This window comes from Rhinolophus ferrumequinum, chromosome 7 (genome assembly GCF_004115265.2).
Source record: "Rhinolophus ferrumequinum isolate MPI-CBG mRhiFer1 chromosome 7, mRhiFer1_v1.p, whole genome shotgun sequence".
NCBI classification, from domain to species: Eukaryota; Metazoa; Chordata; class Mammalia; order Chiroptera; family Rhinolophidae; genus Rhinolophus; species Rhinolophus ferrumequinum.
The window spans coordinates 28870877-29015055 of NC_046290.1; the positions used below are offsets into that span (position 1 = coordinate 28870877).

Below are 144179 nucleotides of genomic sequence, written 5' to 3' on the forward strand. Positions count from 1 at the left end.
CATAAATTTGTAGTTTAAGCCACCTAGTCTTATGGTATTTTTGTTACAGCATCCAAAACTAAGATTTATCCAGAGGATAAATCTTTTATGTTCACACAAAAACCTGTACTTACATTTGTATAGCAGCTTCATTCATCATAGCCCCAAACTAGAAACAACCCAGATGTTCTTTAATAAATGAATAGTTTAACTGTGGTACATTCATACCATAGAATACTACTTAGCAAGAAAAAGGAGTAACTACTGATAGACACAACAACTTTGATGGCTTTCAAAGCCATCAAAAAAAAAAAAAAAAGCCCATCTCAAAAGGTAATTGTGGGGAAGGCCGGTTATCTCAGATGGTTAGAGCAGCTCAGTTGGTTAGAGTGTGGTGCTCTTAACAACAAGGTTGCCGGTTCGATCCCCACATGGGCCACTGTGAGCTGCGCCCTCCACGACTAGATTGAAACAATTGCTTGACTTGGAGCTGATGGGTCCTGGAAAAACACATGTAAATAAATAAATGGTTTTTTTTTTTTTTTTAGATTTATTTTTATTTTTATTTTTATGGGGGAAGGGGAACAGGACTTTATTGGGGAACAGTGTGTACTTCCAGGCCTGTTTTCCAAGTCAAGTTGTTGCCCTTTCAGTCTTAGTTGTGGAGGCTGCGGCTCAGTTCCAGGTCCAGTTTCCGTTGCTAGTTGCAGGGGGCACAGCCCACCATCCCTTGCGGGAATCGAACCCGCAACCTTGTGGTTGAGAGCCCACTGGCCCATGTGGGAATCGAACCTGCAGCCTTCGGAGTTAGGAGCATGGAGCTCTAACTGCCTGAGCCACCAGGCCGGCCCTAAATGGGTTTTTTTTTTGAAAGGTAATTGTGATTCCACTTATACGACCTTGAAATGACAAATTTATAAAGATGGAGAACAGATTAGTGGTTGCCAGAGATTAAGAAGGGGGTGGAGTTTGGAGGGAAGTAGGTGTGGTAGGGTAGGTACCAGGAGGAGTCTTTGTGATGGAAGTACCTATTCTGACTATGGTCGTGGTCACAGGAATATATAAAATTGTGTAGAACTAAACACATGTGCGCACACACCTGAATGCATGTTAAACTAAGGTAGGTGAATTATATATTGTCAATATTCTGGATATGATGTTGTACTTTAGTTATGCAAGATGTTACCATTGTGGAAAACTGAGTGAAGGGTAAAGATCTCTTTGTGTTATTTCTTATAACTGCATGTGAATCTATAATTATCTGTAAATAAAAAGTTTCAAAGACCAAACATATAAATAAACCTTGTTCCATCTTATTCCATCACTCCCAACTCTTTCCTAGATCTTTCAGTTCTCTCCTCTCTGTCCAAATCATCATGTCAATTTACATATCAATATAAATTAGTGGGGCATCATTAAAAGAGAGAATTAGCAGATGTGTTTGTTCTCTTGGGTCTCTTTTGTGTAAATTATCTTCCTCTTGTGTAGTCTCTTGGGTTTGCTGTGAAATGCAGCCCCAGCCAGTCAACACCCATCTGGATTAGGGCTCCAGTACATCTTTGAGTCTGAGATAGCCAGGAATGCTGCTTGGGATCACCCCAATATTTAGTACACTTACTTGTTTAATGTTGATCTCTTAGCTGGACTGTAAAGTCCATGAGAGTAGGAATTCACTTCTTCATTTATTCAGTAAATATTTATTGCATGCCTACTCTGTGCCAGACACTGTTCTGAGTGCTGAGGATACACAGGGGTGTGAGATTAGTAGCTGTGAACTGTATGAGACTAGAAGCTGGAAGACCTGTTTGGTGGCTGTAGCGGAAATTCTGGAGAGAAATGATGATGGCTGCTAAAGTAGTGGTAGTGGGGTTGGAGAGATGGGCCAAGTTAGAGATGGTTAGGAAAAAGTTGACAGATGTGTGTGAGGCTTAATGAGAGGCCAGAGATAAGGATTCTCAGGATTCTAGCTTTGGTACCTAAATTCCTAAGATTTGGGAATACCAGAGGGGAGCAGACTCTTACTAAAGAGGGGACTCTTACTAATTCCATTTTGGATGTTTCACTTGGCACCTAGGACATCCAAGTGGAATTGTTAGTGGACAGCTAAGTTGTGGAGCTGGAGTTCAGAGGAATGTTGCCTAAGATTAGAGATTTGATAGTTGAAGCCATGGGAAGAAATGAGATTACATAGGAAAAGGGTACAAAGGCAGAAGAGGAAAGCGAAGCACCAAATTTAATGGCTGGGTTGAAAAGGAGGAATCTGTTTACGAACTAAAACTGAGAGAAACTGGTGGGGAATAGAAGGTCAAAAAGGGAGAACCCAAGAGTGTCAAATGTTGCAGAGATATCAAATAAAAATAGGATTCTAATGAATCCATAAAAGTGTACCATTTCCACGAGTTTACACATTCTAGTCACCTCGGCAGGTGTGTCCTTCCTGATTGAACAACTGCCTCTGGGAACCAAGTCCCCTTCACCAAGAAGTCTTCTGATTATAATTTGACATCTGTCTAAATTTGCATTTTAAGAGGAACAATAATAATAGCTAATATTTAGCACTTATTGTTTCAAGTAAACACTTTACATGGGTTATCTTGTTTAATTATCTCATCTAATCTTCAAAACAATCCTGTGAAGTAGGTACTATTACTGAAACCACTTTATAAATAAAAACACTGAGATTTAGAGAGGCTAATTAACTTGCCTAAAATTACATAAATAGTGAGCAGTTCTGTTAAGTCCAGAGTCCACGAGCTAAAACTACACTTTGGCTCCAGAATAAGTGGATCACACTGATGCAAACATTCTATTCTGTTTGAGTTATATTTCTCATTATAAATTAATAAATAGGCATTCCAATAATATTATTGGAATAATATAGATTTGTGAGTAACTTGGGTGCAAGCAACTATCAGTATTAGAAATTGTAGACAGCTCTGAGCTTGACTCTGAAATAAGTGGGAGAGATACCAGAAGTTTGCAAGGAAAATAAAGATGTTTTAATGCTATTACAGTTTTTTTTTTTTTTTAAAGAAGAGAGAACGGTGTGTTTGTTAGCTAAAGACAACAAGGCAAAGGAACACATCAGGGAAAAGGGGGAAATTGAGGGAATAAAGGAACAAAGCAGGTGGCAGCTTCCAAATTCAGAGTACAGGTGGCAGCAATAACTTGGGATGGGTGAAAATCTATTTCACTAAGAAATGGAAACAGATGCAGATACATTGTAGGAGAAGGGAAGGTACTGGAACCTTAAGAAGGTCTCTATGTCCTCAGTATAAAAGGAGGAAATGTCTTTGCTGTGAGGGTGGGAAACAAAATGAGGGAGCTTGTGGAAAGTGGTGCGGCTGCAAAAGCTGCTCTGGGAGAGGAAGCTAAGAAAGAGGGAGCTGTTCAGAAAAGAGCTGCTGGGTGGTACGAAGGTCTGGCTGAGGTTGGAGACAAGAATTTGCAGAGGCAACACTGAACAATTTTGTGATTTTTCTCTAGTAACTCTTGACAACCTGATGTAGGAACTGAGAAGCTTGTTAGGGGGAGTGAATTTCATTACACAGTTAAGGCAGAAGAATAACAACAGAAGAGGCTGAGAGGCTGTTCATGGTTTAAGCTTGGTAGACAAAGGGTTGAAGATGAAAAATAAGTTGTAGATTGGAAGAAAAAAGGGAGCAAGAGACAGAAATAAGGGAGTTGGAAAGAAAGAAAGTGGTCAGAGCAGAAGATATAAGAGTTAAACATTTCAGAAGTTCTGGATGAATAATTACAACAGGCAATATTCTACTAATTGCACAATTCAACTAATTGAACTGAAGTACTTGCTGGCCAGCAGCAAGGTAATGTAATACGGTAGTTGGAAATGCTATTTTCATAGTCCAAATTTGGCATTCAAAAGACATCAATATTTAATGGATAAATGTCAAGTAAGAAGTCTTTTGCTACTGGCACTTTCTGTTTCCCTGTCTCTCTGGCACAGTCTATTATTCATTGCCATTTCTGTTGGCATGGGGTCAAAAGCCAGTATCTTCTTTCTGTTTCAACTCCTACAGTGTACTTACCATGTTTTTCTTCCTTTTAACAAATATTTGTTGACTGCCTAATAAAACCAGTCTGTTAGGTGTTGATGGCTCATCAATGGATAAGACAAAATATCTATCCTTAGAAAGCTTAAGTGCAGCAATCAGATAGGCAATAATAATAATACAGAATGATAAACACTATAATTATGTTAAAACTTGGGTCTTCATATGAGGGTACCTTAGTCAATCTTGGGTAGTCAGAAGAGGCTTCCGTGAGAGGATCTCATCTCAAATGAAATACGGTAGTAGGTATAATCCAGGCAAATGAATGGGGAGGGGAAAATAAAAGGGACTCTTGACAGTCTCAGAGGCATCTTTCTCTCTGAAGGGGCCTCTGTTTTCCTTGCTTCTCTTGGAACCTTCATTTCCACAGGCCAGTCATGCCCTATGTAGAAGACACTTTTCCCACCAGGAATCACAGAACCAGAAGATCTACATTTAAGTCTCAGCAACATCTCTTATTGATGTGACTAAGTGTGTTAGTTAACCTCAAGCCAGTTTTTATCTTAAAACAGGAATAACAATACCTACTTCAGTTACTGAAATGGTCAAATGAGGTAACACATGTGAAATGCTGTATAAACTGTAAAATATTACATAGCTTTTACTATTCTCAGTGTCCTTAGGTAGCATGCATACTGTTTGCTTTTGTACTCTTGAGCTCATTAAGGAGATTAAGAAACTAAGAACCCTTAATCATTACTCCAGATTTACAGGTACTTTTCAGGTCTGTCCAGTTTAAGATCTGAAGTGAATTATTCCCTGAAGTTTTTAAAAATGTTTGAGTTAATGCCATAAATTATTGGAATTGATCCTCTACTCAAAAGCCACCACAAAGAAGATGTGGCAGCTAAAGCATCACCTAGCAGTACAGTGAGCAATGCAATCCTTAGAGTACCTTAGCCATTCTATGGATAAAAAAATCAGTAGAGAGGGGAATTTGATAACAGGCCTAATAAACACTGGAAATGTTGAATAAAGGTGAGGGGCAGGATAAAAAACATCTTTCACTGCAAATTTAGGATGACCTCTAGAACCGTTAATATTTGCTTCCTCTACTTCAGAAAAGCCCCACTAATGAAAAACCATTTCATGGAATTGGTTTCTTGTTCAGTGGGCAAACTCATTTGACAAACTTATGCTACAGGGTAAGAGGCATGTAGGAATACCTCTAATGAATTGAATCTATGTTACCTTTATCCTTTAGATTATGGGAGTGGGCAGATTTTGTCTCAATATAATTACAATAGTTAACATTAAAATTTTTTTCCTAATTTTACTAAGAAAAATTTAAAAACTACAGCTAATTCAAAAGAATTTTATACACTCACCTGTATACCTACCACCTAGATTATATACCATCATTATTTTATGACACCTGCCAGGTGTATTTTTTAAATTTACTATTTTATTTTGAGATAATTGTTGATTCACATGCAGTTTGTAAGAAATAATAGAGAACATCTGTACTTTTTACCTCATTTCCTCCAATGGCATCATCTTGCAAAACCATAGTATAGTGTCACAACCAGGGTACTGACATTGATAAAGTCAAGATATAAAATATTTCCATCATTACAAGGATCCCTCATGTTGCCCTTTTATAGTAACATCCACCCTCACCTTAACCTCTAGAAACTACTAATCTGTTTTCTATTTCCATAATTTTGTTGCTTCAGGAATGTTATATAAATCGAATCATATAGTATGTAATCTTTTGAGATTAGCTTTTTTTCTGTCAACATAATTCTCTGGAGAGTTATCCAAGTAGTTGGTGTATCAGCGATTCATTTCTTTTCATTGCTGAGTATTCCATGGTAAGGATGTAACCTTGGATTCAACCATTCAGCTGTTGAAGGACATCTAGCTTGCTTCCAGTTTTTGGCTATTATGAAAATTCAGGTACAGGCATACAGGTTTTTGAATGAACATACATTTTCATTTCTTAAGGATAAATGCCCAGTACAATAATTACTGGGTCACATGGTCAACATGTTTAGTGTTTTAAGAAATCACCAAACTGTTTTCTAGAGTGACTCGTGCCATTTTACATTCCCATCAGCAATGTGTGAGCAGTCCAGCTTCTCCCCATCATTGCCAGCATTTGGTATTGTCACTATTTCTTAGACATTCTTATAGATATGTAGTAATGTCTCATTGTGGTTTTAATTTTCATTTCTTTAATAGCTAATGATATTGAACATTTTTTCATATGCTAATATCCCTCTTTGGTAAAATATACTTTTTGTCCATTTTCTATTTGGATTTTTTTTTAGCTTCTCATTTTGAGAGTTCTTACATATTCTAAACCCATGTCCTTTGTAGTAATATGGTTTGCAAATATTTTCTCCCAATTTGTAGCTTATCTTTTTATCCTCTTAACCAAGTCTTTTGCAGAGCCAAAGGTTTTTATTTTGATGACGTTCAATTTATCAATTTTTTTCTTTTATAAACCATACTATTGGTGTCAAGCTTAGCCTTATTTCCTGAAGATTTTTCTCTTATTTTTTTTTCCTGAAAATTTCATGGTTTTGCCCTAAAGTCTGTATTTCATTCTGATTTAATTATTGTATGAACTGTTAAACTTAGATTGAGATTCATTCTTTCTTTTTCTATGGCTGTCCAATTACTTCAGCACCATTTGTTTAAACGTCTATCTTTCCTCCATTGAATTCCTTTTGCATGTTTGACAAAATTGAACTGGGCACACTTTTGAAAATCTATTATGTGCCAGACTCTTCTTTATACAAGTTTTGTTCTCTTCTTTACAACAACCTGAGAAATAGTTATTTAGCATCTGTTCTGTTATCGGTAACCTCTAGTTTAAAAAAAGATCTATGAAGAGATGATGTTTCACAAAACTGTTTAAAAAGTGTTTATGCTAAGCTCAGGGAAATAAGAGGCAAATAAGGCTTCGTGGAATGCTTCACAGAGGAAGACAAACGCCTGACCTTGAGGATGAGCATAAACCAGAGAAGAATAGGAAAGGCCGGGAGAGCATTCCAGATTGAAGGAAAAGCACGTAAACAGGGTAGGGGGATAGAACAGCTTCATACATTTAGGAAACAGTAAATATTTTGTTATGGTTAAAAGCAGGAGAGCAGATGTGAATTTTCTCATGTTGAGTTTGTGGGGGTCAGGAACAAATCTCCCCAGAAAGTGGCAACCTGGCATGCAGATTATTTTGAGCTGAAAACAAATCCCAACAAACTCAAGAAGAGATTTTGTTTGTTTGTTTGTTTGTTTTTCTTTCTTTCTTTTATTTTTCCTCCCCCTTACCTGCAGATAGAAAAACCTCCTCAGGCCGACTGGAGGATCTAAGTAAAAATCTGTCTGCTAGATTTTCCTTTGTGTCCTTTTGTTTCTGGGTGGTCCTGCGAGAATTTGTTTACCAACTGTTTGCTCTTTCTCATCTGCCTGTGAATTGCCTACCTCCCCCTCCTTAGTCCAAAATGACATATGTACCTCATTTTGACATACTATCTTTGGAGTTTTCATGCTTATGTGAATTCCCTGTGCACATGTATTAAAATTTGATTTTCTCCTGGTAATCTGCATTTGAATTATTTGATCACACAGAAGAACTAGAGGTAAGAAGAAAGTTTCTCTTGCCCCCAGACAAGAAGATATTGTGGTTATCTCAGTGGAAATGACCAGCAGGCAGTTGGCTGCTTGAGTCTAGAGCTCAGGAGAAAGATTTAGACTGGACCTTAAGCTTTGGGAGTTGTCATAGCACAGTTGACATTGGACTGCCAGGAAGAAATATTAGAGTTAAAAGGAAAGAGGGCCAAGGGAACATTTGAATCATTTGCATATTTAGGTGGTGAAAGAACTGAGAATGAATGGTTAAACAAGGAGGAGATAGGAGAGTGGAATGACAAAAACCAGTGGAGGTGAGAAATTCTGAATTTTGCTTTTCTGTTATGGGTAACCTATAGTTTAAAAAATATCTATGAAGAGATGATGTTTCACAAAACTATTTAAAAAGTATTTGAAGTAAAGTTTTCATCACATGCAATATTTAAAAATTAAATATAGACATGGTAACTGCTTTTATGGAATTTTATAATAAGTAGTTTGATAATTATGATAACTATATATCTAATTACATATGTTTAAAAAATTGAAGGAAGAATTCAGTTAGAATTGAGTATTAAGAAAGCAAAACAAGTATATAGGGAAATTCTTCTAATTATTAATACAAAAGGACTTTTCACCTGAATTTTTCCCCAAATAATTTGGATTTTCATGTTAAATGCAAGAACTGGTAAATCTACTCATGTTTTATAAAAAACAACCCTCTTTACTTGTAGTACCCTTAAAAACAGAATGCCCGGGTGGCCGGATGCTCAGTTACTTAGAATGTGAGCTCTTAACAAGGTTGCCAGTTCGATTCCTCGACTCCCGCGTGGGATGGTGGGCTACACCCCCAGCAACTGAAGATTGAAAACAGCAACTGGACTTGGAGCTGAGCTGCACCCTCCACAACTAGATTGAAGGACAAGGACTTGAGCTGATGGGCCCTGGAGAAATGCACTGTTCCCCAATAATTTAAAAAAAAAATCAGAAAATACTAAAAAAAAAAAAAAAAAATAGAAAAAACAAAACAAAACAAACAATACAGAATTCTCTTGTAGTGGGTTGAATAGTATTCCCACACAATTCATGACCACCCTTATTTGGAAATTCAGTCTTTGCAGATATAATTAGTTAAGGATCTCAGGATGAAATAATCTTGGATTTAGAGAGAAACTTAAATCCACTGACTGGTGTCTTTAAAAGAGAAAGAAGAGGGAGATTTGGGCATAGAGAGTCGCACAGAGCAGGTGGTAATGTGAAGAGGCAGAGATTGGAGGGATGTGTCTACAAACCAAGGCACACCAAGGATTGCTGACAACCAGAAGCTTTCTCCAGAAGCTAGTAGAGGCATGGGGCAGTTTCTCCTTCAGGGTCTCCGGAGGAATCAACCCTGCTGACACCTTGATTTTAGACTTCTGGCCTCCAGAACTATGAGAATATATTTCTGTTGTTTTAAGCCACCCAGTTTGTGGTAATTTATTACAGCATCACTAAGAAACGAATACAGCCCCTATTCCTCACCATCTTCTCAGGCCCCCCCAAAGTATAATTAAATAAATAATTTTTATATTTATAAAAACAGATTTTTATCATTGGCACTTACTATATGGAGAGAAAAAAATCCACAAATGTATACAAAAGAGCTAGTTTAAGAGCTAGTTTTTTAGATGGTCATAACAATTCTAAATACAAACTGATTTTATTTAAATAACTTAAATTGCCAATTATTTAACTTTGTATTGACTGTTTTGTTTTTTTTTTAAGGTTTTATTGAGGAAGGGGAACAGGACTTTATTGGGGAACAGTGTGTACTTCCAGGACTTTTTTCCAAGTCAACTTGTTGTCCTTTCAGTCTTAGTTGTGGAGGGCGCAACTCAGCTCCAGGTCCAGTTGCCATTGCTAGTTGCAGGGGGTGCAGCCCACCATCCCTTGTGGGAGTTGAACTGGCAACCCTGTGGTTGAGAGCCCACGCTTCAACCAACTGAGCCATCTGGGAGCTCAGTGGTGCTCAAGGTGCTGTGTTCAATCTTAGTTGCAGGGTGTGGAGCCCACAATCCCTTATGGGACTCGAGGAGTTGAACTGGCAACCTTGTGGTTGAGAGCCCACTGGCCCATGTGGGAATCGAACTGGCAGTCTTCGGAGTTAGGAGCATGGAGCTCCAACCGCCTGAGCCACCAGGCCGGCCCTCCTGTATTGACTGTTTAATGTCAGTTGTCTTTGAATCTCTAACTAATTAATCAACTAATTAATGTTGATTCATGTAAGTTTATTTAGTTGGTTAATATTTGTTTCCTAAGATCAAACACACAGTTGATTGGTCTGCCTAGGAGAAGACTGAGGTTAGTGATGGTTGCCTTAAAACCTGTCAAGTGTCTGTATTATTAAAAATCCCTGGTGTCTAAGAATACTATCTCATTGGAATTGTTCACTTAGTTAATAATTATAAAAGGGAAACTTGAAACAATAAACTGCTAATGACTATTTAACATAATAAACACAATTAGTTCAGTTTTTGATCACATATCTTTTGTGATCTACATTTTGATTTTTGGGTATTGGGCACCTTTCTGGTTTGAGGCGTCAACGCAGATCGTAATAGTGTGTTACACTTTTCTGAAGATTTCATCTTTTTTGCTTTTGATAGATTAAGACTCTAAATATTAAATATAGATTATACTATATTTGTACATTTGTGGGTACAAAGTCTGCTAAATTTCAGAGGGTTTAAATTTTGCTGTGTATTCTAATGTTAAACTATATTTAAAATTTAAGTATCCAATCACAGAACAATCTGTAATTAAAACTTGCACACGTGAGAGTTACTGTTGGAAATGGGGTTTGGAGGTGGAGGAAGCCATGGATGGACGAAGGAGCAGATATCAAAATGGACAAAGCCCTCACAACCTAGGAGGGGATGTAACAAAAATTTCAAAAATTTCAGTGTCTAAGATTCAGAAGCAACTAACTTACAAACTTTTGGAACTTAATCCAATTTTCTTTGGGACTCCTATGAATACATTGTAATTACTATGAAGTTTAAGGCCTAAAACAGAACCTCCCAAATGATAAATGCTCTCATCTGGTACAATAGTACCCAAATTATGTTAGACAAATAAGCAGAATAAATTTAAAAAATTACCATATGCTTACTATTTAACAGAAAACGTGAAAAGTTGTGTGTTCTCTTTGAATTTGTTCTCATGTGTTATAGTCATAAGCAAGTCAAATTAGATAACTCATTGAGTATTTATTTAAGCCAGTGTTTCTGGATCTTACAACTATTGAAGTTTGGGGCTGGATAAATCTTTGTTGTAAAGGATGGTCCTGTGTAATGCAGTGTATTTAGCAGCATCCCTGGCCTCTGTTAACACCTCTCTTTTTCAGTTGTGACTGATGAAAGAATATTTTCCTGTGAGTCCCCAAATGATGTAGATGATGTTGGATCTGCCGGCAGTTTCTGGGTGTAGGACGGGTTAGTGTCTCGTGAGACCGAAGAATGGAAACACGGACTGAGGAGAGGCAAAGAGTTTTAAAAAGAGGATAGTTTATTGAAAGCAAAGAGTCAGAGCTCCCGAGCGGGAGGGGGTCCCGAATGGGGGTGGCCCGTGACTGAAGCAAAAGCTCTTACTTTTATACCTTCCCTTGCCTGTTTGGGGAAGGGGAGCTGTTTGAAGAAGGGAACAGTTTGAAGAAGGGAACTGGCGCCTTCTAATGAAATTCATCTAGGAGGTTTGTTCTGCTTGCCCATCCTAAAGGAATTAACAAAGTAACACACTCTTAAAGGAATTTTATGATTAATCGCAAGGCCTTGTTACATAATGTCCTGGAGCGGAAGGAGTGATTTCAAAACCTAGAGTTTTAGGATCTGGCTGTCTTTTGTTTATTCCACCAGGGACCTCCCTGTCTACCTAGGGACATGCTAACTATCTTGTCTCATGACCACCAAAATGTCTCTAGACACCTTGGGACAAAATTGTCCTCAGCTGGGAACCACTGATTTTTAAGCCTTGAAAGAGAAAAAAAGCAAACACACCTACACACCCTGCCCCTTACAACCTACAGTTGTTTTAAAACTAGGGCTTAGTTCCCCCCCCCCCCGTTTTATTGAGATATAATTGACATAAAGCACTGTATATGTTTACGTTATATAGCATGACTAGACTTACATACAGAGGGTGCCAAAAAATGTATACACATTTTAAGGAAGGAAAAAATACTATTAAAATTATAATAATATATACAAATAACAAAAGATGAATACAAGTCACATTTGACTTCTGCAATTACAAGAGGTGCTCAAAGGGTTACCATCAGCGTCCAGACACTTCTGATTACTGCGAAGTACTGCTTGAGCCATGTTGACCATGTTTTTAGGCACCCCCGGTATATTGTGAAAACAGCTTAGTTTTAATCCGTATCAATTACTCCTGACTCATTGTATCTGCAGTATCTTGAACCTGTCCCTACCGTCGCAATTAATCATGGTTCATTATCATTTTAAAAGGTGGCTGCGTCCTTTCTGTCCTTTCCCGTTTGGGAACTCTTCCAGGACAGGAATAGTGTTTTACCTTTTTGGGTGTCAGTCTGAGTCCATTAGTTGGATGACCTTTTGTGCTGGTTAAACACAAGAAATGTTCTCAAAGTAAGGGTTTCTCTGCAACTTATTTCTTTTTAAGAATATGGAATACCTGTTTTGCCATATGTCTTTTAGATTCATAATTCTTTTATTCTTTTTAAAGTAAAAAGCAGTGACTATACTGACACTTCACGATGATTCAGCTTTGGGTAAAGGAGCCATTTTATACTCTATATTTTATTCCTCCCACTTTTTATCAGACGACACCTGCATACTAATTAATGGAACTATGTGCAAAGAACAACTAGGTCATTATGTTTTGGAGTCCTTTAATAGTTTTGCTGAAATCAGCCTAGGCCTGGTCAGGACACTTAACATCCACCAAGGACGCTCTCCAGCCACTGGGTATAAATACTAACATTAGCACACGGCCATGGGCCAGCCATTGGAAGACGAGTACGCAGATGTGTGTTAATTTTCGGGTCTAGATAACGTTTCCTGAGGAACTTAACTCCACCTCTCCCACAAGAATGGAAAAACAACGCCCCCATTCCCGCCCTTCACCACCCCCTGCCTTCCTTCCCACTTTCTTTTTGGTCCTCTCCTGTTACAGAAATTCTGATTTTTCCTAGAGAGCTAGAGGAAAGTCAGGTACAAAGAGTGGAGCTATATTAGTCTCTTACTTGATCAGGTGGGATACAGGAGAAGAAATCACACTTTCTAACTGCCTCTCCAGGGGAAGAGATCAAATGTAGCCCTGAAAAAACTTCAGGGCCCGGGTTTGGCTCCCCGTTTGATTGACAGGGACGGGCCCAGAGAGAGCGCGGAGGCGGGGCGGGGGGCCGCGGGTCCAGCCCGAGACAAAGAGGTTCTGGCTGCCACCGCGGAGAGTGAAGGACCCTTTAGGGTAACTGGCCTTTGCGCTCTAAGGGGGCATTTCGTGAGGTCGCGTTGCCGTACCGTGAGAGGGCAGGCGGCACAGCGGAGGGGGCCGGGCGGGAAGAAGGGCCTGGCAGGGAGGGGGCTCGGGGCCGAGGTGGGGGCTGCGTCGCCGTCACGTGGCCGCTGCTGCCGCTTTGGGGCTGTTCTTCCGGGTTGGAGGCGCTGTGCCGCGGGGCCCCAACCCGGGTCTGCCAGCGCGGCGTCCCCTCGTTGCCCCTTGCGCACAGCCCAGTACAGCCCGGCCTCCCCGCCCAGGTGAGCGTGGCGGCGCCGGCGGCAAGGGCAGCCTGGGGCGCAGCAGGGAAGGGGCGCAGGGCTTGCGGCGACATTCCAGGCCCCCGCGGGGAAGAGACCTGTCAAGGAGAAGGGGGCGGGGTCGGTGGGGACCTGGCGCGGGGTCCTTTCTTGTCTCTTGCTGGGGCGACGTGGAAAGGAGTGGGCGCGTGGATTCAGGAACTGGGTCTCCGCAGAGAGCGGGAACGAGGCGGCAGCTGTGCAGGTACAGGTCTTGGAGCTTTGAGGGGTACGGCGGGAGTGGTACGGGGGGAAGAAGGGAGGTCAGAGAAGAGTCTCCATAGGGGGTGCATCCAGAGAGGTGGCGGCGGGACGCCCCGAAGTTATGCTTCAACCATGAGGGGATTCGGGGTGGGGAACTGGCTGGACTCATAGGACGTGGCGAACCAAAGTTGTGAGTGCATGTCGGGGCAGGCTTGTGGTGGTGGTCCCGGTAAGCTTCTAGCGGGCCGGGGCTGGCGGGGGGAGGAGACAGCGGAGGGGCAAGAGGGGGATTCGAACTTTGGATGCGGAATGAGTATTATGCAGCCTCCTCCAATCGGCTTTCGGGGAAGGTTATAAATAGCGGTCCCTGGCAGATGCCAGCTGATGGCAGTTTAGTGGCAGAGGTAGGGGTGGTGCCGGTGGGTTTGGGCAAGGTCACGCTGCCTGCCAGCCTAAGCTTCTGTAGGTTGTTGCGTCCTTGGTTGGTATGTCTCTCTTTAAACGCATGACTTGTTTACGGTTGCGGTCTGTCCTTTATTTACCCTGTGATGCAGGGCAGTCCTTAAGTGACCCGTTTTTAAGGAGCCTTGTAGGACAGGCTTTATTGGAAAGGTGAGGCTTGCTTGCCTACATTTATTTAAAATGCTTCTCTCTTCTCCGTTGCGCCCCTTTTATTTGCAAACTTTGGCTGTTTTTTTTTAATTGAATGAACAGTTTAGGATTACTTTCTTATCAGCAAGTGTGCCCAGGCTGCTTACCTTTGCTGATGGAATTAGTTTTCCACAAGGCTACACCGCATTTCATTTTCAGAGGAAATTTCCTGAAACTCCTTGGAATATGTGTACCACAGATACCCAGGCTTCAGGTTATCTAACTCTAGTTATTCATTCTTTCAGTCAAAAAATACTTGTAGATTTCCAGTATTTTGTGCAAAGCACTGGGCCAGAGGTAATACCAAAGTGAATAATAATAGGAGTAAAGATATTGTATCCTTTTAATCCTCACAACAACTCTATAAGGTAGGTGCTATTATTTCCATTTTAAAGATGAGGAAATTAGGTACAGAGAAGTTAAGTGACTGACTTGCCAAGGTCACACAACTAATGCATTGCAGAGTAGGGGCTTCCAACTCACAGTTCACCCTATTAGCCGCTATGTTATCCTCTCAAGTGCTTGCCCTCAAGGATTTTAATATCTTTTAGGGGAGAAAGTTACCCAAATAACTTACATTAAATGGCTGTATGAATGCCATACTAAAAAACATGTGTTTTTTTCCCCCAATTTTGAGTTGTCAAGTTTTCCCCTGTTGTTTCTTTTTTTTTTTTAAACTTTTATTTATTTTTTCCTTTTTTTAAAAAATTTATTAGGGTGACAATTGTTAGTAAAATTACATAGATTTCAGGTGTATCCCCTGTTGTTTCAAAGCCATAGAAGCACATGGATAGTAAAACAGCAGAAAGCTTTAAAGTGCAGATAGGGGAGAATGTAACAATTAAGATGGAATACTATCTTTGGTAACAATTGCTGGCTTGTGATAGGTTCAAATATTCTCTGAATATCTTTCAGGATGTTTTGTATTTGATTGAGGCTTGGTGATAGGTACCGCTCTTGTCAATAAACTACTTCCTGATAACTGTCCTGTACGTTCACAGCTTGAATCAAGTGGAACTTTTGGGAGAAACTCACCTCTGAAGGCCTTGGCCATGTTGATATCTGATGCCAGGGATCTGCTCAACATCAAATTACCATTTTCCAAGTAGGCAGAGCAAATTTTCCAGACTCCTGGCTAAGACACAGGACTTCAGCTTTGCAAAGCATTGCAAAATCTCACCTAATCATAACATTTCTAGCGCCTACCAAATGAGCTTTCCTATGCTTCTTTTATAGAGGATCAGACGGAGGCACGGGGTCAGGTCAAACAGTGAGTGAGTGGCAGACTTAGGCAATACATAGATGCTATGGTAGCTAGCTTTATTTTATTTACTTACTTATTTATTTTTGCTGATAAGAGCTGGGTAACCCTCATCAGCGCCAAGACAATGGTGGTGGTTGGGGAGCTGGGATGACCCAAGAAGAGAAACTAGGGTAAGTGGGGAGGTTAGGAGAGGACTAGGTCATCGGTAATGGTAGCACAGAATCTCCCTCAAGACAAGAATTGTCTTTATCTTTGTATCTCCCTTGGTTCTTAGCATAGATTCAGTGAATGTTTTGAATGAGTGGCTGAAATTGAACTCATTTGCTTTCTATTCTCAGCCATGAATAACCCTAGAAGTGACCCATGAATGAATGAGAGTATTTTTGGGACCCAGGCATGCTTTAGGACTGAAATGAAATGACATGTGGAAATACTTTGAAAACATCAAATCTTCTATTTAAATGCAAAGAATTATTTATACTCATTTTTGGTTGCATGGCTGAACACATCTTGCATGCTCCCTCTTCCTTAGCTTTTGTTCATATTACTCTCTCCATCTCAAATGCCTTTCCCTTCTGTTTTGAGCCCTGTAGGAGGATATGATCTCCTTTGATCCCTCCAAGAACTTTGGACTTTCCTTACTCTGCTTTGTAGTGTTACTGTTGATTTTTCTTATGTCTAAGCGTGTGACCTATTCCAATTTGATTCTACAGATGCTCCTAACGGCTGTGCCTCTGAGGCAGCCCTCCGTATAGGGTTGTTGAATTAAAGGACATCTTAAAAATCAGCACCACCTGGATCAAGGATTTCCATTCCCAGTGTTGTATTCTGCTGTTTGCAAGAAGTAGCTTCAGGGAGTTGTGGCGGCAGTTCTGAAATTAAAAATGAGCTAGACCCTTCTTCCTCTGGAGGCTGGAAGACTGTTTATGGAGTCTGCTGGGATTAGGTGCTGGGCCCGTGGGGGCACACATGATGGGGCAGAGTATAAAGGCATAGGTGGCGGAATTAGCCATATCTGACGGATAGAATTCCAGGTCCTCTGCCTCTTCCCAATTTAGAAGGACAGGAAAGAAGGATGGAAGAACATTAGGAATCCTGGGGATGGTGGGGTACCTTCCATGAGTCCCTAGGATCTGGTACGGAGAGCAGTGGAGGTCTCAGTTCGGGGGCGGGGGGGGGTCTCACAGGGTGCCGCGCTGAATAGGATGCCAGTGTTTTCTGCACAACATGGCATCTAAACAAGTTACTGTACTGTATAGTATTTTAGACAGTGTAAGGGAAATCCAAGGGTAACTTTGATTATGTGAAATTTTTGCTGGACATGCAGACTTAACTTTCATGTAAGATGTGACAGGACTCTATAGCAATTTTTTTTTTTTTTTTTTAACTTTCCAGCTGCATTAAGGCTCAATTGGGCTTATGTGATCTAGGCTTGGAGTTGAATAGTGAGTTTATAACTACAATTTAAGTGGGAACATGGATTCCAAGTTTTAAATACCTGAATTGGAAACAAACTTTTGAAGCATCTTCTGTAGGTAAAAGACTTTGCAAATGAATGTATTGTAGATGCCCACATATAACCGTTATATTCCAAGCCCTTTGGATTAGTATGTTTTTATGTTTTTGATGTTCGAAAGACAAAGTATGTTTTTCTCAGCACATAACTATTTTATTCTCTTTCTTCTTAGTGATTTACCTTCGAGAAAATTGGGGATTCAGAAAGTTGAGAACTCCTAGGAACATGGCGAACCTACTGAAAACAGTGGTGACTGGCTGTTCGTGTCCTTTACTTAGCAGTTTGGGGCCCTGTAAGGTTCTACCTGGGAAGAAGGATTTTTTACGAACATTTCATACTCATCAGGCACTGCGGTGTAAATCCTCTGTAAAACCAGGTAAAGTCTCACTTCAATGTATGTAAAGCAAACCTTCAAGTCATAGGAACTAATAGATCTCCTGATGATTGATAAAAGGAAAAGCCACACAGTTTTACAGCCTGGTGCTTGTGAGTGATCATTTTGAATAAAAAAAACTAATGAGTACTTTTTTTTTACATTTTCCATGTATAGAAGTTCTTGTTTATCACAGCTAATAGAGAATAAAAGATAATAGAAAAAGACAAGTGGTACACCAGTTAAGTTGTCCCCTGAAAACTACTGCTCAGAATAACTATTTCCTCTTTCCTAGTCGGTACTGGGGAATTGTACCATATATGGATCATCCATGCTCAAGAATTAGGAACTAAGTGTATTAAGTAATCTGCAGAAATGCTTCTCAATTTAGTAAATGGCAGCTTCTTAGTTGCTCAGGTCAGAAACCTTGGAGGCATCTTAGATCCTCATAGTAGGTGGAGGTCAGTTCTACCTTATATCTGGAATCTGTCCTCCTCATCACCACTGTTATCCTGGCCAAACACCATCATCTGTCACCTGGACTACTGTATTAGTCTTATAAATGATCTCTATGCTTTCTACCTCTGTCCCTCTACAGTCTGTTCTGTATACAGTAGTGAGAATCATCTTTTTAAAATGAAAGATCATGTCACTTATCTACTCAAAATTTGCCACTGGTTTCCTAGCTCATATAGAATAAGAACTGAAATCTTTCAGTGGCTTGTAACATCTTCCCTGCTAGTAACACCACTACCCCACCCCCGTCCCTTCTTCTCTGTTCTAAGGTGCATGCCAGAAGGAGGAGAGGCTAAAAGGGGCCCTTCTAAGCTGAGTCAGATCCCTTTAAGCATCTTGCCCATAGACCCCCTCGAACTCTGTCTATACCTCATTGGTCAGAACGCACATAGGTGGTCATATGTAGCTATAAGGGAGACTTAGCCATTTAGTCATTTATTCCAGGTGACAATATATTCAACTAAAAATGGCATTCTGTTACTAAGGGGGAGGAACAAGATGCACATTTGAGGGGCAGTCAGAAGTGTTTGCCACATGGTATAATGCCCTTTAAAATGTAAGTTTGTAGGACTGTTCGTTGTGTATTAAGGACCCCTAACCTGCTAGGCTTTTTGAGTTCTTATGTCTGCCTTTAGTAGATTTCACAGCCCCTTTTCTTCTTCTCACGTGACAAGTCAGTATTGGCAGGGTACCTGCCCCTGAGAGCCCTCAACTTTTTCTCCAGATTAAAAAAAAAGTTTTCTAGAAAGCCAGATTACCCAGTGTGATAAAATTGTGTAATACAAGTAACTACATTGAGGACACGATTGTCGTCTTTGTGAGTAAATGCATGGGCACCAGGCTCTCTATATCGACTATGTTTAAGACTTTTTGTTTAATTTCTGATTCTGGACTATTTCGTAGGTAATTGTTTTTTATCTTCAAAAGATAAGGATTCAGAGAAGATAGTCAATAATGTTGTGAAAACTATGTGTGGTGTCAGATGGCTTCTAGACTTAATGGGGGATCACTTCATAAATAAATGCGTAACCACTGTGCTGTATACCTGAAACTGATATAATATTGAATGTCAACTATAATTAATAAAGCCGTATATAGCCATAGGATGTAAAGTACAGCATAGGGAATATAGTCAGTGGTATTGGAATAGCTATGTAAAGTGTCAGATGGGTGGTAGGCTTGTTGGGGTTCACTGTGAAGAGTATAAATGTCTAATCAACAGAAACTAATTTAAAAAAGGTAAGGATTCTATTTTTTCCTTAATTAAACCACAATTTCATCATCACACTGAACAGCATGAAAAGTAATTCCAGTCAGTATTCGTATTTTCTCAAATTTTTCCACTTTTTTTCTTTTTTACAGTTGCTTTGTTCAAATAATGATCCACACAAGGTCCACGTGTTGTATTTCCTTGCTGTGTCTTGAGGTCTCTTTTGAGCTTTATGTTCCCCTCCTCTTTTTTCTGTTTAATTTATTTGTTGAAGAATTTAGTTGTTGCCTTGTAGAATTTCTCACATTCTGGGTTTGCCTGGCTGAATTCCCTTGGTATTTTTAAACCAGCTTCTCTGTCTCTTGTATTTTCTGTAACATTTAGCTAGATCTAGAGGCTTCATCAGAGTCAGTTTTAATTTTTTTTTGACAAGAATACTTCCTAGGTGATGGTATGTATTATCTATTGCATTATATCAAGAAGATTGATTGGTGAGTTTAGATGTTGTCCATGTGATCCATCTATTATAAAGCTCCCATCAGTTTTTCACTCAAAGGCTATAGCAGCAATTTGATTATATTAACTAATTCCATGATTATCAGGGGTTTTAAATTGGTGATATCTATCATTCTATCTTAATTTATTAGCTACAATTTTTCTATAAAGAAAAACTTTCCCTCTATTCACTTACTCTCAGAGTGTACTGGAAATGTGGGAAAAATGTTTCATTCTTTCCTGTTATTTACTAGTTTTGGTAATAATCAATTGGTTCCCTTATATATTTATTCTAGCTGTAACAAATGACTACAGTCTTAGCTTCCTATGACACAAATTTATTGTCTTACCCTTCTGGAAGTCAGAGTGTGAAATGGCTCTTACTAGGCTTAAATCAAGGTGTTGGCAGAGCCGTATTCCTTCCAGAGGCTCTAGGGGAAAATCTGTTTCCTTGCCTTTTCCAATTTCTGGAGACCATCTGTTTTCTTGGCTTATGGCTGGCCCCTTCTTCCATCTTCAAAGTCAACAGCATAGCATCTTTAAATTACTCTGACTCTGACTCTTCTGCCCCCTTCTTTCACACTTAAGGACAATTTGTGGTTACATTGGGCCCATCCGGATAATCCAGGATAATCTCCCTATTTCAAGGTCATCTGATTAGCAACCTTAATTCTATCTGTAATCTTAATTCGTCTTCGCCATGTATTGTAACATATTCACAAGTTCTGAGGATTAGGACATGGATATCTTTGAGAGACCATTATTCTGCCTACCACACATTACTTCCGCCAAAGTTGACTAATGAAGCTATTAAAAAATATTTATTTATTTTTTGAGTGACATCATGAACTCATGAATTTTAACATCCTTGGATGTATTTTACTACATTGCAATTAATTTTTATTCTTTTCTTTTTTTTTTTTAAACATTTTATGTATTTAAGTATGTTTTTCCAGAACCCATCATCTTCAAGTCAAGTAGTTGTTTCAGTCTAGTTGTGGAGGGCACAGCTCACAGTGGCCCATGTGGGGATCGAGATGGCAGCCTTGTTGTTAAGAGCACCGCTCTAACCAACTGAGCTAACCGGCCGACTCCAATTATTATTTTTTTTGATGCTCAAATTGTCTCAGAGTTGTCTAGTGGAAGCCCTTTCAGGTGGCCTTCTAAGTCCTTTTGATGTGACTTCATTTGTCTTTGGAACTTTCCTTGGCATATGGTATGTAGGCCCAGATAATCTGAGGTTGTTAGGTAAGTGAACTCCAGTTAAGTGTATGTGATTTAACTTTGTACATCAGTCCGAAACATTTGCTAACTTTCTATCATTTTCCTCCCTCTCCTTCAAGTATAGAGTAAGATTCAGTATATATTTGCTTTTGGCTTACTGTCAACTTTTACTGCTTAAGTAGTGTGGGATCTAAGACTTTCAAAGGCAATATTTTTAGGTTGATGCACGCTCTCTAAGGTCTCAGTAAGTTTACTCTAGAGATAATCTTATTTCTTTTTTTTATTATGTACATCCAGGGTTTATGTTGCTAGAGTAGATTTCCTAAACGTTAGTAAAACTTATATAGAAGCAGATCCTTTTTATTAAAAAAACCTGTTTATGCCCACTTTTTGAGTAAAACCACAGAAGAAAGTAAGGTACTTTGGCTAAAGCTGGTCTGTACCATGTGTAAATACTTGAACTCTATTGAACAGGCTTTTTTAGGTGGCTAGGAACAGAATCACATCGGGTTATATTTTGTGATGAGGGCGTATTGTATGGGCTTATTTTGGGAAGTATGAGAGCCCAAGAAACCCTTCACCTACTTCTTGGAGGAGTGGAATGCTGTCTGGATTTCATAGCTATGACTCATCTTTTCTCCTTGCATGTCCGTTACCGTGGCTGCTCATCTCTCTTTGACTACCTTATGGCTCTGCTTACAAACAGCTGCTGCTCCATGCTCCTTTCTCTGTCCTGTTCTTTCTGTGGGTCTCCCATTCACACTTCCTGAGAGAGAACCTGACTGGGTTGGGTAGTCACTGGCCAACATATAGTGTCCTTGGACAGAATTCCTGCGTCACTCATCTCATAGGCTGCTGGTTTTCCTCATGGCTGGCCTGTAGATTTGTATTTTTGACCTTGCTGCTAATCCCTGGTTTAATTAGCTGTGGCCAAGAATGTAAGGTCTCAAGATTTAATACTTGGGAATCTATGAGGCCAAATTGCCAGGAAGGGGACTTTGGGTGTGGCAGGCTATTAGAGTATGTAATGTAGGGGTATTCTTCAAAACAGCTAATTACTCCTGTCTTCCTTAAAAGTAAGGACCAGGAGAACATAAACCCAAGAGGGTTAGTTTGAAGAATGGGGTTAGCAAGTTGAGTGATCTCTCAACGCATTTTTTTTTCCTAAGAGTGAACTAAGCTAGTCATGTGCTTTGAAGAGAGCCATTTGATTAATTAAAATATTTAGACTTTTCAGGACAGTGGGCATAAAAACTTATCTATCAAAAAATAGTCAAGAATTATGATTATGAATCAGAATCATCATATTGACCAGTAACTTGTATGTGCAGTATAGTTTGAACAGATGGCCCATTTCCATTATCTGAACTTTGTTATTGAAGCTTTTTTTTTTACCAAATGTTCTTTTTTTTTTTTTTTTTTTTTTTTTTGCCTTTGTTGTAGGAATTCCATATAAGCAACTGACTGTTGGAGTCCCCAAGGAGATTTTCCAAAATGAGAAGCGAGTGGCATTGTCTCCTGCTGGCGTTCAGGCCTTGGTCAAGCAGGGTTTTAATGTTGTTGTGGAATCAGGTGCTGGCGAAGCTTCCAAGTTCTCAGATGATCACTACAGAGCAGCAGGTGCCCAAATCCAAGGGACGAAGGAAGTGCTGGCTTCTGATTTGGTGGTCAAAGTAATTATTCCTTTCTCCCTCTTGTTTATGACTTTTCAAAATGTTTTCATAGAATAGTTAAATGTCATTGTTATAGCTTTTTATATTTTCAAACGATGCTTTTTTCCTCAAAGAAATGATTGCTTTTTGTGAATATTCTTCACATTCCAATAGAACCTTTTCAGGCCATGTGATCTTTGTGTAACCAAGAGAAGAGAAAAAGAGATCTTACTTTTCACATGTGGAAATTTGTTTTAATTGGTTAGGGAAAATTTAAACTGCATGGTTCATATGTATCCAAAATACCCACAGGTTGAGTATTTAATTGCTACTAAAATAGAAAGAAAGCGTGCAACTCCTCCTGGGACTGAATGTACAATGATCTTTTGATACCTACAAAGAAGAGTGATTTAACTGACGTAAGTGCTATTTTTAGAGAGGGCAGGACTATTCTGGAGAAAGCAGCATTGGGCTGAGTGGCAAGTAGCCTTACCTACTTTAATGAAATGTCTTAATATATAATAGAAATCTGTATGCTGAAGAACTTTAGAAATAAATCTCCAGTAAAAAATTATGTAGGGAAAGGAAGAGAGACTATCATAAGTCTAGCATAGATAATTACTGGAGTTGAACATTAACTTAAATCCTAAGCCTTCTGCAACCAAGGCAAGGGAAGTATGGGTTATATAAGCATGATTATCAGGTTAAAATAAGCTCACTTTTTTTGGGAGACATCATCTTTTTCTTGTGTTAATTTCTCGGGAATCAGTTACATAGGTTTTTTTTTTTTAAGTCCACTGAGTATCTTGATAGGGTCTTAAATAGTGGTTTTTGGCGAAGACGTAAAACCGTTTTTTTTTTGCTATAGAAAATTAATAGTAAAATTTATGATATGGAGATAAATTATAATTTAGCTAGAACTTTTAAAGTGTTTGGGTGTACAGATACTTGGTGATGTAACTTGGTAGAGTAAAAGAGTTAGTGAAAATAGAAAAATAAGTATAACCTATTCCAATGTATGTTTTAGGGATCAAAACCTTTTGAGATGTCACATAAAAAAGGGTTAGTAGGGTGCTCAAAAGTTTTCAAAATGTTCTGTGTTCCTTTTAGAGATTTATAATGTGTGTGAGCATGTTAAAGGCACTGGGAAATTCTGTAATATAGAAGCTTATGTACTTGCATTAATAAATTACTTGACCTTGGGGCCTCTTTTGAGTCAAACTTATTAATATACTGAGGAACTACCGTGTTTCCCTGAAAATAAGACCTAGCTGGACCATCAGCTCTAATGCGTCTTTTAGAGCAAAAATTAATATAAGACCCGGTATTATATTATATAAGACCAAGTTTTATGTTATATTAAAATAAGACCGGGTCTTATATTAATTTTTGCTCCAAAAGACGCATTAGAGCTGATGGTCCAGCTAGGTCTTATTTTCAGGGAAACACGGTAATGATCTAAAAAGTACATTCAGGGAAATATTCTATTGGCTTAACTCACTCAGACGATGACAGTCTTAGCTGAGCATTCGATAGGGGCCAGTAGAATCAAGTCAAAATGGTCCTCTAATTTTTATTAACTCTGTATTAGAGATTCTGACTGAGTAAAGGTAGACCTTATCAGAGAGTCTTAAATAAAATCCAGAATCTAAAATCACATACATCATCAGATCAACCGAAATGGGAATAACAGATAAAGGTGTCTCATTGGTAAATTGAGATGAAATGCTGTGAAATGAAAGTATTGACCAAGTGTTTGTATTTCCTTTTAAAACTTAAGTCCCAGAGCTGTTTTTTTTCTGTGCTTACTTGCCTAAAAGCACTACTGTGAACTGGGAGCTAATGAAATGATACACTTTCATTGAAGACTACTTTAAACTTTGATATATGTTAAAACACTTTTAGAATGGAGTTTTTAAAATATGGCTTTAAAACATGGACATTTGAAACTTTAAAGCATGTGAAATGTGTATTCATTGACTGACTTGGTACTTAACAGTGTATTGTAGCTTTTTGCTTAAAAGCAATTCAGCAAGGCTACTGCTATGATTGTGTTCATCTATGAATATTCATCTGGAATTTTAAGGTGACGTAAATCTATACATACAACCATGGAAATTTTAGTTTATAATATTCTTCTCAGCACTCCAAATGTTCGTGCTTATTAAAATTAGCAAGTGGAATCTTTGAATACACAACAAAAACTTCCCTTCTGTTTATTCTAATGTTTCTTAATTGTACCAGAGTAATAGGCTTTGGGAGGACAGATTTGTTATAGAACCTACGTGTTTTTTCCAGTGCTCTACAGTTCATTGTCAAACCCGTCCCGACGTTATTTTCAGTTGTGTGTGTACTTCACTCAGACCAGTCAGTCCATAGCTCATCAGAGGACAGATGGCATAGATCTTTGTGTGCCTTACCCTATTTAGGACTTTAGTCAGAAATTTATTGCTGAAAGATTACTTCTGGAGTATTATTTAAACAATGGCATATTATTTAAATTGTCTTGTTTATGTGAAAATAATGGTAAAGGAATTTACATTTTTAATCGGTGACCTGACTTTTCTCTTAGGTGCGAGCCCCCATGCTTAATCCAACGTTAGATAGTCATGAAGCTGACCTTTTAAAGACATCTGGAACACTGATTAGTTTTATTTATCCAGCTCAAAATCCAGACTTGCTAAATAAACTTTCCAAAAGAAAAACTACAGTTTTGGCGATGGACCAGGTTCCAAGAGTCACCATTGCTCAGGGATATGACGCGCTAAGCTCTATGGCCAACATTGCTGGGTAGGTTCTTTTCTATTTCAGTTCAACAAAAGAACAATGAATGGTACGGCAGAAACATGCTCACTGTAGCTCTTCTCTCTTACAATGATTTTGTGATAACTGTTGGAGGTTGCAGCCTTTTGAGAGTGCACTTAAATTATTTTTAAGACTCATTATTTCACAGTCATCAGATAGGAAATGGTTCTTCTTCATATTGCACTCTGTTGTATGCTCTTTTTTAATCTTTATGGGTAGAAGGAGTAGGAAATGACTGCCAGATTATTTGTATGAGGAATATGCTGTATTTCATATATATATGTATGTGTATATGTACATATTAGGTTGACATTGCTGTTTTTCCCCCCACTTTTTATTTAGATGTAATTGACATAACATTGTATAAATATAAAGATTTGATATTTGTGTATATTTTGAAATGATTAACTAAACAGTAAGTTTAGTTAACATTAATTGCTGTTTTTATAGATCAAAAATGGTTGGATAGTGGCAGTTCCATATGGTTCAGTCTAATATACACATATTAGCAGATTTACCATTTTAATTAGGTTTTGCTTAGGTAAATTCGTAAAATATTTAATGAATAGGGAAAATGTCTGCATTTGAAGAAGTTTTATCTGGTGTCAAAACCTATATTGATAACTGAGGACTGACTGCGTCCTCTTACCTTTAAGGCCAAGTTGGCAATAAACTTCATTTACTCGCTAGCAGTAATGCATTCCCTCTTTATTGCCTGGGTTGCTACGCTGGGAACAATTCTAAGGCCCATTTCGCTCTGGGGAATGTGGCTGTGATTGAGTAATCATGCCTGCCTCGGGGGAGGGATAGAAATAGTGATATGATTGCAGTGTGTTGCTGACTGTGCCTAGAGAGTGCGAAAAATCTGGAAATCAGATAGTGCTTGTGAAATCAGCTCATTTAAAAAGCTGGTTGAATTCGATTTTTTAAAATGAAAATTTATTGGGGTTGAATTAGATTTTTAGCACAAAAAAACAATTAGTAGTGACATTTGCTAATATGAATGAGGCACCAACAAATGAAAACATTTAAAAACATAAAATAGTGCATGAAAAAAGACTAACTTAAATAAAGCCTTTTATGGCCTGACACATGAGCTGAAAGTTTTGTTAGGTTTTGTATCTTAGGTACAGCATATTAAATAGGCCAAAGATTGTACTTTGGGTTTCAGCTGTTCACTTTGGATATAAATGAGATGAGCAATAAACAAAAATGACAAGGTAAAAACACATTTTGTTGTCCTTAATGTAATATGGCAAATGGTTGGTTTGAAGATTTTGTTTTTGTGTGACATAAATTACATACAAGGGACAGAATAAATTTTTGGTGTATTTAGTTTGTAGAAGAATTATATTATGCAGTGTGGGACTTAAAATTTTATACAGAAAGTGTACAGTGTTAACTTTTGAGAGTGCTGTTGGTTTTGTCTTGTGAAATGCACATATGTGAAAGGTTATCAAAACCAGTAGCTGTAGACCAGTGGTTTTTAGCTGCAGAATCTTTTTGAGCAAATGAAATAATACCAGGAAATACAAACAAACTGACTAAGAGCAGAGTGGCCTTAGTAAAACTGAGGCATGGAGGGGTGTGCAGAAACATGTCTATTTTCTACCCTGCCTACTGTGGCCCCAGAGGTGGCTGAAATTTGAATTCATACACACAGATTACAGTGAAGATGTGCTCCTTCTAGTTCGTTTATGTTCATTCTTAGCTTTTTTGCTGTCATAAAAAAAGGCCCACTTTTTTCCCACCATAAGTGTTTTCTTGTACATTTCCTGTATAACCAGTTCTAGTTTGTTATTTTTTTCAGTATAACAACCGAATATTTTAAAATGTTAATTCCCAAATTAATTTCTTACACTGGCCTTTGAATCTTTGTCCTGTTTGTTCTTTGAACATTTTTATCCCTCGGATTCAGAAATAAGACTAACAAATCATGTAACCTCTAAAATTTTGTTTTCCTGCTCCGGTATTTTTTAACTTAAAGTAATAGTAGTAACTGTTTAATGCTGTTGTACCAAATATTATATCAAGTATTGTTTTATTAAAAAATGATCAGGGAAGGGTGTTAATGTCAGCAAGCAGGTAGATCTTATCATTAAGAAGTTGTATTATAATATTAAGATAGAGTATATATTACCGAGTGAGACTGTGCAAAAGTTTTTTAAGTATAAAATGATAAGAAATGAAATTAGCTAATATGCTAAAAATATTCTATTAAAGATGGTATATTTCACTAGTTTTTGCTGCATAGAATGTTTCTTTAGCCCAAAACACTAAGATTTACCAAGCACTTATGACAGGCTTTAGGTAAGCCCTTTACCTGTATTATCTCATTTGGTTCTGACAACAACACTTAGAGATGCTCTTTTTGTCCCCATTTTATACATGAGGGAACTACAGATTAGAGAATTAAGGAATTAACATATCTAGTTATTGGTAAAACTAGGACTTGAACTGAGTTCAATCTGTCTTAAAATCCCATGCTTTCAGCCAGTAAAGATCAAGGGAAATTTTTTTTTCTGAGGTTGGAATTTTATCGTGTACAAGCGTATATAGCTAATCTATTTTTTAAATTTTAAAGTTTTCCCCCTATTATACAAATGCTGTATTGTCATAAAGGAAAATTTGGACAATATAGTAAAATAGAAAGTTTGAAGTATATGTAGTTCCAGTGCCCAAAGAAAACCATTCTTCGCATTTTCTTGTATTTCCTTCATTTCTTTTTAAATCACAACTGATTTTCTGCAGTATTTGTTATAAAGAGTCCAGGAAACATGGATAAGAGTGTGTCTCTGTAGGCAGGATACCGGGGTTAGACTTCTGGTTCTGCCATTTACTAGCTGAGAGACCTTGGGAAAATCTCTTCATCTCTCTGTCTCAGTTTCCTCACTTATAAAAATGAAGGTAATAATTGCATCTATGCATAGGATTGTTGTGAAGATGTTGTGAAGAAGTACATAAGTGTCTTATGTACTTAACGGCATCAGTACATATATAGCACTTAGAACTGTTTTTGACACATAGTACTATATAAATGTTAGTTATTCTTTGACAATTAAAGTGTAGTTGATGACTTACGATCTATGAGCCTAAGCTTTCATTTTATGGAATTATTTATTTATATGTTTGTTTGTTTATTTATTTATTTATTTATTCATTTATTTTTTTAAGTTATAAGGCTGTTGTACTTGCAGCAAATCATTTTGGACGGTTTTTCACTGGTCAGATCACAGCTGCTGGAAAAGTTCCTCCAGCTAAGGTAGGTAAAAGTTCTATTTGTAATATGAATTAATTAAAGGCAAGGATATATATGGTCTTAAAATACAGCATTTAAAAATGTTTGTTATGTGTTAGCTTCACACTGACGACGTATGTGGCATGTACAAAGATGTGGTGGAACCTCAAAGATACTTAAGATTGCTTGAAGAAAAAAAATTGACATTTCTGTACATTCTAGTCTTTTTTGAATTTTTAAAGGGATTTTGGATAACTTGTTCCGTGTAGTCTGTTTATTACTAATTTTTAAAAAAAGCTTCAAGATCCCATTGAGCAAATTTTAAGTTTCCTAATGATTGCAACATATTGGTTCATAGAAAAGATTGTTTTGGTTTTCTCACTTTTTGTGAAATGTTGGGTCAAGAGGACAGAAAATGGGAGATGGCGTAATCAGGATATTTGTCAGGGGGAAAGGATGCAGTTTCTTTAATCTATATGGAGAGCAGAGAGGAGCATTTGAAAAAGTAGACTATGTCGTCACCCCTTCAAACTACCTACACGAAATGACAATGTAAGCACATCAGCAAAGTATTATAGGAAACAGGACTTGTAACTGTTGTCATCTACCTGCAGAGTGTACTCTGTCTGTAGGAGACAGGTTTACTTGGTGCTTCCTGCTTTTAAGTCATTATAAACCCAGAGTTCTCACACAAAATAAATCACCTAGAAAAATAAAAAAATGCTAATAGCAGCTTTGAGAAATCTGGTTAATTGCTTTAAAAACAGGTCAGGTGAAGAAAATGACAGGTGGTTCAAGTGAAAACCAGAGTACTGGTATGTAACAAAAGTATGAGCCAGCAACATGGAGCTGTGGTATGTGAAGTGGGTACGTTTTGACTTCTTGCTCGGGGTCGTAGGAAAAGGTCGGGCACTCGTGGTGGCCAGACGTTGGAAGCTGTTCTTAAACTGGCTGTACAAATCCACTGCTCACTTTTGGTTAGAATTTTTCTTGAAATATGTACAAGTTGAGTGGAAAGCTGTGAATATAAGAGATTAAAAAGTGAAACAAAAGGCAAGAGGCTTAAAGGAAGGAGAAGTGACTATCTTTACTGAGAATTTAAATTGCAGCTTAAGGAATTGGGTTATATGTCAGAAATGTTTTTTCTGATACTGAAGAATTAGATGCCGGTTGGGTTCATCAAGGCAGATTGCATAATATTTTATTTTGGTTTCCTTTAAACATGGAATGTTCTTACTTGTCTAGAATGATCTAAAATCAATCAGTTGCAGGCTTATGATATGCCAGGCACTGTTCCAGGAGCTGGGGATATGGCATGAGTAAGGCAAATAAGGGGTCTGCCACATGAAATGTACATTCTAGTAGGGGACACAGTGCGGAGGTAAACAATCAAAGAAATACATGAGATAATTTTGGATATAAAAGACGTGACCATAATGCATGATAACGAGTATTGGCAACAAGTTTCTTCAATGGGAAAGGCTCCTCTGACTTTAGAGCTGAGACCTAACGTATGGGAAGAAGGAAACCAGAAGTTTAGGATTCAAGGCAAAGGGAACAGCACATATAAAAGCTCTGACATGGGAAAGAGTTCAGTGTGTTCTAGAAGAAGAAAGAATGCCATTGGTCTTGGAGTGTGGAGAGCAAGGCGGAGAGTGATCTGAGATGACGTGGGAAAGGTAGGTGGGGCTGGATGTGTGGGGCCTCTCTTATGGGTCATGGTATAGAGTTCATCTTTTCTTGCAAATGAGGAAAATATCTGATTTAGGGTTGTTTTGGAAAAACCCCACTCTTGCTCCCATGTCCCTCCTTTACTTTCATCCAAAACACTTCTAATACCAAATGTGTGGGTTTTTTCTCCATACCAAGCAATTCTGTGATACCATCTGGGTGTTCAACAGTTTAACCCGATTTTAACACTATTTATATGGAGATAGTGTCAGATCCCGTACATTAAGGGTCCAATCCCACAAGACTGCCCTTCCTGCTACTTCAGATGCCAGTTGCAAGTCCAGGTTTTCACCTGTGCTTCTGACAGATTGGCTGTAAATTGGAGGTTCCCACGATTCCCTCCTTGTGTTCGATTAATTTGCTAGAGCAACTCACAGAACTCAGGAAACAATTTGCTTACTGTTTACCAGTTTATTATAAGAGTATATGATAAAGGATGCAGATGAACACCCATATGGAAGAGATGTGTAAGGCAGGGTATGTGGGTACCATGCTCCCCATACTGGCATGTAATCACCAACCTGGAAGTTCCCCGAACCCTAGACTGTTGAAATTTTTATGGTGGCTTCATCATTAACTGATTTCCAGCCCTTCTCCCCTATCTGGAGAATGGGAGGTGGGGCTGAAAATTCCAAGCTTCTAATCATGGTATAGTCTTTCTGATGACCAGCTCCCATCCAAGAGACCACCAACAGTTGCCTCATTAGAATTAAAGACACTGCTGTCACCCAGGAAATTCCAAGGGATTTAGGAACTGTGTGTCAGGGAACGGGGGTCAAAGACCAAACATTAGAACAGAAAGATGCTCCTAGTGCTTTTATCACTTTGGAAATTACAAGGGTTTGGGGAGTTCTGTGTCAGGGAACTGAGGGCAGAGACCAATATATACATATATTTCTGTTATCTCACAAAAGTTTAAAAGAATCATCTGGCTGTTTTGTGGGAGATGGATAGTAGGGGGAAGAGTGAATCGAGAATTGGTTGCAAAAATAGTGCCCTGGGTAGGTGGTGGCAGTAGAGATGTAGAGAAGGGGCTGGACTGGGAGATCTTTGGGGCTTAACACCAATAGTACTTGCTGATGGGTTGGAGGAAGGAATATGTGTAAAGGGACGACTCAGGATGACCTCCCTGCTTTAGCCTGAACGATTGTGTGCCCAGTTAGTGCCCTTTACTGAGCTAGGGAAGCCAAGAGGAGGACCAGGTTACCTGACTGGAAATCGAGAACGTTCTAGTGGTAGTTTCTTTCCCTTGACCTTTTCCCTACTCATTTTTGAGTACATGTCTCCAGTGTGACAGATAGCAGCCACTCTCTTTGATTCCATCATTTAATGTAACAACCTTCTGAGCAGGTGTTTTGACTGCTTTTTTGCAGTTGCTATGTGGCTTGCTGAAGGTCTCTCTTAGAACTAGCCGGTAGCAGAGTCTGGATTTGAACCTAAGCTCTCTGACTCTTAATCTCTGTATCTTTTTCTTCACACTATGTTGCAGAGAAAGAGTAAATTCCTTTTGTAAAATGACACTGCTTTATTTTTGTGCTATTCCATCTGTCGTGTGGGGCGGCCTGCGGGGTCTCAGCTCCGGCTCCCCACAGAGGAACGCAGGACATGGTGAGGCCAAAAAGGAACACCCACGGAGCCATAGGTAGGGGAGTCATACCACTACAGTCTCACTGGAGGCTGGGTTCACACGACGTGCGACCTGCTGTCCGCTTTGCTGCCAACCGACCGACTCCCACTCCCCAGTACAGCCGTGGCAGTTACATCAGTGGCCAATTGGCTAACCAGCCACAGCCGACGGCCATTTACTACCTGAGCCAGCACCCCTCCACGTGAGGCCAAGAGCCTGGAAACTGCTCTTCGGGGCTTTGTCCCCACACTATCGTTTAAATTCTGGGGTCTTCTGTTATTTCTTCATTCCTAGTCCTGTGCTTTTACTTATTTCATTGTTTTAGCACTGGTCTGGCTCAGTGTGCGAGGGTGTCAGTGCCTTGGAGCCCAGAGCCTGCTCTGATCCCTTTGGCCCCTCTTTGTCCCCTTTCCCTTACCCCCAAACACACCATCACCATCAAGAGCATTTAATAGGATTTCTGAGACACTGCCTGGGAGGGGGTCACTGGGGCACAGTTAGACTACTCTAGACTTAAAGAGGCAGAAGGAGGTGTGAGTATTAGGGGTGGGTAGGAATTTATAAACTTTACTGTTGCTGTGGGTGGCTTTTTTATTTATTTTTTTTTAAACAGCAACAACGAGTTGCCTTCAATTGACTGGGAAGTACAATAGGACTTTGATGGTCTCCCATTCCAGACTGGAGACAACATTGTTCTTATTCTGTTTCTTAGAAGGCGGGTTGGACTCTTGTTTCTGAGGAATTCTTTGGTTTTCTTGGCTCTGATCCTTCCATGGTTAGGGAGATTAAATACATTACTTTGGATTTTAGGTACAGTTCATTCAAAATGATTCAAAATTATGTGGTTGGCCACCTGCTGTTCCTTTCAGAAGTGAGTGAGCTCAAAATAGAGGTTGGAGTACATGTTTCACCAAAGTTATACCCATCTTTGAAACTTATTTTGATATTTTGTGAACACAGTAAAACCTTAAAATTTAAGAGGGGAAGAGTAGTTACAAGGCTACACTGGGAATGTTAGTAGAAGCAGCTTTTATATACTGAAAAAACCTGTTAATCTTTAACATAACATAAACACTGATTATGTGGTAGGTAGCTTTTACACTGAGAAGCTGATTGTCAGGCTATTTTTAGTGATGGTTGTTGGCCTTTGCCAGCAGTTGTAACTTTGATAAGTTTTAAAAAACAGTGGCAGCTCAGTTAAAGAATAGTCTATCCATTCAGTACATTCAGTGAGGGCTGATCATCACCCACCAGTACCACCTGGTGTATTATTGAGTGCTAATTGTGTACGAGGCACAGATAGTTGTTAGTTGATGATTTTTCATAATCAGTTGATAATGAACTTTATTGAAAACATACTGGTTCTGTCTTTTTTCCTAGATTCTAATTGTTGGTGGTGGCGTTGCTGGGCTGGCCTCTGCAGGTGCAGCCAAGTCGATGGGTGCAATTGTTCGAGGATTTGACACGAGGTGAGTGCCTTACTAGTGATTACTGTTAAGATAAAAACACGTTGTTTCAGGTGGATGTTATGCTTTGCGTAGAATTTATAAATTGAGGTAGCACATTGAAAACTGCTCTATAAGCTCTTTCCATTTAAAAATGTCTCCACTTTTTCAAAGTCAACTCAAAGTGAAAAGGTATTACTTAGTGAAAAAATTTAAGGACCTAGACTCAATACAATAGAAATAATTATAACCAACAACACAAAAGTTGGAAACTAACAACTCATAGTCAGTTTTGTTTCTGCATGTGGATTAGCATTGCTTGGGAGGTATATGACTTTTCAGAGTAAAGGATGTTGCATAGAATAGTGTTAATAGTTCTTACCTAGAGTTTAGGGATGTGATGTACTGATAAAAGCTATTTTGCTAAAATGAGAAAAGGTATTTCTGAAGTAACCAGGACACAAGCCAAGGAAAGCCAGAGTTAAGAATGCCATTAGTCCTATCTTTTAATTTTTAAGGTTGCTGATGTAAAGTTTTTGAAGACTTCCAAGCCTAGAGAAAGCAGGTTGTTCAAATTTTCATTGTAGTGGACAATAGTCTTGAAGTGGAAACATATACTATATTTGAGTTAGAGACGATTTGGAACTCGGTGTTGGGATAACTACTGAGAATTTATTAAGTTAATATCATTGGTTTAGATTTTGTATAAACAGGTACAATATAGCTGTTGCTTAAATCCATTTTGACTTACCTTTATTAAGATAACAAGTTTACAGTGAAGAAAGATGTAGCTGAACTGATATAATTTCTAAGAAGTATAGAGCTCATTAATAACTATTTTGAGACTGGGGGTTGGTATCATATAAATATGTAATCCAAATGTGTTAGAAAACACACTTCATTATAAATTCTTTTCGGAAGCCTGAGTGGTGTATATTTTTTAGTTAAACATCCAAAAACCTAAGGACAACTCATTGCCCAGTAATATTAATAGAGTGTGATATTTTTGAATTCTTTCAAATAACTAGGAGATGCCCCTTATGACAATAGTGAGTATCTTGCCTAATGCCTGTATTACAAAGTTTAGAAATATAAAAGCTTTACTTACTTTTTATTTGTGTGTGTGTGTGTGTGTGTGTGCGCGCGCGCATGTGTGTGTGTTCCAATAAAGCTTTATTTACAAAAATAATTGGCAGGTTAAGAGCTGTTGCTTTCAGACTCCTGCATTACTCTCTTCCAGACATGTTTACTCTCTTCCAGACATTGCGCTATATGCTTTGTTCTTTCTGATCATAAAAAAATACATGCTTATTCCTCCAATTCAGAAAAATATAAAAAAATACAAAAAAATGAAAATACAATCCTGCAACCTAGAGATAACTGTTAACCTTCTAGTATATATTCTCTTTTCTACACTTTAATTAAAAATGTAATTTTACTAATAGTACTATATAACTTTTTTAACTTAACAGTAGATCATGAAGGTCTTTACCTATAAATATTTTTAATGGCTGCAGAAGATTCCATTGTCTACAAGTAGTGATTTAATTAGTCCTCTATAAATGAACATTTTTACTATGTTTAAATAACTTTATGTATATATATGTAACATTGATAACCTGTATTTGGATTATCTCATTTCTTTAGGATAAATGCCTAGAAATGGAATTTTTGGGTCCAAAGATACTCACATCTCAAATTTTGATGTAATATTTTTAAATGATAAGATTATTTTGAGGGCAAAGATTCCAAAATAGCATTGTGTTTCTAATTATACATGTTCATTATTGGAAATACAGAGCAACATAAGGAAGAAAATAAAAATACCTTTTATTTTTATTTTAAGTACCAGCTAGATATAATAGCTAATGGTTTTTTGGTGTAATTTCTGATAGGGTTTTTTTTATGTAGATACCTTTTGAACAAAATTGGCATCATTTTATATATATTTAAACGCACACGCACACACACATCATTTTGAATTCATCTTATTTCATTAAAAATAGTAGAGATTTCTAAAGCTTTTTAGAGAGCTGTGTCCTGTTGGCTATAAAGGAGTAGAAAATACCAAATCAAAATGGATTAAACTATGAGAAAATGCATTATTTCTCCTACGTGAGATTTAATGGGAAGGACTCCCTTTTCACACTAGAGTCTGCAGCTCATTGGTGCCAGCCTGGACCAGGGTCTTTCTGCTGTCCTCAGCCTTGGCTGATCCCCCTTGTGGTCACAAGTTGAGCACAAGCTTCCTTGTTCAAGCCAGCAGAAGGGGAGAGAACGTGTTGCTCAACCATGCCTTACCCTTTCTGTCCTGCCTTTTACGTCCTACCCTTTGGGTCCCCTCCCTGACCATGACAGTTGCCAGGGACTGATGCGCTCAGACCACAGTTGCCCAAACTTCCCTGATGGCAAGAATTACCTGTAGCTCTTGCTGAAAATATAGCTTCTGGCCTCTCTGCCGGAGATTATAACTCAGTGGGTCTGGGAAGGGGCCTGGGAATTTGAATTTTTAACAGGTACCTGGAGTGATTGGTGTCAGGAGGGAAGGTTGGGATTCACTCTAGTGGGATGGGTGTTGGTGAACTAAACACACTGTCCACCACAGAGCTGAGATCTTCGTTGGCTCTGGTTTTCTAACCAGTACACAATGTTTGGCCAGCATTTATTTTCTTTAAAGTGAGTGTATTTTTACATAATCGGAAAGTGTTGGATCTTCACAGTTACCGTTTATACCATTTACAAGTTGCTTTTTTCAAACGTAGTTTAATGGGTACTAGGAGCAAAAATTACTCATTAAGATATTTGTAAGTAAGAGTCAGTTATGTGAGTAAAGTCCCCATAAGTCAGAACATTTACAAATGAAAACCTCGACTTGAGTGATTTGAATGAAGTCAAATCTTAACGTAGGTCAGAGCTCTCACATCATCATTGACAGTGGGGCCACAAGAACCATAATGGGTCACTGGAGCTGGCAACAGTGAAATTCCTTTTGTGACTTTACTAAGTAGAAGATGGAATTCTCTATAGTTATTTTTCTTTTTTAGGGGAAAAAAAAATTATTGTTACCTCCCTTCAGAAAAAAATTGAAACAGTCCAGTCAGACATCAAAAGAAAGTCTCTGTTTTTGAGTGTATACATTTTTTCTTTTTACAAATGTATACATAAATAATGATCTTGATTTCTATATTAAGGGTCTGAAATAACTGCTGTTTTCCCTTTAATAATTACCAGAGCTGCAGCTTTGGAGCAATTCAAGTCTCTTGGTGCCGAGCCCTTAGAGGTAGACTTGAAGGAATCCGGCGAGGGGCAAGGTGGATATGCGAAAGAGATGTCCAAAGAGTTCATTGAAGCTGAAATGAAGCTCTTTGCTCAGCAGTGCAAGGAGGTGGATATCCTTATCAGCACAGCACTTATTCCAGGTATGTCATTAGGTTACCGGCACAGCACCTCTACTAATGATATTTTAAAATGAAGGTGAATCATTGCTTCACATTTGAGTTTCTTCAAGTAAAGATTGATGTACTTTCCAGAAAATGAGAAAGCACGTGAAAAGCAGAAAAGACAAAAATCACTGCAGCCCCTCGAGAAAAACGGTCATTAATATTTTCGTATATCTTGGTACATTTTCTTCCAGTTTGTTTTTGTGTGTGTTTTTCTGTGTTCCTAGGTCATCTCTTATGTGCAAGATTATATTTGTAAGCAGTCTCCTCTGTATACACCCTTGATAAGTTGGTTTGTAATTTATTTCTGTTCTCTTTGTTAAGATGCTACATTCTTATTGTAGGACATTTAAACAATACTGAAAAATATGGAGAAAAAAGGACAGATCGGCAGTTCCACCAGACATGACCATTATTAATATTCTGATGACCATTTTTTCATACATGAGATAGAAACAGGGGAGATGTGTGTGTGTTTATGGAATTTCTAGTACATATTTTTTTACTAAAGGATATGACATTTTGTCATTTCCTAATTTCCTTTGACATGTTTGCTCTTTGCAACCAAATTGTGAGCTCTTTTGATGGCAGGAATTACTTTCCATTCCGTTACAACATCCTCTTCTAAAGAATATTTTTTACTCAATAGATGATTGATGTCAAACCAAGAAGTACTTATTGTTCAGTAGACACTAGCCTGATCTAGAGATTTGGGAGTGAAGAAACTCGCTACCTTTTATATTCTTACCTCTTTTCTTCTCCTGTCCTTTCCTTCTGTTATTGCATAATGAATAGTATGCTGACTCTGATTTTTTTCCTTTTTGAAAGAAATTAGACCAGATAATGGGAGCTTACAGGGCTCATGGTTGCTTGTGTTAGATCCTACTAAAGGAGCCTTGCTTTCTCTAGGGGACTGTGGAAAATTAGGAGTTGCTTTGTCATGAGATCGTGGGAGAAGCGAAATTCTCTTCTGTCACTTCTCCTCCCCCAAATATGACTATTATATACCCAAGGATATGAAGTTGATTGGCATCATAACTATGAGCGTGTAGGTTAAAACGTGCCTCCTAAACTTTTTTCTGTCCTGTTTACCCAGGTGATACCTGATAGGTGAGCTGGTTTCCAGATAACCCGTCCCACCAGAGCTGACTAGGTGAAGCAGACAGGCAGGGGGACAATATGGGCTCAGGCCATAGAAGAGTCTGTGAGTGTAGAAATGAAGCCAGGGTTGGTTACTGGAGGTGGATGCATATCGGGCAAGCCAGGAGCCCAGGGTGGTGTTTGTGAAATCTGCCGGTGAGGATAGGACTCAAGAAAATCAGTGGTAAGAGAGCACTTGAGGATTCGTCCTTTCCTTTTGCAGCAGTGGCTCCTGGCGCAGCTGTTTGCACAGGTGGCTTTTGAGGAGGGGCAGGGTGGCCTTTGCTATGTATGCCACCATCTGACCTGTGAAAGAGATGCATGCTGGGGAGAGGAGTTATGAACTGACTAGATATAACAAGAGGCCAGTAGAGGGTGCTAAAACATTTACTCATGGAGTAAATGATGAGAACATGAAGCTAGTTTTAGTCAAGTCAGACTCTTACTAAAGGACTGAGGATAATTTGCACATAGTATATAGAATTATTGATCATAAAGCTTGAAATGAGTGATAGGATTCAAGATTTCTTCAATAAAATACTGACTTTTAGGTGTCCCCCCAATAATACCTATTTTCTTTTATAAATAGCTTATAGTAAGTAGTTTAGTAAAAAGTCAAAATGTGTAATAGTCTCAAAGAAGACTTGTTGAAGAGGTTTTATTAATCTGTTCCACTGAGACTTTCCTGCTTTCAGCCTTTTCTAAAGCTATGAGCACATTAAACTTACACAGAGACCAGTGGATTGGTCCAGAGCGTGCACTCAGAAGACTGGTCTGAAAAAGACCTTTCCAGTACTTTTTTTGAAAACCAAAGAAAGAAAAGTTAATTAGAACATTATAAGGAAGAAGATGATCTTTCTAAAGAACTTTCCTATCTCTGGGGGACTGAAACCTGAAAGCATCAGCATTTAAAAAAAAGATTGAAAGATTATTATAAAGGTACAAATGCCCTTTGAAAAACAGTGTCTCTGGCATTGTACCTTTACAGGTTTATGTCCTGACTCTGCATGGGTCACCTGATGGTGTGTCTAGCTCTTGAAAGACTCTTAGAGCAGAAGTTGTTCTACAGTTTTCCTTGAGTTGGATCCAAAGGGGATTAAGTCAAATGTCAGAAGTTCTCCAAGTTGAGATTCCTTAGACCGTGATCCGCAGGGCTGTACCGAAGACCTGGAATGGATAAGGGTGTTGAGAGAGGGACACAGATTATTAACTAGTTTCAGATAGGAAGTTTAGGAAGTTGGTTAATTTTCATTTCTTTTAGGTGCACATCAGTCAGTGGACTTGAAAAACAGTAATCTTGTACTTATGTAGATTATACATGGAATGAACTATGTTTGTAGCCAGCTAGTTATTACTCGGCCAGGTATTTTGTACCAAATACTTGGGCCATCATCTAGACCCCCTAGATTGGGTTGAGTGATGGGTTAAAGGCTAGAATTTCCCTTAACGTAGTTAACTTCAGGATAGGTCCTAGGTGACAGTTCCATTATGTCGTGCTATGCGCGCAAGGGAAAGCTCCCAACCTTCCTGTCCAGCTCTTTGACCTTTGGGATTACTATTGAAAAATAAGGCAACCTACTCTCTGGTAATGTTGAGGCTGTGCTCATCAACTTTTTTTACTACACCTTTTGAGGTACTTTTTGAGATTTTTCAGCATCCCTATTGTTCTGGAACCCTTTTAGAAAGACTTTGCATAGACTTGGAATATTTAATCAGGAAGAGGCTGAATCAGGTTGGAAATCTGATCTGTTAAGTTAGGGAGGGGGACGTTGGGGTGGGGCGAGGAGGAATCATAGTGGTTTAGCACTGATTGTGTGTTAGGCAAATTTCACCTAAATTCCAGTGAGAATTAAGAGTCCTGAGGAGCACACACTAAGGCTACCCCGACAGAAACAACCTTTTCTGTTTAAAACCTTTCCTGATGACCATCTTATGAAGACAGTCATAAGCATCATGTGGTCATCTGGCACCTCAGCTCTTGCCCTTATTTTGTAATTGAACCATAGCTATTGGAAAGCCTGGGGTTTTGTTTAGGTTGATGACAGTCTTTCTGACCAGTCGGGTTCCCAGCATCACAAGATGAAGGCACCTACGATGGTCAGGATTGGATCTCATTAACCCCCTCCCCACAACCTATACTATAAAGATTGTACTCCTTGGTAAGGCATTCATTACCTTTCAGTGTCTAGTCCTGGTTTAGCTTTCAGGCCTTATGGGAAACTAATTTATTACTCTCTGGGTCTGATTTCAGTCATGCGGGCTGCTATGATCTCTGTAAATAGGCCAAGGACTTTCAGGCCTTTTACACAAATATATTCCTTTTTTGCAAAACTGTCCCTGCCCTTCCCTGCATTTTGAAATCCCATTCAACTCAGTTACCACTTTCTCTAGTTTCTGCTGTCTCCTCAGTAGTAAACACTCCTTTTTTTTTTTGTGCCTTTATAGCACTTGGCCTGTGCCTCAGATTCCAGTAGTTCTCAGTCTCCTTGCCCCTTAGTTGCCCTGTCTCCCTGTGTGTGCAGCAGGAGTGTTTGGTTTATTTCTGTCATGGCGGGTGCTTAACATAGGGCATTATACACAACACTGGCTCAGCAAATGTTGCAGAGCTAATAATTCTGGGTGTCCTTTGTTGGTACAATGCCTTTTATCTTTGCAGTGCTATCCAAGGAAAGATGGAATATTCTGTTGCCTCAGTTTTGGATAGGAATACTGTAAAGGCTAACTTTTTTTTTAAGGACGACACAACTCACAGTGGCCCATGCGGGGATCGAACCGGCAACCTTGGTCTTATCAACACCATGCTCTAACTAACTGAGCTAGTCGGCCACTCCCCTGCAGAGGCTAATTTAAGACTGGGAACCCGGCACTGTCATTTTCATCACATAAATAGATACCACAAAGTGGAATTGCTGAGTCATGTGGTAGTTCTATTTTCAGTTTTTTGAGGAATCTCCGTACTGTTTTGCATTGTGGCTGTACCAATTTGCAATCCCACCAGCAAGGGTTTTCGTTTCTCCACATCCCCACCAACATTTGTTGTTTGTTGACCTTGGTGATAGCCATTCTAACTGGTGTGAGGTGATATCTCATTGTGTTTTTGGTTTGCATTTCCCTGATGATTAGTGATGGTGAGCATCTTTTCATAAGTCTTGGCCATTTGCATGTCTTCTTTGTAGAAAGTCTCTTCATGTCCTCTGCTCATTTTTGGTTGGATTATTTATTATTTTTTTGTTATTGAGTTGTATGAGTTCCGTATGTATTTTGGATATCAATCCCTTATCAGATATGTCATTTGCAAATATCTTCTCCCATTCAGTAGAATGTTTTTTTGTTTTGTGGATGGTTTCCTTCACTATGCAGAAAGTTTTCAGTTTGATGGTTTCATTTATTTATTTTTGTCCCCCCCCCCCCCCCCCCGTGCTTGAAGGAATATATACTACTAGATCTGATGTCAAATAGTCATTACCTATGTTTTCTTCTAGGAGTTTTATGGTTTCAGGTCATACATTTAAGTCTTGAATCCATTTTGAGTTTATTTTTGTATATGGTGTAAGAGAGTGGTTCAGTTTCATTTTTTGCATGTATCCAGTTTACCCATCAACACTGTTAAAGAGACTGTCATTTCTCCATTGTATATTTTTGCCTTCTTTGTCGTAGATTAATTGACCGTATGAGTGAGAGTTTATTTCACTCTCTATTCTTTTCCATTGATCTCTGTATCTGTTTTTATTGCCAGTACCATATGTTTTAGTATAGCTTGAAATCAGGGAGTGTGATACCTCCAACTTTGTTCTTTCTTCTCAAGATTGCTTTGTCTGTTTGGGGTTTTTTGTGATTCCATATATATTTTAGGATTATTTGTTGTAGTTCTGAGAAGAATGCCATTGGTATTTTGATGCGGATTGTATTGAACCTATAGATGCCTTTGGGTAGTATGGACATCTTAACAATATTAATTCTTTCAATCTATGAGCATGGTATGTTCTTCTATTTATTTGTGTCCTCTTCAGTTTATTTCTTTAATGTCTTACGGTTTTCAGAGTACAGGTGTCTCACCTCCATGGTTAAATTTATTCCTAGGTGTTTTATTCTTCTTGATGCAGTTGTAAATGTGATTTTCTTAATTTTTCCTCCTGATCATTCATTATTGTATTTATCTGGAAAAAACACTAATTTGAAAAGATATGTACCACTGTGTTCATTGCAGCATTACTTATAATAGCCAAGATATGGAAGCAACCTAGGTGTCCACTGGTAGATGAATAGATAAAGAAAATGTGATATACAGAGGGTGCCCAAAAAATTTATACACATTTTAAGAAAGGAAAAAACTGTATTAAAATTGTAATAATATATACCAATAACAAAAAAGATGACTACAAGTCACGTTTCACTTCTGCAATTGCAAGAGGTGCTCAAAGTGGTTACCATCAGTGTCCAGACACTTCTGGTTACAGTGGACTACTGCTTGACATGTTGCTGTGTGAGGCCTCCCGGATCTTCCCCGGTGCACATCACACACAGTAGCATGTGTCTCAAACTTTATCATGAATGCGTGCAGTCGTTAGGCGTGTTGGAGATTCTGTTGCATACTCACGCCTTCATTGTTGTCATACTTCCACAATGTTCTCGAATTTCAAATACCACTTCAAAATAGTCTTGTGCTCCCCCAACCACAGCTGTGCTTCCGCCATTTTCTTTCACTGTGCTGCCTGTCACATGGTGACGCTAACATTCATTTGATTAACGCCATCTTTTGACTGAACATCATACTACATACTGCTACTGTAATTCAATTCAACTTCAAAAAGTAATAATAATACATAGATACCATCTCTTAAAATGTGTATACATATTTTTTGGCACCTCTGGAGTGTGTGTGTGTGTGTGAGTGTGAACATACATACAAACACACACAATGGAATATTACTTAGCAATAAAAAAAGAATGAAATCCTGCTATTTTGACAACCTGGATGGACCTGGAGGGTTATGCTAAGTGAATTAAGTCAGAGAAACACAAATACTGCATGATTACACTTATATATGGAATTAAAAAAATCAAAACAAAAGAACAAACAAAACTAGAACAGACTCATAGGAACAATGAACAAACCCTTACTTGCTAGAGGGGAGTTGGGAGGGGGAGGGATGGATGAAAAAGGTGAAGGGAAATATAATCAATAAGGTGATAACTAAGCATGGTAACAGATGGTTATTAAGCTTAGTGAGGTGATCACGTTGTAAGGTATATAAACGTTGAATCACTATATTGTACACCTGAAACTAATACAATATTTTATGCCAACTATACTTTCATTTAAAAAAAAGACTGGGGACCTAACTTTCTTAGATTATTAAAACTAGGACACTTGCCCCATTTGCAATATGAGGTACTTACTTAGATTTCTCAGGGGATAGAATTAGGAAGTTGTGGAAGATGTGTTTAGGAGTTAAAAAGTATCCAGTTAGGAAGGAAGATATTCATTGCTTCATTATAAATTGTTACATCTTAGGCCATATATACTTAGACTTTTTTTTAGGCGTAATCCGTATTACCTAAGAAGGTAATAGTACTTTGGTTTTTTATCTATACCAGTTAGGGTCTGTAGAACAGACACCTCAAAGGACCCTTTTGGTAATTTTACATGACTCTGGGTATTGGGGGGGGGTTTTCCCTGATATTTTAAGGCCTTATAAATATGAGATTTAACATGAGGGATTTCACAGTCTCCTGGAAAGTCAGTATCAGTTCTCCATCTGATGCTGCTTGTCTCTGAATTCATCTTTCACATGGAGTAGAAATATAGTAGAAAAGAATAACTTTCCATAATAATTTTCAAACTTGTTCTTTCAGGCAAGAGAATAATTGATTAGAATGATGCACTGTCCATTTTTGAAATTTCACAAAGATAATATTGTTTTGGTGACTAAACAGAGTTTTCCCCTAACGTGAAAGTTTATTTTTCAGATTGTTCTTTTCCTTTTTCTGTAAGCATTACGATCTTACAGGACAAAACTATATAGATCAGTAATTTCCAGCTTTTTTGGAATTATTTAACATATCTAATGAGAAATCATCCATCCTCCTCCTCTCCCTTAAATGTATTGTTGTAGAGAATGGTTATACGGAATTTTGTAATACCACTTCTACAAAGTTTCATCTGTTTTGAGAATTTTGAAGGGCAGAGAGAAATACTTAAATGTTGCAACATCATTACCAAGGGTTGGTAACCACAGGCTGTCTACACACCTCTTGATAGCTTTCATCACCGACAGGACAACTTGTCATCAAGAGGAGGATGCCAAAATGTGGAGCTTTCCATTGCCATTTATCAATCTTGACTTCGTAGAGTGTGTTTGAACACATTTAGTGAGTAACTGGGCTAAATTTAACAAATGTTCTGTTAGGAAAATTTATGGCACAGAGTTATATTCTTTTTTGGTCTGTTATTTCTCCAGAAGTATGTTGCAAGATTGGGAAGAACTGTGCTTTCCTGCTGGTAGTCCCTGAGTTGAAAAGGATTGGGAAGCTGAGGCGTTTTGGTGAAACAGCACCTGATAGAGTTACTGCTAACAACTAGTATTTCCCACCATATGCATTTCTGTGTCTTCTTCGTTCTACTTTCCCTATCCGTTCTTGTGCCATAGTATTAGTTAGGGTAGTTTAGCTGCTACACCAGATTAACCCAAAAGTGTATAATGGCTCAGGCATTATAGAAATTTACTTGCTGATGTAACAGTAATGGATGGTTGACACACTGGTGGGCAACTCTCCTTCGTGTGATCATCTGGGGAATTCAGATACAACAATGCTGCCATTATTCATATGAAGCTGTGAAAGTCACTATGGGCACTGTCTCTGTTCCAGCCAGCCACAGGGAAAGGGCCATAGAGGACTTTGTGTGCGATGCATAGAAGTGGCACACACCAGTCCCACGCACGTTTCTTTTGCTACGACTTAGTCACGTAGCTAAACCTAACTGAAAGAAGCTGAGAATTACTGCCTAGCTGTGTGCTCTGGAATAGAACAATTTATATCCTGCTAGGGCTTCCATAACAAAATATCACAGACTGGGTGGCCTAAACAACAGAACTTTATTTTCTCACAATTTGGAGGCTAGAAGTCCACGGTCAAGGTGTTAGAGGTTTGGTTTCTTCCAAGGCCTCTCTCCTTGGCTTGTAGATGGTCCTCTTCTTGCTGTGTCCTCACGTGATCTTGGTGTCTCTTTTGGTGTCCACATTTCAGATTGGATTAAAGCCCATCCTAATGGCCTCATTTTAACTTCATCTGTCTGTCTATCTATCTATCTATCTATCTATCTATCTATCTATCTATCTATCTATCTATCTTAAGGAGGGTGCAGCTCACAGTGGCCCATGCAGTGGTGGAACCGGCAACCTGGTGGTGTTAGCACCATGCTCTAACCAGCTGAGCTAAGCGGCCACCCCTTCATCACTTCTTTAAAGTCCCTATCTCCAAGTGCAGTCACATTCTGAGGTGCTGGTGGTTAGGGCTTCAACATATGAATTTTCTGGGGACATAATTCAGCCCATAACAAATGTGGATTTCGGTGAATAGCTAGCAACCTCTTTCCTCTTCCCTACTTTGTAATTTTATCTGCTTATGTTTAGTTTCTTCATTGGGAATCAGATCATGGATTTAGAGACAGAGTAGATTCAGATTGCCAGTACCACTGTTTAATAGCTGATGTGTCTCTCTCAGATTCCTCATCTCTGAGTGGGGGATAAAATTTCTACCTTGCAGAGTTGTTTTGAGGAGTAGATGAATAACAAACCCAGTGTAGGGCCTGGCATATAGGACATTAACATAATTCTCCTTTCTTCCATTGATGACGCCTGGTCTTGCAAATGGTATTCAGGACTAAAAACCATATTGACTTTTGCAACAGAAAGTCCAGATATTCTCAAGGATTATGTGGAATGTCGAGGATAGTCCCTGAGATTGTCAGGCTATGGATGTACTCATGAAGTTACAAACCCAGCACCCATTAAATAACAATCTGGCGTGGGTTTTCCTGTGGAAAACATGACTTGTTTTTTTATCTGAATTTTCTGAAGATACCCATTTTATTAAGACTTATTCTGGACTAAGTTGAATGACATGGGAAATAAACAGTATTATTTCTATTTTTGAAGATAACCTTTTGACTATTTTATATTAACTAGTAAAATTAGAATGTATAGTAAATATTCATTAATTAATTTTTTAGGGATTTTGGCAGCTAATGTACATTTAAACATGGGTTGGAGGGAACATAAAGCATGCTATAGTTTATGTAAGAGTATTATGCATTTTCTTATTTGTACTACAATTTAAATTTGGTAGATTGTTTTGTGAGAACTTCCATAGATTATAAAGCCATGGTAAAATCTTGATTAACTTTGATTTTTATCTGTACAGAATTTTGTAGCTGAAAGAGGTAAATTATTAAGATAATCCTTAAATTTTTTTATAAATGTGTCCTTTAATAGGTAAAAGCTTATCTTTAGGTTCCATAAATCTTTAGGGATTTCTGCAATCTACTAAAATATGCTGTTGACCAATCATATTTTGTAGGCATTACGTTTAGAAATATCTCAAGGCATCCAATTTGTAAAAGCCAAGTTTTTGCTAGCCTGACTTTCTGTATGGTTCCTTATACAACTAATTACTTATACAGAGAAAAATTTCCCATAGTTCCCACATATAAAGTACTCTGCTTGACTATTTAAGCTTGGGTCAGAATCTCTTTATATTCATGAACACAGCTGTCTTAGCCTCTAGCGATTTCTAACAGCGATGGAGGAATTGCATTGGTACATTGCTCTATGTACCATGAGGCTGGCTAAATCAGAGACCCATGAAATAATGGATCCATGGATCAAATGATCCGCACTTTCTTGCCGCCTGTCCTGTCTATTAGATAATCATCTTTTTCTCATATGTATACGTATATGTATAAAATCCCTTTTGTCCTTATCTGTACCATTTTTATGGCTACAGACCCAATACTTTAACTCCATCTGTGATTTTGAAGTTCCAAAAGAGCCCTTAGTGTGTAACAATTAGGATGCCCGTGGCTGCCGGAAGCCGAAGTTTCAGCACACTCTGCCTTAAATAAGAAAAGTTTCAAGGGTTATGTAACTGAAAACCATCCAGCTGTAACCATGGACAGGTGTGCATCATGGGGCTCTAGCTGTGCTCCTTTGTATTGTCTTTAGCTTCGTCCTCTTCTTTGAGCTGGTTCCATCCTCAGGAGTAGAAGGCAACCACGTTTCATGCCTCCAGTTTGCACAACACAACATCCGGAGGACAAGACAGGCCAGTTCTGATGGCTCGCTCTTGAAGAGCAAGGAAACTTCTTTTTCAGAAGCCCTTAGCAAACTTTCCCTTGTACTTATTGCCCGTGCCTGAACCATCCTTGCTGGAAGGGCAGTGAGATGCTCCTTGGCTTCCAACTGGATTTCTGAACCAGTCACTAATAAGTTGCTGAGATTACCCTCAGGCCGGCCAGGCCCATGTCTGGTGCAGTTTCTGAGGTCATTTCCCCTGAAGCTCACGGAATGTGGAGAAAATGGAAATCAGGAGGAGGAAATGGATGCCGGCTAAACATCAACAATGCTCAGTGCAAAACTGTGTTCTTATAATGACATTTCTTGATGTGTAAATACTGTAGTTCAGAAAGTCTGTACCTGCTCTATTTGGCATTTAGTCAGTGTGCAGTACTGCATTAGATTAAAAATTATCCTTGTCTTCCTAGTTTTCATGAGAAATCTATTTTGGTTTGGATAAATGTAATCTATATATTAGTAATCTCTTTGCTACTGTGTTGTTAAATGTGCTGTATTCTTGTTAAAGCAGGAAGTTTTTCTTAAGCTGGTCTAATTTGACGCCTTACAGGTCAGGAAGTTAGGAATTTCCCCATCTGATTACATGCCATTGAATAATTCCAGTAAGTAATGCTAAATGCTCTTTGGAATCATTATAAAATTTTGTAGTAAACCTGTTTCATCTTGGTGTCTTCTTCTTCTGAATATATTTAGTAATTTCCTTTCTATCTTTTTTTTAATCTGTCATTAGAGTTGTCTGTGAGGGCTTGATTCTTTTCCCAGTAAGATAGAATCTGAGAACTCACTGATTTCAGATGATAATGTTAGGCCCGATTCATTCAGACGGGTATAATACTGCAAAACTGTCTGATAAATCGTTAACTGCTGGTATTTGATTTAAGCTAAATCACTTTTTTTTTTTGAATTTAGTGTTGTAGACAGGCCAATGATACATTCTTTTGCTACATAGCAATAAGTTGTTCAAGCTATTTTTAGAAATGAGTAATTTTTCTAGAGGTTTCTAATTTTAATACTTTTATAACTGCATTCTTAGTATTTGATTAATGAGAAAATACATAAGTATAAAAAGATACTATGAATTAAATCACATTTAAGAGTGAATTTATATGAATCGCAGCTATACATGCATGCATACATCTAGAGATTGCACATATGTGAGTAATTTTTTTAGTCTATAGTCAATTCTTGGTGCGCACAGAGATTCAAAGATACGGAACACTAACCTATGGCATCCATACTCACCCCAAATAATGGCCAACCAATTGGGAAACTGTAATTAAAATTTTCAGATGAGTGCTTTAAATATCTCAGATATTCCAGTAATAAAACTCTTTACTAACCTTTGAGTGCAGCCTCTTTCAGGCCTAAAATATTAGACCTCAGAGCTATAAGTAAAAATTTCCTTCCCTATGTAGCCTGTACCTGGTAGGCACTAAATAAGTACTAACTAAGTCAATGAATGAATGAATATTTGAATGATGGTGGTGAGTGCACGATATCCCACCATTGTCTTGGCAAAAGTATCTTGTCTTGGGAAGTAAACTCCCAACTGGGAGGAAAATTGAGTAATCTTTCTAGGGAGCTTAATGTCCATGAACCAAAAGGAACCAAGCAATATGTCATGAAGTTGAACATCATGCCAAATCTTTCATCCACAGTTTGTATTGTAGCAGAAAATATATTTAAAAAATTTTTCTCTCCTGGTTAATTTTTTTCTATTATCGTGGTTTTATTTTTTAGGGAGGTGGGTTGAGGAAATGTCACAATCTTGTTTTTTGTACATTTCATCTTTTTTCAGCTAAATGATAAAATTAACAGAAATGAGCATTCAAAAAGGGAAAGCCCAATTGTGCCTCTAAAAAAATCCCGGTCTTATCTGCCTTTCTTTTTATGAACTCTTCTGACTTCTACAGTTATGTCTTGAAATCTGATATGCTCACTATCTTTTATCCTTGTATCTCAGATCTTCACCTGGCTTTCTCTGGGGTATATGGGATGTCTCTTTATATTTGAAGGATTTGCATCAAACATTGTATATATTCTTTTCCATGTTATGTATTGTAAAAAAAAAATCTGTACACATCTCCCTGTTTGTTATCCATCCTCAGTTTTGTCTCTCCCCCCTTTTAAGTGTTTTGGCGCACTCTTTATAAGCTGTCCTAACTATAGCTTCCTGTGCTGTAGTGGGCAGGGCAGATGACTTTGAGTTAAGCCTTTTCAATTGGTAAGTAAATAGATTGGTCTAATGGCATTTCTAAGTTATTTCAATTCTTCTAGTACAACTCTTTAATCTATGTCTTCAACTTAAAGCAGAAACTGGTTGTGATTATGCAGGAGTACTTTATTTTATAAAAATAGTATGTGACTTTTGTTGGAAACGCAGTAAAGTACAAAGTAGACAATAAAGATCATCTGTGATTGCTCTACTTAGTGAAAAACACTATTAACATTTTACTACGTCTGCCTGGAACTAGTGTTCGCGAGAGCCCATCTCTTGCTTGTTTGCTGTCATCTTCACCATTTGCCATTTCCCCTGTCAGAGAATGTAAATCATTTAATGTTAGGCCCAAATAATAACCTGTAGGGTACATACATATGTTGTCAAAACAAGGTAAAGCAATGTATGCCAAACCAAGCTAAAATGACTTGGATTAGTATCTACTGCTTGGGTAATCGGGTTCACAGAAGATTGGGACGAGAAATTGAAGTTTATTGAGGGCATTTCAGTTCCTCTTACCTCCTCAACAGGGCTTGTCTCCTTTTGCCTTTGTGTCTTGACCATGGTTCTTTGTGGCAAGATACTTTGGTTGGTAAAACATAATACAGAACAAAGGATTTACTGAAGTGGAAAAAACAAAGCATTTTACCATTGCCTTTCAGCCTTTTTTCCCATGCATTTTTGTCATGTTAGATCAAAATACAATGTCTTTTTTTTCCCCATTTAACATTATCTTATAAAAATTTCCCCTTAATATAATATGATGAGTTATTAAGAACTCTTGGTAAATATATTTTAATGGTTTTGTAGAATTTTCTTGTTTGAAGTTACTGTATTTTACTTAACTGTTCTCCCAAAATAGGGCTTTTCATTTATTTTTATTTCTAGGTTTTGTCAGTTGAAAATAACGATCAAACATTTTTTTCTGCATTATTCCTCTGTTTGTATTTTTATTAATTTCCCCAGGATTAATCAAATCTCAGAAGTAGAATTACTGGATGAATGGTATCAACATTTGTGGCCAGTTGATGCATGCGTGATAAGCAACGCTTTCCTGAAAGATTGTGCAGTTCATACTCTCATCAATAGACTGTCCAGTTATTTGTTTCATTTCAACGTTGTTATGTTTTGATTCTTTCAGTAAGGCAAAAAAGAAAGTATCTCACTTATTGTACTCACATTTCTTTGGTTCTTACTGAGGGTAGACATTTTTTTTTAGTTGGTTGTTACCGTTTCTCTTTGAAATGACCATTTGTATTTATTGTTCATTTATCTTTTAGGATCTTAGTGTTTTGTTTTATTTAAATTTCTGTGAGCTTTTTATTATATTAATTTTTTTGGTCATATTTGTGTTTTTTTTGAGGATTGTAATATATATATTTCATATTAAAATCTATTGATATTTTCCTTTGTAATTTTTCTCTATTGCTTTAAGTTTAGTAAGTGCTTTTTAATCCAAAGGCTGGAGAGCTATTTACCAAGGGTTTTTCTTCCTTTTCGTTTTTCTTTGTGGGTTGGTTCTCTTCTTTTATAATTAATTTTGACCTATACAGTGTGGAGTTTAGGTTGAAGTATGATATTAAGTTTGGGTAGATTTTTTTCCCCAATACCTAACTAATCATCTCACTTCTTTTGTTCCTTCCATTTTGTGATGCTTCACTTATCATACTGTACATTTTCATCACAGTAGGCTGCCAGGGTAAAATAGTATTTTGAAAATGTCTTCTCAGTCTTTTTTCCTCTCTTGACCTATTCTTTTGACGATTTGCTCATTTGGAACTTTTTATGTACTACCCTGCTTCTTTTTTTGGCTCTATTTTTTTCCCTTCTGTCTTTAATTTTTATCTCTGCACTTTTCATAATTTTCAAAAAATCCATGTGAGTGCTTAAAGGCAGCTGCCCTGTTACATTCATCATTGTATTCCCTATAGCCCTTACTGAATTTTTTGTTTGTTTGTTTATTATGTGTGTTTTTCCAGGACCCATCAGCTCCAAGTCAGATAGTTTCAATCTAGTTGTGGAGGGTGCAGCTCACAGTGGCCCACATGGGGATCGAACCGGCAACTTGTTGTTAAGAGCACCGCGCTCTAACCAATTGAGCTATCCGGCCGCCCCCTTTTATTGAATTTTTTTAAATTATAAAATTAAAACAAGCTCTCAGAAAATTTGGGAGATAAGGAAAGCACAAAGTAGAAAATAAATTATTCTTAGTCTCACCACTCAAAGATATCCTGGTTAAACATTACACTACATGGAATTTCATAGAAACTCTATAGTATATGTAATATTTTATGTATGTATAAATATACATATATGTGAAACTCATATATGTATATATAGATTTCATTTTTACTGAATGGGAGCACCCTCTACTATTTTGTTGTGTGCTTTTTGCTTATAAGAATTCCAGGTCTTTTAAATATTCCTCTGTTACTTAAGTAACAAATTTTAACTCCAGTTATTTGACTAGACACTAAGTAAGTTATATAAAAGGCTGCTATTCTTTCAAAAGTGATTGAATTTCAGAGTGATAATATGGACAGACTATACGTTACCTCTGTTAAGATACAAATTGTGTGTGTGTGTGTGTGTATGTGTGTGTGCGTGTACTTAAAGTTGTGTCAGCAACTACATAATTGTTTTGTGAAGGCTGAATGAGTAAAATCAAAGAGGACAAATAGATGGGACCTCACATGTTTTCTAGGGAGCTTCAGTGGTTTTGGCCACTTGATGTCTGGTGAAGTGGGTGGGTAGCGTTACCATCCAGGATGAATCCTTAGCTATAGATGATTGGTCAGAAGAAGGAAAGAATTCAGAATTTCAAGGGCAGGAGAAATTAGTTAGATACCAAATCAAATTTGTAAGGTCGATGGCCGGGTTGGTGCACTTGAAAGACAAAAGGGGTGGACCTGGATCCCAGTTGGATATAGCCAAGAGTAGTTTAAGCCATGTCAACCGAAGATGAGAGGGTACAAGTAAAGTAGGAGGAAAAGCTGCAACAAACAAGGGGCTGGTTAATAGAGAAGTGGCTCTGGACCCATGAAGGGGGAGGGTGATGGCAGTAAATACCTGGAAAGGACAGGTTAGCTCTTTCAATTTGCCACTTCATGTGGAAGCAACCACGTGACCCATTGTTTTAAATCACTGCAGAGCTGAACAGCATAACCTTTATTTAGGAAAGAGTCCTCAGATGTATGTGATTTGCATCCCTAAATTTTCACGCTTGACTAAAGTTTATTTAAATATTCAAGATGCCTTTGTTGGACTCCAGTGGGGAGGGTAGAGGAAGGGAATGCTTCCAGAGAATTCTGAGAAGTGGTGAAACTATCAGGACTTCAGGGGAGAAGTCCTGATAGTCTTTGGGGAGAATATCCCTTCATTCTCACTCTTTGTGGAGACTCAGAAGAAAGACCCAGAGATCATCTGACAAACTATGTGGCAGCTAGCCCAGTGTGGCTGGAACAAGAAGCTCGAGTGGGGCAGTAATGAGAGGGAGTGTTCAAAAGAGTGCTTCAACCCAGGGACAAAGACCTTCTGTAAAAGGAGGCTTAGGATTTGGACTTTATCCTGGAAGTATAAAGTTTGCATCGAGAAGGAAGGAGGTATCATATAAACACCCACTTGTATCTTTACAACTTTTTTTCACGTGCTATAAAAGTTATTTTTCTTCTTTGAATATTTTCACGTGCTATAAAAGTTATTTTTCTGTTTTGAATAATATTTATTCCAATCAAGTAGATTGAAAAACAGATTACATGCAAATGTTAATTTTAATAAAATTGACTGTTTTTACTAAAATTGACTGTTTATAAAATTGACTGTTTTTACTAAAATTTTCTAAACAGAGAGTTGAAAACTTTTAAAAGAAGAGAGAAAGGTAATTAGGCTATTAATTCTTTGCTTTCCTGCTACCAATATCACAAGTTTATTTCCTTTTTCTTTTGAGTTAGGTACTTACATTGTTTTAGTATACTTGAGCTCGATAATATACTGACAGTGTGGGTCCCATTGAACCTATAGATGTATGTAAGCTTGCAAAAGCCTTATATTTGGTGCTTTATCTTGTATGTAAGAATTAGTGAATGAATTTAAAATGTGAAATGTCTCATGAGGACAATGTTCCATGAGAATAGGGATCTTTTGTTTATATACCAGTATATTTCCAGCAATCAGGAATAGGATTTGACTTATCAAAGGTATAGAATAAATAGTTGTTGAGTGGGAATAAATAGTTATTGAGTGGGAATAAAAGTGTATGAGTGTTCCGAAGCCTTTCGGAGTTGTGGTATTACACTGTTTTCATTTCATGGCATTTCCTTGACTCTCCTCAAAGTTATCCCATGTTAAATTAAGATAGATTAATATAGCATGTAGGAAGATATGGTGATGTTTGTTAAGATGATTAGAAATATTCTATTTTGTAATTCATAAATTACTATTGAATGTTCCATTGACATTTATGATCTTCATGCATTGTCCATTTGGGTGCACATAGTTTCCTTAGTTGCTTATTATTATTCATTTAAGAAAACAAGCACAAAGCAGCTTTTTGGCTCCTTCTCAAGTCTCTGGGTCGTTCTGTCTCCTCGCTTCCACTCCAGCCTCCACCACGTCCACAAGGGTGACCCAGATGACCTACGAGGTGTGCACTTCTGGCCCCCAGGCCTTCAGCAGCTGCTCACACTCGAATGCTACTGGCTCCCGCATCAGCAGTTTGTCCTTTTCGGGCGGGTGGCAGCTACTGAGCTGGCCTGGGCATCAACATGAATCTGGCCGAGGTGTTAGGGTGGGGTTGGGAGTATGGGGACCATTACAGCTGTCCAAGTGAACCAGAGCCTGTTGAGCCCCCTGAAGCTGGAGGTGGACCCCAATATCCAGGCCGTGCACAACCAGAAGGAGCAGATCAAGACCCTCAACAAGTTTGCCTCCATCATCGACAAGATGCGGAGCCTGGAGCAGCAGAACAAGATTCTGGAGACCAAGTGGAACCTCCTGCAGCAGCAGAAGACGACTCGCAGCAACATGGACAACATGTTCGAGAGCTACATCAGCATCCTTTGGTGGCAGCTGGACACGTTGGCCTAGGAGAAACAGGCTGGAGTTTGGCAGCATGCAGGGGCTAGTGGAAGACTTGAAGAATAAGTACGAGGACGAGAGCAACAAGCGCACAGAAATGGAGACTGAATTTGTCCTCATCAAGAAGGATGCAGATGGAGGGCAGCCAGTTAGCTCAGTTGGTTAGAGCACGATGCTCGTAACACCAGGGTTGCTTGTTCGATCCCTGCATGGGTCAGTGTGAGCTGCGACCTCCACAACTAGATTGAAACACCTACTTGACTTGGAGCTGATGGTTCCTGGAAAAACACACTTAAAAAAATAAAAGTTAAAAGAAAAAGAAAAGGATGTAGATGAAGCTTACATGAGCAAGGTAGAGCTGGAGTCTCGCCTGGAAGGACTGTCTGATGAGGTCAACTTCTAAAGGCAACTGTATGCAGAGGATATCTGTGAGCTGCAGGCCCAGGTCTCTGACACGTCTGTGGTGCTGTCCATGGATAACAGCTACTCCCTGGAACTTGGAAAGACCCATCGCTGAGGTCAAGGCCCAGTGTGAGGAGATCGCCAACCACAGCAGGGCTGAGGCTGAGACCATGTACAGAGCAAGTAAAAAGAGCTGCAGAAGTTGGCTAGAAAGTACGGGGATGACCTGCGTTGCACAAAGGCAGAGATTTCTGAGATGAACTGGAACATCAGCTGACTACAGGCTGAGATCAAGGCCCTCAAAGGCCAGAGGGCTTCCCTAGAGGCTGCCATCACTGGTGCTAAGCAGTGTGGGAAGCTGGCCCTCATGGATGCTCAGCCAAGGTCGCCGAGTTGGAGGTTGCTCTGAGAACTGCCAAGCAGGACATGGCCTGGCAGCTGTGCAAGTACCAGGAGTGGATGAACATCAAGCTGGCCCTTGACGTGGAGATTGCCACCTATAGGAAGCGCTGGAGGATGAGGAGAGCCAGTTGGAGTATGGGATGCAAAACATTAGTATCCATACCAAGACCACCAGTGGCTGGCTACTCAGGTGGGCTGAGCCCGGCCTATGGGAACATCACAAGCCCTGGTTTCAACTACAGCCTAAACTTCCAGTTGAACTTCAGCTCTGGTGGGGCCTCTGGCTCCTTCAGCTGCACCAGCACCAGCTCCTCCAAGACCGTGGTTGTGAAGAAGATTGAGACTCTCGATGGCAAGCTGGTATCTGAGTCATATGATATCCTGCCCAGGTACAAGGCTAGGCTACTGAGGTCCCTCCTGACCTCCGACCCTGTGGGAAAGGAGCTGAGCAAGGGATTGTTGAGCACAGGAGACAACCCAGTCCTCAGCCCACCCCTGGAGGAGGAGTCTACTGCCTGTAGGGCTGCTTCTTACTCATGCCCCCAACTAAAAGCCAAGTCAAATGTTTTTTCCAAAAAGTCTCAGTGGGCTCTGCCAACCCTAAAAAACAAAACAAAATAAAACAAAACAAAAAAAATAGAAAACGAGCAAAATGTTTATCTCTTCATGAGTGGTACTGGATGTGAACCACTTTTGAAGAGCAGCACTGAGATTTCCACGCTGAGCAAATAGCAAGCCTCGCTTGCTAGCTAAATGGTTCCCTCCTGCACACTGGCTTTGCAGTTCACAATCTTACTGCTCCTTAGGAGAATGACCACTCTCACCTGTGTTATGGACTTTAGGGGTCTCTTGAAAGAGTTAAAATTTCTGATGTTACATTTCTGAGTATTCAGAGACTACTGTAATACTTAGAATATGGGAGAGGGGAGGTACAAGAGGGTAAAGAGGATCAAATATATGGGATGGAAGGACAATTGACTTTGGGTGGTGAGCACACAATGCAATATACAGATGATGTATTATAGAATTGTACATACACTTGAAACCTATATAATTTTACTAACCAGTGTCACCCCAGTAAATTGAATTAAAAAAAGAGGAAGGAGAATTAGAAGTGTCATGAATAGTTACGGTTAATCTATTTTATGCTTTTGTACATACTGTTTGCTGTAATTTCCCTATGCTGCTATTTTTTTTCCTACCAGTACTTTTTTTACTTTTTCATAATATTTTCCAAATGTGCCTTTTTCTATGATTTTTTTTCTTAAATAGGCTTAGGTTCTTTTTCAAATTAAAAAATAGAGGTTTTAAATATTTATTTTGATATCAGCATTGTCTTCTGATTTTCATGACACTTGACTTAGATTTTGTACCTAAAACAAACCTATTTTCCTTAAGACTTTTTATTTAAAACTTTAGAAAACTCCTTTAGAAGAAGAATATTTCTTGTTTTAAAGAAGCCTTTTTCTGAAAGTCAACAAGTTCTCATTTTTCTTTAAAACTTTTTTGCTGGTAAATTTAAGTACACTTGATAAATATAATGCTTTTATTTAATAAAATGTTAACAGTGATTATCTTTAAAAAAATAAAAATTATAATTTGTACTGATTTCTTTGATTTTTATTAGGTAAAAAAGCTCCAGTTCTATTTAAGAAAGAAATGATCGAGTCAATGAAGGAAGGCTCAGTTGTTGTGGATTTAGCTGCTGAGGCTGGCGGAAACTTTGAAACCACTAAGCCAGGAGAGTTGTATGTTCATAAGGTATATCAAAAATCTTCTTCTTCTGTCTATGCGCTAACTCCCACATCTTTACTGATTTGTGCGAGAGTGTTTATTCCTTTAAATATTTAGAAAAACTGAGGCCTGAAATTTTTAGAAATAAAAACAGGCACATTTTAAAGCTCCTTTTGACATATATATTTGTTTGTCAGTATGTGTATATATTTATAAAGATAGAAAACTTCAAAACTTAGCCTAGACTGTGACTGAGAATTGTCCTAGAAAGAAGGTGAGCATACGATAATAGAGCTTTCTGACTGTATTTTTATTCATTTAGGGAATTACTCACATAGGCTACACAGACCTTCCCAGCCGAATGGCCACTCAGGCCAGCACCCTGTATTCCAACAACATCACCAAGCTCCTGAAGGCCATCAGCCCCGACAAAGATAATTTTTATTATGAAGTGAAAGATGACTTTGACTTTGGTACAATGGGTCATGTCATTAGGGGAACGGTAGTGATGAAGGTAAGTAAAGAGATCTGTTCCTTCCTCTGTTTTCATTTTAAATTTATTTTAGGATTTCTGTTCATGGAAGAATCCTATTTGAAATTGGGATATATTCTAATAAAGTATTGATGTGTTGGGTTTATGTCAATAAAAATCATTTAAAATGCAGAATGATTTAAAAAATATATTCCAAAGACTTACATACACAACTAAATATGTATGTATTTATTATATAACTCACCTAAAATATGCATTGCTTTTGAAAAACAGAAATGAATAAAGCAAAAAATCAGAATTGAATAAAGTAAAAAATGTTTCTCCAACCTATCTGCTTTTAAGAGTTTGATCTTTATTCTTCCATGTCTTCTATGCACATACAAATTATAATATCTATGCATGTATGTGTAATACAAACATCATATATTTATATAAAGTAAGTTATAAATCATATGAATTTATATAAAATTATTTTTAAATGAACCTTTTTCCCCAGCATTATTGCTATCTTCTGTGTTTTTGAAACACTGGATTGACTTTTTAAAAAAGCACTATTCTTCTAATTCTGGTTAGGATGGTGAAGTGATTTTCCCTGCTCCCACACCAAAAAATATTCCTCAAGGCGCCCCAGTAAAACAGAAGACAGTGGCTGAGCTGGAAGCTGAAAAAGCAGCTACTATTTCACCCTTCACGAGAACGATGACAACGGCTTCTGCATATACAGCAGGTGAGGATCCCATTTAGCAGGATTAGTCCTGAATGTTTGAATTTTGAAAGTAATGTATTAATTTTTAAAATTAGTAAATGAAATACTGTTGTCCTTTGGATTCCATTAGGAATTGGGCCTGATAGAAGCAGTTTTTCATAAATATGGTACCTGTCCCACCTCTGAGGAATTGGAGATTGTATTGATTGCCTACCCCAAGAGATAGAGGCATTGTGCTAAATACGGAATGAATGTGTATGAAATAATATACAGGCTGTTAATACTTTTCCTTTTATAAAAACATTGAAAATATATTTTAATATTTTTATCTACATCAAATATATTGAGTAGTGATGTACGTCAGATTGTACTGGTGAATATGATTGTTTATTTATTTATTTATTTATTTTGTGGTTTATAAAACATCAGTTGTGATTATCTGCACAGCTGGGTAAGACTGGGGAGCCAAACGTTTACATTGAAGAATAAGCACTATAATACAGGTAAAGCCTTTGAGCGTTTGACTAACTTTCTCAGTTGTTCACCTAGTAAACAACAAAATTCAGTTTTTTAATGTTTATCTCTTCTTTACACTTTAGCATAAATTCTTTGTTTTTAAATTCATTTTCATGAAAACACTAAAGAATTATTGTAAAATATGGGTAAATAATTCATTCTGGCTATGAACTGTTTGAGTCTAACATTTAGATATTTGATTTTAAATTGGTTTCTTTTTCATAGAATGAATTAAAATGTTTAGATCTGCTTAGAGCCAAAACAAAAGCAAACTGTAAAGAATTAAGGACCAGCACCAGGCACAGAGAATTCTTGTAGCCTCAGCATTCTCCTAATTCCCATGTGAGTCCAGATGTTTTAAAGCTAAGTATGTAACTCTCCTTGAATAAAGAGCAAGTCTCAGCAAAATGACCAAAAAAACCTCTCATTGTGAACATGGTGAATAGATGGGGCAGCGTCCCTACTTGTACTTACTTATAAAAAAGAGACCAGGTTATTGTATTGTACGTGGAGAAATACATTATCAGCAGGATTGTAAGTTTCCATTTCTCTTTGAGATTCATTAGGAAATACAGCGAGGCATGTATGATGATTTACTTTTCTAAGTTTTTGTTTAAGTCAAAGTTTATTGCATTTTAATAGATATGACAGTAACATATTCCAGTGACTAAAAAGATGGCCTTATATTTGTTTTTCTTTACCTTGAACTTCTTCCTTTATAATAAAAACAAGTATTTTTCTTGATTATGTGTTAGGAATCTGTTTGATAGCATTTTTCAAAGAATGTCATTTGCTTTTTTCCGCTTTTCTTTCTTTTTTCTCTGCCTTTCTCTTCTTTTTCCTGTTATGAAAACTATAGAAATAGCACATTTGACATTATTAAATGTATTATAGAAAAGACATTAGTTTGTTAAATAGTTGGTAAGAAAACCTTTCGATGTGTGAGTTCTTTTTCCAGATGAGGACAGAAAGTGTTAATAATTTTACAGATGACTGTGCTGTAGCACAGAGATTAAGTAACTTGCCTGAGATCACACAGCTAGCAAGCAGTAGAACCAAGACGTGAACCAGGCAGCCTGATTTAAGAAAAGGAACTTAACCACAGCCCTGTATAGCTTCTTTAATGTTTAACTGGAACACAAAACAATATTCTCACTCTCCCTCCAGTTGGTTAACAGGCCATGCACTGGAATACTGGAAATCTTATATGTGGGTGGGAAAGTATAAATTGAAACTACAGTTTTATTGAATGACTTAAGGTAAAGTTAATGTAAATTCCTAGATGTTCCAGCTGTACCACTCATAAAGAAATAGTTCATATCAAGGAAAAAAGTACCCAATTCAGGGAAGTTAAATTCCAGCTCCCTGGTCACCCATTATTATTCTGTTTTTACTGACCACTAGGTAACCCTTTCTTCTGTTGCAGAACAGCCGTCCACGTGTTTGCTATTAGGAAAGGCGATAATTAAAGATGTATGTTCCCAGCTGACTGTTTGTATTCTGCACATTCTTAATTTAATTTGTATTTTTTTCTCCCTCTTCTTTGTAAAATCCTGTTTGATGACCTGGTGTTGAGGCTGGAGCTGACTGCCCTGGCCAGCAGTCCAGTCCAGATTCAGGAGCAATTGCAAAACTTCTGTCCTGGGTGGGTGGAAGCCATATGTTTTGGGGAGGTGCTGGAGTGAATGAAATCCTTCCTACTCTTTTCAAATCCCTCTTCCTCAGCCAAATCTGAGAGTGACATAAAATTGGCCTTACAAATATCCTGTCTTATAAAGGTGTCTTGCCCAAGTTGAAGTTATTTTGGTAGCTCCTCCATAGACCTGTAATTCTGGAATAAAAACGCTTATATAAACACATGTGGCATTGTCAGTGACACTTTAAACAGGGAAGCTATACAAAGGAAAACTTGCAAATTGTTATTAAGGTGACTCATAAATTTTACTAGATCTTTATAGTTTATTTTATTTTGGGGGTGGTGGTAAGGAAATTGAGATTTGTTCAAAATTTCTTTAACCCCCTTCCCAGTCATGAAATGTCTAAAAAAAATCTGCTCGATATTGGCAAGGGTGTGGAATTTAAAAGCATTGACTATTTCACATGTTTGTTTATGTGTGCGTATACGTGTGCTTTTAATCTTCCCGAGATAATTGGCTGTCAGATGACACTTTTTCCTTTCTTTCTCTAGGTCTCACTGGGATGCTGGGTTTGGGCATTGCAGCTCCCAATTTAGCCTTTTCCCAGATGGTGACCACCTTTGGCCTGGCTGGCATTGTGGGCTACCACACTGTCTGGGGGGTGACCCCTGCCCTCCACTCACCACTGATGTCTGTGACTAATGCAATCTCAGGTTTGTCCTCTCTTGTGTTCTCTCAGCCTAGGTTTTCATGGGCTTCTAGGAGCACTTTCAATGAGGTTCATAAAGTCTGTCTTTTCAAATTGTTATGTTTGTATCTGAGGCGGTGGTTGTGGTAACTTGGGCTCCCAGCGGGTATGGAGGTGGGGTTGGAAGTAAGAGGCTGAGGGAGCTTGTCAAGCTTTACTGCTTCCATTTCAAGCAGTGCAGAGTCATTGTTATTTCTTTTACTTATGGTTTCCTTTAAAGAAAAGACTCCTGTGAAAGAATTTGGAAACCAGTGTTTCATAGAATCATAGTTGCAGCATCCTTCAGGGGCTCTGAAATTCAGCAAAACAATCAGTCTAGCAGGTCTAGACTGGCATCACGTTCACACTGTAGCTTATGGAACAGGAAACACAGCTGGCCAGCGGGGCACATCAGGCGTTTTTCTGTTTGAGTCTTTCCAGCAGTCTATGCAGCAGTCCACACTGCTGCCCAGGAGCTGTTCTCTTTGGCCCCTAGCGAGAGCTCAGATCGGAGGATTAAGATCCACATTGGACAGATGTGGAGCTGCCCTGCACAGAAGCTTCCTGGCTCCAGTGGGCATTTCTTGTAACATTGCCATAAGCATAGCTTCCAGGATCTCCACAGGGAGCGTGTCCAATCCCAGAGAGTACTGTCCTTAGGAAAGCCCAAATCTATGGCTTCACCATCTTGTATGATAGTTCATCAACAGTTCCTTCCAGTTTAGATGCAGTTTATTCACCAGGGGTCCCTTTTTACCATAAACAATGTTGTCTAATATCCTTATTGATTTATATCTTTAGCAGGGGAACAGAGATAGAAAGTTAAAGGAAGCTCAACTTCTTAGGCAAAAGAAGAAAAAGTTTTGTTAACTCTCTGCCCACAATAGTACATCAGTGAGAATGGTTTGTGCGAACTTTCTTCTTTATGACTCTGTGCACGTGAGGTCCTTCAGCTCTGACATGTGATTTGGCGGTGTCACTGTAACTATTGACCATAGTGATGCTTTCTTCCTAGGGTTGACTGCAGTTGGTGGGTTGGCGCTGATGGGAGGACACTTGTATCCTTCCACAACTCCTGAGGGCCTTGCTGCTCTTGCTACATTCATATCCTCAGTCAACATTGCAGGTATGATGACAGTAAAAGAATCCAGAGTACTATATTTAGAAGAGACATGAGAAGCAAATATAAGTCAATGTAAGATAGACATTCCGATTTTAAGACTTTGTGCCTTTAAGAAATGTTGCACTCAGACCATAAATGCTCTCTGTGAAGGAAAATTAGTTATTTTGCCCATCTGTAATTTTTAGAAACTCGTTTTATAAAAACCACTCCCCAGAACCCTAAAACAAACAAACAAACTGATATCTTACTACAAGTTAATTGGAAAATTATTGAATGCATAGTTTGGAATTAAGTTGACATAGAGCTATCACCGTAACATCTCTAAATTAGTATAATTTTAGATAAAAGTTTAGCCTTTTGCCTTACCCTGGCCTGTGTGTGTTTCTAAAAATTGGAAGCTTAGTACATCATTTGTGCACAAAGCTCATCTGATGCTATTTTGTAGCTAAAAATTCTTTAATGGGTCCAAGAAACCTGGTGCCTGTTAATATGGAATTTTTTTTCTTTTATCATTTATTATAAGGTTTAACAAACAGAATAACCTATTAGAAAATAAATCCTGGCCTTTGGTCATTTACATTCCCAAGCTGTTTGAATGGCTGTTTACTTTCAGTTATGCAGAAATAGTTGGTTCTGCCTTGATAGCAAGTTCAGATTTTTTTTCCCCCTTCAGTGGAACTGGCTAGAATAGTAGAATAACTTTTGATTTTGAGGGTCTAAAATGTTATTTAAAATGCTTATTCATAGATGATATAGCTTTGCTTAAAATAGAAAAATTGCAATACTTTAAAAAATCATGTTGCTCAAAGAGATAACCTCTTTCTGTTTTATATCTGCTTCGATAAGGTGGCTTTCTGGTGACTCAGAGAATGCTGGATATGTTCAAGCGTCCCACTGATCCCCCAGAATACAATTATCTGTATCTGCTGCCTGCTGGTACCTTTGTTGGAGGCTATTTAGCTGCCCTCTCCAGTGGTTATAATATTGAACAAGTAAGAAGCTCTTTTGAAAGTTTTTATTTTTTGCTGCTGGGTTTTCCCCCCCAATTGTATTTAACATTGTCATTACCAATATTTAAACTGTGTCAAGCAAATACAACAATGACTCTAGAAACATCCTGGTCAAATAAAGCGTTCTCATCCCCTTAAGAATCAGGACCCTGGATTGTAGAGACAGATTTACTTGCTAACGGAATGTGCAAATGTGGGTTTACCTGTTTCTCCCTAAGTTTTTCCACATGTAAAAAGGTTATTAGTATCCTCTTTATAGACCTGGCTGGATAGTTGTAGGGACACCATGAAATAATCAGAAAAATGTCTATTATTAAATATTAGTCCTTATCTTTTTCTCCCCTATAAATCCAGTGCATCATCTCGTTACTAGATGTTGTGCCAGTTAATTTAAAAAAGATAGGTTAAAAATTAACACTGTGTAGAAAAAGAAATGATCAAGTTGAACTTCTGAAAGTTCTATGTCTACATGTAATTATAATAGAGACTCAACTTTGAACTCAGTAATTTCCATTTCTTTTCGATGACTATCATTATCATTACAACCTCTCTGACAGCAGAAAAATCATGTCTCTCTTGGTTTCCCCTGTTTCCCACATGGAACATTTGTTGAATGAACAGTCTTTTTTTGAGAAGAGTTGGAGCGGTGAGTCAGAGCGACCATGTCTGACCCAGATTGGCTATTTACTGATCATTTGACCTTGGAAAGACTGTGTAACCTCTTTAGGCTTTGGTTTTTCCTTCTGTAAAATGAGGGTGATGATTCTTTCCTCCTGTGAATCTCATGGGACTGAGTTACAACATAAGTAAAGCGTATGGCGTGGTACCCGACACAACATCAGCAGTTGGCACCTCCATACTAATAGCATTTGGTCACGTCTAGATCCCTCAATAACTCAGTTTAAATTTGGGTACTTTGTATGCATTTGTGCATGCTATCAAATCCGGAAGAACCCCGTTTTCATAAATCATATAATTGCAAGTACCATTTTCAGGTATTTAATATCCCTAATGGATAGGAAAGTATAGAGGTATCGAAATAGCTCATATCGATCCCTCTATTGTCCGAATTTAATATTGTCTTCAGAGTCATGTTTCCTCAAGAGAGGTCCTCCTGCTAATAGACTGAAAGTTTTGATAGCTTCTCTCTCTCTCTTCCGTTTCCTTTGGAAAGATCATGTACCTGGGCTCAGGTCTGTGCTGTGTTGGTGCCCTGGCCGGCCTTTCCACCCAGGGAACAGCTCGTCTTGGCAATGCACTGGGTATGATTGGGGTGTCTGGAGGCCTGGCAGCCACCCTGGGAGGCCTAAACCCGAGCCCAGAGTTGTTAACTCAGATGTCTGGAGCAATGGCTTTGGGCGGTACCATTGGTAAGCACTTGTGGGTTTCTACCTTTATGTGAATGCCCACGCCCGTTTTTTAGCCCACTCTTTTGACTCAGTTGATGTACCTGCTCAATTAAATGTTTTAAAATGTTTGTATTTGAATGAGAATTATATCAATTGTGATGACTGTTCACCAAAATAAAATAGATAAATTATATTAGAAACAAAAGTAATAATACTATCTGTAACTTTCTGATTAATTTATTAGATTTTATTATCTTTGCTCTCGAGGTCATTCATGTTTATTGTATCTGTATGGTAGAAATACTATGTAATAGTGGGCTATTGTACCTCTCTTCCCAACTCCATATTTACTGACATCACATTGGTAGCTTGAAATTGGCCAGGGTAGTTGTATTTACACAATGGAAATCAACAAATGCTACAAATCTGGGTTTTGTGTATTGTTTTGTTGATTGTCCAGACCTAGGAAAGTGATGGAGAAAATTTTAACAATGCAGCTTAAACTTCAAAGTGTGTTGTGTCTTGCCGTTACATTGTGAATAGCACAAAAGATTGAGCAAATATTCTTCCAGTATTTGAAAACTGTTATTATCATGTGAGTGAAGTCATCACTCACATGGTTGCCAGTGAAGTTTTCACATATATACCTTCTTTCATTTTCATCTGACTTGTTAATGTAAACAAAAATACTTTCCAACATTCATGTGGAAACTACACTCATTCATCAGTTGCAAATACTAGGTTGGGTACAGATACAAGAGTTTGGCAAAAATTAACCAAAGCATTTTGTGAAAATCAGTTGGCTATGTGGAATTTACAATAAAGAGTATTGCATATTTTATTATTATTTGAAAATTGTGTGTACATACCTGTGTATCAGTAAAGAATCATGTGTTTATGTATACACACAAATGTTTTTATCCTAAGGAGCTGGTGGTTAAATATTTTCCAGGACAACATTAGCTTTTGAGCCCCTTTTATAATTCCCCAGGAAAGCTTTGGGTCCTCTCTTGACAGTGTCTAGAAAGGTACTTGAAGATAAATGCCTGGCTGTAGGTTCATGGCAGGAGACCTTTTAGACATTACCTTAGCAAATATTCTGAGCCCCACTCCTTCTATATCACCTATCTAGAGCCATGCAACTCCTTTAGAATCTCCTAATTTGGACATTTACTATACAGATATTTGCATTTCTTTCCACCCCATACCCCCCATCCACTACATATTTGCATTTCTTTACCTTTGGCCTTGGCTCCCACCCACCCACCTGAAAACCTAGGTCTTCTTCATATTCCAGCTGTTTCAGGAGCAAGTGTTGGCTTATAGAGAAGAGGGCCTGGGTTATTCATGCTGTGGGGAGAATTTAAGGGGATTTAATTGGAGTGTTAAGTAATCTGAAGATGGGGTAGGCCAGGGGCGTGTTCGATAGTTGCAAGGGGAAGAGGCACATGATGATGCTGTGTGTTTGGATTTTTTGGAGTTGGGCCTTGGTTAGATGGTGTTGAGAAAACCTGCTATTTTGAAAGGGTATATACAAGTACAGCCAGTGTCCTTACCTCCTATATAATCTCTATAGACTATATTTAGCCCATACTTGGAAGCAGATATTTATTGGTGACAAGGATGGAAGTGTGATCTTTATTGTGGTTACTTCTCCAGGGTCTGTCAAATTTTAATTTCTCTTTGACCTTCATTTCCCAACAGGATTGACAATTGCCAAACGTATCCAGATTTCCGATTTACCTCAGTTAGTTGCTGCTTTCCACAGTTTAGTGGGCTTGGCCGCTGTGCTTACTTGCATAGCTGAGTATATTGTAGAATATCCACATTTTGCTGTGGATCCAGCAGCAAACCTCACCAAGATTGTGGCCTACCTCGGTACTTATATCGGTGGTGTCACGTTTAGTGGGTCTCTTGTTGCCTATGGAAAATTGCAGGGTAAGTGATTCAACATAATGTAAAGGTATATTTCTATTGTTTCGGGGGTTTAGGGCTCCATTTCAATTTCAGAAAATAGCTCAACAGTAGAACTTGTTAGGTGTAAAGTTTGTATAGTACTCAGAAGTATATAAATGCTCTTTTCTCTCTATAAAGATGGCTTCCCTTTATTGTTCCTTGTAAATCTCATACTCATAAAGCTTTGAAGCTGTTTCTTCTGAGGGCAGCTAGTGGAGGAAACCGGCACGCAGAAATTTGCACAGAGGGACTGTTGACATTTGATAATACATATGAACAAAATAACATCTTCATAATCCTTGGTTAGAGATGCCTGTGCAGAGTTCACAGAAATGAACTTTATATATTTTCCAAAATAGAGAGAAGCTTATTGAATAAGTTCATGTGATTAGTATACAGTACTTATCTTGAAAACAAATGCATATCTTAGGGCTCTAGTTTGGCAACTTTTGCTACTGCTAAAGCCAGTCATGAAAATAGGACCAAAAAACCGTCACATGGGCCACTTTCAGTGTTTTCATGAAAAAGTGAGTCTCTAGAGAAACTAGTTGTGTTTTATAACTCTGATCTTGCCTCTTAGTAATCAAGTCATTAAAATTAAATGAACTTCCATGAAGCTTAAAAATCACAAAAAAAACCCTCAAACCTACAACGTCCTTGTTTCATGCTCTGTCGTCAGAAACAACTAGCAAACCAGGTTCTTCTCACTTGGGCTCAGTTGATAGAATCAGAAATGCTAGTGTGCTAGGACTTTGTTTTGAAGTTTCACATAAATAAAACCACACTTAACAACTTCCGTGTTGGTCCTATGGGAAAAAAGGGACTCCTCAAGATTCCATGGCAGAGAGTAAAGAAATGTGTGTGATTAAAGAAAAGTTGAGCCATACTTTTCTTCCGTTAATATTTGTTATGTGTAAGAACTCTAATTTGTTTTTATGTTTTGGTATCTGGTGATATAACGTGGTATTTTAAATACCATGTTTTAATTCTAAGGTTACATTTTGGTACTTTAAGATTAAATGACATATGCTTAGGAGTATGTGTGTGGGAGTTTCTTATTACATGTTCTAGGTTCTGACTGCCATGTGCTTGGTTCTAGGTATCCTGAATTCTGCCCCTCTCCTGCTCCCTGGAAGGCACTTACTCAATGCAGGCCTGCTGACTGCTAGTGTGGGTGGAATGATCCCATACATGATAGACCCCAGCTTCAGCACTGGCATTCTCTGTCTGGGCTCTGTGTCGGCTCTCTCTGCCGTCATGGTAAGAAGTCAGGGATGGAAAGCAGACACTTAGCGAGGAACGGGGACTATTTTGTTAGATTACAGTCTAATCATATTTCTCTCTCTTCAGAATGACTGATGGAATAAATATGTTTTAAAATGATCTTATTGTTTATCTTAGAATCTGGAGAAAATAGAAAGGTATAAGAAGAACGTCACTCTTTCTCTCCACTTAATTGTTCCTTTCAAGTTGTCACATGTAACATATTTATTGCTCTGGCATCTTTTCAATGAATCAATTTGTTGGTGAAAAGGACTTTAAAAAAGCCAAGCATGTAAATTCCACTTATTATGTGCCTGCTATGTGACAAGGCCTACACAGTAGTGCTTTGAGGTTTATGTGATAAGTATAAGATAGTTCCTGCCCATTAGTTGCTCTCACGTTCATTGGAAGCTATGACACCAAGTCAAATAATTCTATAAAATGAAATGCAGTTAATAAACTCTTGTGTTCAGTGAGGGAGTTCAGTAAAGCCTTTCATGATAGGTTGGTCCTCTTTCTACTCTTTGCATTTAGTATATTGATACATACCGTATTCTTTAGTTGTCTATATTTTACAATTTAGCATTTTATTGTATCAGTGTATAATGCTGTTGCATATAGCTCTGTGTTACTAACTGATTTATGTTTATCTAGTGTAGTGTATACATTGTAGGCAAAATTTATGTTTTAAGTTTTTAAAAAATAATTTACAGTGCTTAGCACAAAGTTAGACATAGAGTAATTGCTTATAAACACTTATTGGCTGCTTGGTTCAGAAATACAAGGTTTACAGTGTTACAATGATACTGATTTTTATGTAATATTTGAGTTAGGGCATGATTTAAGCACAGAACTTTTACAACACTGAAAAGTAACTTAAAATTCTATGTTTATATGACTACTGATAATCCAATTTTATTCTGACTTACATAGCACTGATTTTTGTTTTATTTTAAACAAAAGAAAAATAGTTTTGATATTTTCTATCTAATAGGGCAGAAGAGGTAAAAAAAATCTCAAAATCAAACCTGTAGCATTTCAATGTTAAAATTTCAAGAATTGTTATTTTTGAGAAGAGGTGAATTTGATACTTAAAAGATACGTGATGACTCTGTGAGAATGAGTAAGATAAAATATTTTGTAGACGAATTTCATTGCTTTTGGCTTACTTAAGTAATACATGAGTACATTTACATTGTAACAAACTCAAAATACATAGAAATATGTGGAATAAAAAACAAAATTCTTTCTCCCCACCATCCCTTTCCTTTCCCGTTTTTAGTGATTTTGGGTTGCATTATGGACATCATGAATGATATATTATAGAGACTTTGGATTCTGTTGTATTCCTTTAAAGTGTATTGATTATAATTTTTTATTCATTTATCTTTGTAGGCAGCTCACATGGCTGGATCCAAATTTCAAATTCTGGCTCCCCTAGGATGGTGGGCAGCTGCAATCTATTGCTATTCTATCCTTAACAGAATTGCTTGGAATATGACCACATGTGCCTAGTTCAGGAGTCAGAGATTTGGGCAGCGTTTATACATAGGAATTGGGGCTTTCTTTTTCTAGCCTACTCCTTTGCAGAATTTCCCTTTTCACTTTCTAACTGCCTTAGTCACCCTAAGCCATAATCTTAGATCTTCAAACTAGTAAGACTGTGGACTTATATTTTAGTTTTAGCTGTTTCACTTGGCACCCATGAAGGCCTGCCCTTAGGCCAACACCCCTGGGAAATTCACTCGGTACTGTTAACTTTTTTCCAAGTGTAGACCCCTCTCCAGTTTCTGCATGCTTTTCATCACGGTCTTTTAGAGATTTAGGGATTTTTTTTTTTGGTGGGGGAGGTGATTCAGTGTTTACATTTGTTTTATCTGTGGAAGTTGGTCTGATAGGAGGCACCAGCAGTGGAATATAAAAATATAAAGATACTAATTGGAAAACAGTAGTGATTAAGAACCAGGATGTTCAGTGTCAGATGTTTTAATAATTTTGAGTTACACTTTGCTTTCCGTCCTAGGGCGTGACTTTGACGGCTGCTATCGGGGGTGCGGACATGCCAGTCGTCATCACGGTGCTGAACAGCTACTCAGGCTGGGCCCTGTGTGCGGAGGGTTTCCTGCTCAACAACAACCTGCTGACCATCGTGGGCGCGCTCATCGGCTCCTCTGGTGCTATCCTGTCCTACATCATGTGTGTGGTAAGAATCACGTGTCTGAAAGGAAAGGAAATGGTGTTCTGCAGAGAAGAATGTGCCTGTCATTTCTCTTATTTACAGTAAAAACAACTGCGTCTGCTTTTATTCTCTTCAGCAGAACTATCAGACTGTATTGTTGGAATACATTTGCAAGACTGCTTTTTGAAGTACTCAAGTGTAGATGATAAGGAAAATTGAATGTAAAAAGAAAAATCTTCTGACTGCCATCTGGAGATAAACACTTCAGATTTGGGGTTATTTCCATCTATTCTTTTTCTTTGTGTATTACTTCTTGGTGTATTTTACTTGTCTGATCATATAGTACACTGTTTTACATTGAAATTTTAAAAATCTTACAAACTATATACTTTCCATTTTCTTATTAAAAATGCTTTTCAAATATTATTTCAAGGGACTTCATAGTAATCCATCATATGGACGTACAAAATTTATTTGCTTTTTCCTTAATGCTGTTAGGTTGTTTGATTTTTATTTCTCCTGGTACATAGATACATCTTCTGATTTTTGTCTTACGATCGATTCCTAGAAGCAAAAGGATATGCTCATTTTATGGGCTCTTTCTGCTTATTGCTGTGTTGTTTCCAGAAACATGCTGCACTTTACACTCCCACTGGTCATCTGTGAGAGTGCCTCTCTTGAAGTTTTGTGGTCAGCATGATTTAAAAAAAAAAGAAAAAAATATTAACAAGACAAATACTTTCTAGCCTCCTTTTTGTTTTTAATTCTCTTGATGGCAAGAAGATATCCTGCAAATAATTAAAAGTTTGACTAGAAACCTTTTTCTAATTATGGATATTATTCTCTAAATAATAGTTTTAAATGACTGTGAAAGGACAAACATGAAACTGAGTGAAATCAGAATGTGAACTTTACACTGATTAATAATTCAGGAAAAGGATACTTACCCCACCTTCACTCTTTCATTACAATATTAAAAAAACCCCTTATTTTACAATTCAGATTTCTCTTATATTTTAATTGAAAAACTCCCTGTAAATTAAATGCTGATTTATTTTTTATAATAAAAATTAGTTTTCTTTGGTCCTATTGCAAAATAAAGGATTTGATAGCCCAAGTTCAAAACAAGCTAAGAGGTTTTGAAATTAGGTCCCCCAAGTTGTTCAGGGAATTTGGAAAGGAAGAAGTTTGTGTCGAAAAAAAGTGTCATTTGGGGTTTTTAAAAACAAATGTTTATGAAGAAGAAAAAAATTATTCAATTGTATGAGAAATAGCTTTTTTCTAAAAATGAGCTTTTAACCCTTAGTTTGACGGCTTCATTTGGTGAATTTGAATGACCAGCAGGGGGCAGCAGATTTTCATTAGTCTTTGTGGTTGATCAAAGTGCTGATTTTAAGATTAAATGGGAAGATTTGAATTTTAACAAAGTTAGTGGCTTACTGATACGGGGAGAAGAGAGAAAGTCTTGTACCTAGTTCTTGAAGTGTCATCATGGGTACCTTCTTGCCTTTATCCTTTTTTTTCTTAAATGGTTTTCTTTAGGTTCTTAAATTTATTAATAGTATTCCCCAAATTTCTGTGTGTCTATGTCTCTTTTATTTCCTCTCCTGTGCCTTCTTTATTTAGTTGCTTATATTATTGTTGGTTATAGTAACTACAGTAACTTTTGCAGTAGCAGTTCTGTAACAGTAACTAGAATAAGACAGTAAGAGGCTCTAATTGAAAGTACTCTTCTATGTGTAGTTCTTTCATTATGTCATCTTTCGCTTATCTTTTTTCTATTCTTTCATATTTCTTTAACTATTTTGTCTCGTTTTTCTGTTTCTTTCTATTTCCACTGCCACTGTTTATTGTTGGGATACCACAGATATTTTTTATTTCTATACTGTGCATAAGGCTAACAAGGTATTCTTATAGCTGTCTGACCATACGTGTCACACTAGGTCAGATTGATACTCTATTTGTAATAGGAAATTGTATTAATGTAGATTTAAGGACAGTTGAAGCTTTAATTTTTAAAAATTATTCAATTATAAAAATAAAAGATGTTTAATGTGGGAAATTTGGAAGAAAATAGACAAGGATAAATAAGAATATAAAATAATCTACAACCCCATTATCACTTAACTGTTAACATTTAATATTCTAATTCTGATCTTTTTACTTGCATATGTTTAAACACATTCTATGTTGTTTCAGTTTCTAACAGTTTTCTAATAATTTTTAGTGTCTACTGAGATGTTACTATATCACATAGATATATCATTATTTATCCAAGTCCATATTATTAATTGTTTTGAACTTTTTTTCTCTGCAGTACATTCTCCTTGTGCATCTTTGATTATTTCCTTAGGTCAAATTTTTATAAGTACGATGAACTTGGACAAAGGGAGTATGATCTTGTTGGCTGTTGATGTTGATAAATTGATTTCCACAAATAATTCTCTAGTCAATCTTTCACCAGTTAGTGATGTGTGAAGTGCTTGTTTTACTGCATACTTATTAGAAAACAAACAAGACAATAACAACAAAACAAGCCTGCCATATTTTTCAATTTTGAAGATAGAAATTTTCTTTCCTTCTAAATTTTCCTGACTTCTGACTTTTCACATTGATCTTCATTGATTCTTAGCCTGTGCTTATTTCTTATAAGAAACTGTTTCTTCACGGCTGGTGCTTAGCAGCACGGAGTGATTCATATTACTAATAAAAATGAAATAGCTGCTCGTAATTGGGTGAAGTACAGTACTGCTGGCACTACATTGGGTACTTTACAAATATTAGCTTTACAAATACCCACCACACTAATTCTGGAGGTAGGAAATATTATTCTCATTTTACAAGGGAGCTATTTTAAGATGTCATTTATTATTCTCTTTTGTATTTATGGAGTCTGACCTAGCACCTAGTACATTCAAATGAATATAATAATTTTTGAATGAACATTAGATGAACATTTTGTTTGTTAGCTAATTTCACATTTTGGCATCCTTTCTGAATAGGTTCTGGTAGCAGTTATACTATCATATATCAATATACATTAATATTACCAATATTTTACCTGCATTATTTAATTATTTATTGAAGGAAACATGCAAGTCCAAACCAGAATAGACCAGAATAGACTGGTTTTGTTATGTGAGAGGGAATGGAATGCACCCCAAGTGGCTAATTAGCATCCCGAAAACTAAATTTTTATTCTGACAAAAAATTCTTTTGGGTGTCCTCCGAGCCTAATGTTGTGGTTACACAGATCCAGTATCGTAAAATGTCAACAGTGCCCAACACCCAGTGTAAATGAATGATTTTGCTTTATATCCAGATGTCATTAGACATTGACCTCTTTATGATTTTATAGTCCATTTGCTTGAGATAGTGTCCTGGGAAATAGAGGGCTTGCAAAGACGGAACAACATTTTTAGACCAATTTTTTTGATTTTTGCACTTTGTCGCTCGTTTCCAAATGAAAATAGAACAGAATGAAGTGGATCAAATCCAAACCAAAAAAAAGAAAAATTTTTTTTGTCTTGCCACCAATTAATTAGTACCTGCAAAGCATTGAAATGAGAGATGCTAGTAGATGGATGTGTGTGATTATTGCTGTGGTTTTTGTCTTGTTTTATGACCTTTCCTTTGTGTTCAGATTTTTTTTTTTTTACATTTTCCTTAGAAGTATGTGAATTAAGGCTTTCTTTAATGTAGCATACAATTTTCATTATAGAGCTTAGTAACTTAAAAGGAACAGTGTTGGACAGTGTTGCAAATACTTTGTCTTGGAAGCTGGGAACTCTTCAATCTGTGGATCAGTGGTCACAGGATAGTCTCATTAATCACTTAAGCCAGCCAAAAAAAAAAAAAAAAAGAAACAAAACAAATCCTTAAACCCTAAACATTTGTTGAAAATATGATGTTGCAATGGTAAATTCAGAGATGAAAAATAATTGTTTTTAAGAGACCACATGGAATTAGTTTAATGGTGATATAATTGTGGATACGTGTTTAACAAGTTGACTTTGATTGTTAAACTACTGTGTGGTTCCCTTTTTTTTCTCCCTAAGATGCCATCAGAAGTGGGTACACATTAATTATGTGTCCTCAGAAGTTCTTTCCTTCTCCTTCATTCAGTTTTATAGGAAGTAAAGAATGGTTCCTTTTAAGTCAAGTCAGAATAAAGTGGTTATATGTTCTACATCTGTCTCTACATCATGGCCCTCTATTGTCTGTTCCTCTACAGGATTGCAGGTCATGGAATGGGTGTGTATGTGTGTGTGTGTGTGTGTGTGTGTGTATTTAAGTTATCTATGACAGAAATATCTTAATGTCTGAAATAGTCCTTTGAATCAGTTTTTAAGGGCAAAAATTTGGTGGAACATATTTTTGGTAATTTCAGAATTCTGTAATTCAAAACTAGAAAGAATATATCAAAATCAATAGATGTTGAATATTTGGGAAGTCTCAGGGTGGCTATTTAGATTTTCATTAAACCTTGGATTTAAATAGAGGAGGTTGTAGTAAGAACTTAAAACTTCACGTCAGATTGGGACTATGAACTTAATTAAAAGCATTACTTTAATTTTTCTCTGACCCTCTTGTCTGTTAATATATATAAAGGTATTCTGGGCTTTATTTTATATGTAATAATCTTACACAAGTTTACTAGATTTTAGGCTCTGTAAAATGTGAATGTTGTATCTGATCAATGAGCTTAGGTCAAAAGAACAAGTTAAATTCTGACAACATTTGGTTCACATTTGAAACTTAGGTTATTGATATGTTGCCTTTAGTCAAGGGTGGCTCTCTGCTCATCTTCTCTACTCCTTTTCCTCCTTTCCTTTACCTCTGTCCCCTCTCAGCAATATATGTACTTGTCTCCCCTAAGGTGGTACCAGGATGGGCTGTCTTTGGATGGTGGTAATGTTTTTTTCCTAAGGTGATTTTTACTGTAAAATCCCCAAGAACTTTTAATAATAAAATGTTGTCTTTTTTGTTTTTACTTAATAGATTGACACGTAACCTTTAAATGGTATAAACAATGGGTCAATGGTATGTTTATCACCACCCTTAAAATAGGGTTTAATAATTTTTTGGAATTTTTTCTGAAGTGATAAATCAGTTGTAATTATGTAGAATGACTGCTTTGATCATGTACAGTGATTTGAATTCTTGCAATGCATTTGATTACTCAGAACATCTAGCTTCTTGTCTTTTTTCTTTCCTTTTACCACCTCACCTCCCAGAGGTCTACAAATGAACTGTTTTCAAAACCAGATCAATTCTTGTCACATTTTCTTTGTGGTGGTTGTACGATACATTGTCGGGTGATAGTAACTGAACATGCAATGAAAAGTGCCTTCCTATTGTTTTTTTCCCCAAGATTGTTTTTCTGATTAAAAGGGTAGGTGTAAATTATAATGAAACAGTACATATAAACTCACTCATCTATCTTTTTGGAAGCGAAATATTTTAGGAGTCTAATAATGAATCCAGTCACTTCTACTAATAGCTTCATGGAGCTGATTTGGAAAATCAGACGTTATCAACCTCTACATTTCTTTGTTTTTTGACGGCAGAGGGCAGCAGAGTTCTAAATGAAATGAATCCCTTTTGATTTCCTCCTGATTGCCTCTTGACGGCTTGCAGCTGGTAGCAGAATTCACCTGAGATCTGTAGGGTCACCTTATAAAACTTCTTATTCCTGTCGTTTTGTTTTACTCTTGTGAAATACACGTGAATGTGGAGGTAGAATTCAGTATACAGATAATAATAACTAGATCTGAATTTTTCATTAATTTCTTATTGTTATTAGTAACTTTCTATTAAATGCTTTTATAATTACTCCTTTACTGAAAATATGTCAGTATACAGTGGATTTTATAGAAAAAATGCTTTGATTTCCCAGATGTCTTTTCATTTAAATTTTTGAAATAATTTTCAGAAGCTAGATCAAATTTATCTGGTTAAAATGTTTTAGATGATTACATAAACCTCTTTAACTGATTCTGAATATCATGTACATAGGATTCTTATTATTTTCAAAAAGTTACATGGATTAAACTCTCACAGCTAATAATTTTGTGTTCCAGGCAATGAATCGCTCCCTGGCTAATGTGATTCTTGGAGGCTATGGTACCACTTCAACAGCTGGTGGAAAACCCATGGAAATTTCTGGCACACATACAGAAATCAACCTTGAGAATGCAATTGACATGATTCGAGAAGCTAGTAGCATTATTATTACTCCAGGTAAGAAAACCAAATTAAAAAAAAAAGCAAACAACCTTTAATTGCAACTGATTACATCAAAACAGTTTCTTATAATAAGAAAAAAAATCTAATGGGAACTTCTTCATTTTTGGAAACTTAGAAGCAATCCTATCATTACTAAATGAAAAATAATGAGAATTCTCAGCTTAGGTTAATATTTTGGGGATCACATAGAAAGTCCACAAATTGATGTAATGGTTCTAGCAGTGTCATTCTGTGATTTTGTACAAATGTTTAAATCATCTTTGAGTCTTGGTTATTTATTTCTCATTGATAAGTTTTGGGCCTATTGTCAGGATTAAGTTTAGTATATGAGAGTGTCTAGCTCACTTATTAGACTCGCTCAGTAAATGTTAGTAAATGATAATCTCTTTCTTTTCAAAAATAAATATTTAAAAATCATAGAGAAACCTGTGGTTGCCAACAAGGTGAGGTCACATAGCCTAGGAGAAAAAGCTTGGTCTGGGAGTCATAGCATCTTACTTTGGTTCTTAGTTTTGCTTCTAACGGTCGACATGAAATTGACCAAGTTGTATAATCTTTCCAGGCCTCGGTGTCCTTCTTTTCTGAGGTTTAGTTCAGTTCTTCTTCACTGTGATTACAGAATGCTGATGTTACAAGCAATACATTGGCTTCAAATTATGATTTTAACTCTATCATTCAGAAAACTCATAGGAGTTTTCTGTAAAGAAAATCTGTTGATATGTGGGTAGTTTGTTGATTGGTTATAAGATACAAATAACAGACATTAGCAGAACTGAATGTTCAGGTGCAAGCCTTCTCAGTTGGGTAAAATGTCATTTTCTGGAGACATTTGAAAATGTGGGCTTGGGATTTTGATTGTCTCAAAGAGAAAACTGCTACCGTCAGTTATAGTGTGGGAGCAGATAAGCTATAAATATGCTATAATACCTGGGACATTCCTGCATGAAGAATTGATCCAGCCAAAGTGGCATTAGTGTTACCTGTTGAGAAACATGTCACTAGAGTACAAAGGTGGAAAGATGTAAAGGACACACTCTTTTCCCTTTGGGCATTTTCCATCTAGTGAAGAAGTCAGATCGATAAATAAAGTTAAGGTGGGTTATGATAAGGGCCAAGTTGGATTGTGTAGACAATTTTTCTATCATGGGAAACCTAAGAAGGATTGTCGGGAGGTAAGGATTTGTTTTGGGCCTTAGAGGATGGGTGGTATCGGGGGTGGGAGAAGTCAGAGGCAATAGCTTGAGAAGAGACTTGGTATTTGGAAAAGTGGGTGTAGAAAAGTTGGGGACAGATGTGTGATTCATTTTACAAGGAGAATGGGCAGAATTGTAGGGGGTTTAAGGAGAAGGAAGACGTATGAAGTTTTTAGTTATAACTGTAATAACATTAGAAATGTTTTTTTTTTTGTCCTTTGTCAGAGGGGAAGTTTTGTTTTTGAGAAAAAAGGGTTTCCCCTTTATTTTATTTTTTTATTAAATGTTTTTTTTTTTTTAATTATTAGTTTCTAAGTTCTTTTTTGGAGACATTAAGTTTGAGGTGGAGATGGGACAATGGACATGCTGTACTGGTGCTCAAATGACAGACAGCTGAGCCTGGAGACAGATTGGGAGTCGTCAGATGGTTTTTGAAGCCGTGGGGTGGGCTGAAATTTCCCAAGGAGAGTGTGAGTGGCAAAGTTAAAGCCCTGGGGGACCTTCATTGTGTAAGGAGATCTAGTCACAGAAATCGAGGAAGAATAGGAACAAAGTTAGGAGGGGAACCAGGGATTGCAGTGTTATCAAAGCCAAGTGTGAAGATAATTTAAAAACATTTATGAGAGAGACAGAGAGAGAAAGAAAGAGTAAGAGCAAGAGTGAAGTGTGTGTGTGAGTGAGAGAGAGAGACACAGGTGTATGTGTGGTGTGGTGTGTGGGGAGGCGTGGCCAGCAGTATCAGGCACTACAGAAGATTGAGGAGGGAACCATTAGATTTTGAATTTGAAATTCAGTCCAGTATTTTACAAACTCCATATTATAGGTTTGCTTTCATTTCTAGTCCTGTTAACTGATTGCCTTTTGGGCATAAAATTATGTTCATAAAATTTCAAAATAAAAACCATATTCTTCTGTGTTCTTAACGTTCCTTGTAGGCTATGGTCTCTGTGCGGCCAAAGCTCAGTACCCTATCGCCGATTTGGTAAAGATGCTCTCTGAACAGGGCAAAAAAGTCAGGTAAGTGCTTCCAGTGAGAGGCTTGCAGTGTGTGTGAAAGAAAAGGAAAACAGATGACTTTTTTTTAGATGAGTATTTCTTTTTTTAAAAATCTTGTATGTAATTTCTATTAATTAAGAAAAGAATATTGTGCTTATTGACTAAAATCCAAGAACACATAAATAGGAAAAAGAAAAAAGTAATTATAGTCCCGTTGCCCAGAGACAACTACTATTAGCAGTTTGGCCTATTTACTACCACTTAAAAATTTATTTTATGTGGTAAGAACACTTCTTACATAACTGTTACTTTATACTCGGTCAACAGCAAGCAGCCCTCCATTTCTGGTGCTCTGCATGTTCAGAGAAACTCCTCCCGTAACAACTATAGAAATGATCCCTGAAAGTACTAGTCTTTCTGTCATTTGTTTTGAGTGGTGAGAACCGGAGATGGGCTCAGATACTGTTCACGAGGCCTGAGTTGAGCAGGTCACAGTCTATACCAACATTGTCCCATAGAACTTTCTGTGAAAATGGAAATGTTCTATACCTGCACTCTTCCAATATGGTAGCCACTTACCTCATGTGGCTAGCGAGCACTTAATGGGCTTAAACTGAGAAACTGAATTAAAATAAAAAAAAATTCAATTATAGTTGACATTCAATATTATATTAGTTTCAGGTGTACAGCATAGTGGTCAGACATTTATGACTATTCCTTAAAGTGGAGTTTTATTTATTTATGTTTTAAATTTTGTTTATTTGTTATTAGTTTCACGTGTACAAACATAATAGTTAGACATTTACACCTTTCACAAAGTGATAACCCCCCCAATGTACTACCCCTCTGACATCGTATATAGCTGTTACTATACCATTCACTATCTTCCTGTGCTATACTCCACATCTTGTGGATATATTTTATATATATATGCATATATATATATATACATATATATATATTATATCCACTTAATTATAGTTGGTATTCTGTATTATTCTACTTCAGCTTCAGGTGTATAGTGCATTGGTATCTTAAAGTGGAGTTTTAAATACGTAATCTTAGGTGAGGAAACTAAGTTGTAAAAAATCCTATTCTAGCCTTAGTCTTTCTACTTAGTTTTTACCCTCTGTCTAATAGCATCAAACCTAAATATAGGCTCATTTTAGAAAGGGAAATTTTGTTATACTAAACTGCAAGATATTTATTAATGGGGTAAAACAGAAGTCCTGTTTCTCTGTGGTTTGTTTGATTTGCGGAAGAAGGTCAAGGAAAGCATTTGAACCACATCAAGTTGTGTCTGTTTGGTTTCTGTTGTTCACACTGAAGAAAAACAATAAACGAGAGGTCTGTGAAGAGTGAGACCCAGTGGTGAATGTGTGGGCTGGTTACTGTTTGACTGATTTAGTTCTCACACTCTCAGGGTGGAAAAGACTGCTGAAAATTTTCTTTTTCTAAAATCATACAGTTTTTCAAATATGAGTTAGAGTAACAGCTGTTCCTGTCACTTGCCATTTGGGCTCTGGACTCTGCTCTCGGGAAGATGGCAAAGTAAACAGAATGGCAATGCTGAGGACTCTTTATTTCTAGATTATTCCTCCTGACCTTGGACAGAGGGTCTGAGGCATGTAAAAATGGGGCCAGTGGGTGATGAACCTGGCTGTACTTTGCATCTGTCCTGTACACCTTTGGATCTCTATTCTGGAACTCTGCTGTTGGGAGTCCGTGACAGGATTGGCTGGAGTTCTCTCTGGGAGGATAACTGCTGTCTGTTTTATGGGGAAGCTGCTTCACTAGCAGTTTCATTGATATAGTAGTACCATAAGTAACAGAGACAAGGTAACTAGTTTGTCCACCAGGATGTTAATGTATATTGACATAACTGTTAATGTCTGTTAACAAACATTCCTTTTAGATGCCCATCTTACACATTTGTCTGTGGGCAGATGATAAAAAAATAAGCCGCACAGTGTGCCTATAACTGGTGAGAGTATCAGGCCAGACTGGATGCAGAATCCTCATCTTCAGCTTAAGTATCACAGCTATTATTAGTGGTAAAAGAGACTTAGATGATGAAATCATAGGGTTATCTAAAATGTTTTACTGTCAGCTGCATTTTCTTCCCTCCTTCCTCCTTCCCTCCATCCTTCTCCTCTCCCTCCTTTCCCTCCTTCCCTTCCTTTTCTTCCCTTTCTTCTGTCACTTTTTCCCCTAATCTCTACCTTCCTGTGGTCTATAAATCTGTGTTTTTCAAAAACATAGAGTTAAAATACTATTTTGTGTTAGGACCAGCATTTCTGTGATATACATGGTTCCGATGTTTAGTATATTCTTAGATTAATTGAAGATAGAAGATGAGAAAACTCATTGATTTAGTTTTTTAATTTTCACTTAAGTCTCATTTTTGTAACTTTTTCCTATTTTCATATAGGGTATTAAACTATGCTTCCCATTTAGTCATTGTTTTGCCACTTAAAGCATTTGCAGACCTGTAAGTGGAAAGGATGTGCTAAAGAATCTATGATTTTTCTAAAATGAAATTGTTTTTCTATATTCAATCCACATGTGAAAAGTCGAGTATATTAGTAATGCCTTCTATCACCACATAAATGTTTAGGAGATGAATGGCAATCATAATAAAATAGAGAAAGATGGCTTTTATGTCTTAATTATACTTAGGGAAGGGAATGATTAATTTGACATACCTCCTTTGTTACCCATTGATCAGCCTATATTAACCAGACATCTTGGAAAAACAGTCCGGTGTTAGATAGGTAGATGCAAAGTTGGAGAGCATTGTTAAGAGTTGGGCAGCTTGATGGAAGGCAGGATGTGAAAGGAAAGGAACAAGAGGGTTGGAAAAAAATGTTCTGAAAAGAAAAGGAATAAGACAAATGACATTTTATTTTCTGATCTGATTAAAATTTGAATTTTATCCATGAGGACATAATATAAACTGCTGTTTTAGGATGAATTCTGTCACACTGCATGAGAAAAGTAATTATTTGACTTAAGATTTATGGGAGATATTTAATTAAACATGTGTGAATAGTTTCTTAGTTATAATTTGTTTTTTATTGAACTAATTTTGTGACTAGAACATAGACTTTTCATGAGAGCTTTTTATCGTTTCACATAATTGTCATAGTTCAAATAATTTATTAATAAAAATAAATTTATTAATTTATTATATAGGATCAGAATAAAATTATTGTTCAGTCTGATTTTGCTGTTTGTGAGTTAGGAAAAGTTAGTCATGTATCTTGATCTAAATATTTCATATTAAAGATGAAATTATATATTAGTATACTACAGTTTTTAAAAAGTATAGTATGTTGAATTTTCAACATGGGCTTTATAACAAATTATGTAAATCTCATATTTGAATTAAATGGAAGAGAACTATCCTTGCTAACATGATGACAGTAGATTATCATATTTTTCCTTTCTTGTTTCTGTGTGAAGATTTTTTTTTTATTTAAAGGGAATCATAGAAACTTTATGGATTTTGCTTTGAGTGTGTCATCTTTTCATAGGATAAATGCAAAATTTCTTTATGAAGTTAGGAATATGTATATATATATAGATAACAACTTTTTTTAAAGAGACAAATGTCTGTGAACAAGAGATGGCTGCAGCAGTTACCTCGTATGTTAATGAAATAAATCTGTATTTACAGTTTGCGGTAATTTAGTCCTTTCATCACTCTGTGGAGCTCCCACGGTGTTCATTGAGCACAGCTGCTGGGCCTCTGGTTTTGGTAGATCTCTGAGCCTCAGGACCCCAGCATGCCTAACATCCAGATGTGGTGACATACTCGCACACATCCCCCGTGGACATGTGCCAGTGTGGACATACGATTGTCATCAGTTAGTTATGCCCAAGTGGTGCCAAGAAAAATTGCATCTGTCATACAGTCTGTCTGGCTTCATGGCCCATGATTGATTTAGAGACACTCCTGTTTTCCTTTACTTTGGCCATAGTCATAACATGCTCGCAGAGAGCTGAGATTATAAAATGAAGCATGTGACGTTTCATGACAAGAGGTCATTTTGGAACTTCGTGAAAGTTCACTGACGTAGACTTTCTTTACTGGCTGGGATATTGTTGCTTCCCAGTTGCTCAGAATGTCTCTGTAACTTACCTAACTTAGGCTTGATTTCTAAAAGCATTTTATTGCAAAAATCTTAGGATACAAGAGTACAGACATTTTTTCTCTTTATTTCCCAGTCTTTGGATTCATATGGTAGGCTTTTCATTATAAAGAAGAGATAGTATTCCCAGTGAATACTTCTTAGAAAGAGGTGTAAATTTTTTTTTTTTTATAAATGCATTATTGTTTGGACTATCACAGAAGTCTTTTGAATTTAAGAAACCACATATCAGCTTCTTTGATTAACTAAGTGATGTTATATATTGCTTTCATGTTAATGTTCAGCTGTACCTTTTTATTAATAATTTGATAGAAATTTATTACTAGGTAGTGACAATGCAAGGATGCATAAGCCCTGTTCCAACTTTCAAAAGTTTACACAGTATTTTGCCCTGTATAATGTGCACCCATATTTTTAGCCCAAACTTTCAGGGAAAAATATTCTTTCATTTTAATTTTTTAATGCAACTTTTTATTTGTTTACATTTAGGTACTTGTTTTTTGTTTTATAAAAGAATTTTAGCATTTATTTTTTTACATATTATGGTATAAGAAATTTTATGTAACAAATAATTACAAAACACAAGAATAAATACAAGGTACAAGAAATTTTATGTACCAGTAACAAATTTATGATATGTACTCATCATAGAAGGCCAAGAAATCTTCGTCATTGCAAGTCTGTTGAAAGTTCAACAAAACTGATTATTGTATTCCAGGGTATTATTTTGCACACGACTATCGTTATTGATTTCTAGAGTTACACTTTCAACTCACAGGCATAAATAAAAGAATTAAAAGCATTTATATACGTACAGAATTAGTTCTACCCATATATAATGTTCCTATTCTTCCCTCACAAAGTTGGGTAAAAAAGTGCGCATTATACACGGGAAAATACGGCAGTTATAAAGAAATCAAATACATAAATGAATCAATGAGTGAATTCCATTTAATGTGATAGTATGCTAAGAAAAGTAGAGTAGAATTAGGGGAGGAATACAAAGGAGAGACAAATTGTTGAGGGTTCATTTCAAACTTCTTATACTACTCATAACATGAAAATTTTTGCAGGTTTTTAAAAATAAATATTAAAATTTTTTCATCCTCTGTCTAAACACATTTGGCTGCCAATGGTATTTACAATTTAATAGTGTTTTGCAGTTTTGTATGACATGGTTATAAGTTTAAATATGTTATTTTTGCTAAGAAATCTTTCATTCTTTGAAGATAACGTGAAGATGAAATATTTTGTCGAACTAACTAGATTTTCCTGTTTTTCATGAATTACATGTAATTCAAATAAACAGTTTATCCTTGGATTTGTTATGTTTTGGGGTGTAGGAAGAGCTAGGACATGCAAATTTGTAAAGCAATAAAGGTTCATGTTTCTGAGGAGAATAGAAATTAGACCAAATAAAAGATCCAGTATCGTATCTGAGTAAAGAAATAGGCATTATTTAGCAGTTTCACGCCAGCTTTGTAATACCTCCTTTTTAGACATGACTGTTTATGTTAGTGACCATTCACTGAACAAATAATTAGATAGTACTTTGTGCCAGGTACTGTTCTAGTTCTTGAGAATACATCAGTGAATACACAGATAAAAACAACTGACCCTGCAGAATTTACATTCACTGGGAGGTTAGTTAATAGGCTTTGAGATATCCTGAATTATGAAACATTTATATCCCCATTGTGTTTCCAATTCAGATGCTAGTTGAAATGATGAGCAGCTATAGCACAGGCTATTGTGTCAGACTTTCAGAGTTACAACTGGCACTGTTTGGTGATGAATTAGTCAGTGTTCTGATTTTCTGAGAGAATATGGTGTCTTTGCACTGAGCCTGCTTTCTTGAGAAATACGGTCGCAGGAGGGTGGGTGTGATGGGAGTTATTTGTGTATTTGGTCAAATGAGTGAAACTTTTGGTGGAAAAGAGGAAAACCGAAGAAAGTATATGTGTTCAGTCACATCTCTGTTCAGCCTATGCATTGACTTGCCAGTAACCTCTCAGATCAAATGTGTCTGTTGTGCCCTTAGGAAGTGGCCATCTTCCTCCCAGATTCTGAATGTTGACCACACATTTGGCTCTGTACTGTCCACAGCATATTGGTGTGGTGGAAAGAACAGAAGACTATGTTAAAAGCCTGTCTGTGATTTAGGTAATTTGTAAAACCTCTGCCAGCTGTACTATTGGAGCACTTATTCCTTGGAAACCCTGTCACAGACAATTCAGTGGTCTGAGGGAGAAACTCGCACAATTGATGAAACCACTGCCTCTGATAATCAGGGTGCTTTTTGGCTCTTAGTTCTAGTATTAGTCATAGTAAACTCTGAGCTGATTTTCTTCAGTAAGGTTCATGGAAACATGGCAGGGTATAAGTAAATAAAAACCTTCTCATTTCATGTTCAGATTCCTCAGTATCTTATAATTTGCATTTTATGGAGCTCACTAACCATTGCATTCAACAACATCATTAAAGTTACTCAGACAGAAAGATGAAATTATGCATAATTTTTACTAAATCTCTGCAGTGTGCCAGATTATAATCAGGACATTAGTGGCAAATTATAATTTTAATTTTTTCTTTGATATCATTCTTCATAGTCTTATTGGTTATTTTGAAATAAAAACTGTCAGTAGTCATACAATTTCTGTTCTGGGTTTGGTAGCTGGATTTGGTATAGTGATGGGACAGCCATATTTGGACACAATTTTTAATGATCTCCTCAGAATGGAAAAGGGATTGAGATGTGGTTCTGCAGAGGACTCCGTTGTGTTTGCACTGGATCACCTGATCTGATCCTCCTTTGATGACTTTTCATTCTTTGGATGGCCTCAGTATCACAGGTCGCATGTACACATGGAAAATATGACCATTGCCTTTTGTCAAGCATTTCCTCATCCACGTCATAGAACAGGTTCTAAATTCTGTATTAGAAAAATTGTGACCCTGAGACATTTTTGTAAGCTCTTTAACATTGATAATTTTCTTCCTGAAGAAAGGCAGACCATGGATGAACACCAGATTTCAGATCAGGGTAGCAGATCAGCCCTTATTTGCCTTCACAAAAAGAAAGAAAGGTACATAACATTCTCCAGTTCTGGCTGTTGGACAGACCTAGGAAATTTATTGAACAATTTTTTTTCATTTGTACTTGTATGAGTGAGTTTGTCTGAACCACTGCTTCTCAGAAGGACTTCCACAATTTTAGAAAGCTGGGTGTCTATCCTTTTGCCTAAGAAGCTTTGCCAGAAAGTTGATTCCACAGCGTTTTTCATTAATTAGTTTTTGTGGGCAGCGTCTGCTTTGTTAGGAAGATTTTTTTTCCGCTTCATAACCATGTTTCTCTTCAGATGGATAGGCTAACCCTACCCAGTTGGTCCCAACCTTTTCACCAGCAAGAGTGAAATTTGTGTCACATTTACCCTGCTTTATGTCTTACAAGGTTTCATTCTAAACATTTACTGTAGTTACTTATTTAAAAAAATAACTTCTTCTTGTGCTTTGAATAAGTGACCTGTAACTGTCAATTAGGCGTTCTGATCAGAAAGTGATAAATCAAAGAAACCTCCGTTTCAAATCCCATCATATTTTTCACAGGTGAAATGCACAGTTAAAAAAAAAATTGAATATAGTCACACAACTTTTTATTACCTTCATGGACGCTCCTCAGAATGGAACATTGCCACATGCAAACATAGGATATAAAGGTCCTTAATATGTGTAGCCCATACCAGGGACGCTATTACGTATGACATCTACAGTGGAACTGCTAACCTGTTTGGTGACTGCACATTGTAGTGTAATTCTAAATGAAGGATTCCTGCCTTAGGAAGCAGTTGAACTGGAGAATCTTTAAGGTCTATTTTAACTCTTAAGGTTTACTGATTGGTAAATATTTATGTTTGAAAACAGGAAGAATAAGTAAGCTTTTAATAAACTAACGCTTTTAAAAATTTTCCCTTTGTTATGTCTTTTTCCTAGTTAATTTGTCTTTCTCCTAGGAGTTGAGAATAACATATTTAGATAAATTGTGGGATGATGTTATTGGGAAGGCATAATTCCAAAATGCTGTCAATGTACATTGTCCTATATGCAGTTTGACTTTAAAATATAAAACGCAGTGAAAGAAAAGCAATTAACCCTTTGAATGTCTTGAGTATGAAAATAGATTTTGCACAACGACTCCCAAAACATTTAACCAAATAGTTGAGGGTTTAAAGATATATATATATATATGTATGTGTGTATATATATATATATATATATATATACACACACACACACACACACACACATACATACACACACACACACACACACACACACATATATTTTAAAATCTGGAGATCCTTTTCACTATTTATAATGACAAGAGTTTGCAAAATGGAGAAAACACTCTAAATACTTTAGAACCAGGGCACAGTTGCCCCTGTAGTTTCTTTGTCTTATCTTGACTTGGGGTACATGGCTCTTCTTCATGGTTTATTGCTGAACTAAATCTGGATATTTCCATAATGCAAGAAGGAGAATGTAGCTTATTTGAACAGTTGTGGTAGGATCCATGTGGTGAATGTTTTATACTCTTTCATAGCCCCTCATGTCCAAGAACCACTGTTATAATGTGTCCTGGTCAGGACATATTGTCTCCATGGCCTGCGATCATGGGAGTTCTTGTTGTTGTGTCCCCTTTAAAACATGTGGTATCTGAAGTCAAATGTGAGGTTTTAAAAAAGTCTAAGAGTGGGGTTTTTGTCATCATGTATTAAAAACCAGGCTTAAAAAATTATGGTGTTTTTTTGAATTGCTCCCTTACCACATTTTACCCAGTTCATGTGGTATTCATGAATAGCTTATATGCTTTATTATTTCTTAATTTAAAAGGCTCTGAAGATTAGGCTTTCATTTGAGTAGATTATTAAACTTTTATTTTTTTAACTGTGCCTGGGTCTATTTTTAATTGGTGACTGAGGTCTTAGCTTTTATTTTATAATGTTCTATGAAAAACTTTATCATTTTTATATACCGTGTTTCTCCGAAAATAAGACCTAGCCGGACAATCAGCTCTAATGCGTCTTTTGGAGCAAAAATTAATATAAGACTCAGTCTTATATTATATAATAAGGCCGGGTCTTATAGTAAAATAAGACCAGATCTTATATTAATTTTTGCTCCAAAAGACGCTTTAGAGCTGATTGTCCGGCTAGGTCTTATTTTCGGGGAAACACGGTATGAGAGAAAAAATAACAAAAAATGTTAAAATTTTTCTTGCTTCAAGATAATTGAAGAGATTGCCCTGACTTGGTGATATTTGTTGTCAGGGCAAAAAGTATCTAATATTATCGGTGGAAGGGTTAAATATGGCAGTTTGAAATTTGACTCTTATCAAAGTAAATCTGTATTTGAATATTAGTTATGACCAAGGAGTCCAGTATTCAGTTATTTGCCTCAATCTGTATTGATTATATAATTTCTCTAGTGTTTTGATGTAGTTGTGAGTACAAAGAATTTCTGACTTTTATTGGACTATATTGATGTTTACTGGGACTTCAAGGTAATAATTAGAAAACCAACTTAGAAAATGTTGATATCAAACCAACATTTGTTTTAATGTAAAAATGTGCATTTTTTATATAAATGATCATTAAAATGTGCATTTATTTGAAAAATACAGAACATTTATATTACAAATAGAGTATTTGACTAGAATATCATAATTGCAGGTTACATTTATTAAAGGCTTATGTGTGCCAAGCATTGGTCTAAAGTACTTCATATAAAAAGCTCTCTACATGAACTGTCTCACTTAAATCTTATAATAATCCTCTGATGGGATTTTATTATTAATCCCATTGTACATGTGAGGAAAGTGAGGCACATAGAAGTAAATTGTCCAAATGTTTTAAACTCAGGCAGTTGGACTCTACAGCTTTTTCTTTTTTCTTTTTAATTAGTTTCAGGTGTACAAAACAATGTAATAGTTAAGACATTTACACCCCTCACAAAGTGATAACCCCCTCTACAAAGTGATAACTCCCCAATCTACTACCTCTTTGACATTGTATATAGCTGTTAAAATTCCACTGACTCTGTTCTCTATGCTGTACTCCACATCCTGTGACTATATATATATTAAATTATAGTTGACATTCATTATTATTTAGCCTCAGCTTCAGGTGTATAGCACAATGCTCAGGCATCTACACCGTCCGTGAAGTGGCCTCCCCTTCATAAGACAAGTGTAGAGCTTTTTAACTTCTACTCTATACTACTTCCCTAAATTCTTTTTCTAAAAAGAGACAGAGAAAGTTTATGTAGTCAGCATACCTTATTGAGCACACTGTATTGTTTAAAACCCCTTCCATTCATCCCCCCGTGTTAATTGAGTACCTATAATAGAATGCTGGGTATTGTGGGAGCTGATAAATAAATAAGACATGGTTCCTGTACTCAAGGAGCCCCCAGTCTGGAGAGCACAGTCATATCAACCAGTTGTTATGATGCAGTGCATCGTAAGGAGGAGGTATATAAACAAAGAGGTCCGGGAGCATGAAAGATCTTTCTGTGATCTCATTTTAGTAGTTATTTCCCTTCTGTAGAATCTTGTGGTCAGGGACAGCTGACTCTGTTTTGTTAAGTATGTACGCAATAAAAATAATTTTCATAGTTCAAAGGGAAGAACTAAAAGGCTAGTAGGCTTTGCATTTTGGAATTCTGGATATTCTTCATGTGATGATGGAACATTGATGAGCTTTGGCCGTCAGTTCCTGGAAATTGCCGGTCATGGCCAACCAATGTCGGATATAATTAACATTAATACATACTTTGGAGAGTAGCCAGTTCCATGGGCCAGAATTGTTATAAACTCACACTGACTCAACATGCACATACATATTTCTACAAATTTAGCGTGTTCTGTTATTTCTCTCAAAACATTGGCATTCTCTTGTAATAGCCTTGTATGTGTTTTTCTCCAATCTTAGAGTCGTAAAGTTTGGTATAATAGATTATTATGCAAACAGATGTAAAGTGATCTGTCCTTTGGGATATTCAGCATAACATGTTGGTTAGCTTTGTTATTATTTACTCTTCCCAAATAGCTCAAAAGAAGCACTGTCTTTATGAAGTCTGCAGCTAATCAAATATTACAATAATAACTAATACATTTGGAGGTCTTTGATTTCTAATTTGGTCCAAGACACCTCATAATGATGATAGCCAGATGGATTAATTTAAAAATAAGCAAAGGCAGTATTAAAAACAAACAAATAAATAAAAATTAAACAAAAAATACTGGAATCAAGAAGGGATACCAAATTGAAATCCAGAAGAAAATCACAAAGTGTATATTGGTTTATTCAGCTAGTAGAGGCCCTATTAGCTGGAATTTGAGGACTTGAAAAGCATTTTGTAGTAGGGTGAATAATGGCCCCCAAAGATATTCACCTCCTAATCCTTAAAAATCTATGAATATGTTACCTTACATGGCAAAAGGGACTTTGTAGATTTAAGGCGAGGATTTTGAGGTAGGGAGATTATCCTGGATTATTTGGATGGGTTCATGTAAACAGTAGGGTCCGTATAAGAGAGAGGAAGGAGGGTCAGAGTCAGAGAAGGAAATGAGACAATGGAAGAAGAGGTCAGAGTGATGCAGCCACAAGCAAAGGAATGGTGGCAGCCTCCTGAAACTGGAAAAGGCAAGAGATGGATTTCCCCTTACGGCCTCTAGAAAAAATGCAGCCCTGCCAAATGCTTGATTTTAGTGCAGAAAAACAGATTTTGGACTTCTCACCTTCAGAACTATAAGAGAATCAATTTGTATTATTTTAAGGTACTGAATTTGTGGTAATTTGTTAACAGCAGCAAATAGGAAACTAATACAGACCTCACATGTCATGTACTACAGTGACTCTTTAAAAAAAAAATCTCACCAATCAGGTTTGGGGAAGAGGAAGGGGCGGGAGGTGGGGGGTTGGCAGGAAATACTTATTGGTGATCAGGAGGATTGGGAGAGTAAGAGAAATTTTTTGGTGTCCAAGATTACTGTTGACATCTCCAAAGAGTACAAATAAGTAATTCGTGGCAAATATTACTATAGGAGTGAGGTAGAGCAATGTCTTATAGTTCTGGAAATTCTGAGTCCCACCTATGCTGCTCCTCTCTCTTACTAATGGTGTTAAGACCATTGGTTGACCTCCCACTCCCATCCATGAAAGAACATCTCAGCTGTTGTAACTGTCTTGATTACGTCCACTGCCAATCAACCATCCTTGTTATTTACATGTGAAATACTTTTGAGTCCATTTTGTACTGAACAGGTGGTTAGTACATCAGCTCAGATTCATGAGCCTTTGTCTCCCTGATCCACAGAAAAGAAGGCTGAAACTTGCCCTAACTGGGAAATTTGTTTTAAATTAAGAGGAAGTCTTTTTTTCCCCCAAAATTTAATTCCAATTCTTTCTTTTGCATTTGAAGACCATTTTCTTTTATTCTGTTGTATGAAAATGAGGACTAGTTGGTGAACTTCTGTTTTATTTAGTCTGCTTAAAAATAAAGTTTTGCCTGTTTTTCTAGCCAGTTGATCCTTTTTCACTCAGAGTGTGTTATTTTCTAAGTGGTTAGGTATTTTGTGTTTCTCTTGAATCTTATCCAAGCACCCTCTGATCCTTTTAAGCACTGGGTCTCGTCAGTGATAGAAGTTACAGTACCCTTTCGTGAATGTGGGAAAACAATCCTGTGTTAATTTGGAATGTTGACTTGAAATTGACACATTTGAAATACAAATTAGCATTAATTTTGAATGAAAATCAGCTGATTAATAATATGTTCGATGCATTAGTAAAAACCTCTCTGTAAAGCAGAATGACCTTTTTTTCAAACTAAAATTTTTGATTTTAAGCTATGTTCTTTTGGAAATTAGTTTGTTCCATCATTATTCAAAAACTGACACATCAGGATCCTAACATTTAATTACATGGTGTCTGCCTTTGTTGGGGCACGTTCTATTTGCCTTTAGTTCTCCCACAAATTATTTAGAAGAACGTTGAGTTAAAATATTCTGTCAGTACCCATGTATACCAAACAGTGCATTAAAATACGTAAGAAATTACAGTTTCAATTTAAATTCTTCTTGACTGAGATTTGGTTTGTTAATCTTGGTAATCTATTTTGTTAGGTATTTATAAGGAATTATTAGCTGGGAAGAAAGAGAAATACGGACTCTGTCCCTTAATCAAATGCCTGTTGAGCAAAAAGTATAGATGGTTACTATTTCTAACAACTACTCATTCTTATTCAATTTCAATAAAGTAGCTCTCAGAGAAAGCAATGAAAGTCTTTAACATTTTTTTTCTTTTTCTGTTGAAGTAAGAGTAAGGGACAGGCAAACTGCTTTGAGCTCTCTTTAAGACCTTACAAATATCCTGCTCTTCATCAAACTTTACTCCCTAGGTTGAACATGTGCTGATGATTCTCATCTGAACTAGTTTTTATTTTGATGATTGCAAAATGGTGGTTTTATACCACAGTTATCAGTTGATAGTCTACTATTGTGAGGAGAGTATGCTTTCTTTCCTCCCTTCTTTCCTTTCTCTCTCCCTCCCTTCCTCCTTCCCTTCGTTCTTTCCTTTGACTTATGAATCTATTATCAGTCTTGACTTATGAATTCCCATTTTTCCCCAGTGGTTAATAATCTATTACTATCCTTATTTATTTTGATATTCAAATTACTTTCTGATTTTTCATACTTTAGTCTCATGTGTGCCTTTAAAGCCGCATGTTCCACGTCACTCTCATGTGCATTTTGTTTTGTGCTCTGCCTTCTTTTCTCACTTTATGCAAAGATTACACAAATTCAGTCTTTCCTCCTTTTTGAAATTTGAATTGTTTACTACACTTAAGTGAACTTTACCTTCTCTGAGCCTGGTAGTATCTTTTTCTTACTGATTCTGTTACTTCCCATGAATCTAAGGGTTGATTATTTAGCCATCCTCATCATAGGAAAACAGGTTCAAAGTCCTGAACTAAAAACTTGTGATGCTTGTTCACAAAATCAGGGACCTTTGAAACTTCCATTCATTTTGTCTTTTCCAAAATTCATGTCATCAGCAAGCTTAAGAGTATATTTTGGTTATTTCCATATAATGCACTTTTTTCCCAAGTCTTTTTGTATTCATGCTTAAAATGCCGTATTATTATTAAAATTTTAAAATGATATTTGTTTTCAGATTTGAGGTTTAGCAATAACTCCCATTTAATGAGCATATACTTTGATGCCTGGACAATTTTTTTTGCAAATGTTTTATCTTATTGCCACTGTAAAAAAATTAAAATTTTAAGGTAGCTATTTCAATCAAGGAGTCTGTGGAACATTTTGGAAATGCTTTCTCTGAGACAGTTTGAAAACAGCTGCAGTAGTGCTGAATATAGCTTGTATTACTATATAAAGAGTATGAACGTAAATTGTCAGTATTTTGCCTCGTTTGTTTTCAGGAGTGATCAGAAACTCTGGTGTGGTACAGATGATGACAATAGGATAGTAATGTCTAGTTAAAAAAAGCAATCTTGTTTTTAGAGAACATTTAACAATTTTTATTCAAGCGTTGAACTATTATATTCACAAAAATGATAGGAGAATTTGTGGTTGAAGAACTTAAAACCTTATGAGGTGGTGAGGGTGGGTGACCACTGTCTAGATAGAGTAAACTGATAACTGCCCTTAATTTTATTCTCACTAAATTAAAGCTACAGATAGCTCACCGAGGGAAGAGATGATGAATTCCTTCTAAAAGAATCACAGATTGTTAATAGTTCATTCTATGTAGTTCATTTCTACCTTCTACTCTCAGTAATTTTTTCAAGATCCACATCACCAGCACTGAAGAAGTGCTGATAAATGTTTTACCTTGTTGTACTGAAACTTTTTTTCCTCCTCTGTCTATTTGTCCATGCAAATATTTAATGTTTCTTTTATAATTTGTAACACTGATGAAAATTTCTTGGCTCTCAGTTTTTCTCAAAGCACACTATACATTGGGTTCTTGGAACTCCATATTTCATCTATTTAAGCAGAGATAAATAGGTATTTCTTAGACCTCTTCTACACAGTTTTATGGAGCCCTTGGCATGATGTGAGCTTGTAATAACAGCTGGTTACTAACTACTCTGTGGGAAAACTGACAGCGAGTCATTAAGTAAACTTGCCTAATATACCATCACGCAACTGGTTAACCTGAGCTGTTAACTAAACAAAAACGTCTCTTAAATGGCTTGATTCTCCTGACTATATTGTATAGTAGGTAAAAGTTCAGACTTTGAGGCAGAAGGATCTGAGTTTGAATCCCAGCTTTTAACTATTTACTAAAAAAGTTGTGCAAATTGCCTAGCACATTCTAGAGTCAGTATTAGCCATTATGTCAAAATATATGTCAACAGCCCCTCTGCAAAGAAGATGCATCACTTCTTTTTTTTAAATATAAGAATGCAGCTCTAAAACTCAATTTATTTAACAAAAGTACTGAGTTTGATTCAGCTGCCCTAAATTCTAATTCTTGGAGGAGATTTTTAAGGATGATTAGGGATGGAATAAAATAGTATGAGAAGTCGTTTATAAATTATATCACAATATAAAAGCATGAAGTGTTAATTTATTTTAAATACAGTTAATTTTTTTCTACCATAGAAACTGTACTCTCCTAGAAAATTTGGAAAATATATCAAAAAAATCAGAAATAAAATGAACTGTTGTACAACCACCTAGAGATAACTGCTTTCTTTCCTTTTAGCCCTGAGTTTTGTCTTTTTTAAACATAAATTGGTTATTTAGGAACATGCAGTGATCCCAGAAGGAAGATTATATAAAGGAACATTTGATAAAAGAAAACACCTGTCACTTGATGTCTTTTTTTTCCCCCCCCAATTACAAGACTCAACAATTCAGCCTCTTCACGATCAGTTGTAATGGTGTAGAAAACCATTTGTCAATTATCTGGACAATATAAATGGCCATTTTATAGCTTTTTTCAGGTCTGCTTTTGGGAGGTGTTGATTCTTATACTTCTTTAATCTGTTCCTAACAGGACCTGTATTGAAAGTGGGGAGGGAAGCCTGGCTTGGCAACAGTTCCTGTGAAAAGTAACAGGGCATCTTAAATGACCACAAGTTTTATTGAGACAGCAATGTGTTGGGCTAACTTTAAATGCTAATGCCGACTTAGGTTTCATCAATGAACGATCTGAGGATGTGATTTTCTTGCTGTGCCTTATGCATCTAGATCACATCCAGCATATTGTTTGGGGGACTGAGGTTTGAGCTGGGCATTGCTAGTGTAGGAAGAGGCAACTAGGACAGCAATGGATCTGGACGCCTTGTCAGTCATTGAATAGTTAAATTGAGAATGTTTTGCTTAGCAGGCATCCTAGGATAGCTGAAAGGAATCTACATTATGAAGGAGGGAACAAACTCATGGCTCCAGATGGCAAAACTACAGACCTTGGAAAGTGATGAGATAGGGGTTCTCTTTGGCTTAATATAGTGTGTGTGTGTGTGTGTGTGTGTGTGTGTGTGATAAAATTATCAGGATTGTCTAGTAATGGAATAGACCTTAGGAAGGCGTAAGTTTCTGGTCATTGAAGGTATCTAAGCTGAGATTGGATGGATCCCTGCCAAGACATACTATAAAATGCATTTCTTCACTGGATTCATTCACTCACTCGCTTTTTATTGAGTCCTTCCTATGGGCCAGGCATTGTGCCCAGTGCTCAGGAGACAAAGATCAATACAGTGGGTAAGAGGTTGGATTAAATGACTTTAAAAATGCCATTATGGCTGTGGCTGAAAGAAATTGCTTGATGAGTCAGTTTCTTTTGCCTTAGTAATGTATGGAGCTCTGATTTGTGTATTACTCTGTCTCTCAAACACTCCAGAGTGTTACTATCCTATTTCTTCTGTGACGTGGAGTAATGCTTCATATCATTCTCTAAGAGATTGTAGGCCGTTAATTTATGTACGTGACAATATTTTATTTTCCTGCCTTTGAACATAGAGGTTACAGTTGAATGTAGAGTCACCTTTTGATGGAATAATGTTGATTTTTCATGGCAAATGTTTAATTCCATGCTGACTTACAGAAGGTTTTAAAGATTCAAGATTTATCAGAAAGTATAATGAGAGAACACAGTGCTTATTAAATGTAAGGTGATATTATATATTAATGTTGTTGGAAGTTCATTGTACTTAAAACATATATAGAAGAGTCAGGTTCTAAAGTTACTCTTATTTTTTCTGAGAAGAGTTATAGTTTGTGTATACTGAGATATTAAATCTCCAACTTCAATATTTATAGATTGCCTACATATCTGGGCTAATTCTATTCCTGCTTGTGGAGATCAGATAGTACCAGGAGAAGTAGAGGTGCCAAGAACAAAGTGTGCAGATTTGGAGGTGATATTGGGATCGCCGTACATTTTGGCCCATTAAGTAAGGCCAGCTGTTCATTTGTTTCATGTCTAGGTTTGGAATTCACCCAGTTGCAGGCCGCATGCCTGGTCAGCTTAATGTGCTGCTGGCTGAGGCTGGGGTGCCATATGATATCGTGCTGGAAATGGACGAGATCAACCAGGATTTCCCAGGTAAGTCATGGGTGTGCTGATCACATTTAAATAATCTTCGTGTGAAGAAAACAATGCCAGTCTTAAGACATAAATTGTGGGCTCACGGAAGACCTACAGTCAAATGAATAAGCTGTTCTTAGTAGGTACAAGTTGAAATTAAGTAAATGAAACACAGTACTGAATAAGGGGCCCCAGATTTGTAAGCAGCACGAGTAATTCCGTTCTTATAAGGAGAGCTGAGGGGTGGTGAAAGCCCTGGGAGGCAGTGCAGTGGAGTGCATTGCCGAGGGACTCTGAACAGTCCTGCCTTTAGAATCCAGGTCCTGACTCTCACTCGTTTGTAACCTTGAACCAGGTACTCAACCTTAGGTTCCTCATTTATAAAATTGCTTCCTTTGATAATTTAGTGTCTGATTCTGGCAGTGTTTACTGGTTTTCAGTTGTACCAATTCATGGTCAGTAAAGTCGTTTTCTGTTTTCTGGAAGTACTAGGACTTCACTAGGTAAGGTGCTGTACTTTCTGGCTGTCATTGGGTAGATACTGAATGCTAAGGACATTTGGCCCAAGATCATGTTTGTTATAATTAAACCAGTTTCCTTTGACAAGTATGCACTGTAAATGTAAAAATACTGTTTATTAGAGAAAAAGAATGAAATCGTGTGTATTTCTAGATTCACATGGCATTTTTGGTAAATTTCTAATGTAGTTTATATTATAATCTTTAAAGAGGGAATTTTGGCCATTTTAATTTTATGTCCTCTTTCAAATATCACTGTTGCTAACTTATGTGTGAAACCTGCCAGTTCCAGGAATTATGGACACAGTTTTAATATAGTTCAGGCTCTTAGATCATTTTCTTTTAGATATCAGATTGCATTTTAAGTGGTCATTTTAGAAGTTGAAAATGGAATGCAGATATTATAAAATAATGTAACTGGCAAGATCCTGTTGGGATAATAAAGAACTCTAAAGTCACATTAGGTAGATCCATTGTGGGGAGGTGAAGCATAATAATGCAAGCGCCAGTCAGGATGCTCAGGTTCAGATGCAGGAGCTATTGCTTTTTAGCTGTTTGACATTAGTTAAGTTACGGAATCTCTCTGATAAAGCTCTTTGTACAGTTCCGGGCACAAGTGTGGATCCTATAAATATTAGGTTTTGTTATTCTTATGTTTGTAAAGTCAGATCACTTTAATTTGCCTCAAAAGAAGTGAAAGTGACTTCTTTAAGTTTCATGTTTTATCTTTTTTTTCTTTCATTATGCAGACACTGATTTAGTCCTTGTAATTGGAGCTAACGACACTGTTAATTCAGCTGCTCAAGAAGACCCCAACTCTATTATTGCAGGCATGCCAGTTCTTGAGGTCTGGAAATCAAAGCAGGTAAAGTTTCTGACTTGTGTTTCATTCCAGTAATCAGAGGTCTCTTAAAATACATATACAGCACTTGCCTTGGTCACTTGATGAGAAATGACAATTTTTTAGGAGGCCCAGGAGTTAGAGTATGTTTAGGGTGCAGTTCTCTCTAGGCAGCTTCTGTCGGTTCTGTGGTCACCAGAGAATCTGAATGAGTGCCCTGATCATGAGTAGAACTAGATGAGATTATGTGGATAGATTAACAAAATCTGTAACCACAGCTGAAAAAAGAGCTGTGAGCTTTTGGAATGAGGCTGGCCAAAGTCCAGGTCGAGTCCAGTGAAGCAGATGGCTTCTCTCTGGGACAGAGAACCAGTATCGTCGCCTTCATATATGAAGACGAGCACATTTTTTCATTTAATGTTTTTGAAAGGGAATTTGTATGTTGTTATGGGGTGTCTAGAAGGAAGGTGATTTGGAAATCCAAATAGCAACATGGCATAAGGAAGCAAGCTCTGCACATGCACATTACTTCTGAGAAAGCTAGTTGCTAGATTGCAGAGAACTCAGAGGCTCATCCATTTTCCTTTACCCCAGCAGTGGGCACCCCTCTTGACCATTCCGAAATCATATCTACATTTTCAGAACCATAATCACACAATTTACATTTCCCTTTTAATCTTGTTTCTCTTTATTATAAATATGTAAGTTTCAAACTTCGCAGTTGTGATGATTGAGTAGATATACCATATACTTTTTTGTGTGTATATGAACAAATATTGTACTGGTCGTTAATATTTGAGAGTTTGCAGAGTGCATTATTGTACTAATGCTATTTGAAGCGTGAACATATTTGTACTGCTGCCATTTTGGGATGATGACATGTCCTAGGACACCATAGGAAGGCTTTTCATTTCAGTAAGAACTGACTTGCTACGCACCAGGGCAGCGACATCCATACCCTGTGTAATTGTATATGTCTCTGCGACATCAGTATTAGAGATGGGTTTACCCCTTCCATTTTGCTCAGTAGGAGCATAGCATTAGTTATCAGCACTCTCCTTGTGACAAGCTAGATTGTTCTTGGGTTTTTGTGTTAGAACTTTCTGATATGTTTGACTTGAAAGTGATGGAATAGGAACCTTACCATTTTCCCACTCAACTACATTCATCTTAGGATTTGTAGTAGAAGCCTTTACACTGTTTTTGTTCTCTTTAGCATATTCAGAAGATGCTTATTTTCTGACTAGAAAATATTATACATAGTCTTTTATAGAGAAAAGCACTAAGAAGAAAATCACTTAATAATCTTACCACTCAGATAAGCTATTGTTAACATGACTTTTTTTCTCATGGGTATAAGAGTATGGACACATTTTAAAAATTAAAGTTAATGCAATGTAAATATGCATTTAAAAATACTCCTTGTATATTTTTATGTCTCTATACTAAAGAATTAGTAGCGGTATGTGCCTTGTTCAGAATTAGGGTAGGGCAATGTTTGTGTGCCGAAGACGTCCTAGCAAGATCTGTTAAATACACTCTCTCACTTACTTTTGCTTTGTAGGTCATTGTTATGAAGAGGTCCTTGGGTGTTGGCTATGCTGCAGTGGACAATCCAATCTTCTACAAACCTAACACTGCCATGCTTCTAGGAGACGCGAAGAAGACATGTGATGCACTGCAGGCAAAAGTTAGAGAATCCTACCAGAAGTAAATTTTAAAGACGAAGGTGTTGTCTAACAGAGCCACCTCTTCAGCTGTGGGAACAGGCAAATAAAGTATCAATATGTACAGCTTATATACATCTGTAACAAAGCTCTTGGAAGAAAAGGAAGACTCTGAAGAAAGCAAAGGAAATACAGGGAGATTTTCCAGAGCAGTGATCCCTCAATTTTAAAAAAGGATTGAGCATTCTAAATGTCTTTCTGTGTATATCTTTTGTGTTATGAATTAAAAGTATTTTATAAAAGGAGAAAGAACAGCCTCATTTTAGATGTAATCCATTTGGATTTTTTAAAAATTCCTCCTCATTAGCCAGTAATGTTTTAAAAAATGTAAGTCTTTAGGATTTTAAGACTGACTACACATGGATCTGAAAAATCTGGCACAGTGTAAACTTTACAGGAACCTGCGTTTATTTTGTTCAGCAAATGTGACTAATTTGAAACTTTTATCGACTCTTGAGCTGTCCTCTTAACATTTAACCATGATAAAAATCAGTCTTATGAAATTGGTTTCAATTTTTCAAACTGCTTTTCAATTCTAGACTTCAGGGGTATATTTTTCTCACTTCTATTTTAATACATTAAAGGATGGGATAATCTTCCAGAGATGCTGGAAACATTTAAGTCTTTTGCTCTGTATGTTTCTTTAGGACACCGGTGAAACATATACTTTGAAATAAGTATTAGTTGTATTTTTTAAAACCCCATTTCTAATTGGAGATCTGTTTAATTGCTGTAAATTTATAATGTGTAGTACTGTACTAAGTGCACTTGAATGGAATTCAACTATTTGCCTAATAAAATGAGTTCATTATGTTTGCACAGTGATGTAGCAATTGTCTCTGGCGACAAAAGGCTAAAATCGAATAGTTCTGCCTGTTATTAACATCTGGGGAAGACTTGCTACTATAAAATAGATGAACTTAATCTGTCTTAATTGTTTGCAAGATTTTCTTTTTCCAAATCAGAGTGTGTTTTGAGATCTTATGTAATTGATCCCATTTGGGAGAATTGGTGTCACTTTTTGAAAAAATAATTTTTGATAAAATTATTGGGGTGACATTGGTTAGTAAAATTATATAGATTTCATGTGTACATGTCTATAATACATCATCTGTATATTGCACTGTGTATTCACCACCCAGAGTGAGTTCTCCTTCTATCACTATAGACTTGACTCCCTTTCCCTTTTCTACCACACCTCTCTCCCCTTACCCTCTGGTAACCACTAAACTCTTGTTTGTGTCTATGAGTTTTTGTTTGTCTTGTTTGTTGCTTTCAGTTTTGTATCCCACATATGAGTGAAAGCATATGAGTATCGACTTTTTCTGACTTATTTTGCATAGCATGATCATCCCAAGATCCAACCATGTTGTCGCAAATGGCAGTATTTCATCTTTTCTTATGGCTGAGTAATATTCCATTGTGTATATGTACCACATCTTTTTTATCCAGTAGTCTATTGAAGGACACTTTGGTTGTTTACATGTCTTGGCCACTGTGAATAATTCTGCAATGAACACAGGGGTTCATATATCTTTATGGATAAATGTTTTCAGATTTTTTGAGTAGATACCCATAAGAGGGATTGCTGAGTCATGGGGTAATACTATTCTTAATTTTTTGAGGAAACTCCATACTGTTTTGCATAGTGGCTGTACCAATTTACATTCCCACCAACAGTGTATGAGGTTTCCTTTTTCTCTACAGCCTCTTCAAAACTTGTTATTACTTGTCTTATTGATAACAGCTATTCGAACAGGTGTGAGGTGGTATCTCATTGTTTTGATTTGCGAATCATTGTTTTGATTTGCATTTCTCTAATAGCTAGTTACGTTGAGCATTTTCTCATATATCTATTGGCCGTTTGTATGTCTTCTTAGGAGAAGTGTCTGTTCAGGCCCTCTGCCCATTTTTTATTTGTTTTTTAAGATTACAACACTTTATTTATTTATTTATTAGGACTTTATTGGGGAACAGTGTGTATACTTCAGGACTTTTTCCAAGTCAAGTTGTTGCCCTTTCGATCTTAGTTGTGGAGGACACCATTCGGCTCCATGTCCAGTTGCTGTTGTTAGTTGCGGGGGGCGCAACCCACCATCCTTTGCGGGAGTCGAACCGGCAACCTTGTGGTTGAGAGGACGCACTCCAACCAACTGAGTCATCCGGGAGCTCGGCGGCAGCTCAGCTCAAGGTGCCGTGTTCAATCATAGTTGCGGGGAGCGGAGCCCACCATCCCTTGTAGGCCTCGAGGAGTTAAACTGGCAACCTTGTGGTTGAGAGCCCACTGGCTCATGTGGGAATTGAACCGGCAGCCTTTGGCATTAGAAGCATGAAGCTCCAACCTCATGAGCCACTGGGCCGGCCCTGCCTATTTTTTAATTGGATTTTTTTGTTGATTTGTATGAGTTCTTTAAATATTTTGGATATTAGCCCCTTATTAGAGGTTTTGTTTACAAATATCTTCTCCCATTCCATTGGTTGCCTCTTTTGTTGACTGTGTCTTTTGCTGTGCTGAAGCTTTTTAGTTTGATATTGTCCAATTCATTTATTTTTGCTTTTACTTCCCTTGTCTTTGAGGTAAAAGTCATAATATCTTTTCTGAACCCAAGTCTATAAATTTAGTACCTATTCTTTCTTTGGAATTTATTATTTCAGGTCTTATATTTAGGTCTTTGATCCATTTTTAGTTAAGTTTGGTAACTGCTGACAGATACCATGTTTCCCCCAAAATAAGACCTATCCGGACCATCAGCTCTAATGCGTCTTTTGGAGCAAAAATTAATGTAAGACCTGGTCTTATTTTAATATAAGACCAGGTATAATATAATGTAATATAATATAATTTAATATAATATAATTAATAATATAAATACCTGGTCTTATATTAATTTTTGCTCCAAAAGACGCATTAGAGCTGATGGTACGGCTAGGTCTTATTTTCAGAGAAACACGGTAGCAGTGTAGCAGTGTAGCAGTGCAACACACGGATGCATGTGGCTTTCCAGTTTTCCTAGCACCATTTATTGAAGAAGCTTTCATTTCCCTGTTGTATATTTTTGGCTCCTTTGTCGAAAATTATCTGGCCGTATATATGTAGGTTTATTTATGTGTTTCAGTTCTTTTTTTTTTTTTTTTTAAAGATTTTATTGGGGAAGGGGAATAGGACTTTATTGGGGAACAATGTGTACTTCCAGGACTTTTTTCCAAGTTAAGTTGTCCTTTCAATCTTATTTGTGGAGGGTGCCATTCAGCTTCAAGTTGTTGTCCTTTCAGTCTTAATTGTGGAGGGCGCAGCTCAGCTCCAGGTCCAGTTGTTGCTAATTGCAGGGGGTGCAGCCCACCATCCCTTGTGGGACTCGAGGAATTGAACTGGCAACCTTGTGGTTGAGAGCCCACTGGCCCATGTGGGAATCGAACCAACAGCCTTTGGAGTTAGGAGCATGGAGTTCTATCCGCCTGAGCCACCGGGCCAGCCCTCTGTGTTTCAGTTCTATTTCGTTGGTCTGTGTGTCTGTTTTTCTGCCAATACCAAGCTGTTTTGATTGTTGCTTTGTAGTATAATTTAAAGTGAAAGTGATACTTCCGGCCTTGTTCTTTTTTCTCAGGATTGCTTTGGCTATTCAGTGTCTTGTGATTCCATACAAATCTTATGATTTTTTTGTTCTATTTCTTTGAAAAATACCATTGGATTTTTGATGGGGATTGCATTAAATCCATATATTGCTTTGGGGTAATATGACCATTTTAACTATGTTGATTCTTCCAATCCATGAACATGAAATATCTTTCCATTTCTTTGTGTCTTCCTCAATTTCTTTTAATAATGTCTTATAGTTTTCAGTGTATAGGTCCTTCACATCCTTTGTTAAGTTTATTCCTAGGTATTCTTTTTTGTTGCAATTGCAAAAGGAATTTTTTTTCATTTCTTTTTATGAAATTTCATTGTTAGTATATAGGAATGCAATGGATTTTTGTACATTGATTTTGTATTCTGCAACTTTATTTGTTTATTGTTTCTAATAGTTTTTTTGTGGAATCTTTAGGGTTTTGTATATAAAGAATTGTGTCATCTGTAAAAAGTGACAGTTTGACTTTTTCATTCCCAATTTGGATGACTTTTATTACTTTTTCTTGTCTGATCGCTCTGACTTGAACTTCCAATACTACGTTGAATAACAGTGGTGAGAGGGGGCATCATTGTGTTATTTCTGATCGTAGAGGGAAAGCTTTCAGTTTTTCACTGAGTATGATATTAGCTGAGGGTTTGTTGTGTGTGGCTTTATTATGTTGAGGTACTTTCCTTCTATACCCATTTTATTAAGTGTTTTAATCATAAATTGATGTTGTATCTTGTCAAATGCTTTCTCTGCATCTATTGATATGATCATATGATTTTTATCTTTAATTTGTTTATGTGGTATATCACATTGATCGATTTGCATATGTTGAACTATTGTTGCACTCCTGCAATGAACCCCACTTGATCATTATGTATAGTCTTTTTAATGTATTGTATTTGATTTTCCAGTATTTTGTTTAGGATTTTTTGCATCTGTAATTTATCAGAGATATTGGTCTGTAGTTTTCTTTTTTTGTGTTATCCTTACCAGGTTTTCGTATAAGGTTAATGTTGGCCTCATAAAATGAGTTAGGAAGTGTTTTCTCTTTTTCAATTTTTTGGAAGAGTTTGAGGAGGACAGGTATTAAATAATCTTTGAATGTTTGGTAGAATTCAGTAGTGATGCCATCGGCTCCTGGACTTTTGCTTTTGGGGAGGTTTTGGATGATCATTTCAATTTCCTTACTGTTAATTGGTTTATTTAGATTTTCCAGTTCTTCATGATTCAGTTTTGGAATGTTACATATTTCTAAGAATTTGTCCATTTTTTCTAGATTATTGAATTTGTGGCGTATAGTCCTTCATAGTATTCTTGTATGATCAGTTGTAACTTCTCTTTCATTTCTGATTTTGTTTATTTGTGTCTTTTTTCTTTAGTGAGTGTATTCAGGGGGTTGTCACTTTTAGTAATTTTCCCAAAGAATCAGCTTTTTATTCCATTGATTTTTTTCTATTGTCTTTTTGTTCTTTATTTCATTTAATTCTGCTCTAATTTTTATTATTTCCTTCCTTCTGCTGACTTTGGGTTTCATTTGTTTCTCTTTTTCTAGTTCTTTCAGATGTAATTTTAGGTTGGTTATTTGGGATTTTTGTTGTTTCTTGAGATAGGCCTGTATTGATATAAATTTCCCTCTTATTACTGCTTTGGCAGCATCCCAATAATTTTGAGATGTCTTTTCATTCTCATTTGTTTCTATGTATCTTTTGATCTCTATTTTTATTTCTTCTTTGACCCAATTGTTCTTTAGTAGCATATTGCTTGATCTTCACACATTTCTGGTTTTTCCCACTTTATTTTTACAGTTGATCTGCAATTTCAAAGCATTGTGGTTGGAGAATATACTTGATATGAGTTAAATCTTTTTAAATTTGTTGAGGGTAGTTTTGTGTCTCAACATATGGGCTATCCTTGAGAATGTTTTGTATGCATTAGAGTAGAAGGTATAATCTGGTGCTCTGGGATGAAAAGCTCCTAAATGTCGTTTATGTCCATTTGTTCTAATGGGTCATTTAAGGCTATTTCCTTATTGATTTTCTTTTTGGATGATCTATTCATAGCTGTCAAAAGTGTAATTACATCCCGAATTATAATTGTGTTTTTGTCAGTTTCTCCCCTTAGTTCTGTTAGTAGTTGCTTTATATACTTTGGTGCTTTCTGATTGGGAACATATACAGAGGCTGCCAAAAAAATGTATACACATTTTAAGAAAGGAAAACTATTAAAATTGTAATACTAAATATATACTGATAACAAAAGATGAATACAGATCACGTTTGACTTCTGCAGTTACAAGAGGTGCTCAAAGTGGTTACCATCAGCATCCAGACACTTCTGATTAGGGCGAACTACTGCTTGAGCAACATTGACCAGTGTTTACTTGTATACATTTTTGTGGCCCCCTGGTATATTGATAAGTGTTATGTCTTCTTGTTGTATTGTCCCCTTTATCATTATGAAATGTCCATCTTTGTCTCTTGTTACCTTCTTTATCCTGAAGTCTGTTTTATCATATATAATTATTGATACACCCGCTTTTCTCTGGATGCCATTTGCTTGGAGTATCATTTTCCACTCTTTCACTTTGAGTCTGTATTTGTCCTTGTAGTTGAGATGTGTCTCTTGGAGGCTGTATGGTTGGGTTTTGTTTTTTGATCCAATCTGCCACTCTGTGCCTTTTTATTGGTGAGTTCTGTCAATTTAAATTTAGGGTTATTGATATATGAGGCCATTACCTATAGCCATTTTATCTCTTGTTTTCTGGTAGCTCAGTGTCTCCATTGTTTCTTTCCCTTTGTGTGCTTGTCTGGTATTTTAGTTTGGTGGTGATTTCCCCCCCTCTGTTTACTCTTTTTTTATGGTATGTGTCTCAGGTATGGATTTTTTTTTATATATATATGGTAGTTCTTTTTCTTTCTTTTTTCTTTTTTTAATTGGGTAACTGTGTTTTTTCCAGGACCCATCAGCTCCAAGTCAAGTTGTCCTTCAGTCTAGTTGTGGAGGGGGCAGCTCAGCCCCAAGCCCAGTCCTTGTTTGCAGTCTAGTTGCGGAGGTTGGGGAGGGCACAGCCACCATCCCATGGGGGAATTGAACTGGCAACCTTGTTGTTGAGAGCTCGCGCTCTAACCAACTGAGCCATCCAGATGCCATACTGGAAGCTCACTGGCAGCTGTTGTTGTCAATCTAGTTGTGGAGGGCGCAGTTCACTGGCCCATGTGGGAATCGAACCCGCAACCCTGTTGTTCTGAGCTCGCACTCTAACCGACTGAGCCATCTGACCGCTTGGTAGTCCTTTTTCTTCAGCATGCATCTTATCTCCACTCCCCTTTGCAAATTCAGACTTTTAACCCCCTCTTCTTTTATGTTTTTGTTATAACAAATTATCCCTATTGATGCTGTGAGTTCATTTGTGAGTTGCAGTAGCAAATTGTGTTCTTCCCTTTTTTTGTTTTTATCTCCTTTACCCTTTATGTTATGTTTAAGTGTATAGTGCCCTATTCTGTGTAGGGGTTGTCATTTCCTGCTTCTGTCTGTTAGCTTGTATCTTTTTGTTTCAGGTAGAATAACCTCCTTTAGTATTTCCTGTAATGCAGGCCTTGTGGTGGAAAATTCCCTTCGCTTATATATATGAGGAAAGGTCTTTATTCCTTCTTCATATCTAAAGGATAACTTTGCTGGATATATTATTCTTGGCTGGTAATTTCTCTCTTTCAATAGTTTGAATAATTGATTCCACTACCTCCTGATTTGTAGAATTTCTGCTGAAAAGTCTGATGATAATCTAATGGGCTTTCCTTTGTAGGTTACTGTCTTCTTTTCCCTGGCTGCCTTGAGAATTCTGTCCTTAATTTTTTTTTTTTAATAAAAAAAATTGTATTTACTTAGAAGCATTCAGAATGTCAACAAAACAGCTGCAATTTTTTTTGCAATTACCGAGTGGTATTCAGTTAACAGAACAACAATTATTTTGTATAAGCTGCATCAGAGACAACTGAAGATGGAAAAACTACCATCCCCATATATAACTAATTTGTGCTGTGCACCAACAAGGACCGGCTTTAAATTTCCATGCCAATTTACAACCCCCATACTGTACCAGGCAAGGTTAGTGGCTATTGAAAATACCACCAGGACAGGGCTATCTAAAGACACATTCGGTAGTGTGTTAACTATACAAAAAAAGACACTGTACAGTTTAAAAACAAATCTTACACAGCCTTACATTTCAATTTTTTTCTTTAAAAGGAGTGAGTTGTGTACAGGGGGGTTAAATGCTTTATAGACAAGAAAAAAAAACTGCGCTAGAACCAACTTATTCATCATCATCATCTTCTTCTTCATCTTCATCTTCTTCATCTTCCTCCTCTTCCTCATCCTCTTCATCTTCCTCGTCCTCCTCCTCTTCCTTCTTTTTCTTGCTCTTTTCGGCCTTGACAACTCCCTTTTTTGCTGCATCAGGCTTTCCTTTAGCTCGGTATGCAGCAATATCCTTTTCGTATTTTTCCTTCAGCTCAGCAGCCTTCTTCTCATAAGGCTGCTTGTCATCTGCAGCAGTGTTATTCCACATCTCTCCCAGCTTCTTTGCAACATCACCAATGGATAGGCCGGGATGCTCTCCTTTGATTTTTGGGCGATACTCAGAACAAAATAAGAAAAAGGCCGAAGGAGGCCTCTTGGGTGCATTGGGATCCTTGAACTTCTTTTTTGTTTCCCCTTTAGGAGGGATATAAGTTTTCATTTCTCTTTCATAACGGGCCTTGTCAGCCTTTGCCATGTCTTCAAATTTTCCCTTTTCTTTAGCAGACATGGTCTTCCACCTCTCTGAGCACTTCTTAGAAAACTCTGAGAAGTTGACTGAAGCATCTGGGTGCTTCTTCTTGTGCTCCTCCCGGCAAGTTTGCACAAAGAATGCATATGATGACATTTTGCCTCTCGGCTTCTTAGGATCTCCTTTGCCCATGTTTAATTATTTTTCCTCAGCGAGCACAGAGTCGCCCAGTACCCGTCCGACTCGCACTTGCCCCGGCGCTGTCTCTATGGAGCTCAATGTACTGCAATGGCTGTGAGAGCGGGAGCCAGACGCAGCCTCCTCACTCTCTCCGCTCTGTCTGTCCTTAATTTTTGACAGTTTTAATATAATGTGCCTTGGAGAAGGCCTGTTAGGATTGAGGTAATTAGATGTTCTATTTGCTTTTTGGATTTGCGGATCGAGTTCTTTCCATAGGTTTGGGAAGTTCTCATTGACTATTTGTTTGAATAGGATTTCTGTGCCCTTCTCCCTCTCCTGATATACTTACTATTTTTATATTGCTCTTTCTGATGGAGTCAGATAGTTCTTCTCGAGTTCTTTCATTTCTTTTAATTCTCAAGTCTCTCTCTTCTTCCATTTGTGTCATTTCCTGATTTCTGTCTTCGTTATCACTAATTCTTCCTTCTATCTGGTAAACAATATTTCCTAAGCTTGCGATTTCATTCTTAATTTCTTTATTGAGTTCTTCAGCTCCAGAATTTCTTTTGATTCTTTTTCAGAAATGTCAGTCTCTTTAGTAAAGGATTCATTTTGTTCATTGATTTTATTTCTGAGTTTATTAAATTGCCTATCTGCATTTTCTTGGATTTCGTTGATTTTTTTCAGAACTGCAATCTTGAATTCTTTGTCATTTAAGTCACATATTTCCGTGTCTTTAAGTTTATTTTTTTGGAAATTTCTTATTTTCTTTCTGAATTGCCTTGTTACCTTGGTTATGCATGAATTATTTCTCTTACTGGAATGAATTCAGCAGGTTGATGGGAAGAGGTCTTTCTTTTGTTTTCCAGTAGGTAGTGCTGGAGTGTTTTATTTTCTCTCTTGCGTTGTTCCAGCTTCTCACAGTGGAAGATTTCCTGGGGAGGTGGGCATCTCTGTGACCAAGTTGCCTCTTTCTCAGCGCACCACCCCTGTGGGACGATGTGGTGGGTGGTGAGGTTCTGAGCCTCTGAAATCTTAGTGCTGTCCCTGCAGCCAGATGCAGAGCTGCACTGGGCCCCAGAGTCTTGGGTGCCCCTGCTTGGATCATTTGTGAAAGGTGGGGGTGGGTTGGGCTGGGAGAGGCTGCGGGTGTGTTGTGGCTTTTTTATCCAAGTAAGGGCAGCTTTCAGACCACAGCTGCCTTGCCCCTATATCTCCACTCTTTTCACTGGGGTTAGCCTCAGTATGTGTCTGCTGCTCAGGAACTCTCTCTCCAGTTCTCGGGGTTGTAGATATTCTGCTCTTGAACCTAAGACTGCTACAGTTTTTTTCTGGGGCCTACTGCTACCTCTAGAAGGGTGAGGGGAGGAAACCAGGCTCTGTGACTGTTTTCTACCTTGCAATTGTGGCTGCTAGATCACAGCTGTCACACTTCTGTATTTATTCTCTGCGCCAGTAGCTGGTTTCAGCTGTTATATGCTGGTCACTCAGGCAGAAATGCTGGGGCCACAGGGAGGGCACCTGCAGCCTGTATCCTCCCCTGTCCCAGGACTGCAGTGAGCTCTGGACTGCATCCATGCTCCAGTCTCTGTTCTTCTCCCTTCTCGCCTCCCCTTCAGATGTTTCGATGTGTGGATCTCTCAGACATGTTTATGTGTTGCTCAGGAAATCCTTCATTGAATTAATAGCTATTCAACTTGTAATATTAAGGGGAGAGATCAAGGGAGACCCCTCACGATGCCATGTTTCTGACGTCACTGGCACTTTTTTTTTTTAAAGCTCTCTCTTTGTTTAAGCACCAGTAAAGAACATGTCTTTTTTTGCAGTAAAAGTATAGATTTTCTTTGTGACTTTGCTACAGTGTCAAAAGCTCTCTATAGGTAAAATGTGTGATGAATACTTAGAATATCTTTCTCTATATATAGTTAATTTGGCATTGAGTTTATTAACACATAAAAACTATCTCTAAACCAGAAAAAGAAAGAACTGGTACGAAATTTTTCACACTAATGCTAATGCTCATGTTTACTGAGTTTACAACTCACACTATCTGTTGGTTTGCTAAACAGTTCCTGTTTTGCTGTGTCTGAAATTAAGATTGTGTGTGTGTGTGTGTGTGTGTGTGTGTTTTAAAGCAGGAAAGACTCCTTTTTAATTTTTAAGTGACAAATGTGATTTATTAGTAGATCTCAGGTTATAAATAACCTCAAGACTGAATTAGTTCTATTAGAAGAAAATAGACAGTATCTTTACTTATGCCTGTTTACTTTCTCAAAGTAGTTGTAAATAGATATATCTGGAAAGCAGCAACTGGGATTTTTTTTTTTTTGAGGTAATTGCTGCATTCAGTTTAAATAGTATAAATATACTTAGATTTATTCATTTATTTTCACTTTTGGTGAATATTTTTCTATATTTTTAAAATTTAGGATTTTTTTTTTTTTTTTTTTTAAAGGAGGGTACAGCTCACAGTGGCCTATGCAGGGATCGAACCAGCAACCTTGGTGTTATCAGCACCATGTTCCAACCAACTGAGCTAACCGGCCACCCTAGATGATCTCATTCTTTGATACTCACTAATCCTTTGTCACCTAGTTATGTTAGTTGATTTAAAAATTCATGCTTCAGTTGGCTTTTTTTTTACTTTTTGATTAGGATATTAAAGGATTTTTTGAAACATAATTTCTTACATTATTCCAAAAGCTTGATAGTCTTGTGTTATTACTTATGATGAAGTCTAAAATCAACAAAAATAATTTTCATCCGTCCTATTTTATTACTCCTCCTTTTCTGATAAGTTATACAATTAGTATATATGACTTTTTATTGTATTGTTCACTATATCTTTTTTTTTTTTTTAAGATTTTATTGGGGAAGGGAAACAGGACTTTATTGGGGAACAGTGTGTACTTCCAGGATTTTTTTCCAAGTCACGTTGTTGTCACTTCTATCTTGTTGACAACAGCTTCAAGTTGTTGTCCTTTCAGTCTTAGTTTTGGAGGGCGCAGCTCAGCTCCAGGTCCAGTTGCTGTTGTTAGTTGCAGGGGGCGCAGCCCATCATCCCTTGTGGGAGTCGAATTGGCAACCTTGTGGTTGAGAGAACACGCTTCAACCAACTGAGCCATCCAGGAGCTCAGCGGCAGCTCAGCTCAAGGTGCTGTGTTCAATCTTAGTTGCGGGGGGCGGAGCCCACCATCCCTTGCCAGACTCAAGGAGTTGAACCACTGGCAACCTTGTGGTTGAGAGCCCACTGGCCCATGTGGGAATTGAACCGGCAGCCTTCGGAGTTAGGAGTACAGAGCTCCAACCGCCTGAGCCACCGGGCCGGCCCCCACTATATCTTTTCGTATTCAAATATAAATAATTTCTTTATTTAAATCCATTGCATCTTACAGTCTGATACCAAGAAAAGAATCACACTTAGGCAGTGAAATGCTAATGCTGATTTGTCTTTTAGGCCTTATGAACCATCCTTTATTTTTTCTTGATTGTCTTAAGTTGGGAGTTAGTGTTTAAGTTACTCATCTAAGAAAAGAGTGTAAGTAAGTAAATGCATAAGCTTTTGCGAGTATACATTATGCATATTTATGTCTATATCTAACTGGACAGTTTTCTGGTATATACATTTTTTTTTTATCATTTTATATACTTTTTTTTTTTCCTTAGGGATTGAAATAGAGAGGACTAATAGGACTAATCTGTTCATGCAGTAGGCTTTCAGACCTTCACTGAGTCGTGGGATATAGTTATGTATTTGGTAATGAATATGGAAAGTGGGCCTACGCCTTTGTTATTTCTTCCAAGTCATGACCCTAACTTTTATATTTTGCTGTTTTCTTGTCCAATGCAAATATGGGATAGATTATGTATCAGTCAGCTTTAGGGTTTAGTTCAATTTATCTGATCCCATAACCTGATTCTGTATAATTAATAACTCCTAACCCATGTATTCATCTGACTTAGAGGCAAATTTTCTAGTCCCCTAAGGCATAAGTCTTGTGAATTAAAAGCATTTTAGTCCTGGAAAGTTGGACAGCTCTTTTGTACCGCTAGGGAAAATAGTTCAAATATCTAATTTATGGCTCTTGCCAGTTTTTGAGAGTCTTTGCCAACAAATATTATTGGGTCAGAATGGTAAAAAAAAAAAAAAAAAAAATAACAACAAAAAAACAAACCCGAAACTCTTTACTCCAGTGGCAGCAACATGTATGATCCAGCTGCTGCTCTTTAGATTCTCAAAGGAAAGAAGAATTAAGTTAACTCTTTCACTGCGTGGATTTGAAGTTTTTTTTTCAAAATGTGTCAGAAATCCACAAAACCAAAAAGTTGACATTTTGACTAGATTTGAATTTTATAATAACAATTTGAGTTGCTTTGTATATAAATAACATTTTTATGTATAAAAATTTCCTATTGTTATTCATTCTTGGATAACACAAAAACACAGAAAAATGTACATCCGCTTTCCTAAACTTCCTTTCTGGAAGTTTCCATCCGCAGTCAGTGGATGGAAATATTCATTCGGATATATCCAACCATCGCAACAAAATTAACAAGGAGAAAAAAAACCCCACCACTTTTCTAAGTGAAAATTTTAAAATATTCATTTAGTAAAGCAGTAGAAATGGTAATGTTTGAATTTTGAAGCACTCAAGATTGCTGTTCTTAAATTCTTATCTCTTAGAAGTTACATACTGGGCTAAGGAATTGAAGTGTTTCCTTCACTATTTAAGTGATTAGAGACATTTAACGTGGTGCACTGTAATTCTGGATGGAAATCTTTTGGATGCTGGTAAAATAGTGATGCAGGTGATGAGACAGTAATTAGAGTGACCAATATTTGAAACTCTTACATATAATGATTAGCATAGTGGAAGGAAAAATTAGTGAGATCATAGTAGATAATTTATTTGGGGCAAGAGTGGAAAATCATATTGGATAGGTAGAGAAAGGTCAGTTTATGATTATGGAGATCTTTAAAAACTGGAACCCTAAGTAATAAAGATTATCTCTCTGTCATGTTGATTGTCAAAACATATGACTGCCTTGTTCTATATAAAATATATTTGCACTTCATATTCTTGCCAAAGATTACATACAGCCTTGAACTCTGCTTTCCAGTTCTTTCCAAAAGCTTATTTGTGAAGAAGAATACTAATAGATTGCCTCAAGGGTATGGAGTTCAGTTTACCCCTGGATATTTCAAATTTCACCCATAGATCAAACCAGAGCTTCAGAGACCTGGGTACTTGGGTGGCATTGTTTGGGTCATTGTTATGCCATGAGGGTACTGGAATGGAGAGGGTGAAAGTTATGTAGCTCGCCTAAGGTCACTGAGTTCAGGAGGGAAGTATCCGTGGCAGCAATAGAATGGCAGAGAGTAGAAGTGGTTGTCTTTGGCTTTGGGAAGAATTGAGGAGGGAATGTGGATTTGGGGTACACAGGTGACACACGGGATGATAATGGCTAGTTCCTTACCCCCACAGTGGAGAGAGGGAAGAGGGAAGTGAGGATTCAGAGCAGGGGGTCGGAGGTGCTCCTAATTCCCCTATTGTAAGGGTAGAATATGAAGATCTAATAAAATTTTTCTTATATTCCCTCCTGTTGTTTAGGAAGATGAGAAAACACACAGCAGCAATGTGATATGATGTAGGGAATAGTAAAAACCCATGGAAATGGACCATTTAGAAATTGAAATAAGGCCTTCTTTTTTTTTTTCCTATTCTCCTCCTTTGTTTTTGGTTTACTATGGAAAAAGCAGTACTTGGAAACTTCTACAATAAGGTGTAGAATTAGATTTAGTCAACTTTTACCTAAACCAGTCCTTTTCTGGAACTGATTTTCCAAAAGCCAATGAGTTGCTATCAGCCAACCTGGTCTGCCCGACCCCCCAATCCCCTTTCTTTCTCCCAGTTAGGGAGTGAACTTTCCACAAGAATACAGTGCTCAAACTGTATAGCAGGGGTTTGTGCCTGATTAATTCTATTCACACCTTGTGATTCTAGTCCCCTGCCACACACACACAGATAGCAGCATCACTGGGTTAGAATTGAAAGATCACATCTAAAACTCTCCAGAGAAATGGGAGAAAATGTGACTAAATAACTCCTGTTTATTATGTCAGGAGGGAGATGATTTCTTCCCCAGAGGGATGAAACAGAATGCCATAGTTTTATCTTTAGAATGTTTTATCACTACAGCAGTCCCCCCTTGTCACTCAGTTTTGCTTTCCAAAGATTCAGTTAGCCACGGTCAAATGTGGTCTGAAAATATTAAATGGAAAATTCTAGAAATGCGCAATCGATGAGTTTTAAACTATATGCTGTTCTGAGTAGTGTGATGAATTCTCGTGAGTCCTGCTCTGTCCTGCCCTGGATGTAAATCATCTGTTTGTCCAGTGTCTCCATGCTATATAAGTTCCCCATCTGTTAGTCACTGAGTAGCTGTTCTGGTTATCAGATTGATATTATGTTCAAGTATCCCTTATTTTACTTAATAGTGGCCCCAGAGCCCAAGAGTAGCAATGCCAGTGATTCGGATATGCCAAGGAGAAGCTATAAAGTGCTTCCTTTAAGTAAAAAGATATATATGTATAAGAAAAACAGTATATGCAGGGTTTGGTACTATATGCAGGTTCAGGCATCTATTGGGGGTCTTGGAACATATCTCTCTTGGATAAGGGGGAGCTATTACACTCTCAGTTAACTAGAACGCTATGCTTCAGAAATTACTCCTTCTAGAAAAGGCCTTTTAAAGCTTTCAGGACTTTACTGATTCATGGAAAATTTTGTTCTTGCAAATTATAGGTAGCTCTGTGATTTTGTCCCATTGGGATATAAATGGGCATGGCAGTTCAGACATACTTCAGATCCACACCCTTATGTCTGATGGGGGATAACTGCTTCATTAGTGTTGCGTATAATTATACTAACTTGGAAACATGGTCGTATTGGGATTAGAAGCATCACTGTAAATGAGACCAGTAGAACATTCAAAGACTATAACAAAATCTTACATGTAAGAATTTCAGAGTACCTATATGGGCTTTGGTCCTTGCTGCAATGCATCTTACCCAGAATATTGTCTGTACAAGCAGCACCAAAGGGTGAATTTAGTGATAAGCCCAAGATGAGTAGTTGGATAATGGCATCAATATGAAGGTGTTACTGTTTTCTATGTAATGAATCACTTTTGATCATGCTTACATTTCTAGAGTATGTCACCTTTTGATAAAATAAGCATAAAGGCATTTTAATAAATATATTGCCATACAGGGTAGAGGAAGAGGAATGCATTATTATGTGTATTCTAGTTGACCATACATATTCAGTGCTCATCTGAAAGTTTATCTTAGCTTTTTAAAAGCTCTAGATGGGAAGGCTCTGCCCCTCATTCATTTTAGTACCTCAGTGGGTTGGTAATAGTAACAGTAGCTGCTGATGAGTACTCATTTTGTGTGACATGTCATATCCATGCATCCTGTAGGTTTTCAGGGCATCCTACAACAGAAAAAGGCAGAGTGGGACAAATTCAGATCTGGCTGATAGCACGGTCCACTTAAGTACTTAGTTGATGTCTGTTTAAAACAGCTAAAGGAAATGAGGCTATTCATGAAAGGGAAGAGCCACATCATACTAAACTATTTAAATATATATTTTTTAACCCAGTTAAAATTTCAATAAGATGCCAACAACTTACAAAATGACAGAAAGAAAAGGTAACGCCTTCATAGAGGAAACAAGAAACTGCTGCTTTGATATATTACTACAAAAGTTGCTGGTTCTCCAGTCATGGTTTGTGTTGGCCTTCCGCCTATCCTCTCTTTAAGCAGATGCTGCCATTTTTGCCACATACACAACAGCCTAAATCCTGTGGGTGCTTCCTACTTAGGAGCAGAATAAAGGAGGCTTTGCAGTAGAGCCACTATATTTCTGGGTTTTGCTTTCCAGGACCATACCTGCTCAACCTCCTCGTCTGCTTTGACATCTGACACTTTCCAATCTGACAGTCAGGTCAAAGCTTTTTGCTGTGAATTTTCATCTCCCAGGCCACAAACTCAGATGTGCCAAAATGTGGTTTCATTTTTCTATAACTGAAGTTAATTCCTCTTTCGAGCTTCCATTTTTCCCTGGTGATGGAAACTTGACCTTAGTGCAGGATGTTTCCTTCTCTTTCTCCTACTCCTGGCAACACATCTTCATTCAGAGGCAAAGTAGGGTGGAAAGCAAGGTGAATTATATGGCATCAAAGTTTGAGTTGGGTCCTTGGTCTTCATCTGTCCAGTCTGATATCCCCTGAAGTGTATATTGTCCTGTCATGTCTTGGTTACTGATATCTTTGCACATTGTCATCCTCTAATTCGCTTTTGGTCTAAATGAAATAAAAGAGGTGAAAAAGTTTAAAGCAATATGGAATAGGAAGGAAGAAATTCATAAGGTGGAGAGTATGATAATCTCAACATATTTTGGTAAATTTATCCTATTGCCACAATTTATACTTGGGGTGAAACTTTTTAAAACTTTTGTATGAGAATGGAATATTAATGTTATTTCCAAAAGAAAGCAGAAAGTGCTCTATTATTTAAATAATGTGAAATGGAATTGATCCAAATGCTTCAAGTAAAGAAATTTTGAGGAGCCATTTAACTATTCTCTTGAGACTAAATGAATTGCTTCACATATCTGTATTTTTAATAATTTAGCGAGACATTGAGTGATTTGGGGGAAGGGTTTCTTTTTTCTGTCTGCCCTATGAGGAATGTAAAATGTTCTACTATCTAAATCTACTAGTTTATCAGCAGTGCTTTGGTATTAAATCTATAGCCAAAAGTTGAAAAGAACCATTCACTCACAGTTGGAGCACATCTGAAACAAAGACAGAAAGGTCACAACACAGCTCTTTTGATAATTATTGGGTTTTTAAGAATACATGTTTGCATTTCTAGACCATCTAATTTTTTGGTAGTCATATAATATACATATAATATACTACATATAATATCACTATGTTTTGAATAGTGATTTCTGTGTATGTTATTATTGTAATTTTCACTGGAGAAATTGGAACATAAATATCACAATCTTCCCATAATTACCCTGTGGCAGATAGAACAAGAACCATATCTTCCGCCAATTAATTATATTTCTTTCTTAAATTACAAGTGCTTGGTCATTTCAATAAATGTCATGTTTCGTATTTTATGCATAAGCTTTTTGCTCCTCTGGAATAATATTTTTCCCCCATAGAAATAAAGGAAATTGAGCAGAATGGAACAAAGAAGATAAACATGTTTAAAGTGCTATGATTTTATATTTTCCTGGAATTACCTGAACATGAAATTAGAATTGATTGCAAGGGAGAACGTGAGGCAATAAGGTAGAACTTAGCATAGTAGGTTCTCCCGATGTATGAGCCTGTCGGATGAGAGGGCCTTGTCAAGGTGGAACCCAAGGGGAGAAGAGTGAAGTGTCCATTACCAATCATGGGGGAACATTCACTTCCCATGTTATGGGAGGAAAAGCCCCTGGAAAAAGAGGGACCAGGGAGCACTCATGAGACTGGTAAAGTCCAAATGATGGTAATTTTTTATTCCAAATGGAGGTAGGAGATGTCAAAGGGGTGGAAAATCAGAGACGTTTGGCATGAGAATGTGGGAAGGGATATGGAGTGAGGAGTTGCAATTCAAAGGAGAAGAAGCCCTAAAAGAGCTAATGGTAGTAGTAAGTTATATTTCCTAGATTATAAGATGATGTGAGAAATTGCTTATATTTGAAATGTTTTGAATTTGTTCAGAATTCAAAACCGTTGACTTGGTTTGGTCTTCCATCTATAGTTTATATGATCAAGTAGCAATGACAAGAACAACAATTTGTTATTGTGTGCCATGTGCTGTGCAGGTACTTGTGACATGGTCCTTGCAGTGTAATATGGAATGCATATAAGGACAATAAAATTATAGTTTGGTGTAAGTGCAAAAATTAAATGATTTTCAAGTTATAGAGGGAGCTCATAGAAGAGATTGGTTATTGTTGCCCGAGGTAAGAGTAGGGAATTCTGGGGCGCTTTTGCAGAGTAGGGTTCTGGAAGATGAATAAGAGATGGTTAATCAGACAAAGAAGAAACAGGCATTGAAATGGAGAAAGCATGTGAAAATTCACCAAATAAAGATATTTCAAAGAAAGTAATTCTCTTCAAGTATGTAGCACAGTATTGATTTTTTAAATTAATAGTTATTAACATTTTAAATAAAATTCTTTTGCTATGGGAGTACCATTTTTAATGTTATTGTGGGGAGCAGGCTGGGGGTCATGCCTTGGAATAGTCATCTTTAAAAAAAATGCCTTTTAATAATCATTTGTCAATTTTAGCACTGGCTAATTTCCCTTTCCTTATGCTGCTCTCAATCAAAAGTAAAGTAACAAATAATGTCTCTAGTATTTTTCATAATATGTTCCTTCCCCCGTTTTTATCAGAGCATGAAGGAAGAAGGAACTCCGTTCTTTGTATTACAGAAGGCTCAAGTTACCAAGAAAATATTGAGTCAATTGAAACTGGACAGGAGCTATCCAGTAGTATTAATAGTTTCTCTGCCTTTTTCCGAAGTTTGGGGGTATTCTATACCTTCTGGGTTCATCTCAGATCAGTCTATCAGGTAAGAAGCAGCCCTGTTTCTGATTGGTGGTAAGCATCGTGATTATAGTTTTGTGTCATCTTAGCTAAGCTGGAAGTACATTTCCCAGAATTTCCTTGCCTGTCTGATTGTAGGTTAGCCCAAGAGAAACTAAGTGAGATTGGGAGATGAAGCGAAGCAGCCGCCATTTCACTGTGAAAGTCTGTTCAGAGTCCGAGGCACCACTGCAGATCTGTGCACGTTGTGACTCAGCTCCAGGCCCACTTGTTGGCCGTGCATCCCAGCTGGGACCCAGCTCCTCTCACTTCTGCTGGATCTCTTTTTTTAGTGTCTGACATCCTGGGCAAGGCGTGTGTGCAGCTCCGTGATGAAGGACGCTAGCTTCTGCAGGTCACCTGTGTGGTTGATTGTGCGAGACAGACAAGGGTTCCACTTTGTCTTAACTCCCCCACTTCCTGTCCGGCTGTCAGCCCTGCTTTCCTATAGTCATTTCACACCTACCACCAGACTCAGAGCCCGTAGCCCTTCACAGCCTTCACCAGCATCCACAATTGCATAAAATTCAATTCTTAGTAAATCTCTTTTTTTTCCTATCACTTATAGTGGTTCTGCTTCCCTGATTGAACCATAACTGGTACAGTTCCCTTACAACACATCATGAATTCTAACATAGCCAATTTGTGGTTATTAGTGGTGATAAAGAACGGAGATGGCGTAAGTCATTGAAATCACAGGTGATCAAATGTCTTATTTAAGCAACAAGAGCAATAAAACTAGTCAAATTACAAAAAAAGGGTCTTGTTTAATAATTTCAACCATTTCTCCTGACAAATGGAAAAAATTGGTGACTCACATTTCACTGCCTTTTACAAATGAACTGAATTATGAATTCGGTTGTTGGTTCTTCCATCTAAATGATTGCTTTTTTCTAAAGAGCACAATTTAATGCCACGAGGGACTTTAGAACACTTGTAAAATTTATCTGCTTTGTGGCAGGGAGTGTGTGTGGAGAATATTTGTAGATATGATAAAAGGAGGAGGCTAAATATTTTTAATGATACTTTGGTGATAACATATGCACACAAACAGAAAGACTTACATCATTTTTAGAAATTTCCAAGAGAACTTGTTCTTGCATATGTGACTCAGTCCTCCTTTGACTCTGGGTTTGACCATGTAATTTGCTTTGGCCAATGGGGTATTAGCAATGGGGTGCAGCCTGAAGCTTGATTAGTGTTTGTGTATTGGGGAGTGGCTTTTGGACAGTTCCCAATTGGGAGTCTGTTGCCATGCTATAAAGAAGCAACCTGGAGAGAGTGTTGTAGGATTAGAGTTTGTCCTGGATTTATGAGCTGAAAGCAACTGCATGCGCAACATCCAAAGAGCAGAAAAACCACAAGCTGAACCTTGCCAGAATTGGTAACAAACAGATTTCTGAGAAATAAATTGTTGTTTAGGGGTGGTTTGTTACACAGCAATGGAAGAGCTTTAATAACAAGCTTTATTCTGTCTTTTTAAAAAACTATGCATTAACTTAGTTCTGATTATTTCTCTTTTTGCCCCTTTCTTAGATTCCTTATTAGTTCTTTCCATTGTCCCCACTTCGCTCTTTCCCGTGGAAAAATGGATGGTCATTCTTCTCGGCAGTGTGAGTTGGGAGACACTGGGAAACTCTGCATACTTCAGAATATCTTCCTTATCATCCTCTTTTTGTACTTGAAACTTGAACATTATTTAAATAATAAATCCCACCCCCGCCACCCAAGCTAAGAATTTCCATGGAATGATCCCTGGTCACTTGAATGAACATGCAACGATCCCTGGTCACATAACTATTTTTTGTTATTCATCATTAAGCCAGGATTAGTGTGTTAGTTTTCTTTCCTAGGAAATGGGTACCTGATGGGGGACGGGTACCAGGGCCTTGCTTACCAGAGGGCTTTGCCCACAGATTTACTTCTTCCTGCTAGGCATTCTCCCTATTTTGTCATCCAGTTAACTACTGTTCTTCCTCCAACTTTTGAATGCATTAATGCTTTCTTAGGGAAGTGTCCCAGACCCCTCTGATTAAATCAATTCTTCTGTTATAGGTGCTCATAGAACTAAATATCTCTTCTTCAAAGTAGTTTCCACTTCAGCCTTTTTTATATGTAATTATATTATATTTACACTCCCTGGGACTATAAGCTCCAAGGGGATAGAGATCTTGTCTGTTTTTGTTCACTGTAGTGTTCTAAATACTTAGCACATACTCTGACACATGGAATGTATTCAATACATATTTGTTAAGTGAATGAATGAATGAATGAATGAATGAACAAACTGAAATTCTGAACAATTAAATTTTCTCTTACCTTCTTATGTTAGAAATTTTTATGCCTGGACTGAATGTTTTATTACTATTGTGGGCAAGAAAACAGGCACATGGCATTCTAAAAGCTCTGTGAGATGTTTCAAGAAGGGAAATTAAAGCTGTGCTGAAATTAAGACTTATTAGAGCAATGTGGGCTCCCTTACAATGCCTGATGCATTTAAACCCACGGATAAAGACATACCCAGAAGGAAGAAAACTAGGAAGAGCTAACATGAGCACTAGCATGCATTGTAAAAACATCACTAGGCTGCCATAAACATTATTTCTGTTGCTCCATGCAATAATAGTTAAAAGCTTCCCTTTCTTTATAAGTAAACAATTTTGGATTTATTAAGGAAGAACTATAATACTTTAATGCACTTTACAATTATAAAAGTTATCTTCATTAAAGTCTGCAATAATTAAATAGAAAAATTATAATGGGTTTTCTAAAATGAGCAGAGAAAAGGAAGTGTTGGCGTTTTATGTTTTATTTTGACATTGCTATTCTGACTTTGAATGGGTTGAGCAAGAATAGCAATCATGGTATAATCAATATTGACATTATGAATGGCATTTTTATAATTCTCTGAGAGTTGTGAGTCAAAGCCTGCATTTTTATTTCCTTAGGGATAACTGCAGTTTGTTCTTGAATTTAGAATATATGGGAAATAAAGTGACCTGGAGAAGCACTTCTCAAAATGTGGTCCTAACGGCAGGTAAGAGAAAAATGGATTCTATGGTCACAAAAGTTTAGGAAATGCTGGATTAATCAAAGTTCAACAGTATTTTTCTCTTTTTAATCACAGGATTGATAATGCACACTGTACCTCTCTAAGAAAAAAAGGATGTAATATACAGCATTTCCCATTGTCATCTGATTACTTACTGACTTTTTAAATTTAATTAAGCATATTTATTTGTTTTTGCTTAACATGCTGTTTGGAATTTAAATGTGTTTTGCTAAACCCTTTGGGAAATGTAACAGAGAAAAGTCTCCTTTCATGTATTTGAAGAGGTATAGACATTTACCAAATCCATGGTGACATATTTCTCTCTTGTCCCTTCCCATAACTACAGCCTTCTCTGATCCTCTGATCCTCCTGTTCTAGGAACTACTTGCTGTGTCCCGCCTATAAGTGTGCTAATTATAATAAGTGAACATTTGTTGAATAGTCTCTACATGCCAGGCACAATTCTAAGAACTTTCAATATAATAACTCATTAGTCACCACAGAACAATCCTTTGAGTAGCTATCCCATTTTATAGCTGTGAAAGACAGAGTCCAATTAATTAAGTAGGTGGTAGAGTCAGGATTTGAACCTGGGCGGTCTGGCTCCACTCTGAACCACAATACTATGCTGTCACAGAACTGACTTGCCAACACACTTTTAGAAAACAACTTCTTGGTAAATTGGGAACTACTTGTAATTTGTGAACTCTTCGGGTTGCTAAACAAAGAAGCAAAGAAGTACAGCTTAATGTACCAATTTGACATTTGCTTAACTTCATGCATGTGTTTGGCAGAGTCAATTTTTCTGAAAGATTTCTTCATCTTTTAGAAATACAGAATCTGTCATTTTGGTGTGGTGCCATGAGAAGGATCATGTGCTTCACTCCTAGGAGGAACTACTCATTTCAAGTGCAGGCCGCGCTTGAGTTTTCCGTTTCTCTTGTTCTTTTTTAGTGGTGTAGCTAAAAAAGACCATTATATACTTAAGCATACAGATCCACACAACAAGCTACAAATAATTGAACTACAAAACCCCATCATGGTTCTGGTGTTAACTACCACTCCTTCCTTACGAGACAGTTACAAAGCCTGTAGTCCAGTCTGGTTTAGGTAGTATCTCTGTGCTGCCTCTATTTCTGGTCCTCTTTGTCATCATCTGGATTCTTCATCATCTTTGGACCTTCTTCTTTGTCTCATGCTGGTCCCATGTTCCTTGCAGACACTGCTTCTTTACAGTAGAGCTGTTCGTGTTTTTGTAGAAAACGGTCTTTCTGTTGGCAGTTGCTTACAGTTTTAGACTCCTCTCTCCTTTTTACTGCTGTAGCCCAATAATTCTGCTAAACTGTACTCTAATTCCTCTATATTACCCCAGAGCTAGTCTTTCTGATACACTTATCTATATGATAAATGTAAAACTAATATAAAATACAAAACTTCTTATGGATTGTTAGAGGCAGAGTAGAGCTGAAGCTGGATAATAATCAAAAGCACTCAAATATAGCTCTTGAGTTTTATAGTTTTGTTTTTTTGCTTTCAATTGCATAAAAATTACCAAAGTTTTCTAAAACAAGATAGCTCAATATTAATCCAATATTTGTTTATCTTCTTTACTTAAAAGCTATTTCCTTTACCAATCGAAGCTCTCAAATGGGTAGTTTATTTTTGCTCACACTCTCTACACTCAAAAACTTCTGTCATTGGATTCTATTCTAATTATTTAGCTGAAACCACTCTCTTGAAAGTCAATAATGACCTCCTTATCACCAAATGTAAATCTCAGAACTCATTTTCTTGGACATCTCTAACATTTGACACCACTGACTAGCCACTTTGGAAAATACGTCCTCTCTACTATATTGAATACAGTCTGTAAGTACATTACCTCCTTGACACTTTTTTAAGAAAACATTTTTAGGACTTAAACTAAAATCCTTAACTCTTTTTCTGCACATGCTGCTGATAATTAATTTTTGTCCCTTTTACACGCTGTAATTTCTTTTTAACCTTGACTCATTTGGGGCCATTTTCTATCCTTTGGGATCAGGATCCCGAATCTGCCATCCAATGTGTTGACTAGTCTTTCTAACTTTATGTCACCTGCAAATATGGCATCAATTTTCTCATTGAATTCATGGAGAAAAAAATAATGTCTTTAGTTTGGAGGGTTTAGGATGAAACTGGACAACACATGCCACAGACTTCTCTCCAAGGCTGACTTTGATCTGCTAAATCAGGACAATTTAGGTACAAAAAGCAATAAATCTATTTTTCACATTTTTTCACTTTTTGTTCAGAAGGGTATCTTTAAAAACTTTGTCAAATGTCTTTTAAAAATACACAGAAATAAGAAATTGACTAGCCTAATAAACACATAAAAACAAATGAGTTAGTTTTGGTAGGAATTGTTTCCTATGAACTAATCGTGATTCACACTCAACATTGTTCCCTTTTTAAGTACTTGTAGCCTGAGGTTTTAATAATTTGTTCAAAATGTAGTTGAGGATGATTAGCGTATTTCTAGTCCATTATTTGCAATCTTTACTTCTTGCCATTTTTGGAAGGCCAGGAATATATTTGCCCACTAGCAATCTTTTAACATTTCTCCTGCTTGTCTTGATTCCTCAAAGATGACTGACAACAGATTCAGCAATCTCAAGGAATGTTCTGGAGTTATACTTGGAAATAGCATGTACAAATCTCATTTGGGCACATTTTAGAGGGGTTAGAATGTTGTTTATAAAGACCTCTCTTCTACCTTTTCCAGCTAAAGTTCACTCTACTTTACAAAAAAGGAAAATAAGATTTGAGGAAATCAACTCTCTCTCTGTTCCTTGTTATTATCACATTGTTTACCGTAGTCTAAAGACTTGTCCGTTTTGTGCTCTCATTTTTCTCTAAAAACAATTTAAAGAGCCCAGTTTATTGTTCTATGTTTCTACAATCTTGAGCTCATTTTGTACTTTGGCTTTGTCACTCTTCTTAAACCTCTATGCCACTTTTTAATATTATTCTTGGTAATTATTCCTTTTATCATCATTTGTTCACTTCCTTTTAAAGTTTGAAGTTCTAGGAATGCTGTGCATTGTTGTTCTTGCATAAAACGTATCTATAAGCACACACTAAGATTTCCAGGTTTTTAAAAAAAGTTAGAGCAAGAATATAAAAACACCTTCAAACCTATCTGAATGCAGAATCCTTCCAGATTTTTGTGATTTCTGTACTTGTCTCACTCCCACCTAATTTGACATTATTTTTTAAACATATTTGATTGATTGCTATAGTATTTACTTAAATTGTGTAATTAATATTGTGTAACTACAACTAAAACTGGCATAAATGTATTTGGGAACAAAATCCAATTGCCTCTTGGTAAGCATTCTACTCAACTGGTAGGAACAGAAGTTCATGAGTGTTTTAGAGTAACTTTCTAGTTCTAAATATTCAGTGAGAAGTGGGCATGAATCAATATGTTTTACAGATGTAATGGAGAACTTCAGTTAATGTGGTGAGTTGGTTAAATGGAGATTGACTAAGAGAGCTCCTACTATAGAAAAACATGTGCTCCTTGCCCTGTGATGAAATTGCAAAATGATAGCCAATTCTTTTTGACTCTTCTGATTAAAATTGATTGCTTCTACTCTACACTATCATAACACCTGTGATACTTTATTTCCTTAAAGTCTACATCTACTGGATTGTAAGCTTCTTGAGGGCAGAGATTGTCCTTGATAAATGGTTAGGTGAATATATTAAACATTTTTTTTTTACTGTGATAAATGAGAAGGAAGAGGAAGAAAACAGTTTGGGCTGATATAGAAAACCAAACTTTAAAAAAACCCCCGAGATAATGGTACAGTGAAATGCGCTACTTAAAATGCTGTCTGAGAACCCGTAGTCATTGGTAACAGGACAGCCAATGGGAGCTGGAAATAGCAAGCTAATTCTCAATTTCTAAACGTTCAAAACCATAACAGAACTTGAAATATGGGATATTTTATACCAGGTCCATAATGTGTGCATTGAACAAATCTCATTCTGTTTCAGAACAATGGTAAAATGGTGCTCATCCTGGCTTCATTTAATACAGATTACATCGTGGTCACCAGTGGGAATGGTGCTGTAATTATTCCGTTTCTTCACTAGATGGTGCTTGTGAGTCAATCAGAAGAAAGATTGAATCCATGGTTTATTCACTTAAGTGAACCAAGGGAAATTTGTGGATTAAAAAAAATGAGGCAATGAAAAAATCAGAAAAATTTAAGACAGCCCTTTATAGTTGTTAGACTACTTGGAGAAAATTTCATCTTTCTTTCTGGTAAATATGTTAAACACTTGGAAGCAAAAAAAAATGCTCATTAAGACCATTACAGTCACCAAATTCTGAGGGTTTTGTAGACTTACTGATCAAGGCTAGTGAATTAAAACATTTTCTTTACTTTCCTTAAAATACAACATGAATCTCTGGCTGGAAGCAAAACAATTTAAATTGTTACATGATGAGAGTATTGTTTCATTTCCTAATGATATTTGTGGAACGGGTTGTTGTACAGCTTTTAAATGGTGTCTGATAGGCAATATTCCTTTACTTTTATTCAGAGGCATTAAAGTGTAGACATTGAAAGGGAAGGCTCTGGATTCATACTGCGTGAGTTTAAATCCCATATCTGCCCATTTCTAGCTGTGTGGTTTTGATACTTGATCTCTCTAACCTTTCTTTTCCTTATCTTGCATAATGTGGATGTCATAGTTTCCATCTCATACCATCGTTGTGACAATATGTGCAAAAGAAGTAGAACAGTGCCTGGCACATAGTAAGCTCTAAAAAAAAAAAGTTAACTTTCATGTCATTTCTTACTATGTTTCACATACTAATGAAGACTGATACGTTCCTAGTCACAAAACAGCTATGGGAAATACCAATTTAATTAAGTTCATGCTTCTTTCCTTTCGCTCATTCTAATATTCTAACCTATTACTACTCTGCTGCTAGCTATGAAACTGACATATTTTACCAAGTATTTCTTTAGGGGGCAAACTGTCTCTTAAAGTTGGGTAGAAGCATTTATGTTCTAGTATGTGGTATTTGGGAGAACTTAGCTTCTTCTGAACTTTAGGAAAAGATGGTTTTGTTTTCTTATTATAGTTCCTGAGATTTAACGATTGCAGTGACTGATAGCAAACTTCTCCCTGTGGAATTCTGTTGCTAATGGATATATCTGAAGATTGCCACAATTGTTGGCCAATATCATGGCAAAGAAAAAAAAGTGTATGAGGAAGAAATAAAGTTTTTTTTCTTCTCAAAATGATGGCAATATGGATGTAGAAAAGAATATAGAAGGACAAATATTTGAGTTGATATATCAAAGCTGAAGAAAGGCTATGTTCTCATCTGAGAAGAATTATAAACTCATGTCACAGTTTTTATTTACAGTTCTATCTTTAGTGTACATGGACCCCTGTGTCCCAATTCACAGGTCAACGTGTGACATAATTGACAGGACTTGTGTCCTTTGCTCTCAAAGATAGGAGATAATGTGTGAAAATAAGGTGCTTTCTTTGATGGACACTGAGAGCCACGAGGCAGCAGTATTTAACCCAAAGTTACTCTGTGCTGGGCGTAGTGGTAGGAATTCTACCTGAAATATCACCTTTAATCCTCACCACAACTCCACAAAATAGCCATTACTATCATCCCCATTTTAACATTGAGGAAATATTACATCGTCAGTGATGGGTGGAGCTAATATTCAAATCCAGTTCTGTCTGACTCCAGAGCCTCAGCATTTATCCATTACTCCGAGATGTCAGTTCAAACAAAGACATTGTTTGAGTTGATTCTGAAAGTATAGGCAGCGCCCTAAATGACACATTTCCTAATTGGTCTTCCATGCTGAGACATTAACTTGTCAACATAGGGCATCAGCCTTCATTAGTTTCCCTCATGCCTGGGTAGTTAAAGAATCAAGCTGTCCTTCACAATTTGAAGATGATACCACTGCATGTGAGGCTGTGGCTGAGAAAAACCAACATCTGACAAGCAGTTCTTTCCACATCATATATACATGCAGATTGCTTTTTGGTTTGTGGCTCAAGCTTCTGTTGGCAGAGCCTCGCTTCTGTATTTTGTTCTGCCAAAGTGTTGTTAGCTGAAGCTTAGCATATACTCATCAGGGCATCCTCTGTTCTTGTCCCCAGCCATTCCTAGCCTTGACACATCATCCTTTGTATTGAAGGATCGTCAGAAGTCTTTTGGCCTCCCAGGTTTTATATGCAAGACCTGTTTAAATAGTATGCTGTGGGCCTTTTAAAATACGTGTCTGTTCCACTAGACCTGAGTTATGATCATTCACTATTTCAAGGATAGTGGATCAAATGAACTGCCAACCATGGTTACCGGATCTTGCCATTGGTTGTTCTCAGGCCGGAGAAGCTTAGTCATGGGACAGGAGATGGTGGCTGTGTGTTAGTTATAAGGAGGTTTGGTTCCTCTTCTTGTTTTATAAAATTGCATTGTGGTGGGATGCTTGACTGCTCTTGCAGCCCACCAGTCCGTGACTCTTATCTAGGCACCCTATGACCAGTTGTCCATGTAGAAAGACAGCTGGTACTGGGATGAGGGGGTGCACTCGATGACAGCAGGTCATGGTGGCTTGACATTCACCATAACAGAAAGCAGTTGCAGTGAACTCAGCTCCTTTGTACAGCAGTATTGGTCCTTCCTCCTTTTTCTGGTTAACATTTACTGACTGCATACTATAAGCTAGGCATCTGGCAAAGTTAAGGTTTCTCAGCCTCAGCACCTTTAATATTTTGGTCCAAGGAAGCTTTTGTTATAAGGGGCTGTCCTGTGCATTGCAGGATATTAAGTAGCACCTCTGACCTTTATCTACTAAACGCCAGTAGCAGCCTTCTCCTATCCTCCAGTAATGACAACCAAAACTATCTCCAGACATACTAAATGTCCCTGGGGGGGAGGGAGGGCAAAATTACCCCCAGTTGAGAACCACTGGCCTATGATATTATCTAATTTAACCCTCATAATAACTCTATGAAATAGGTAGAATTCTTTATTATTTTCCATTTTAGAGGTAGGAAGATGGAGGCTCATAATGTTAAGTAATTTGCCCAGGGTAATACAAAGAGTAATTTCTGAAGCTGAGGTGATAGCACAAATCTGACTCCAAATTCTGATGTCTTTGACCTCCGTGCCATACTAATTACTACTGTCTGAATTTTGGTTTCTGTTATTTATGCAGGAGTTGTGTCCTCTGATAATCCACTATTTAAACTGAATCATATCCTCCCAGACTGTATTTGAGTATTTATCAATCCCTGGATACATTTTATATTTCCATAATTCTGTGCCCTTGCACATGCTGTTCCTTCTGCCTGGATTAACTTTACTTCCTCTCTCTGCCTGGAGAAAGCAAATTAATTTTTATAGCTTGAGCTCTAATGCCACCTCTTCTACGGCGTTAGATCTGGCCATTGCTCATATAATTAAGCACTTCTGCTCCAGCAAATTGCCATAGTATTATAGGTAGAACACAGATGAAATAGTAAATGACCTTCTAAAAATATGAAAAGGAAGGAAATGAGATTGTTTTCTAAGAGTTAAAATGCATGATAAACACATACTATATCAGATTAGAGATTTACAAAGTTACCTTGAAGAGATCAAATTGTCTCTTGATTTAAAAGGTTTGACTATTTCTTGATAAAAGGATAACCATACTCAAAGAAAAAAATTTGTCCATTTGAATAAGGCTTGGAAACAGAGAAATAAAGTCAGGAACAACTGTTGATGATTTCCATCTCAGCATTGATCAGGCATAAAATGGGTCCTCTCAGGTCCCTGGACGCTTCTGCTGGTATATCTGCTGTGGAGATTGGGACATCAGAATAGTAGACCTGATTTTGTTAGGTGTCTGACCGTCCATTAAACCATTGTTTCCCAAAGGGTGGAGCATGTACCACAGAGCTAAACAAGATAATGTAGGTGATACATACATGTCATTAAATAACGTAGACTCAAATGGTGAGAATGTCATCTACTTACAACTTTCTACCAGACATTCTGATACATCAAGCAGAAAGTTTCCTTTTGGAGTTTGTGTGTCTTTAAAGCCTAATTCATTAACTCCATATTAAGCATAGACTTGAGATCACCTAGGAGTGAGTATAGATAGAGAACAGAAGAGGTCTTAGTACACCAACATTTAAAGTTTTGGCAAATAAGGAAAAATCAGCAAAGGAGACTACTATGTAAGAGCGGCTCCTGAAGAAGAAAAAGAATCAAGAGGGAGTGACGTCTTCTAAGCCAAGGGCAGGAAATGTTTCAAGAAGAAAATGATGCTGCAGATCCAGTTGGGAGTAAAACTGGTGATGTAGAAGAAAGTAGGAACAACTGCAGAAGGCATGAGCTTGATTCAGTGAGAGCAGATGGGAAGTGCATACACATGGACAGAAGCATGGCAAGTTCACTATTTCTAACAGAGAGGAAGGCAGGGTACAGAGAATAGTAGATGTGGTGGAGGGAACATGTGGAAGTTGCACTTCTTATGGCTTCTGTTTTCTCACTGAAATTGAAACTAAGGCTTAGAGATGATAGGGAGGAGGCAGAGGTGTTTGCAGTTCGAATAGAGAAGTGTAAAATCCATTTCTAGGTGGGTAGGACAGTGAATGGACTAGGGAAATGAGAATTGCCAGACAGCATCAAGAGCCCTTTTTAGGGAACTGGAAATAAATGTAAAGTGTATGGTGGTTTGCTTTTCTCTAGCCACGCTGAATTTCTCAGGCTATGCACAGAGTAGGCAGAGAGGTGGATTTTAGTAGAATTAGGAATCTATGCGAGGGCCAAGCGAGTTGACTTTGAAGTACATAAAAAATACTAGGCTCCTAAAATATTGCTTATGTAAAGTTCTCAGGGGTTTGGTATTAAATTAATAGATCAGAATTTTTTTTTAATTTAAAATGTTCTTCTGTTGGTAAATGGGTAATAGTAAATTTTTCAGATCTGCTCAAAAAACAAAACAAAGCAGAACTTAACAACTTTACTGAAGACTTTGTATTTTTGTGTGCTATCAATTGATTTCTTCATTCTTCAAAGACTGATTGTCTACATATGTACCAGGGTCATCTGGGGACACACAGATGAATGAGACATGATCATTACTGGCTTGGAGTTGTATCCTTCTTATTTGATAAGTAATATTAAGAGCTTATACAATAATTACAAGACAGAATCCTAAATACTAATATGTAATAGTAATAATAAGAAGGGTCCTGAAATCTGACTTATTGAGCTTTAGTTTCAATTCCTCCATGTACTAGCTATGTGAATTGCAGAAAGTAATTAACTTTTCTAAGCCTCAGTTTCCATTTATACAAGGGAGATAATGGTACCGTCTTTATAGGGTTGTTATTAGGATTATGCTATTTAATGCATTTTAGACACAGTAGAGTGATTAGCACATGATGAGTACTCAAAAAAGAATAGCTATTATTATTATCATTACAAATGTATACAGTGTTTTGCAAATGCCAAGGAAGGAGCAACTGACTGATGTCATGTTGACACTATTAGTTTGTTCCATAAATGGTAAGTTTGCAAAGCAATAGGTAAAACTTAGCCTACCCAAGTTATCATACATTAGAAATGACCTTACTAATAAATTGGTGAAGTTATACTATAAAAAATGGACAATAAGATATTTACATGACAAAGAAAAAAGGTAAATGCATTTTGGAAGCTAGATAATGGATAAGCATACAAGGTGGGCATAGCCATAGGAATTGTACACCAGGCTGGACAGGAATCAATGAGAAACAACATGATGTGGCCAATGGATTGATGGAAATTTCATGAGTGGCAATAGGAAGTAGAGAACTGAGATTTCCACTGATCAACTGTTCTCTTTACCCAAGGCATTTTCTGTAATGTAATTTCGGCTTTTTTATCAAAAAGATTTTTATTAAAATATACCTAACATACAATATTATATTAGTTTTAGGTGTACATATTGTTATTCAACATTATTATACCTAAAGAACTGATCACCATGGTAAGTCCTGCAACCATCTGACACTGTGCCACGCTATCACAATATTATTGGCTATATTCCCTATGCTGTATGTGACATCCCCATGACTTATTTGTTTTATACCTACCTGGAAATTTGAACCTCTTATTTCCCTTCACCTTTTCCCCCCATTTTTAATTTTTCAATTACAGTTAACATTCGATTATTTTGTATTAATATCAGGTATATACAGCATAGTGGTTAGACATTTATATAATTTAAGAAGTGATCCCTCTGACTAGTCTAGTACCCACCTGGCACTACACATAGTTATTACCATATAATATCGACTATATTCCTTGTTTTACTTTACATCCCCATTACCATTTTGTAACTACCAATTTGTACTTCTTAATGCCTTCAATTTTTTCACCCTGTCCCCCATGCTCCCTCCCATCTATTACCCCAATAAATCTAGTACCCATCTGACACCATACATAGTTATTACAATATTATTAACTATATTCCCTATGCTGTACTTTACATCCCTGTGACTATTTTGTAACTACCAATTTATACTTAATCACTTCTCCTTTTTTCACCCATTTCCCCAACACCCCTCCCATCTGGCAACCATCAGAAAGTTCTCTGAATCTATGAGTTTGTTTCTGTTTTGTTTATTTATTTTTAGATTCCACTTATAAGTGAAATCACATTGCATCTGTCTTTCTCTATCTGACATACTCCACTCAGTACAATACCTTCCAGGTCCATCCATGCCTCTGCAGATGGCAAGAACCCATGCCCTTCCCTGGCTGAGCAATATTCCACTGTATATATGTACCACCTCCTCTTTATCCATTCATCCATCTACAGACACCCAGGCTGCCTCCACATCTTAGACATTGTAAAGAATGCTGCAATGAACATATGGATGCGCATATCCCCTCGAAGTAGCATTTTGGGTTTCTTTGCATAAATACTCAGAAGTGGGATTACTGGCTCCTTTTTTATCTCTTGTTATAGCCTTTGTTTTAAAGTCTATTTTGTCTGGCATAAATATTGCTACACCAGCTTTTTTGTTTGTTTGTTTCCATTTTCATGAAATATCTTTTTCCATCCCGTTACTTTCAGTCTGTGTGTGTCTTTCAATCTGAAGTGAATCTCTTGTAGGCAGCATATGTAAGGGTCTTGTTTTCTTGCTCATTCAACCACCCTATCTTTTGATTGGAACAATTGATCCATTCACATTTAAAGGAATTGTTGATAAATATGTAGTTATTGCCATTTTATCATTCATATTTTTTTTTTTTTTTCATCTTAAAGAAGTCCCTTTAAAATTCCGGTTTGGTGATGATGAACTCCTTTAACTTTTTCTTGTCTGAGAAGCTCTTTATCTGTCCTTCAATTCTAAATGATAACTTTGCTGGATAGAGTAATCATGGTTGTAGGTACTTGCTTTTCATCATGTTGAATATTTTGTGCCAATCCCTCCTGGCCTGCAAAGTTTCTGTTGAGAAATTAGCTGACAGTCTTATGGAAGCTCCCTTGCAGGTAACTAACTGCTTCTCTTGCTGCTTTTAAGATTCTTTCTTTGTCTTTAATCTTTGGCATTTTAATTATGATGTGTCTTGGTGTGGGTCTCTTTGGGTTCATCTTGTTTGGGAGTCTGTACTTCTGGGCTTGTATATTTATTTCCTTCACCAGGTTAGAGTGTTTTCCATCATTATTTCTTCAACCAGCTTTTCAATTTCTTGCTCTCTTTCTTCTCCTCTGGTACCCCTATGATGTGAATGTTGGTACACTTGATATTGTACCAGAGGCCCCTTAAACCATCCTCATTTTTTTGGATTCTTGTTTCTTTTTGTGGTTCTGATTGGGTATTTCCTGCTACCTTATCTTCTAAACTGCTGATTTGATTCTCTGCTTCATGGAAATACTGTTGATTCCCTCTAATGTATTCTTCAATTCAGTTATTGTGTTCTTTATTTCTGACTAGTTGTTGTTTATTTCCATTTTTATATTTCCTATCTTTTTATTGAAGTTTTCCCTGAATTCATTGAGCATCCTTATAACCAGTGTTTTGAACAATGCCTCTGGTAGATTGTTTGTCTCCATTTTATTTAGTTCTTTTTCTGGAGATTTGTTCCGTTCTTCTATTTGGGACATGTTTCTTTGTCTCTCCATTTTGGCTGCCTCTATGTGTTTGTTTCTATGTATTAGAAACAAACAGTAGAGTGACCTTATGTAGTAGGGCTCAGTGGCGCAGTCTTTCTGGTCACCTGAGCCAGGTGCTACAGGTGTGTCCCTTGTATGGGTTGTGTGGGCTCTCCTGTTGTTGTTGAGCTTGGTTGCTGCTTGCCAATGGGAGGGATTGTCCCTCAGGCTGATTGTTTGTGAAGAGTGGCCATGACTACAGTGGAGGAGCTGCTGTGCAGCGGCTGACCCCACAGCGCAGGATGCACTTTAGCAGGGCTCTGGTGCCTGCTCAGCATGCCCTGTTGGTGTGTCATCCCTGGAGGGAGCTGGGTGATGCTCTGGTGGAGTCTGAAGCTAGCCACTGGGCATGCCAACCCCAGGGCCTCCTGGGAGGGGCCCCACCTCAGGCCAAGTTCAGCCAAAGCCTGTGCCCTGCCCGAGGCCACCTGGCATGAGCCACAAAGCAATCTGTAGATGACCACCACCCATGTTGGGCTTGGAGGTGCCTCTAGAAGCCAAGCCATGAACTGAGGCCAGCTGTTGCTAGTGCTGGGTTTAAGGGTGCTCAGCCAAATGAATGGGACATGCTGAAGCCAGATACTACATGTTTGGGTTTTGTGAACCTTTGAGAGATTTTAGGAAAGTCCACAACATGAGCCAAGACAAGCTGTTTACATGGAAAAGCCACTGGAAGCTGCTTTGGTATGCCTGAAAGTTGGGTGGGGCGGGGTCTCGGGGAATTAGGGCGAAGGAATTGTGTTAGCTAGATTGATGGAGACTGAGATATGGCTGCCACCTGTGTTTGCATGCTCGGATGGGGGAGGGCTCAACAAAGGAATAATGGCTTCCACCAGCTCCTCTGTTCAAAGCTGCTCTTCCAATCCTCGCTTTGAAGCCAGATATTTCAGTTCCTCCCCATATGTCCCTGGCGCCTTTTGAGCTGCTGCCCCAACACTGGAACTCAAAGTGAGTGAGTCTATAAGCAAGTAAGGCTGTGTGTGGGTCTTTTAAGACGAACTCCTAGGACTTCAGCTGTCCTAGTCTCACTCAGCAACAATCTTCACTGGTTTTCGCAGCCAGAAGTTATGGGGATTTCTTTCCCTGGCACTGAAACCCTGGCTGGGGAGCCTAGTGTGGGGCTGGGATCCCTTGCTCCTCAAGGGGGACCTCTGCAGCCGAGATATCCCTCCTAATTTTTAATGGTCACCCATGTATGTGAGACTGGCCTGTTCCGTGTCTCTGCCCTTCCTACCAGTCTCGAGGTGGCTTCTTCTGTGTGTCTGTAGTTGTAGGACTTCCTGTTTAGCTAAATTTCAGGCGATTTTCAATGATGGTTGTTCTGTAGTTTAGTTGTAATTTTGATATGGTCCTGAGAGGAGGTAAGCACAGCAGTTACCTACTCTGCCATCTTGACTGGAACCTTGGCTTTTTATTTTTTTTTAAATGTACATAGAGTTAGATATCTGTTCCTACCACATCAGAGGAGACATGTATTCAGCATTGATAAATGATCCATAAAGTATTATGCATCTGAAATAGTCTTTAAAATGGTTTGTTGAATTCTTCTTTTTCTAATTTTGTAGCAAAGTAGTTTTAGAGCCTTCCATCTTAAATGGCTAGAACATTTTGTTAATTCTGTAGCAGCTATTATTTATGTAGTCCTGATTATGTGTTTTACTAAACACTTGTGTGTTTGTGTGTATATGTGTGTGTATGTTAGATGTTCTTTAATCCTTATAACAGCTTCGTTAAATAGGCCTTTTTCATATCCACTTGACAGATTAAGAAAGTGAAGCTTAGAGAAGTTGAACAGCCTGCCCATGGAAATATACACCTGGGCAAGTGATGGAAATAGGATTTGAATGCAGCTTTGCCTGACCCCCAAATCAGTGTGCTTTCTACAACTCAGAAGTATTTTTTCAGAAGTTTAATTTTTATCATTTAAAATGGTATAACAGTGTTCTACAGCTAGATGCTCTTTGTGTCAAAATTTCCTTTTTTCAATAGCGCCAAATATTTCCTAAAGGGATTTAAGATGTTGTTTGGGGATTATTCAATATTGTTGCTTGCACATCCAGACCACTAGTCCTGAAGCATCAGAGGATCACATACCCTGTCTATGTATTATATTTCTAATGAGACCCTTCTGTGATGTGGTCCACAGAGAAGCAGTGGTGCCAGAAAGGAGTTGTAAATCCAGTTTATGTATCTTGGGAATGTTTCATTTTTTTCATGTAGCTTTGATATCTAAATATTGTGTTTGTTTTGGAACATCTGCATTAAGGATCCTGACAAACACGCTTCTCATCTGTCAAAGTAAACCCAATATTACACTAAACCAGGCTGGCCCTCAATCAATGCATTTATGATGTCACTAGCCGGCTACTCCTGGCAGCACACGGTAGCCCACAGCAGCACACAGCTGCCCACGGCAGCCCGTGGCAGTCCACGACAACCTCCCGCTGCTCACAGCTGCCCAGCTCCAGGGAGAGCCGTTGTTCACAATCTTAGCTGTAGAGGGCGTGAGCTTACTGGCCCATGCTGTCAACCTCCAGGTTAGGAGCATGGTGCTCCAACCACCTGAGCCTCCGGGCCGGCCCTATTTATTTATTTAATGCTAAAAATTTCTTTGCTCTGCAAGAGCCCTCTTCAGCTCGTGAGCTCATTCAAGTTGGTTTCTCTGTCCTTATGGCATGACCCTGGTGGTCTCTGGCAGTTTTCTTGATTTCTGGCATGCCAAGTTCTTAGGCTCATCTTGTATAGTACTTTCCCAACAAATGGCGTTTAGAGATCTGGATGTTAGGTATACTCATTTCTACTGCGTTGTCATTGTTCCCAGAACTACTTTACAAATATTTGTTTTTTAGAAAGAGAAAAGTAAATCATGAATTTATGGTGATATTCCATATTCAAATGTGAGATTACAGGATTTTCATTTAATCACTGTAATTTTACAGGTATCTCTCTTTTACAAAGAATCTTGATTCCTAATGACATTAATATATTATTTATTTACTATATATGTAATATTGGAGTTATATATTACATATAATATTGGAGTTATATATAATAGTTTCAAAATAACAATGCTATCTGCTAACAATAAGACATTTAAATGTAGTTTAAGATTTATTTGTGTGTGGTACTTTGCATCCCTAGGATATAGTCCACTATTGATGTATAATACAAATGCTGTATTTTAAAATATTTGAAATAATTCTTCTTTATGTGGTTATACCATCAACTTTGTATTCAGTTAGGTTTATTTATTTTTCAATTTAGGCAATTGCTTTTCAAGAAACAAGAAAACATTGTTTCTTGATTATGTAGAACATTAACATGTCAAAAATCAAAACCATAAAATAAGGTACATTTAGGGAAGTCTGACTTGCACTCTTGTACTCTTTCCGTTTCTTTCCCCAACCTCCACTTATAGGTGATCCTTTTTAGTTTATTCTGCTATGGTTTCTTTTCAAAAATATAAATAAATACAAATACATTTGTGTTTCTTCCTTTTCTGGATAAAAGTTCATACTTTAAACACTTTCCTATACCTTGCTTTTTCCATTTATTTTGGAATTTCCTCATAGCCTTGTGAAGAGATTATGTTGATCTTAGGAGTGGTAGATGGTATGTTGTAGTTTCGATTTACATTTCTCTTATTACGGGTGCGATTGAGCAGATATCATATGTTTAAGAGTCAATTGCATTTCATTTTCTGAAACCATTGGTTCTCAACTGCAGGTGATTTTGCTCCTAGGGGACATTTGACAGTATCTAGACACATTTTTTTGGTTGCCACAACTGGAGGGTAGTTCTGCTAGCATCTTATGGATAGGTGCCAGTGGAGCTGTTCAACATTTCATAATTTATGAGACAGCAGTCCCACAACAAAGGATTATCTGGCTGAAAATGTCAATAGTGCCACCATTCAAAAACGCTACAGTAAATGTATCTATCGATATTTTGCATATATAGGTTTGTTTCCTATTTTTTCCAAATTGCTAGAAACTCCATAGGGTTTGTTACCACTGTTCACAAAAATTAATACTCCCACCTATAGAACTCTGCATCTTCATGAGACTTGCTTTGGTCAAACTGAAGTGCATTCTCAGCAGCTGCTTAAATAACCTGGGCATACCCTTTTCCCCCTGTCTCTGCCATATCGAAGCATGTATTGAGATGAAGCCTCCATCAGTTTTGTCCCTGAGGCAAAATGATTATAGAGCTCCCTGCTGAACATACAGTGTGAGAAATAATGTTGCTTTACTATGTCACTAAAGTATTTCAGATTGTTTGTTACTACAGCAAAGTCTAACTTATTTTGATGAATATAATCCTTTTATCTTAAAGGCGTTAACCCTTTGCCATAGAAATTTCAAATAATCTTCCTAGTTTGTCATTTGTGGTTTTACTTTGCTTATGGAGTTTTTTGCCTTGCAAAAATTACAGTAGTTCCCCCTTATCCATGGTTTCACTTTCTGAGGTTTCAGTTACTGGCAGTCAACTGTGGTCCAAAAATATTAGGTGGAAAATTTCAGAAATAATTCCTTAGTTTTAAATTGGGTACCGTTCTTAGTAGTGTGATGAAATCTCATGAATCCTGCTCCGTCCCACTCAGAAGTGAATCGTGTCTTTTTCCAGCATCTCCATGCTGTGTACACTTCCAATGTACTGGCAAGGTATTGCAGTGCTTGTGTTCACGTAACCCTTGTTTTAGTTAATAATGGTCCCGAAATTTAAGAGTAGTGATGCTGGCAAATCTGATATGCCAAAGAGAAGTCGTGAAGTGCCTCCTTTAAGTGAAAAGGTGAAAGTTCTCCACTTAATAAGAAAAAAACTCACATGACGAGATTGCTAAGCTCCATGGTAAGAACAAATCTATCTGTAAAATTGTGAAGGAAAAGTAAATTTGTGCTTGTTTGCTGAGAGAGACTACATTTGTATGAATTTTATTACAGTATATGGTTATAATTGTCCTGTTTTTCTCACTCCCAGTTTATTCAGAAATTTGGCCAGTGAGGTCTTAGAACATATCCTTCATGGATAAGGGGAGGGGGGCTATTGTATTATTCTTATTTTTAAATTTGTGAAAAATTGTACTCAAATATATCAGTCTTTTTCTTTTATTGATTCTGGGTTTTGAGTCAAGTTAGGAAAATTTTTCTCACTCTCAGCTTATTCATAAATTTGGCCATGCTTTTATCTAGTACCTTTATGTTTTTTTTCTACATTTAGATCCCTAATTCACTTAGTGTGAGATCTGGGTATGTTTTTTCCCCTCTGCATGCCTCTTTAGTTGTCTTCAAACCACTTATTAAGAACTAATTTCCCCCATCTATTTGTGATGCTGTATTTATTATATGTTAAATTTCTATGTGCATTTTGGTCTATTTCTAGGTTTTCTATTTTATTGGTCTGTTTATTCATGAGCCAATATCATACAATTTTAATTATCGGGACTTTAAAATATATTTAATGTCTGTAAGGCCACTCCTTCTCATTGCTCTTGTTTTAAGATTATTGCTTAATGTTATTGCTTATCTGATTTCTTCTTCCAAACTTTATAAGAAATTTGTCTAGTTTTTGAAAAAAATCTATGTTTATTTGGATTTTATTAATTTATAAATAAATGTAGGGAGAAAAGACATCTACATGATTTGGGGTTCTCTTCAAGAACATGGTATGTCTTTTCATTTGTACTACTTTTGTGAGTTTCAAAGAATTTTATAATTTTTCTCAAATAGGTTTTGTACTTTTCTTCTAACCTGCTTTAATAATATACTTTGGATTATTGCTGTTTTGAGAGGGCAGGAAATATTTCTTATTGATTTTTTAAAATCAGTGGAAAATTTGAGTGCTTATTTTATCACAAACTGGCCCCTGATTAATCTGTAACCAAATTTTCCTTTTTGGAATAAAGAGAGCAGCTCTTATTTGCGACCTAAGATTCTGGGATGAGAAGAACTATAAAATGCAAAGTAATGGGATGATATTCTTCAATTCATCATTCTTAGTTAATATATTTTTAAAATAATTTCTTCTTAACATTTTCCTCTCTCAAAGCATATAATCTCTTTCTCAATCCCTGCCTCATATCACATGGCATGAGACAAATTCCCCACAGTATAGAACATTGTGAAAAATTGCTATCAAATATTATTAGATATAATAGGAAAACTGAGCTCATATAGTCTTAATTACATACAATCAAATGTATATACAACACAAACCTAGCCTAACTTTGTTTTTACAAATTGAGTAAATGAAATCCTACATGAATTAACCACAGATTACAAGGCTTATAAATGAGTATTCCTGTGGAATAGAACCTCTTTCTGAAACAGGTTTTTAAATTATCAATGCCAGTGAAATTACCATTGGCAAAAATTGTGGTGTGACCTAAAGCCAGGACACTAAATATTAATATTTTACTTATTTTTCTTCATAAACAAAGTTTCCTTCTTAAACTGGGTGTTGCTAAAGTAGTAGATATGCTTTAAAACAGAAAATTGTGGTTGATTTTTGTTGCTATTCCATTTTTTAATTGACAGTTTTTCCAAACAGCTTTTTCTGTTAAAAAGAAAAACATTGTAGATAAGATTTTGCTCTCCTCACTCTGTGAGAGGCAAGTGGTGTATAGGGCAGCATAGTTGTGGTTATAAGTGTGGACTCTTTAGTTACACTGCTAGGGTCAAATCCTGGGTCTGCTAGTCTCTGGCTATGTGACTTGGACAAATCAATTAACCAATTAATCATACCATAGAACTTATAAGGTTTACATGAAGGTTAAATGAGATATCTTTTTAAATGTTTAGAGCAATGTCTGACATATAGTAGGCGATAGAACTCATTGATAAATTAAAAAGAAAAAGTAGGTGCTCCACTTTGCTGTCTTTGTCAGCGTTCCTTTTTTTTTTTAAAAAAGATTTTATTGGGGAAGGGGAACAGGACTTCATTGGGGAACAGTGTGTACTTCCAGGACTTTTCGTAGTCAAGTTGTTGTCTGTTGTTGTTTCAATCTTAGTTGTCCAGCTCAGGTCCAGGTCCAGTTGCCATTGTTAGTTGCAGGGGGAGGAGACCACCATCCCTTGTGGGAGTCAAGGAGTCCAACCGACGACAACCTTGTGGTTGAGAGCCCACGCTCCAACCAACTGAGCCATCTGGCCACCTAGGAGCTGAGCTCATTGACTTCATTTTAGTTGCGGAGGGTGCAGCTGGCCCATGTGGGAATCGAACCGGCAGCCTCTTTGCCCAGAGCTTGGGCTCTAACCAACTGAGCCACTCGTCCGCTCAATCAGTATCTTGGTTCAGATGAAGTTAAGTGAAAATTGTCACCAAAGATGCCTTCTGGTAGGGGTGGGGATGAAGGGAAAAAACCCAAACTAGGAAAGTCACAGCTCCACTACACTTCTGTAATAATGATAGAGGGATTCACAGGCGGATTTTTCTCAATGAATCCCATGTCACTCCACCATCTGGTCAACCTACTTCCTTCCATCTGCTGGAAAATTTCTCTGAGTCTGCCCAATACAAGAAGTAGAATTTCACAAAGCTTGTGGTGGAGGCAATGAGCTCAATTTGCTCCCTCTGAAAGAAAGCCCCAGAAGCAGAAAAAACAGTAAAATTATGACAAGTCAGCTGTTCCATTAAAAATAGATTTAACTCTGTCTACTAATATTTTGCTTAATGGAATCTTCGACTACTTCCACTTCACAGAGTGCTTGTTCCTTGCCAGTTAACTAGCTCTTTTTTTTTACTGAAGCTCAAATTTATATGCAAAGTATGAGTGTTTGTAAATAGGAGATATTGAGATTGTCTATCTTTTGAATTATATTGGACTCAAAGGAAAATGAGAAACAATACAACTCAGCACCCATTTTCCATTGTTCCTTTCTTTATTATGCTTAAAAGTGAAACAGAACACCCTTCACATGTAGGGATATGTTTTTTTTCAGTGTTGTCATTTGTCTCCACTCCGCAGTTTATGCTCAAAAGGACCACAAAGAGTGAAATTAAATGGAAGCTCAGGGAACTGTGTATAGTAGTACAAATGGCACAGTGAATCTTTAGGGCCATTATCCAATTGTCTACCTTCATATAAAATTTTAACTGTCTATGCTTGTGCAGAAGATTTAGTAACATAAAGTACTAATACAAGATGAAGGGCATGCTAGAGTCAATCCAGGCAAAATGCCTCCAACTACAGCTCTCCTAAAAGACTTCTAGTCTACATGTTTTGTATCTAAATGATAGTGTTCCCTTTTTAACCCCTTTCATTCATTTATTTTTTCATTCATTTATTCAACAAATATTTATTTAGTGTCTAGTATATGCTATGCACTCTTCTAGAGCCTGGGGGTACTGTGGAAGAAAAAGCATGGAGCTACATTCTAATGAATGAAAAGAGATAATTATATAATTGTGTAATATAATGTCAGGTAGTGATCAGGGATTCAAAGAAAAATATAGCAAGTTACATGGCTATTTTAAATATGATAGTTAAAAAAGGCTTCTATGAGGAGAGGACATTTAAGCAGAGGCTTGAATAAACTGAAGGAGGGAGCCAACAACTTCTGGGGAAGAGTATTCAGGCATAAAGAACACCAAGTGCAAAGGTTGGTGGTTGGAGGGTTCTTGGTGCAGTTAAGGGATAACCATAAAGGGAATTTGGTTAGTGGGGTGAGTATGGGGAGAATGTCTCATGATGAGGTTGGAGAGGTGGCCAAGGACCAGGTCATGTAGGACTTAGTTGCCTGTCGCATTCAGTCTTTGTGTGAATGGAATTCATTGGAAGGTTCTGAACAAGGGAATGAAACGTGATTTATTATTTGCACAATTCATTGGCTGCTGTGTGAAGAATGGAATGTAGAGGGGCAAGAGTGGAAACAGAGGCTAGTTGGGGGACTATTGCACAGGTTGTATGGTGATAAGGGATCAGTGGAGAGACAAAGGAATAGAAAGTATGTATGAATAATCCTTTGTGTTCTATATGGAGTAGACCTCATGCACTCTAGCTATACAGAATAAGCTTTTATATATATCCCATTGTGTTTTACTTCTAATTGGATAGTACTGCATTAAATAGGAAAAGACAGGCAACAAAATGAATCTCCAACAGAGAAATGATTAGATTGTGGCAAATACTTACTATGAGCTATTAAACAACATTAAAAGGAATGAGCTAAATTAATACTTGGAGAGATTTCCATGATATACTCTTAAGTGAAAAAAAAGTTTATTCTGTATGTAGCCTCATTTTTAAAAATCAAATTCCCAGTATTATATAAATATATATCTATATCTATCTATATATATATATACATATATATACACACATATATATCAAATGAAATATATATATATATCAAAATATGCATACACACATGCTTATATATGGATATATGAACATGCAGAAGAGTATAAAATATACACGCAGGTTGTTAAGAGGTTATTGATATTTGTTACTTTGTTGAGAACAAACACACTATAAGTACTTAAGTAGCATCTATGAACTTTGATGGCGGAAACTCTGAAGTAAGGATATATTCCAGTACAAACCCGGTAGAATAGACCTAGTGTGGAATACAGAGAAAAAGATCTAGAATTGTATCAGAATTTGTGCCCTATCACAGTGATTAAGGATTCTTAGCAGTAAAGCCCAAAGTATATCTTTTATGAGTAGTTTTGTACAACTATGTATGGTAAAGTATATAAAGTTTTCTCTTAAAAATGTTTTGGACATAATTAAAACAAAGAAAAAAATGTTTTGGACATAAATTGATCTAAGAAAAGATTTAATTCATTGTTATTTGCATCTTTAAAATATGCATGATGTAAATGTACTTCTGAGCATGTTAAAGAATGAAATGAGGCAGACAATGACTCCAAAATGGTGTGTATGTGTTCAACCGTTTTGAATGACCAAGTATAAAGAAAGATGTAAGGTTGCTAAAGACAGGCTTCATCCATTTGGTCTGGGATCTGCTCAGGAGAGAGTCGTGACTACTAGGCTGAGGTTTCTTAAGCTAACATCATATACCTTATCTTTGGGGAACTTTTCTCCTCCATACTTTTGACCTTCAGCCAGCACATTTTCAATGAAACCTGTCTTTAAGCAAGAACATTTGGTCTCCGTAGTAACATTTGGTAATTAAAGCAATTTCTGTATTTGAACCTTCGTCACTGTGGCAATAACTACACGTCAGAGGGATTCTGGGAAGAGGAGTGATTTCTTCACCTCCTGAACTGTAGCATGCGACCGTC

The 144179-nt window shown here is 37.2% G+C and overlaps 2 protein-coding genes and 1 pseudogene across 2 annotated transcripts; 2 read left to right on the plus strand and 1 right to left on the minus strand.

The window, feature by feature from the left end:
* Positions 1 to 13274: 13274 nt before the first annotated feature.
* NNT (nicotinamide nucleotide transhydrogenase) lies at positions 13275 to 100233 on the plus strand. The gene is made up of 22 exons (XM_033110571.1): positions 13275 to 13402; positions 17249 to 17452; positions 22338 to 22567; positions 25119 to 25336; positions 28526 to 28613; positions 33328 to 33416; positions 36624 to 36811; positions 57051 to 57184; positions 57480 to 57671; positions 58224 to 58377; positions 61061 to 61222; positions 62252 to 62362; positions 63206 to 63351; positions 64544 to 64739; positions 66423 to 66656; positions 67774 to 67934; positions 69961 to 70140; positions 76200 to 76359; positions 78494 to 78575; positions 96224 to 96342; positions 97592 to 97707; positions 99248 to 100233. The coding sequence occupies exons 2-22, from the start codon at positions 17302 to 17304 to the stop codon at positions 99395 to 99397; spliced, it is 3261 nt and encodes a 1086-aa protein (XP_032966462.1). The 5' UTR covers positions 13275 to 13402; positions 17249 to 17301; the 3' UTR covers positions 99398 to 100233.
* LOC117025056 (keratin, type II cytoskeletal 8-like) lies at positions 52413 to 56044 on the plus strand (annotated as a pseudogene).
* A 6659-nt stretch (positions 100234 to 106892) lies between the features above and the next one.
* Positions 106893 to 108129, minus strand: LOC117024476 (high mobility group protein B1-like). Its single transcript, XM_033109822.1, has one exon. The coding sequence runs from the start codon at positions 107985 to 107987 to the stop codon at positions 107340 to 107342; it is 648 nt and encodes a 215-aa protein (XP_032965713.1). The 5' UTR covers positions 107988 to 108129; the 3' UTR covers positions 106893 to 107339.
* Between the last annotated feature and the right edge of the window lie 36050 nt (positions 108130 to 144179).

Excerpts from the sequence above, each read along its gene's own strand:
- NNT (XM_033110571.1), top strand. The coding sequence starts at position 17,302 with ATGGCGAACCTACTGAAAACAGTGGTGACTGGCTGTTCGTGTCCTTTA. Across the intron at positions 33,417-36,623 it reads GTTCGAGGATTTGACACGAG|AGCTGCAGCTTTGGAGCAAT; the intron begins GTGAGTGCCTTA and ends AATAATTACCAG. Across the intron at positions 36,812-57,050 it reads CAGCACAGCACTTATTCCAG|GTAAAAAAGCTCCAGTTCTA; the intron begins GTATGTCATTAG and ends GATTTTTATTAG.
- LOC117024476 (XM_033109822.1), bottom strand. The coding sequence starts at position 107,987 with ATGGGCAAAGGAGATCCTAAGAAGCCGAGAGGCAAAATGTCATCATAT.